The sequence below is a fragment of the Eptatretus burgeri genome, chromosome 7, assembly GCF_056783735.1.
Source record: "Eptatretus burgeri isolate ZD-2024b chromosome 7, Ebu_testis_v1, whole genome shotgun sequence".
Lineage (NCBI taxonomy): Eukaryota > Metazoa > Chordata > Myxini > Myxiniformes > Myxinidae > Eptatretus > Eptatretus burgeri.
In genome coordinates, this window is record NC_140967.1 from 8,564,679 (window position 1) to 8,708,857 (window position 144,179).

A 144,179-nucleotide genomic window follows, 5' to 3' on the forward strand; every position below is an offset into this window, starting at 1 on the left:
CACACAAACCACCTGGTCAATTTAATTACAGCAAAACACCAAACCACCTGGTCAATTTGTTACAGGAACACACACAAACCACCTGGTCAATTTAATTACAGCAAAACACCAAACCACCTGGTCAATTTGATTACAGGAACACACACAAACCACCTGGTCAATTTGATTACAGGAACACACATAAACCACCTGGTCAATTTGATTACAGCAACACACATAAACCACCTGGTCAATTTGATAAAAGCAACACACAAACCACCTGGTCCATTTGATTACAGCAACACACACAAACCACCTGGTCAATTTGATAAAAGCAACACACAAACCACCTGGTCAATTTGATTACAGGAACACACACAAACCACCTGGTCAATTTGATTACAGCAACACACACAAACCACTTGGTCCATTTGATTACAGCAACACACACAAACCACCTGGTCCATTTGATAAAAGCAACACACAAACCACCTGGTCAATTTGATAAAAGCAACACACAAACCACCTGGTCCATTTGATTACAGCAACACACACAAACCACCTGGTCAATTTGATAAAAGCAACACACATAAACCACTTGGTCCATTTGATGACAGGAACACACACAAACCACCTGGTCAATTTGATAAAAGCAACACACAAACCACCTGATCCATTTGATTACAGCAACACACACAAACCACCTGGTCAATTTGATTAAAGCAACACACAAACCACCTGGTCCATTTGATTACAGCAACACACACAAACCACCTGGTCGAGTTGATTAAAGCAACACACACAAACCACCTGGTCAATTTGATAAAAGCAACACACAAACCACCTGGTCCATTTCATTACAGCAACACACATAAACCACCTGGTCCATTTGATGACAGGAACACACACAAACCACCTGGTCAATTTGATAAAAGCAACACACAAACCACCTGATCCATTTGATTACAGCAACACACACAAACCACCTGGTCAATTTGATTAAAGCAACACACAAACCACCTGGTCCATTTGATTACAGCAACACACACAAACCACCTGGTCGAGTTGATTAAAGCAACACACACAAACCACCTGGTCCATTTGATGACAGCAACACACACAAACCACCTGGTCAATTTCATTACAGTAACACACACAAACCACCTGGTCAATTTGATTACAGCAACACACGCAAACCACCTGGTCGATTTGATTACAGCAACACACAAACCACCTGGTCAATTTGATTAAAGCAACACACCAAACCACCTGGTCAATTTCATTACAGCAACACACACAAACCACCTGGTCGATTTGATTACAGCAACACACCAAACCACCTGGTCAATTTGATTACAGCAACACACACAAACCACCTGGTCGATTTGATTACAGCAACACACACAAACAACCTGGTCGATTTGATTACAGAAACACACACAAACCACCTGGTCAATTTGATTACAGCAACACACACAAACAACCTGGTCGATTTGATTACAGAAACACACACAAACCACCTGGTCGATTTGATTACAGCAACACACACAAACCACCTGGTCGATTTGATTACAGCAACACACACAAACCACCTGGTTGATTTGATTACAGCAACACACACAAACAACCTGGTCGATTTGATTACAGAAACACACACAAACCACCTGGTCAATTTGATGACAGCGAGTGAAGAAGGTGCTGCTGATTCAGTAATGACACTCCACTGTATAATAAGTAGTGTAATCTGGTATTATGTGGAACATCTGGACTTTGAGAAGGCATTTTATAGCCTGGGTACCACATTGAACGTTGTTACCTGAGGTGAGGGCTTTTGGATGATGATGAGGGCTTTAGGGATGAGGATGAGGGTACCACATTGAACGTTGTTACCTGAGGTGAGGGCTTTTGGATGATGATGAGGGCTTTAGGGATGAGGATGAGGGTACCACATTGAAGGTTGTTACCTGAGGTGAGGGCTTGTGGATGATGATGAGGGCTTTAGGGATGAGGATGAGGGTACCACATTGAAGGTTGTTACCTGAGGTGAGGGCTTGTGGATGATGATGAGGGCTTTAGGGATGAGGATGAGGGTACCACATTGAAGGTTGTTACCTGAGGTGAGGGCTTGTGGATGATGATGAGGGCTTTAGGGATGAGGATGAGGGTACCACATTGAAGGTTGTTAGCTGAGGTGAGGGCTTGTGGATGAGGGTGAGGGCTTTAGGGATGAGGATGAGGGTACTACATTGAAGGTTGTTAGCTGAGGTGAGGGCTTGTGGATGAGGGTGAGGGCTTTAGAGATGAGGATGAGGGTACTGCATTGAAGGTTGTTCGCTGAGGTGAGGGCTTGTGGATGAGGGTGAGGGCTTTAGGGATGAGGATGAGGGTACTACATTGAAGGTTGTTAGCTGAGGTGAGGGCTTGTGGATGAGGGTGAGGGCTTTAGGGATGAGGATGAGGGTTCTACATTGAAGGTTGTTAGCTGAGGTGAGAGCTTGTGGATGAGGATGAGGATGAGGGTACTACATTGAAGGTTGTTAGCTGAGGTGAGGGCTTGTGGATGAGGGTGAGGGCTTTAGGGATGAGGATGAGGATACTACATTGAAGGTTGTTAGCTGAGGTGAGGGCTTGTGGATGAGGGTGAGGGCTTTAGGGATGAGGATGAGGGTACTACATTGAAGGTTGTTCACTGAGGTGAGGACTTGTGGATGAGGGTGAGGGCTTTAGGGATGAGGATGAGGGTACTACATTGAAGGTTGTTAGCTGAGGTGAGGACTTGTGGATGAGGGTGAGGGCTTTAGGGATGAGGATGAAGGTACCACATTGAAGGTTGTAAGCTGAGGTGAGGGCTTGTAGATGAGGGTGAGGGCTTTAGGGATGAGGATGAGGGCTTTAGGGATGAGGATGAGGGTACTACATTGAAGGTTGTTAGCTGAGGTGAGGACTTGTGGATGAGGGTGAGGGCTTTAGGGATGAGGATGAAGGTACCACATTGAAGGTTGTAAGCTGAGGTGAGGGCTTGTGGATGAGGGTGAGGGCTTTAGGGATGAGGATGAGGGTACTACATTGAAGGTTGTTAGCTGAGGTGAGGACTTGTGGATGAGGGTGAGGGCTTTAGGGATGAGGATGAAGGTACCACATTGAAGGTTGTAAGCTGAGGTGAGGGCTTGTAGATGAGGGTGAGGGCTTTAGGGATGAGGATGAGGGTACTACATTGAAGGTTGTTAGCTGAGGTGAGGGCTTGTGGATGGTTGGTAGAGTGTCAAATTTTATTGGAAACTGGCTTCGTGATAGGAAGCAAACAATGGTCGTGAGTGGGAGGATGTTGGCTGGGGAGGTTGGAAGTAATGTGGTCCCTCAATATCAGAGGGGGTTTTTTTGGGGGGGGGTGATCAAATTGAGTAAAGTAGAGATACACAGATTGGGCAAACGTTCGACAGATGCAGTTTAACATGAGAAAATGTAGGTGCTGAGGGTGCGTATATGATTGAGGCTGACAGGAGAGCCTCCAGGTATGCACACTCTCTTCTGAGTTGTCTAGCAGCCCAGCTGTAAACTGCCACCCTGGTTTTTCACAGTCAGGGCCAATAATCAGTTTGGGTGCGTTCCTTTGATGGACATTGTAATGTACTCAAAAAATTGGGACTAAGACTCTGAAGTGTGAATAATAGGGTTAATAAGGACATGAGCAAACCAAAGCACAGCACTGCGTCGGAACCTGGGTGGGTCACGTGACTCAACCACACCCCGGTTGTTAGCAACCCCCTTAACCACACCCCGGTGCCCCCACGTATGTATACATTAGTATAAACTACTGATACATCACCTAAGCATCCCATCTGCCAGCATTAATTGGTTGAGACGTTAAAGATCCCATGGTGTCCTTCACAAGGAGTGGGCAAGTTATCTCGAGCACCCTGGAAAAATGACAAATTCCTGCTCTGATCTACAGGGGGCACTGCATCAGCGGCACAGCTGCACTCCCAGCATATGATGCTACCCGCAACCACGAAAAAAGAAGAAGACAAAGACGATGCTCAGGGTAGTGCGTCAAACAGAAGGATCTGGGGCTGGTACTAGATACCGGGAGGTAAGCAGACAGGATAGTGACAGGTTGCGATAGATAAAGCAAATATGATTTTAGGTTATATTGGTGGAGGATCAAGTTATAAATTAAAGGATGTAGTGTCTGCACAGTATAGGAATTTAGTGATGTTTTATATAGAATATTGTTTACAGTTTTGGTCACCACATCTCAGGAAGGACGTAGCTGCCGTCGAGGAGGCTCAGCATCGGGTGAGTAGATCGAGTCCAGGTTGAGCTCGACTAAGCTATAAAGGTATGACTGAAAGAGACAAGACCTTTTACATTAGAAAGGAGCCAATTATGAGGGAATCTGGTAGAGATGTTGAAGTCAATGAAACATATAGACTAAAAAATGGAGAAAAGGGTTTTAGCAGAATGGAGAGTGACAGAACCCCTGACCAGTGTTAGAGTAAAGGAGAGTCAGGAAGGTATTGTAAGGCAGGTATCTTTCATTCAGAGAGTGGTGAATGCATGTAATAGTCCACCTGGAATGGCAGTGGCACCAGAAACAGTAGACAATCTTCAATTTGAGTGACATCGGTACCTGTAAGTATTGGGAATATACAGTGGGTGCATGGATACTGACAGGATCATTATACAGGTACATAGCTCAGGTATGGATGGGTCATTGTATACCTGTGTCATGACTGTGAAGTCTGTGAGAGGGTTTTGAAATTTTGATCATGTTATTTGAGGAAAATCAAGTCAGGTTTATTTATTTATTTATATTTACCTCTGCCACCGAAGGTGGAAGGAGGTTTTGTTTTCACCCCTTCCTGTTGGGCGACCGCCAGACTACCGTTATTCTCAGGTTTTCCGTCTGTCTGTTTGTTTGTATGTAATGGACAGCTCTGGAGACCAGAGGAGTCAACCGATTTTGATGAAACTTCACTGGGAGGTTCATACCAGGATGTAGTTCTATGCTTTTGAGCACCGTTGCTATGGACGCCACCGTTGCCTCGCAACAGGACTTTGACATTTGTTAAAAATCCGAAAAAAAAACATTTTTTCGAAAATCAAAAAAATCGGCTTCCGCGCTTTTATGTGCACTATAATCAACCTCTTTGTCAAAAAAATTCAGCCCGATCCATCAAAAACTGTATGACTAGTATGCAATTATGTAGCGACCACCCATGTCGCCTACCGGCTTGTCTGTTTGTTTGTCTGTCCGTTTGTGTACAGGATATCTCAAAAGGTTGTTGACAGATTCAGATGAAATTTTGTGGACAGGTTTGGTGTGCGAAAAGGATGAACTGATTAGATTTTGGTGAAGATCTGGATCCGAATCCGACGACTAGAATTTTTAAAGTGATTCTTCACCATTGAGAGAGAGGGCCAAAAACAATATGTGGCACGATATCTCAAAAAGTTGTCGACGGATTCGGACGAAATTTGGTGGACACATTTGGTGTGTGGCAAGGACGAATTGCTTTGATTTTTGTGAAGAACAGAATACGGATCTGGAAACAAGAATTATTTAATTTTAAAGTGATTCTTCACCGTTGAGAGAGCGGGCCAAAGGTGATATAGTACTGTATAGCATGATATTTGAAAAATGTATTGGACCTGATATGTTATCGTGGATCAGGCATTACGTGGCGGAGGTATGCGCTCAACCGAGTGCCCTTCTCGTTTTAATGTTTTATCATTATTATTATTATTATTTTTTTAATATACAAAGTTGTGGCCGGTATTGGAGAATTTGCTGAAAAAAATTTTGCTCCAAAAATGTCGATTCACTGATTTTTATTTTTTTTTGACTTTCCGTCGGTGGGCTTTCCATCAATAGACCAGGAAATCAAACAAAGTAAAATACTGGGGAATAAAAATTCATATATAAGCCTGCATTCCAAAATTTCTCATTTCAATCATTTGAGACGTCACATGTGCTAACATTACATCATATCAACCTTTGAGATGTTTTTCCTACATCCAACCAACCATATTTACATGGAGACCAAAACCATTCAATTTGCTGAAGTAACATCAATGCAATGACTAAATCCATCCATTGTGACCATACTCTGACCAGACAGAGCATCAGTGCTGCCAAAGTAGTCTGCTGGGCTATTGTGCACAATCCTGAACAGGTCACCACTCTGACACGGGATACTCAGATCGCTCAATCATCCCAGCAAGCTGGCGACCTCAGAAGGATGACAGGCAGAGTCAATGCCACCTGGAATTAATTCAAATGGGAATTTTAAACTCAGGACCCTCAAATCCCAAGCCGACCACACTACCCATTAAGCCAACACCAGACATATTAACTAAATACATATTGATTAGATGCTACATTGATAAAATAAATAAACCGACGTAAAACCAAACACTTGAAAACATAAAATGGCAAAAAAATAAAAAAAAAAACTGCAGGGCCAAACGAGCACAGGAAAAAAGCACACAAAGACAAATCTTGTAAAAACCTCATAAGTTAGGAAATAATGAGACCAAAAAATACTTACCTTCGTCAAAGGGAGAAACACGGTGGTAAACAATTTCAAAAAGGAAAAATACTAATAATAAATCACAAAACAATGTCGATGAATAAGGATGATCGAATTGCTGATCCGATTTGAATGATCATAAAATAAACACGAAGTTGAGAAAAAAATAAAAACTCAGGAGGTGCATGAGAAAACAAGATGGTGAAAACACAGAAGCTTTCAAAATAACCTGAATACTTCACAAATGACTCAGGACATTCCCCCGGAGATGAAGAACCTTCAGTAGAATGTGTCGTGTGCAAAATTACGAAGAATACGATACAAAAATACAACCGCGGGTCCATTAGACCCGAGCCATGCATGCCAGGGACAGTGTCTTTTTCATTATTAAATGTAAATAAATTATTCCTGTTAAAACTGAACTGAACAAAAAAATACTGATAACACAGAAATATTGTAAAAATACGACTTGAGGGACACACGAAAAGGCATGCAAATAGAAATTAAAATAAAAAAGTTACAGAACATCAAAAAAAAATCGGCTGGGTCGATTAATTTTGGACCTTGCCCATGCATGCTCGGGTTGAATTCATCGAAAAATTATTAATTAATTGATTCATTGATCAATCAATAAATCGAAAATACACTTTTTAACCAAATCACTTGTTCGCTGGCGTATCCAAATATCGGTTTCTGAGCACAAAAGGTGCCTGAGATATTACCCAGAAGATAAAGAAAATAAATAAGTAATTAATAAATCGATAATAATTAAGTCATGAATCAATTAATTGATTAATCAAAAAATAAAAAAGTATCCTTTATGCCAAATCTTTTATTCACTATTGCACCCAAATTTCAGCTTCTTCGATCGAAGGACGGCTGAGATATCGCCTGGGCGAAAAAAAACAAACAACCGAGAAAATGAAGAATCACTCCGAGAGTGACACTTGACGAAATGGGACGGCACTTGGTAGGGGTCTTAAGGGGTCGAATATTCCAAAGGGTTTACGGGGTCTTAGCGGGGCAAAGGGGTTTACAGGGTTTTACAGAGCCATTACGGGTTTAACGGGTCAAAAGAGTCGAAGGGGTCTTACCCAACCTGACGATTCATCCTCATCACACACCCAACCTGTCCACCAGATTTCGTCCGAAACCATCCACAACACAACTTTTTCTGAATCCTTTCACAACTTCCAGATCTGGATTTGGATCTTCATCAAAATCGAATTAATTATTCCTTGTCACACACCCAACATGTCCACAAAGTTTCATCCAAATCCGTCCGCAACCTTTTGAGATATCATGCAATATCATTTTTAGTCCCATCTCTCAATGGTGAAGAATCACATTTAAAAAAAAAAAAAAAAACTCTCTTATCCGGATCCAGATTCGGATCTTCATCAAAATTGAATCACTTCTTCCTGGTGGCATTCCCAATGTGTCCACCAAGTTTTGTGTGAATCCATCTATAATCTTTTGAGATATTGTGCTATATATCGTTTTTGGCCCGATCTCTCAACGGTGAAGAATCACTTGAAAAATTCTCAGATCGGATTCGGATCTTCACCAAAATTTAACATCGTCGTCCGTGGCTGGTCAACAACATAAACCAAAAATTTCAGAATAATTGCTTGAAAACTGTGGCCAAAAATCGTGACAAACAGACAAACAGTCAGACAAACAAAACAGACAAATGCGACAGACCAACATACTTGGCAAAAAAAAAAAAATCACCAAGTAACAAACAAATGGAGTAAAAATTGAGTACTCCCTTCCTTCGGTGCCACCAGGCGATGACATCATGCATCGCCTTGATATGGAATTAGGAAGGGGCGGTGTACAATCACTAAGTTATATTGATTACTACTGTATATTGACTGTCTTTAAAGCAGGCAGTTTGAAAGCAATGGTGTGAATACCAGTCAAGTCAAAATGTATTCATTTGCTATTAAAAACAACATTTTTAAAAAAACATCAACCACACCTTGAGTGTATTTAAAAATTGGGGCAACACCCCTGGGCACTCAACTGGTAGCAGGTGGATAAGAAAACCAGGGAACCACTGGTAGGCGTGGATAACCCACAACATATTTAACGGAAAAGAAAGTAAATGCCGATGGATTTTTTTTAATGTCGTGAACAAACTTTGGTACATCACGGGTGATGAAGGTTGTGGTCAGGTTTCATCGAAATTGTGTGTGTAATTTCAGACAAGAAAGCAATTACGTATTCTGGGGGCAAACCCCCCCCCCCATACACCCTCTTAGACCCCAATTTTTTAATGTCGTGAACAAACTTTAGTACATCATGGGTGATGAAGGTTGGAGTCAAGTATCATCAAAACTGTGCATGTTGTTTTTGAAAAGAAAGCAAATGTTTGTGGACGGACAGACGGACGGACGGACGGACTGACTGACAGACGGACGGACAATGCGCCATCGCATGAGGTCCCCGGAACAACGTTCCAGGTGAGATAAAAATCAATCTAAATAAATAAATCAGTTTGGCACAATCATACAGGCGGAGCACATTTATTTGAGCGGTGTAATCTGGATTTGATTCCTGATCAGACGACATTAACCATTGCATTGGTGCTTCGCAGGTACGCTGTGAGCTGTGACATCACAGGGTGTGACCTCACTCAGATATAGACGTTTGCTGGTTAAAGTAAACATCCCCATGGTGTAGATTGAAAAAGAGTAGGCGAGTTATCGCTGGCACCTTGAATAAATTCCAAACTCATGCTGTTTATGATAAAACTAGAACGGCGCTCAGTACTGCGCATACAGTACCTCCTTTAGGCTGAACAGGTTATGGTTTGTATCCCACTCTGATAAGCCATATTTCGATCTGGACTGGGATTGTTCTTGTCACCTACCCAAATCATCCACTAAGTTTCATCATAATCCATCCACAACTTTTTGAAATATTGTGCTATCGATCGTTTTTGGCACCATCTCTCAATGGTGAAGAATCACTTAAAAAACTAGAGTTCGTAGAACCACCTCATCTGACACTGACATTAATTCTCCATGCCTGTTGTTTGTGTCCTTTATAACGTCTTTAAAAACAGGAAGGAATGATTTTCAATTTGTGTGACTGTCGGGCAGACATACAGAGTTAAACAATTCTCTCACTCTTCTCCACGCATGTGCGATTCGGACAAATTCAAAGTCAAATTACGGTGAAACGAGAAACTTGTGGTGTTCAAAATACATTTCATTAAAATAAGTTGTTCCTCAATCATAAACTGATAAGATGCATCGATGGACAGATGGACGGATGAACATGAACCATTTGCTGAGCAATGCTTTTCACTTCCTGTGTGAGGGGCAATTTTAAAAATATTGTATCCGGATCCAGATCTTCACCGGAATCGAATCAATTCGTCCTTATCACACACAGAACCTATCCACCAAGTTTCAACCAAATCCGTCCACAACATTTTGAGATATTCTGTTCACAGACAGACAAACAAACAGAGGTGGATACATAACCTCCATCCACCTTCGCTGACGGAGGTAATAAGGCAACTCGTGAACGTGAAAATGGCAGCGGCACTTCAATGCACCTTGTAGCTCATCAGGTGATCGAGGCCATGTTGAATGTTGATTCCCAATTTAGACAAGGCCAATGTTCATTGTCTGGAATCACCGGAGATATCGAATTGACTTCGCGTAACATCGGCCATGACATGAATAATCCCAGGTTGTGCAAATCTACCTAACACACATCCATGTCACATTAGGGTTTACCTGCAGATAATTGCCTCCCCCTTTTACAAGCCAGGTAGGGAACCACCATACGGCATGCGACCCACTGGCATTATCTTGTACGGTGGTTCACGTTCATTTAATTCATCCGTTTTATTCATTATTCCCAAATTAATGTTATTTGAACTAATGCATTTTGACTGCCGGGGTTTCTTTTTTTTCCTCCAAAAAAAAAAAACTCCTGTTACGATAATTGAATGGGTTTGGAAACAGAGGGACGTGGAATCAAAATATAGGCAGGTATAAAAAAAACTGTTGAGGGAACAGGATTGCTGGAAGTCTCGTACCGGCGTACAACGTCCCCGATAAAGAGAAGCATTTCCGTAATAATCAGGAACACTACAGGACGGTATGCACTTTCATAGCACCAGCTGAGGTGGCCCTCGTTGTGACAGCCATGACAAGCTCTCGAGGTGCGAGATAAAGGAAGAGTAAAAAGGAATTTTTAACCAACGGAGCGGAGCCATCGCTCTTCCTGCCCTACGCTTTTCATCATGCGGAACGTAGGACCAAAAAAAATTTCAAAGGCAAAATTTTCCAGTCCATAAGGATTCGTTTCAAATGTGCTTTTCCTCATTTGCATTTAGTGATGGTAGGATAATGCACATCGCCTCCGATGCTGTTCCTCACTCTTTTGGCCCAAACCCCGAGCATTTCGCCGAAACCACTTGCCCGCGTCCAAAGAGTCAAGAAAACAGAGAGCAAACAGTTGGAAGTGTGTCGGCCCGACATACGGCGAACACGAGAAGTACGGCGAAACAAGTCGAGGCGTCGGATTTATACGAGGCCGAGGGAAAGAGGCGGACGTGCAAATGCCGAGGGAAATGGGCAATCAGAAGTGAACAAGTCTAATGGCAGATGAAGGGAGGGTGGGAGAGGAAATATTGGAGGGAACTTTTTCATCTACATTCTTCAATCTGTAACGGAAGATGTATTTGGAATGGGGGCTGGAAAAAGATGGAGGGCCGTACTCCAGGGAAACGTGTCATGTGGAACAATCAGACGGGTTCTGGCCTTAGTAATGGTAAAAAGGCACGATGCACAGTCTAATGCAGTGTCTAAAATTGCTAAATGGCCATTATTATGTATCATGGCTGAAAAATTACAGCGGAAGATCGTACAAGGCTACAGCTTGTGTTTCGTTGTAAATGATAGTTCTGTCATGCAAGTGAGGACAGTCAAAAAGAGATAAAGCAGGCATACAAAGAGATTGGGGGCAAGTATGAGCAAAAAGGGGATAATAAAAAAAGATAGGAGAAAAGGCACGTAATAACATAGTCAGATAATATGCAAGGAAGAGCCTTTGCCAGGTCAATATGAAGCTGATTAAATAATTCAAAAATAGCACGAGGATGGATAAGATCTTCGGTGATGAAATGCAATCAATTATTTACCGCTCTGGAATCAACTTGTCTAAATGGAGTTTTATTAACTGACTACTTACCTTTACAATTCACCTGACGGAAGTGAGAATTTCCTTCGGTGAATGTGTCTGAACGTATCGTGGACACTGTGGACTCGGTGTGCTGCATCTATTGATCCCGTGTTTTATATCGAATGATCAAGAAGAAATGAGAACGTTACTGATAGCACAACATAACAAATACACCCGGGTTGGTTGGTGCCTCAACGAGTGGTTGACAATTCATGTTTCAAAAATGACGTTTGTGTATTCATCGAACGAATAGTGGCAAAAAATTAACATACAAAAAATATATATATATATATATATATATATATATATATATATATATATATATATATGTTTCTTTTTATTTAAAAAACTGGAATAAATTCCTGCATGAGGCTTGTGTGAAAAATTTCTGACTCAACTCAAGGACCTCATGACTTATGCGGTGACAGCCCACTGAGCTATTGAGTCTTTAGGATATCCTCAGAATTTTCTCACATGAGCACTGCAAGCTTTCTAATGGCCAACGTGTTATGTGCCTGCTCGGCAGACCCAGTGTCCCGTCTCCCCCCCTTCCCATGTGTGTGTGTATGTAATATATATATATATATATATATATATATATATATATATATATATATATATATATATATATATATATATATATATTGTTACGAATTCGCGCCCGCCGGCGTGCGATCGGCCACTTTCCACTAATAGCGACCGCGTCGCCCACCGGACGGACAATTCAGTCGTGACCCTCCTGGAACTATCGCCAGAAACCAGTCACGAGTGGGGGTTTAACCTCACCACAGCCCAGTCCACATTCTACCCGCGCGAGATAGGGTGAATCGCCGAATGTCGATATACCTAAGTACTCGCGCGGATAACCTACCGAGGGGCTGCACCACGCCGCAGGTCGGTCTGGGACACGAACCGCTTAAGCGGTCCGTTCCGTTCTAAAGCGACAACCGAGCGGTGTTATCGCCGACCTCGACGGATCCAATTCTCTTTACTGGGCATTTAAAACCCACGACTCATTCCACGATGCAAGATGGCTTTTTAAAAGGGAAATAGGACACGACGAACGGGATACATTGCACACAAGGACATTTATTCCTTAAGCACGTATTACACACACAACACAAGCAAGGCAGTAATGCAATGTACAGGCAAGAAATAGAAAACAAAAGCAATACGACCGACTATAAGCAAGGGTGTATTTACAGCACAGTTACTTAGCAGGTTCTACTTACAGGGACACGGCGCCACAGCAGTCATACAAAACAAAAGGAAAGACCCCCTCATAGGCAAGGGGGTATACGGGGTTCGTAGACCTTTATGGCCATGGGCCGTGGATGACCGAATGGGCCCACGAGACCGTAACAGGTTACCTGCCCCCTCCCCCCCCCATTAGTGGTCGTCGAGTCCCTCTCCCACGACTGTCAACGTGGTCGCGCCTGTTTCCGGCCTCCCACGCGGCCAGCGAATCCTCTCCGGCACCCCTCGTCCGGACGCGCAGGTCCACTACACAGCCGGCTCTGCTGCGCCCTCCGTCCCCGTCTCCACCAACAAGCCGCTCGCCGGACCACGAGCGCAGGAACGAGCGAGGGGAAGAAAAGTCCGCAACCGAGAGCATGAACCAAGCGAGAGGCAGAGCGAAGCCCCAAGGGGTGGTCAGCGCCACGAGACCAAGAACGAGAGTAAGAGGCGAGAGAGAGAGAGCCTCGCCTCGCGTGTGTTCGCCCTTTATAGGTCGGGGCTCCGCCCTTCACCCCGCCCCGCTTCTGGCTCCACCTCCCTTCGAGAAGCTTCTTGAAAAGGTTTGAGAAGCCTCTCACTCCGACCGCCTCACGCCGTGCATCCACCAATCGGAAGCGAGCTGCCCTGCCTCCTTTCCCTTCACACCAAGCGCGGGGAAAATAGGCGGGAAAAACCCCACAGGCTCCGCAAGAGCTTTTGTTCTGTCAATCCTGCCTGCGTTCTCGGACGGTTCCAGACGCGGAAACCATCGTAGCGTGGACCGTGGAGGATGACGTTCGGAAGCGGGGGTAATGGCGAAGATGGTGGTGGTTGTTGTGAGGGAAATTGTAGCGTGGTTGGTGTTGTGACATACTTGGTGGCGGTTGTTGTCTGCATGTAGGTTTGTTGCGTGCTTGGCGTTGCGGCGTACTTGGTGGCGGTTGTTGTTTGCGTGTAGGTTTGTTGCGTGCTAGGCGTTGCGGCGTACTTGGTGGCGGTTGTTGTTTGCGTGGAGGTTTAAAATAACGATAGGTAAAGAAAAACACTATCTCAAAGAGTTGCAGCCCGGCAAACATGAAGAAATCCCTCTAAACAACGGTGGGGAAAGCAATCTGAATGCTCACTTACCAGCATAGCTAATCTCAGGAACCTTTATGGTGTATTGCGAATTTCCACAGCCGTAACTATATATATATATATATCTTCTTCTTCTTCTTTCGGCTACTCCCGTTAGGGGTCGCCACAGCGGATCATCCGTATGATCCGCATAGTGATTTGGCACATGTTTTACGCCGGATGCCCTTCCTGACACAACCCTGGTCGCCTCTTACGACACAGGGATATGGTACACCTATTTTAACCGGGGTATACACCGGCCCAGTATACTGGTACTCATTTCGCCGACCTCGGAAGGATGACAGGCTGAGTCAACCCCCTGGTGTATTAATTCAGTGGCCCAACGGGGCTTGAACTCAGGACCTTTTGGATCCCAAGCCGCTGCCCTAACCACTGCGCCAACACACCAGATATATATATATATATATATATATATATATATATATATATATATATATATATATATATATATATATATATATATATATATATATATATATATATATATATATATATATATATATATATATATATATATATACTGAATGTATCCCTCCTATAATTCATGGAAAATATTTTTGTGAAAATATGTATGTGTATATATACATATATATATATACATATATATATATATATACATATATATATATATATATATATATATATATATTGTTGCGGGCCGGGGGGTCGGGTGAGAAGACCACTAGGTGGGGGAAGCTATGTCGGTTCCCACCAGACTCCCCGGAATTGTTGGCCACCTATCCATGACGAACAAAAGGTGCACACATATAACATTATAGTTCACATGGTTTGGCAGCCATATTGGATTTACCCTAAAACATATAAATCTTCTTCTCCAGAACAGCTGGACAGATCAAGGGGAAACTTCACATATATGTTCCCCAAGGCATGCGTGTTCAAGGATGTTGAGGAATTATAATTGATGTCACATTGGCTTGGAAACCATAATGAATTTAAGAAAAATATTGTTGTGGTTACCAGATTCGCAAACCACCATTCAGGTCCCTTAGGTGAGGTATCTCGGTAAGTGCATGTGTAGTTAGGCCCAAACCCGTTGTCTAGTGGGAATACATGTCATTTATACGTGCTGCGACTCTTTAGGATAGCCGTTTTTCTTTTACTATCTTTATTTTGGACCAACCGCCATGATCACAACCACATCAACCACCGACCACAACCACCGCTTCACCACAACCGCCACGACCTTTACCGTCACAACTCGCCACCATCGCATCACCGTCATCTCGCGCCACTCATGGGCACCGATGCTGGACTCGTGTAGGGCGCACGTTGAACAGCGTGTACAAAATCACGGATTTTCTGCTTCAAAAACGGATCCAAAACGACACACGCCCACTTTTTGCCGTCCAATCGGTGAGCGAGGGGCGAATTGGCTCCGCCCCCAGGGCGATCGATATATGCAAATTTGTGGATCAAAAAGCCTTCACGCCCACTTTTTCTCGGGCCAATGGGGAGCGAGTTGAAAGGTCAAAGGGAGGGGGTCAAAGGCGAAGTTACGGGGGGATAAAAGGACGGTGTTCGTCAGCAAAAGAAGTCGTAAAAGTCGGAGCGAAAGAGTCAGCAGAACGAGTAGTAAAGGTCGGAACGAGGCGAAGGAGTCGGAACAGAGAGTCAAGACTTCGCGGGCGGTGGAGCTGCTCGTCGTGTGCGTTGAAGTCGGAACGGAGGGGACGAGCTGTGGAGAGGCGGCGAGGGCGGACGAGGGGGTGCTCGCGTCGTGCAGGGAGCTGCACCCCTGGGAGGCCGGCAGCGCGACCTGGCCGAGGTGGAGACGCTCGTCGCGCACATAATAAAGATCCTCTATACCCCGAGCATCAGCAACCCCCTCCTGTTTCCCCCCGCGCTGAGATAGTGCGACCAAGGGGGCCCCGTTCCCACCCCCTGCCAGGCACTGTCCACGAGGCCCGCGGGTTGCGGGGCCATCGCCGCTCCGCGTCTCATCACCAGACGGGTAGGCCCGACCTGGTCTCGGCCCCAGGCCTACCTCATTCTTGAGGGTATTTCTTTTCCTTGGTTTTGGGTATGTGTTGTCGGCGCCGTCTGTGAAGTAGAATTGTATAAGTGTTGCCGTGTGCTCGGTAGTCGGTATTAGCTCTGCACTGTGTTTTCACTTTTATGTTTGCTTTTTGTGTAAATGGAATTGTGTTTTCTTTTTTGTGTGCATTTGGTGGAATTGTATTTGTGTGCTTTCCCGTTCGTCGCGAATAAATGTGCTTTATTGTTGAACTGTCTCCCGCTTCGCTTCGTCTTTTCCCCCATTGAATCCCCATCTTGCTTCACGTAAAGGGTTGGTAGTGGGCTGAGTACGCCCGATAATTAATCGAACCGTCGAGGTCGACGATAACACCGCTCGGTTATTCTGATAGTACGGAACGGGTCGCTTAAGTGGCCCGTGTCCGAAGTCGACCTGCGGCGAGGTGCGATCGCCCGGTCTACCCTCCGCGTGGGTACTTAGGTAGTTCGAATTTGGCGAGCAACCCTATCCCACGCGGGGGCTGATTGGCTCGATCGCGGTGAGACCGAAAGGTCCACCCGTGACTGGTTCCCGGCGTTAGTCCGAGAGGGTCACGACTGGATTGTCCGTCCGGTGGGCGACGTGCCGCGATTCGAGTTACGTGGCCGTTCGCACGCCGGCGGGCGCGAAGACCGCAACACTTATACAATTCTACTTCACAGACGGCGCCGACAACACATACCCAAAACCAAGGAAAAGAAATACCCTCAAGAATGAGGTAGGCCTGGGGCCGAGACCAGGTCGGGCCTACCCGTCTGGTGATGAGACGCGGAGCGGCGATGGCCCCGCAACCCGCGGGCCTCGTGGACAGTGCCTGGCAGGGGGGTGGGAACGGGGCCCCCTTGGTCGCACTATCTCAGCGCGGGGGGAAACAGGAGGGGGTTGCTGATGCTCGGGGTATAGAGGATCTTTATTATGTGCGCGACGAGCGTCTCCACCTCGGCCAGGTCGCGCTGCCGGCCTCCCAGGGGTGCAGCTCCCTGCACGACGCGAGCACCCCCTCGTCCGCCCTCGCCGCCTCTCCACAGCTCGTCCCCTCCGTTCCGACTTCAACGCACACGACGAGCAGCTCCACCGCCCGCGAAGTCTTGACTCTCTGTTCCGACTCCTTCTGGTGTGGACTGTGTGCGTCGTAACACGCAGGTATGCGTGTGTGGAATGGAGACGGAGACGGCGACAGAGGAGAGAAAGCCGAGTAGCGGCTGTAGTTGTTTCGAGGACCGTGCCGGGTTCACCCAGCAGTGAGCACGCGGTTCGTGCTGTGCAACGCACGAGACCACCACGTGCTCGCTTGCGAGAGTGAAGTCCCGGTCCGGAAACGCACGCGGTGGATTTGCCGATCCCACTCCTGACACCAGAAGGAGTCGGAACAGAGAGTCAAGATGGCGTCTCAAGGCGAGCGGGAGCCAGGGGTATTAGAAATGTATATGTGTAATAATGTAGAGTCCATGGTCCAGGATGGAATCCCCGAGCAGGAAATGTTGATTGTGCAGGAACACGGACTCGCCCAACTAAACCCAGAACCTGAAATGGGTGCGGCAGCGGCCGCAGTGTATGACACCTCCCCCCCCCCTCTCCACCAAGACCCTTCCCCAACCCTTGCCGAAACGGCTCAGCTGAGTGCATCCAACATGGCCCAGCTATGCGCCATGCTGGCGGCAATGAACAAACAAATGAATGAAGTGAAAACGACGATGGATACAAATACAAATGAAATAAAAAACGAAATGAAAGGCATGAACGAAAAGATGGATGCGAATACACAAAAATGGATGAAAAGATGGATACAAATACAAATGAAGTGAAAACGACGATGGATGCGAATACACAGCAAATAAACGGAATGGAAGCAAACATGAAAGAAGAAATGAAAAAGCTGCGTGGGTGAGACGCAGAACATGGGCCGAAGCCTGCAGGCAGGCATGAAGGCCGTGACCGGGGAGATAAAATGGCGACTCCACGTGTGGGAGCAAACGAGCTGGGTGGGGGTGCAAGGGCTGACAGGCCCGCGGTGGAGGCGGGTGAAAAAATAATTCGTGGAACGTGTTGGGCGAGGGTCGTGACGATGACCGAAAGGGAAAAATTAAATGGGGAGACCAAAACGTGTGAGACGAGACACGAGGTGACGACAACAGAAATAATAGTTGAGACAAGGGAGGTAAAGGGTGAAGAGTTGGCAGAGACACGGGAGATGGGAACGATAGAGGGAAGACTACACGATGAAGACGGGGTAAGTGACGCGCACGCACACACGGAGGTAGTGGAGGACAATGGGGTTGAGCTCGCGGAGCGTGTAGGGACCCGGTGCGAGCAGTTGGATGGCCTCCTCCAGGAACAAGGGGAGGGAGTATGTCCCCTTGAGGCGAGTCACGACCAGGTGAGTTCGGTCGTGCTTTGCGAGGTTGAGGGGACGGGTGCTGTGGACGGGTGCACGGAGAGCTTGGGGGGTATAGAGGCCCCGGAGACCCTTGTGGGGACACGAATCCCCAGTGTGGTTGTCCCTGTGTGTGTGGTGCAAGGTGTGAGTGCCCCCGCGTGTGTGGGTGAGGCACGGAGTGTGAGTGAGGCACCGCGGGTTAGTGCCCCCGCGTGTGTGGGTGAGGCACCGTGTGTGGAAGAGACCGCGTGTGTGAGTGTCGCCGTGTGTATGAGTGAGGCACCGCGGTTGAGTGCCCCCGCGTGTATGAGTGAGGCACGGTGTGTGGATGAGGCACCGCGGTTGAGTGCCCCCGCGTGTATGAGTGAGGCACGGTGTGTGGATGAGGCACAGCGGGTGAGTGCCCCCGCGTGTGTGGATGAGGCACGGTGTGAGAGTAGTGAGGCACGCGTGAGTGAACGGCCGTGTGCAAGGTCGCTGTGTGCAAGGGAGACCGTGTGTGTGAGAGAGCGGTATGTAAGGGAGATGTCGGTTGGCATGCGGGAGCACGCAGCCGCATCTCCCGGTGTGAATGTGATGGTGTGGACTGTGTGCGTCGTAACACGCAGGTATGCGTGTGTGGAATGGAGACGGAGACGGCGACAGAGGAGAGAAAGCCGAGTAGCGGCTGTAGTTGTTTCGAGGACCGTGCCGGGTTCACCCAGCAGTGAGCACGCGGTTCGTGCTGTGCAACGCACGAGACCACCACGTGCTCGCTTGCGAGAGTGAAGTCCCGGTCCGGAAACGCACGCGGTGGATTTGCCGATCCCGCGGACGGACAAAGTTTAGGCAGGTAAATGGATTTGGACCGGACGGGTTCTCCACGCGATCGTGTGTGTTAAGCTCCAACGGGCAAAGCACATGTGTTCGCGTGGGGAACCCCTCGAGACGTGTGGCTTGTGTTTTTTTTTTTTGCGCACGGTGACGCCATGGCTGCACGTGGGGTTGGAATCCGGCAGGAGGGGTATCTCTGCCGGATGGTCCCGTCCAAGGAGGGACGAGGAACACGTGCAGCTGCATGACGTCACGGGCAGGTGCAAAGTGCGCGAGCTCTGAGTTGCCGCGCAGGTGCTGCGCATGGAAAAAAAAAAAAAAAAGCAAGCCTCACTTTCGGGTGTACAGGATTCCTGGGCAAGGGGTGAAAGACCCCCTTACCTGGGCACAGGATGAAAACTAGTTAGGGGGAAGGGTTAGCTTAGTTAGACCGACTTCATGGGGCAGGAGTAAGTCCTCATGGAGTCCGTGGAATGGATTAGTTAGAGGGATTTAGTGAGATTTAGGTTGGGAAATAAAATGATTTATTGGAGACAGTGACAGACTGAGGATGTGTAGAGGGGACGTAGCTTAGCTACGTAGTGTTAAAAGGAACGTGCTACTAGTTTAAGGGACGACGTGGGAGCACGAGTTAGTTAGGGGATGTAGTTAGGAGGATGGCAGAGTTCAGCGGTGTGTGTGTTGAAGAGTTGTTGGTGAGTGAAGTGGAAGCATGTGCTTGGTGAGTGAGTGAGGCCAGCGGGTCTGTGTGTATGGAGTGAATGGGGAATGCATGGTGCGATGAGTGATTGGGGGGAGGAGTGACTCCCGCCCAAGGGACCCCGGGGTCAGTATAAAGTGAGTTAGGGGGTTAGTCAAATTGAAAATTGGAGGTCTTTTTGTTGTTGGTGGGAGTGTAGGCTCGAAACCCATTTGGAGGGGTGCAGGAGCCCTGTTGACGGGCTTGGGAGCGTGGCTGCGAAAGGTGAGTATCGCTGAGTGGGTACCCCGGGCACCAGGCTAGTCGGCCGCGGCAGGCCACGGGCCCATGGGGGGCCGGGATAGAGTAGTGGGCACGGGTGCGCCTGCTTGGTGCGGGGGCCCGGGGCGCCATTAGCCGCGTGGGCAGTGTTGTGGGCACGGGTGACCCTCGGAAAGGGGCCCGGGAGGCCGGCCTGCCACGTGTGCGTTTCAGGGGAGGTGCCATGGGGGGCACTCCCCGGTGTTAGGGAGCTGGTAGGCTCGGAGGCAGTGTAGTGCCCGGGGGTGCCATAGCGGGAGATTCGGCAGAGGGTCGTGCCTGCCAAAGGGAGCCACGTGTCCCAGCCAGGAGACCGTGTGAGGGCACGGAGAGAAAATTGGGGGCGAGGCCCGAAATTGTAAGGACACCAACACAGGCGACGGGAATCTGGGTTGTTAGAACCAATAGTTTAAGCGAGAGGCGCTTGTTGAAAGCCCCGGGGTAGTTTAACAGTTAAATGGTTAGGGTAGATTAGGAGATGTACCCCTCCGCACCATCCATCCCCTCGCTGTCGTTGTGGGCCGCTGGACCCACTTGGTGTTAAGATCGCCGAACTCTGGGGAGGCCATTCTGAGGCTTCGTTGGGCCTCGGCACAGGACGTTAGCTCTCCCTTGGCTCCCCTCCGGGAAGGGAACGTAGGGGTTGGGAGTAGGCTAGGTGACAGGATAGGTTAGCCGAACAAAGACGATAAAGGGGGTTAGGGGACGATTTATAGTGGGGAAGTAAGAATAAAAACAACAAAAAAAATAAGTTGGGGCTAAATTGGGGTTTGACAAATTAAGGGAGTGGGTATGTACAGTGACAGGCAAAGGCGATAGGTGGGAGGGAGACAGGTAGGTAGGTCCGAGCCCGCCTTCCAAGTGGCCAGCACCACCGCACTCCCTCCACCAACCTCCACTGAACGGCAAAGGCTAGCCAACTCCATCGGCTGGCCGTGTTTTTCTTCGAGGCGGAGGCCGGCCAACTTCATCGGCAGCTGTTGTTTTGCTGCAAGGCCTGTGCCATCGGCTGGCCGTGTTTTGCTTCAAGGCCTGTGCCGGCCACTTCATCTGCAGCTGTGGTACTTCGAGGCCTGTGCCGGCCAGTTCGTCTGCCGGCTGTGTTTGCCTGCAGCGGCCTTGTTCTGCGGGCTGTGTTTGCCTGCCACCTTTGCCATGCCATGCCCACTGCCCACGTTCACCAGCCCCGTTCAATTTTTGCTTTGCCCCCCCCTGTTCATTTCCATGTGCGCCAGGATCAGAAAGCAACAGTTTGCAAGCTGCGAGAACTGCCCTGTTGGCAGCTACAACACGGGCCTGCAGTGGCAGCCCGTGCACCGTGTTTGTGTTCATGCATCCATTCGTTGTGCTCATTGCGTGTGCCACTTGAGCTGGCACGGAGACTGCGTTGTGCAGCCCAAGCACCGTTCCAACTCCTTTCCCTCCTTTCCCTTCCTTTCCCTTCCTTTCCCTTCACACCAAGCGCGGGGAAAATAGGCGGGAAAAACCCCACAGGCTCCGCAAGAGCTTTTGTTCTGTCAATCCTGCCTGCGTTCTCGGACGGTTCCAGACGCGGAAACCATCGTAGCGTGGACCGTGGAGGATGACGTTCGGAAGCGGGGGTAATGGCGAAGATGGTGGTGGTTGTTGTGAGGGAAATTGTAGCGTGGTTGGTGTTGTGACATACTTGGTGGCGGTTGTTGTCTGCATGTAGGTTTGTTGCGTGCTTGGCGTTGCGGCGTACTTGGTGGCGGTTGTTGTTTGCGTGTAGGTTTGTTGCGTGCTAGGCGTTGCGGCGTACTTGGTGGCGGTTGTTGTTTGCGTGGAGGTTTAAAATAACGATAGGTAAAGAAAAACACTATCTCAAAGAGTTGCAGCCCGGCAAACATGAAGAAATCCCTCTAAACAACGGTGGGGAAAGCAATCTGAATGCTCACTTACCAGCATAGCTAATCTCAGGAACCTTTATGGTGTATTGCGAATTTCCACAGCCGTAACTATATATATATATATATCTTCTTCTTCTTCTTTCGGCTACTCCCGTTAGGGGTCGCCACAGCGGATCATCCGTATGATCCGCATAGTGATTTGGCACATGTTTTACGCCGGATGCCCTTCCTGACACAACCCTGGTCGCCTTACGACACAGGGATATGGTACACCTATTTTAACCGGGGTATACACCGGCCCAGTATACTGGTACTCATTTCGCCGACCTCGGAAGGATGACAGGCTGAGTCAACCCCCTGGTGTATTAATTCAGTGGCCCAACGGGGCTTGAACTCAGGACCTTTTGGATCCCAAGCCGCTGCCCTAACCACTGCGCCAACACACCAGATATACATATATATATATATATATATATATATATATATATATATATATATATATATATATATATATATATATATATATATATATATATATATATATATATATATATATATATATATATATATATATACTGAATGTATCCCTCCTATAATTCATGGAAAATATTTTTGTGAAAATATGTATGTGTATATATATATATATATATATATATATATATATATATATATATATATATATATATATATATATATATATATATATATATATATATATATATATATATATATATATATATATATATATATATATATATTGTTGCGGGCCGGGGGGTCGGGTGAGAAGACCACTAGGTGGGGGAAGCTATGTCGGTTCCCACCAGACTCCCCGGAATTGTTGGCCACCTATCCATGACGAACAAAAGGTGCACACATATAACATTATAGTTCACATGGTTTGGCAGCCATATTGGATTTACCCTAAAACATATAAATCTTCTTCTCCAGAACAGCTGGACAGATCAAGGGGAAACTTCACATATATGTTCCCCAAGGCATGCGTGTTCAAGGATGTTGAGGAATTATAATTGATGTCACATTGGCTTGGAAACCATAATGAATTTAAGAAAAATATTGTTGTGGTTACCAGATTCGCAAACCACCATTCAGGTCCCTTAGGTGAGGTATCTCGGTAAGTGCATGTGTAGTTAGGCCCAAACCCGTTGTCTAGTGGGAATACATGTCATTTATACGTGCTGCGACTCTTTAGGATAGCCGTTTTTCTTTTACTATCTTTATTTTGGACCAACCGCCATGATCACAACCACATCAACCACCGACCACAACCACCGCTTCACCACAACCGCCACGACCTTTACCGTCACAACTCGCCACCATCGCATCACCGTCATCTCGCGCCACTCATGGGCACCGATGCTGGACTCGTGTAGGGCGCACGTTGAACAGCGTGTACAAAATCACGGATTTTCTGCTTCAAAAACGGATCCAAAACGACACACGCCCACTTTTTGCCGTCCAATCGGTGAGCGAGGGGCGAATTGGCCCCGCCCCCAGGGCGATCGATATATGCAAATTTGTGGATCAAAAAGCCTTCACGCCCACTTTTTCTCGGGCCAATGGGGAGCGAGTTGAAAGGTCAAAGGGAGGGGGTCAAAGGCGAAGTTACGGGGGGATAAAAGGACGGTGTTCGTCAGCAAAAGAAGTCGTAAAAGTCGGAGCGAAAGAGTCAGCAGAACGAGTAGTAAAGGTCGGAACGAGGAGAAGGAGTCGGAACAGAGAGTCAAGACTTCGCGGGCGGTGGAGCTGCTCGTCGTGTGCGTTGAAGTCGGAACGGAGGGGACGAGCTGTGGAGAGGCGGCGAGGGCGGACGAGGGGGTGCTCGCGTCGTGCAGGGAGCTGCACCCCTGGGAGGCCGGCAGCGCGACCTGGCCGAGGTGGAGACGCTCGTCGCGCACATAATAAAGATCCTCTATACCCCGAGCATCAGCAACCCCCTCCTGTTTCCCCCCGCGCTGAGATAGTGCGACCAAGGGGCCCCGTTCCCACCCCCCTGCCAGGCACTGTCCACGAGGCCCGCGGGTTGCGGGGCCATCGCCGCTCCGCGTCTCATCACCAGACGGGTAGGCCCGACCTGGTCTCGGCCCCAGGCCTACCTCATTCTTGAGGGTATTTCTTTTCCTTGGTTTTGGGTATGTGTTGTCGGCGCCGTCTGTGAGGTAGAATTGTATAAGTGTTGCCGTGTGCTCGGTAGTCGGTATTAGCTCTGCACTGTGTTTTCACTTTTATGTTTGCTTTTTGTGTAAATGGAATTGTGTTTTCTTTTTTTTGTGTGCATTTGGTGGAATTGTATTTGTGTGCTTTCCCGTTCGTCGCGAATAAATGTGCTTTATTGTTGAACTGTCTCCCGCTTCGCTTCGTCTTTTCCCCCATTGAATCCCCATCTTGCTTCACGTAAAGGGTTGGTAGTGGGCTGAGTACGCCCGATAATTAATCGAACCGTCGAGGTCGACGATAACACCGCTCGGTTATTCTGATAGTACGGAACGGGTCGCTTAAGTGGCGCGTGTCCGAAGTCGACCTGCGGCGAGGTGCGATCGCCCGGTCTACCCTCCGCGTGGGTACTTAGGTAGTTCGAATTTGGCGAGCAACCCTATCCCACGCGGGGGCTGATTGGCTCGATCGCGGTGAGACCGAAAGGTCCACCCGTGACTGGTTCCCGGCGTTAGTCCGAGAGGGTCACGACTGGATTGTCCGTCCGGTGGGCGACGTGCCGCGATTCGAGTTACGTGGCCGTTCGCACGCCGGCGGGCGCGAAGACCGCAACAATATTAAATAATGTTTTCTCTGGAACTGCTTAATCAATCGACATGAAACTTTACAATTATGATCGAGTAGTGATGTGGAACGCATGCTTTAAATTTCAACTTGATCGGACACATGGTCTGGTAGCCAGAATTATTTGATTTTTTGATGTGCATTTATATTATTTTATTTTATTTTCATTTTTTTTGAATAAGGCTCACTTGGCTGTGCCTGGATGGGTTTGAGGGTAAAGGAGTAGCAGCTGAAATGTGAATCCTATCCAGGTTCCTCCTGATGACTTCATCTTATATTTTTGCTTGTTTCGGTTCCTTCTGATTATTCCAATGCAGGACTGTACGCATTTGGTCTTCCATTTGATTTGAATTTAATTTATTTGAATCCCATTCCAAATGCAACTAAATTTTTTTTTTTTAAACGTCATGGGTCAGGGTCAGGTGTCCGATCAAAGCGGGGTTACGTCAAAGCAGGACGTGTTGGTACCCAGTCATCACTGCCAGCAGTTATAAAGTAGAAGTTCTAATTTTGTATATTATTAATTACTTAACACTCCAGGACACAAACACCACACAAACCAAATCCTGGTGAGGGTTGCCATCTCTGATTGCTCTTTTTCTTTTTGCAATTTAATTTGGAATCCAAGCTTCACAAGCTATATTTTCAGATCAATCCAGTTTGATTCAAACTGAACCCTTGAAACAACACTTGGCACAAATATTGCCACTTGAAACTTTACTGCAGGCCTGGGTTGTGCAGCTGTCGAACAGTTGTCCATCATGTGATTATACTGCATAGTGTAAAACCCTGGACACTACGTTTTCAGATAATATGACTGAAAAACAGACACTGCTTGCTGGATTCTCATCCCAGGTGACTTATTGACCTCTAAAAGTCTAGCCTGGTCTATCAAAAGGTTTTGAAACTCTTCCTTCTTGTGTCTTCAAACAACTACCTCCCACCTCACTGGGTCACAGGTGTTCATTCAGCATAGCTTTCTGCGTCTATCCAATCTCATCATTTCCTCCATTATTTTGAATTGGCAATGCATTGCCATCTCACCTTTTCATTTTTAATCCTTTTATCTCAGCCATCTCCGCTACTTTCCGACTCCCTTATTTACCTCTACAAACCTTGTTCTGGTACCCTGCTCCGTACGTGTAAGTTTCTCGTAGGCAGGCAAAGTCTGTATATCCATTGTTGCTGTGCAAAAAAGCAATCCTGTTAAATATTTAACAGTAATTTCAGCAAGTGCATTGAGATGGATATTTGTACCTGAAGGCATCCTCTGTTGCTGTGTCACAGAATTTAAAGTACGGATGAGATTCCGTCGTTGATTACACAAAGATTCATACCACATGGGGACCAATTGTCATTTAATTTTGCTTGCTCAGCCATGGCGGGTTGCTTGTTTAAAGGGTATCATTATTAGTGTCTTTAATGACAAGAGAAGATTGTACTATTAAAATGACACAAAGAACAAAACCATAACACACGAACAGATACACCGGTGTCAGATAATAACTGCACTTCATGACAGTGTCTTATTATGCCATTTTAGAAAAGATGGTGGTATTGGCAACTTTGATATAATTCAATTTTGAAGATGCCTGGTGTTGGCTTAATGGTTGGAGTGGCAGGCTCGGGATCCTGTGGTCCTACGTTCAAATCCTGCTTGGCCGGTGAATCAATTCTGGGTGGGGTTGACTCAGTCTGCCATCCTTCCGAAGTCGGCAAAATGAGTACCAGCTTGCTGGGATGATTGAGCCATTAGAGTATCCTGCGTTGGAGTGGCGACCCATCCAGCATTGTGCCCAATAGCCCAAGAGACTGCTTCGGCAGCACCGACGCTCTGTACAGAGTATGGTCCCAATGGAATGGATGGATTTTGAAGACTCTTACAGAAACAGGTGTGCCTTGCTGTCCTGCTGTGTCCGTTAGGAATTGCTTCGAGGACAACGACATTAAATATCTGGTTTCTCAAGCAGAGCCTCGACTTGGAGCTTACACTTTCTATGAAGGAGGAATGGTGTAATTTGTGTGAAATGTCCACCAGAGAGGGGACTTCAAACATCTCAGTTACTAATTCATCACACCATACCATGTGAAACTGTGCCTTGTGGAGACTGTTCAGATTTTCAATGGTCTCTATTTCATGGAGTTCATAGCTCCTTTCGCTACATTGGTGTATCCTACCATTCCAAATGATTTCCACGCACTCTCTCCAAACAACATTTCTGCATAATATAAAGAAACAGTTACCTCTCTTTTGTTATATCAATCAGTTGATTCACTTCCCTCTTGTGCGGTGATTCTCGATGACCTGTCTGACTTGATAGCGCAGGGCTTGTGTTGCCTAATAACTTGCAATTCATGATGATGTTCTTGTAGGTATATTTGGGGATGACTACAATGGTTAAAATCATCCTGATGGAGTTGCCCACTCTTGGAGAACTGATTGTGATGCCTTGTCAGAGCTCTGTTAATTCTTTCCTCGTAGACATAATGTTCTGAAACTAAGCAACGAGATTGTTCCTTGACTATTAATCCTTGTTATGGTATTTGTGGTTTTGCAATTCAGATGCATTCGTGGGTAATTCTCACAACTGGAAATTGATGTCCGTTACTTTTAGCAGGATAGTGTTTGGGATGAGATGACATTTGTTTTCACGATACTAATTTGATTTCTCATCACAGGTCTCATATTGGTGTAATACAAATGTAGTTCATGAAGTGCATCTCCTCCATTTACAGCTACTCGGGCATCGAAGGTGGACGGAGGTTACGTATTCACCCCTGTTTGTTTGTCTGTGAGCAGGATATCTCACAAAAATGTGGACGGATTCAGACAAAATTTGGTGAAGAGATTGAGTGTGTGACAAGGACGAATTAATTTGATGTTGTTGGAGATCTGGATTCGGACCCGATAATTTTTTCGAAGTGATTCTTCATCATTAGGTAGCGCCAAAAACAATATATGGCACAATATCTTAAAAAAGTTAAGGACGAGTTCAAACAAAACTTGGTGGATGAGTTAGTAGGTGACAAGACCAAGCCGATGAAATTTTGGTTCAACTCCGAATTCAGATCTGGCCTATCAGTGGGCTACAAAACGCAAACTGTTCAGCCTGGCGGAGGTATGTGCTCTACCGAGTACCGTTCTCGTTTAAAATAAGCTTTCTTCCCAAATCTGGATGACTACAACATTACATTGTATGCCTTTACTACTCATGAACAATGATTACATTTCATCGAAAAGTTTAATTGGTTCACGAGCGCCAGAGTGACCACTATATTCGTTATGTTGGGTAGTCAATCGAGTCGAAAAAATTAATTTTTCTAAAAAATTTTTTTTTTTCTTCTACCCGTACTATCAGTATTTCCGTCGACATGTTGAGTAGTCGATCGAGTCGAAAAAAAACATTTTTTCAAAAAAAAAAATTTGAAATTTGTTCTACCCTTATTATCACTTTTTCCGTCGATATGTTTGTCTGTCCCTCTGTTCGGTCCAGTGCTCCGTTAATACAATGGTGATTTCGATGAAACTTGGTTGGTAGGTTCATACCATGACCTAGTTGTGTGCAAATGAGAACCGTTGCTATGGACACCACCGTTGCCGAGCAACGGCCGAAAAACCTCGAAATGTGAGGGTATTTTAACGAAAAAACAATCTGCAGCATTAACCCTTGATGCTGGAATCATGAATGTAGTTGTGCTTAATCCTAAGGTCATTCCACATCGAACGGGCCCATGGCGTCAAGTTCTATTGGGTAGGCAACTACCCATGTCCGCCTTCCGGCTTGTCTGTGTGTCTGTCTGTCCAGAGCATAACTCCGTGGACTTTGATCCGATCTTGATGAAACTTGGTTCTGTGTTCCATATCAATGTCTCGTTGTATTTTCCTGGATGAGGGCGTGGCTACGCCATTGTGGGCGGAGCTACGCCCAAAAAATAGCCATTTTTAGGGGGTAGTCGGATTAAAAATCTATCTTCTCCGAGGGAATTGACTGAATGGAATGGGTTATTCGATATTTGAATAGCAAAATGAATTATCTAAAACTTGTCGTTGTCCGATTTTTCATTTTAGTCCCAAGGTCAAGGTCACAAGGTCAAAAACTTAGAAAATTGCGAATTTTGACAAAAATCATACGACCGCCCAAACTTTGAGAGCTAGGATGACAATATTTTTTATGCATAATCTTGAGGTCATTCCCCACCTAAAGTCTTCAAACCATTTTGCTCTATCTCGAACACCTTGCCCGTGGTGCCCCCTTCAAGTTTGTTTTTACGCTGATTTCATCAAAGTATGGATAATCCGAGGAGTGCGAAATGCCACATAGCTGATATGACGTTATATTGTTCCTGGAATGTTCCAGAGGAAGTTTTGCACCAAAGGTCATAATCCTTGACCTCTGACCTTTAAAGGCCACAAAGGTCAAATTTTCAAAGTTGTGGGAATCGAACCGGGTTTTCGACCTTCTTCAACGAACTCACTCCAATGAGCTATAGCACGTATCCTGTTTCCTTATTTTAATGTGCACAACATTGTTTTGTGACCTTTAAAGGTTATGCAAAGGTCAAATTTTGAAAGTTGTTGAACGAAACCGGGTTTTCGACATTTTGCGGCTAATAACCTGTCACTAGTACCACATCATGTTGATCCTTTTCTCTACTGCATTGTCGGTGTCCTTGGTTTTGTCAAATAAAGGACACATTTTCAAATTTATCGGAATTGTACCAGAATTGAAAAGGTGGTTTGGAATGAATTTATTGGCATTTGTCAAGAAAACTTTCAAATGCCTGGTCGTATTCTGGGAGTGACGACACATTCACATAATTTCCTTGTATTTTCAGATGAAAAAAAAATCAGCCACGAGTCCGAACTCTTATTACTTCATCGAGTGTCGTCTCTTGGAGAAATGTTTCTCCATAATATGGCTTCATATAAGGCATTTCATGAGCTCAGTTTATTTCATTGGTTGAGGTAAAAATGAAACAGAATAATAAGATCATGATTTACTATTTTTCTGGCACCGCACCGTGCACCAACCCCGCAGTCACTGGTAACTCACCATACCAGACATACCATATCTGGGTCAGAGAAAAATGATAAATTTTGAGGATTTTTGCTCATTTCTCAAGCCAGCGACTAAAAGCGGTCGCATCAACACAAATGATGAACGAGAACAATCACCAATTGGTTGGTCGGTCTGCTCTCACCATGAATATGAATATGGTGATCTGTTCTGAGGTGTTGATTGAAGGCCACTATAATTAATTATAACTAAGTCAAAAATTATCACATTGTCTCATCCTTGACTTCTGAAACAATCTACATCGTCAAATACCGCTCGTGAACCATCGTCGCCTTCAGACTTGTTTTACTTACAAACATGAGAAGAGATAATTTGGGGAATTTTTTTTTTGAACCTTCTCTGATTCTGCTTAATCCAAGGTGTGTGCACCAACTCAGGTGAACGTTAAATTTATTGTGGCAACATTTTGTCAAACTTTAGATTTATGTAACATGCTTTTGTTTACTTGTGCATCAGGTTGTACACATCAGGCTCAGACTCCTACATGAGGGGAGGGGGTGGGGCAGAGGGAGGAAAGGAGACTTAAAGATTATCCTTTATGCTTAGGCCATCAAAAGTATTTATACTTGTCAATTTAGACTCATCATTCAACAGCAAACCGAGCACAAAATTCATTGATTTGAATCTGCAGAGCAGTTTTAACTGTTTGTTGTTGCTGTTGCATCTCGTGCCAAGAAGGCATAGATCGAGGCAGTCCGCACCTGGTTGTGAATGTTTCAATTCGTGAAAATCAGCCCTGAGTAGGCCACTGTATACTGCATCACAGGGAGCCTTTGTGATGTCACAGCGAAATCATTACATATATGAATAAATAAGAAATATAAGCAATTCAAAACTGCACAGACCTTCATGCGTTCATTATACAATGGCAGACAATTATAGGCCGAGGCTAAGAGCCTAGCATTCACAGTTTCCTGATCAATAAGACCATGGCAAAAAGAACAAGAAAAACAAAGCAGCGCCGGCCAGCACCAAAATTTACTGCTCACAAACAAAATGTCCATTACCCTATCCCCAAGATACTTAGAGCTGTGGCATTAACCCTTTTCTTCAAGTACTGTCTAATGGATAGATAAGAAATCTTCCCTTCCGCAGATACTTGAAGGTTATTGACAGTCGCTCCTAGATCAATGGCAAAGAGAGAAAAAAAAAATCTCAGCACCTCGCCACACCCAGCATGCTCTTCGCGGAACCACCTTAGACAGGAAAGGCCTGATTCTCCAGCACGGCTTTATCGGCCAGTGAATCCCATCTTGGCCTGAAGGAGCTGAGGATGTGAAATAATCGAAAGATGTACAGCGCACGCCTCTTCGAGCTTCGCTTAGCAAAGTCACTGCTACGTTCACCGGTTAAATTGTTGCAAAATGAATCCCATAGAAGGTTGCACCGACTCCGGCCTGAACGGCCACAATGGATTATGTACCATCAACTCTAATGAGATGAGAAATTAAGTTTTGTAATAATTTTTATCTTTCCTTCATGAGAGCCAAGCTTGATGGCATCAGAGGTCAGTCATTGCGGGTGAGTCCTGGTGGCATTGTCCATTACATCACAAAGATTCTCAGTGAAATTGATATTCAGAGACTGTGACCAAGTCAGATAAATAAAAATAAATAAGTCCGTGCCATGTACTTCGACCAGGCCTCGTACCACATGAGCTGAATGGATTATGGCGTTGCCATTCCGAAGTACACGTGAGCAACATGAAAGTGTGAACCTGTTTGGCCATGATCCCTAAACACTCCATGGATTTCATTCAGCCTTGAAATGGGAAGAGATATCCCAAACAATGCCAGCTGAAATCCCTAGACCAATTACTCCACCTCTGGGGACCTAAAATATTTGCAACATGCATTCGAGCTTCAATTCTTTTTTACGAAAGGACAAGTTTCCATCATGCACGAACCCTTCCATCTGTTGGATATATATGAAATTGCATTACTTAGACAATACCTCTTACTTCTTCCACTGGGCCAGAGTCTCCTGATGATGTTTACCATGCCAGTGCAAGTGACACATCAGGGTGCCGTGAAGACATATCCTTTGTAACATTATCATGACTTGTTTGACGGCGATACGTATGGTCTTTTTCTCCCAGGTGTCTCCTTGGTCGTGGGTATTTTGTACTCATATTTGTTTTTATTGGTAGATATAATACTGTTATAAGCGACGCCTCAATCAGATTTCCTCATTCTTCGACAGATTTCAGAAATGAACGGGATTTTACTACCAAACCTCTTGGAAAGTCACTTTGGTCCTTCTGCTTCCCGTACATTATAATACAAATAACTTTCACCACTTCAGCACAGATTTATATACACCTACCAACAGGCCCGGCATCTTCCTGGGGGATGGCCAGACGGAGGCCCCTGGAGTATCGGTGGAAAGTGGAAAGTGGACGCAGCGACGCTGGACGCAGCGGAGTACCGAACAGCGACGCTGTTCTGGCACATGCTCCCATACCTGACCTGACCAAGTGACATGGAACAGGAAGTGATCCATTGTAAACAAGTACAAAACATTTTAAAGTGTTCATGAGAACTAGGGTGTTCATGAACAAAGTAACATTTTAAAGTGTTAAACTTGAGAGTTCATAGAACACCTTACCCCACACTGTGTTGAGAAACAAGGACATGGGCGGGGTCCATGAGTGGCAGATGTGATTGGTTATGATGATGTAAAATGCTGTAATATTTTTGTACAAGTACTGCTAAATGGAAGGGTTTTCAAAGTGCTAAAAAGGCGATTTGTGTTTGTGTTCAAGAATATAATTAAATTGAAATAAAAGAAATATTTTAAAGGTTGTCGAAAAAAAAACATTCTCAGAAGTTTACCGCCATTTGCGCAGCGTCTTACATACCACCCTATCGAACATGTTTCATTAGTTCTTCATGCCTGTTGTTTGTGTTCTTCATGACGTCCTTAAAAACAGGAAGTACGGTTAATGTCAGTGGCGTTCATGGCGGCAATGGCAGGGGCCGTCGTTTTCAGTGGGGCGGTGGTTTCGGTATAACGGTGGAGGAACCTGTAGATTTGCAACAGGTGAATCAGTTGAAAACATCGTGGATGCATCCAAGGTCAAAGTACTGGCACCTCACAGACTATATCACTGTGCATCAACGTGATCGACACGATGTCCATCTGACTGGTGATGTTCAGGATTCCACTGCATGATAAGCAGTAAACCTAGAGGAGGAGCTGGGCAAATGTGATGACATGGATGTTAACTCGTGCACAGCTGAATGGAACACACTCTGTGAAGCTACCCGGAAGGCTGCGCTCAATACAATCGGCGACATAGAACCGAAGCATGTTGCCTATCCATGCGAAAAGTATAATCTGTCAAAGAAGAATGAATACAAAAGGGCCAAAAGTACAGCACAGAAGAAATGTCACCAAGTGAAAGAGGACTGGTGGATCAACAGAGCCCACGTGCTCCAAGAAGCTGCCGATCGTAGAGACGCACGAGGCTTCTACAAACGAATGAAAGCCATGTACAGTTTAGGTTTCAATGGGATTACGCTGGTACGAACTGCTGACGGGAGTTCTCTTATCATTGAGCCAATTTTGATCTTGCAAAGGTGGGAAGAACTATTCAGCAAGGTTTGTAACCAGCTATCCAACATCAACAATGCAACAAAAGAAAGCATCCATCCGATGCCTCGGATGTCACACCTTGTGGTACTACAAACGCTCGATGAAATCCACAAAGTTATGAAACAACTAAAGACGTCAAAGGCATCTGGTGCTGATGGCATTCCACTGGAAGTACACAAACATGGCAGCCCCCATCTGCTTTTGTGACGACATAAACTGTTCACCCGAATCTGGTCCAAGGAGTCAGTCCACAGGATTTCAAACACGTTATAATCATCCAATTTTACAACAAGAAAGGCGTCCAATCGGATTGCAACAACCACCGAGAAATCGCATTGTTGTCCAGAGCCAGGAAATTGTCATTTGTGTTATCATCAATCGGCTCTCTGGGCTTGCAGGGGAAATTCACCCGGAGAGCCAATGTGGCTGAAGAACAAACCGTGGAATAGCTGACATGGTTTCTGGAGTGCGACAGATACAGGAAAAGTGTCGCGAGCAAAACAAGGAAAAGTACAACAATCATTCTTGTTGATCTGATGAAAGTATTTGACTCAGTCACCCACCTTGGCATGTGGAAATTATTGGGATGTGTCGTTTGCCCGGAGAAGCTGGTTAACATCATTTGACCGTTTCATGATGGGATGAAGGTGAGAGTCATCAGCCATGGTGGTGAATCCGAGCCTTTCAACATCATGAACGGCATTACACAAGGCTGTATCCTTAGCACCAACTCTCTTCGGTATTGTGATCACCGCAATGATCACCAACACATGAGAGGACTCAGGTCTCGAGGGAATCAACATCCACTTCCGTAATGATGGCAGCGTTTGAAACCTCACCCATCTTAAAGCTAAGACCAAAGTCCAACTGATGCCCATCAAAGAGCTGTTGTTTGCTGATGATTGTACCCTTGTCGCCACATATGGAGGAGGCTGCACAATGCCTAACAGTCAACTTCGTATGATCTGCCAACCAATATGGCTTGACTGTCAGCATTAAGAAAACTTCAGTGTTGTTCCAGCCGAAACCGGATTCACCATACGTGGAACCCCGGGTCACAATCAAGGACCAGATGTTTTTTGTTTGAAAGTTGTGGAGTAGTTCTGATCGTTGGGCAGCATCATCAGCAACGATGGTACCATCGATGCCGAAATTACATCATGCATCAATAAAAGCGAGTGCTGCATTTGGCTGGCTCATCCTACGGCTGTGGTAATACACAACATCCACCCACCACAAAAGCAGTGTCTATTGTTCAGTCTTTTTGCCCACCCTGCTATACGGTTCCGAGACCTGGACGCTTTTTTGTCACAATGCTCAAAACTTGGACAGCTTCCATATAAGGTACCTGCCGGGAATTTTTAACATTATCTAGCAAGGCAAGGTCCCGAACACAGAAATCCTGTCCTGATGAGGTTTGGACGGAATCAAAACCTACCTAATCCAAACTCAACAGCGCTGGACATGGCACCAAGCGAGGATGGCGGACCATCGTCTGCCCAACACACTGTTCTACGGTGAGCTCGCAGAAGGCAATAGATCAAGTGGCGCCCCCCCTCTCCCCCAAAAACGATACAAAGACTCGCTCAAAACTCACCGCAAATGGTGTAAGATCAGCATTGACCGGATTGAAGGAAACCGCCCTTGATCGTCAGAAGTGGCGCACTTACTGCACCGACCATGTGAAGGAGTTCGAACACACACGTATCAAGAATACGGAGGAGAAGATGAGATTAATGAAGGAGAGATAACGGCAACTTGGTGGCAGAGAATCCTGTGATCTGTCAATAAGACATCTCAATCCACGACAACAATGATGATGATGAAATACTCAAGGTTTCCTGTTTGTAAGAAGACTCCAAGGAAGTGCAAGAGTGAAAATTGGGTGCTTGGGTTAATGAAAACACCCATTTTGAAGAAAATTAACGGCCTAATTTAATTATATCCGATCAGGTGATCCTTGGTCACCTTGCTCTCTGGGGTCTGAAGGCGTTTCCTGGGTAACCTCGCTGGGGTCTGAAGGCGTTTCCTGGGTAACCTCGCTGGGGTCTGAAGGCGTTTCCTGGGTAACCTCGCTGGGGTCTGAAGGCGTTTCCTGGGTAACCTCGCTGGGGTCTGAAGGCGTTTCCTGGGTAACCTCGCTGGGGTCTGAAGTCGCCATGTTTTTTTGGTCTGCTCAACCACACCTCAACTTGGAACAGGCCGGAACGATTTCTTAGCAATAAAGTTTTTTTTCCACTTTCCTCACTCATATCGAATGCCTGTTCATCATAGCTACGAATCACTGTGTACATCACTTTTGTAATTACTATAAGTTTTAAAATTAGGAGCTTGGAGCGATTTCATGCATTACACGATACGATTTTCCATGATCTACTCTCATGGACTCATTTAATTATCAGTGCATCATCAAAATATTATTTCGGTTTTGAGGATCGAATATCGTCTGGACTAAATAAGTGTCGAAATCTGTTGTGAAATCTGATAATTCAAAGAAATAACGAGTCTCATAACTAAGCCGATATACCTATTTACTTTAAGCAAGCAAGTCTATGTTCCCTCCCTCCTTCTCCATTCATACAACAGAAAATGTGAAATTTCCAAAGCATTAAACTTATCTTTTTCTACTGTTTGGAGAATTATATTGAGTGAAAAAAATTTTGGAACGTAACAAAATTAACGAGCTTCATTGAGCTGTATGATTTAATGCATTCACTACCAGACCTCGTGCCCTGTCCCGCAGAGGGAATGCATCTCTATAGCATCTGCCAGATCTGTGTCCATATTTTCGGAGTTTTCGTGAGGTTCTCTACAGGGAATCAAAGCAAATCTGGTAAAAAAAACAAAAACTAAAAAAAAAAACAGACGTTTTAAAAAATGTATAACGTTTGCGCAGACCCCGAACCGACGTACCATGTGACACATGCACAGACGAGCAGGTAAAATGGCGGATTTTCTGAAATTCTTATTTCAAGGGCAATTGAACTTTGCAATGTCTCCAGGGTTGTTCTGCATGAAGCTGAAACTCTTTTGTGGATAAAGTTATTTAATTTCATTAATTCATTTTATTTCTTGAACCGCTGCGTGCGCGGTGAAGACAGGCTTTGAAGTTAAAGGGATCCTTTAGGCCACATAAAAAAATTACTTGTTTAGCGTCCACCTCTTCCAATTTTTCAAGGGAGGGAGAAAGGTTTTTAAAAAATTATTTAATGAATGAAGTGGTGGCATGCCTGGAGGATGAAGACATCTATGGTATTCATGGTCAGAAGGTATTCATGGTCAATATACCACATGGTATTAACAAATGTCAGTCCCAAGGAACCCACAGTATCATGTGACCAGCCAACACAACTTCTTTCCAACCACTTCAGAATAACATTCTTCAACTTGGATTTCTGGGGATGACGCTGTTCAGGGAATGCTGGCGGCAATGATAGGACGTGCATTGGCGTTGGCCATCAACACACTGAACACACTTGGCTTTGCACTGCCATTGTCATCAGAGTCTGTGCCACTACGCCCACGGTGGTGCACTTCAGCAGGGATCAGAAACATGACGAATGAGCCAAGGTTTTTCACCACATCAGTCACAGATGAACTCGAGGAGACCTTTGTCAAGTCCTTGATGGACTTGCTTGTCGCTACCTTTACACATGAGAATGCACATCGCATGTCATCATCAATAGGATCGCCGTCGTACATGCCATTGCAAAATTCACAATGCAGTTCCAAAAGGGTGATATCCACGGCCGGCGTACAACCAAACCAATCTTTAATTGGCACACTGCTGCTGCCTTCCTTGGCCACACAACATATCAGAAATACCATTGTCAGTCCATACAAAAGCGTGTCCTACTTTGAAACCTTCCATTCACTCCATCTGCCATTGAACACAACATGCATGCATTGGCAACGGGAAAACAAATGGCGTCGATGTTAATGCGCAGGTGCGCGCATTGGTGGCTCGGCCTTTGTCCGATAGAGGGACCATCGGCGGGATGTTCGTCGGTGGGTTTAAAAGTGCAAACATCATTCTACACTGTTCTTAGGTGGGAAAACGTTGTTTTGACAGTTTTTACACTTCATTTTAAGGGTTTTTTGAAAAATAAAAAATAAATAAAAATCCAGGTCGGGGACATTTCTCAGGTCGGGCGGAGACGCTAAACAAGTAATTTTTCTTATGTGGCCTTATGGTATGCAGCGACAGCCTGGCCAATCGTTCCTTATCAAATATTTAATTGGAGTGCTTACATGAGTGCTTAAGCCACTTGCCGAGCACCCATTATCGATTGTCAAGAATAATGTTTGTGACATATTGCTGGAACGTCTAAAAAAATGCAACGGTGTTTTTTGGTGAAAGCCACTCAAGGTTTCTGAGTTGTGTACAGTAAGTACTGTAATCGGTAATCACACCGACTCCAACCTGCTAATTCCCGAAAAATTACTGATATCGGGTGTGTGTTGTTCATTAAGCATAACATATTCAATCTGCTAACTCCCCTACCTCTGTGTGTGTCTGTGTGTGTCTCTGTGTGTGTCTCTGTGTGTGTCTCTGTGTGTGTCTCTGTGTGTGTCTCTGTGTGTGTCTCTGTGTGTGTCTCTGTGTGTGTCTCTGTGTGTGTCTCTGTGTGTGTCTCTGTGTGTCTCTCTCTCTCTCTCTCTCTCTGTGTCTCTCTCTGTGTCTCTCTCTGTGTCTCTCTCTGTGTCTCTCTCTGTGTCTCTCTCTGTGTCTCTCTCTGTGTCTCTCTCTCTCTCTCTCTCTCTCTCTCTCTCTCTCTCTCTCTCTCTCTCTCTCTCTCTCTCTCCTCTCTCTCCTCTCTCTCCTCTCTCTCCTCTCTCTCCTCTCTCTCCTCTCTCTCCTCTCTCTCCTCTCTCTCCTCTCTCTCACTCTCTCTCACTCTCTCTCACTCTCTCTCACTCTCTTTCTCTGGACATATCTGGACGGTGGTTATGTCGGGACAGTGTTTGTCTCCAGACGCGAACAGGCAGTATTCGTCTCCCGGATGCCTTGGCTCTGGACGTGTACAGACGGTATTTATGTTTGGACGGGACTTTGTCTCCGGACTTGGCCGGACAGGAGTTTGTCTCAAGATGGGAATTTGTCTCTGGGCCATGTTTATAGTATGACCGGTAGAAAATGGATTTCAGACATTATTTTGTTTCCATCTTCACTGTTATTTTAATGCAAAATCATTTTGATGAAACAGTATGAATCGTAATGAACACTCCACCACACGTCTGCCTTCCCTTCCTCTCATCTCACACTGTCTTCCCTTCCCCCACCCCTCCTCGCTCCCCCTCGCTGCTCTCTCCTTTCCCCTCCACCTCTTCACCATCCTCACTTTCTCTCCCCCACCCCTCTCTCCCACTTCCCCCCTCTTTTTCTCCTTCCCCCCTTTAGTATTACCATCAGCAAAGCGACGGGTGATATTTGCTAGAATGAAAGAAGCAAAGCCTAGAAACAAATGACACCCTTTGGAATTACCCTTTAGAACGTTCTGGAATTAAACACGGTGGGAGTAGAGAGGTTCTTCTTCTTCATTTTTGATGAACAGATGGAAGGACATCCTCAAATATTGAAACGGCTTCCTTGCTTATAAAAATATCTCACTCTCTGCACCTGTGCAATTGGGACAAATTCAGAGCCAAAGTACTATTAAACTTCAGGTTTGTTTTCCGTTCATATTCGAAATATAACATTCAATTGAAACAAGGTCCATCTGTTTGTAGACAAAAGGACAGACAGACAGACAGACAGACAGACAGACAGACAGACAGAAGTGAACAAATTGCTTAACCCCTCTTTTCGCTTCGCGTGCATGGGGTGATAATTCCAAAATTCCGAAAATATAGCAACGGTTATACCAATGCCAAAAAGTATAGAATTAAGGTAGGGATGATGGTACTAAAATATGTATGGTCCACACCTTCATCGATTTTTTAATGGAATAGGCAAGTGTATTAATAGATCTGATTGATTTACAGGAGTCATAAGTGCATGTCTTGCACATGCCAGATTGTGGTTGTTCTTGCTTGTAATTGCTTGGTTGTTATTATCGTAGACGTACTCAGTAATTGCTCATAATTGTCTTGCTGCCCTGTGCACGACTAAAGGCAGACCACCAAAAGGCCTTTACAAGATAGCAGCATGTCTCCTACATTGCTGAAGCCTGCCTGATCACTAACCTGAAGTAGTTACACTGAGATAGCTGCGGTGCACTGATAAAGCAATTGGTAATCAATTGTAATCATGCAATGCTTCCTTTGATTTCTAGATAACCACCAGAAGGTATGAGCTAACTTTTTGCTTTACAGAGTGCACATTTGTTGTATTTTTCTGGACAGTTTCGACTCCATCTGAAGTTTAACATCCTCAAGGTACATCTCTTTTGACATCTTCTTCACGCGGTGCGGCCAATGTAGTTGGAGGTGTTTCGACAGTCGTGGTTGTATAAGAACTCAGACAGGTATGAAGATTTCATTGATTATTATGTAAATGTGTACAGGTAGATTTATTTGTTTGTTCACATTTTATTTATTGTGAAAAAGATAGAGTGAGGGACCTTTACGTAGTCATACTACAATCCTTACCTTGTTTGCATAATTTTTGGCATGGCCCTCTCCACATCAGTTTGCATTTTAAAATGATTTTTACCTCCACCACCAAGGGTGAAAGGAGGTTATGTTTTTACCCCTCTCTGTCTGCTTGTTACTTCCAAAAATCGAAGATTTTTCAAGTGTATTGGTGAGTCTATTTTGTTATTCTGTCTGTCTGTTGGGTCGCCGAAATAGGTGACCCTTATTGTCAGTAATTCTGTCTGTTTGTTCGTTTGTCATCAGCATAATTGGTAGTAAACGTGGGCCGATTTTGACCAAACTCGGGTGGTCGGTACATCTTATGACCAAGTGCTTTGGAAATTGTGACGGTTGCTAGGGACGCTTTGGTTCCCTATCAACAACCGAAAAACCTTCAAAATCGGTACCGTTCACGCGAAATCAATTCCGAAAGCCATTATCCCATGTAGGGTTATGAAATTTGGCACGAATTATCTACAGGTGATGCTCTGTCAAATATATTCCGGTTTTTGTGATATATGGAATAATTTACCCGCAGCGCCCCCTACAATTCGGGTATGCGCGAAAATTGGTGAAAATTGAAGGCCCCCTAGCGACCAGGTGAGTGCATCGTTACGAATGAAAATTTGCAGGTTCATGGTACTCAATGAGTACTACAACTTTGCCTCAGGACATATTGACCGAAATTCGCTTAGGTCAGGGGTCAAAGGTCAATTAGTGCAAAAATCGATAATATGCGAGAGCTGGAGGTGCCTTCGCGCCAAATGCTGCTCCTCCTAGGGTTATGGTCAGATGGTCATGAAAATTCACACTAATCGTCTGGAATAAATTGTGCACAAACGATCAAGCCGGATTTTCGATTTACATCTTTGTTCACCCACAGCACCCCCTCGAACTTTGGGGATTTCCGATTGCAAACCGCATTTTCAGTACTTTTCATTCAAATGGATACCGAGTAGTTATCAGTAGATGGAAATGGATGAGATTTGATATGCATAATCTTAAGGTGATTCCCTATCTGCTATATGACATCCATTTTGCTCTATATTGTATCTTATAGTTTCCAAATGACAACCCTCAACTTGGGTGTCCAAGGGACATTGAGCATTCCTGCTGAAACTTCAAAGTACACTAGCTCCAAGACGATTGAACCAAATCAAATGAAACTTTACATGCTTATAGACCGTAATGAGTACTATAACTTTGCTCATTTGCATAATGACCTATCTCGATTAGTTCATGGGTCAAAGGTCAATAAGTGCATTTTTCGGTCAAAATGTCGATTCAAGTACCCCTACCGGCAAAACGGCTCAACCGATCCAAACAATTTTTTGCACTTGAATACTCCCCGATGAGTAGTACAAGTTTGCTCATTTGCATAATGACCTATGTTCATTATGGGTAGGGATGGTGGTACTAAAATATGTATGGTCCATACCTTCATCGATTTTTTAATGGAATAGGCAAGTGTATTAATAGATCTGATTGATTTACAGGAGTCATAAGTGCATGTCTTACACATGCCAGATTGTGGTTGTTGTTGCTTGTGATTGCTTGGTTGTTATTGTCGTACACGTACTCAGTAATTGCTCATAATTGTCTTGCTGCCGTGTGCACGACTAAAGGCAGACCACCAAAAGGCCTTTACAAGAAAGCAGCATGTCTCCTACATTGCTGAAGTAGGAGATATGCATAATATTTACATGCTTATAGACCGTAACTCTCCGCTGACCTAGGAGACTAGGTCAGCGGTCAGTGTCGCAATACTAACAGTCCTGCTCGGTGACCCATCGCCGCCTCCTGGCTTGTCTGTCTGGTGATCGTCTACAGGTCACAATTTTAAACCGATCTTTGTGAAACTTCACCACATGGTAGAGTTTGTCATTATGAAGAAGCCAATTGTTTTGAGGTCAAAAGGTCAAAAGGTAAACATCGGCCCAAGGTCAGCAACTCAGGTGGTATTTCTAAAATCTTCAATTTTCATCTCATTTACTTGAAATATGAAGAGGATTTTCATATCAGGTCACTGAATTCAACCACCAATTATTTTTGAGATCCACATCAGCCAAAAGGTCAACATAAGCCGAATTTATACAATTTTCGATTTTCATCCGATTGACTTTAAATTAGAAGAGGAGTTGCATATTTACTCAATGAATTCAACCACCAATTATTTTTGAGGTCAAATTTGTTTTTTGGATTTTGCAAGTATCGTGCTCTGCACGACGTCGTCTTCTTGTTATTCTGTCTGTTTGTTTGTCTGTCTATTGCCCACAGGTCACAATTCCAAACCGATCATCATGAAATTTTATCAGGTTGTAGAGGTAGTCTCAACTGAGCAGCCTGTTGATTTTGAGGTCAAAGGTCATCTTGAGGTCAAATTTCTAAAATAGTCAATTTTTCCCCCATCCGATTGACTTGAGAATTAAAGATCAATTGCATCATGCATTTCTGAATTGGGAAACCAAATATTTTTGAGATCAAAAGGTCAAAGGTCAACTCAAGTTCAACCTTCTAAAATCATCAATTTTCAACTGAAATATCATCAATTTACATCTTATTTCCTTGAAAGTTGAAAATAATTTGCATAGTCCATTACTGAATTGGGAAACCAACTATTTTTGAGGTCAAAAGGTCAAAGGTCAACTCAAGGCCAAACTTCGAAAGTCATCATTTTCAATCTCAAAAATAATCATTTTAATCCGATTGACCTGATATGAGCTTTGATTAAGATTGTCAATTTTAGTCTTAATGAAATGGACAATTTGATATATCCATGGCAACCTTTGGAGAGGAGGTGGATTTTGCAAGTATCGTGCTCTGCGTGACATCTTTTTCTTGTTTCTTTGTTTGTTTGTCTGCAGGATATCTCATAAACGTTGAGGACGGATTCGGACGAAACTTGGTGGACACATTGGGCATGTGACAAAGACGAATTGATTTGATTTTGGTGAAGATCCGAATGCGGATCCGGAGACGAGAATTATTTAATTTTTTAAGTGATTCTTCACCGTTGAGAGATCGGGCTAAAAATTATATATGGCCTGATATTTCAAGAGTTTATTGGGACTGATATGTTCTGTTGGATTAGGTATTGTGCAGCGGAGGTATGCGCTCTACCGAGTGTACTAGTTATACTTATTTTTGTGCCGTTTTTGATGTGTTGAAGGTGTGGACATGACATTGTGTTTACACTTTGCCATCATCGATTCCCTCACGTAGAGTGCTTCTAAAATGATGTATTTACAGTCAAAGTTGGTGCCATTAATAATATAAATAACAGGATAATAATGATAATTATATAAATAATAATAATATGAATAAAGTATACAAAGAGTAGTTTCCCACGATATATACAAAGTTGGACGATGTGTGAGCTCACAAGGCCAATGGAGTAAATTTGCTGTGTGCTGGGAGTTGAATGGGGAGCGAATGTTGCAAAGACCCATTCATCAGAACCACAGTCAATACAGCAATGTAATGTTGACTGAACAGGATTCCTCAACAATCTGACGGGCCTCCTCGGCCCTTGTTTGTCTTTTCCTGTGATCAGCATTCCGAGCCGCGAAAACACAAATTAAATTCACCTTCCTCGCTTTTATAGATTCCTGCCATCACCTCTCACCTTACCACAGGATTTCTTCCAGGGATTCCCTGAGCATGTCTCTAGTGTTGCTGCACGTGTGCTGGCATGCTCACCCGTATTTAGTTACATCACAGTACGTTACGTCACTGCACGCGTACTTGAGCTGCCACACTTATAGCTTCAACTTAGTAGACTTTTTCAGTTTTTTGTTTCTATGACATATGGTATGGGACATATTTCCAGGTCATCCCCACATACAGTGTCCACTGACTCCATGACATACTAAAGAGTTTGTGGCATGAAGCAAAATACAAGTTAACATTTACTGATGATTCTCACATGTCCTCGAATAAACATGCAGAATGGCAGAATGGGACCAATTCCCTGAAATGATCTTCCTGACCTCACCTAATTGTTTGAAAGAAAACGAGGGGGAGATCCTATCAGCTTAGCTATATAGTACAGTAGACAATGAATCAGCAAATGATAAAGAGACAGCTCAGATAACTACAAGTTAAGAATGCCTTGAAGTTAATGTGGACCTTCACAGGATAAGATGCAGGTGATTGGCATTGGAGACAATTTTGAGGTTTCTATTTTGTGTTTTAAAAAAATTTTTGTGTACAAGGTCAAGGCCAGTGGAAGAGAAAGAGCAGATTTCAAGGGAACAAAATGTGGAAAACACCAACACCAGAATGGAAGTGAGACTCGATCAATGGGAGCGGGAAAAGAACACATGGCGGTGAACAAGCTGCACACAAGTTGAAACACAGCAAGAAGGAGAAAAAGGGGGAAAACGGGGATGAAACAGAAAAGGAACAAACAAACCGACAACTAACAAACTTAAAGAGGTGAGGGAGAGGGGGGAAATCACAATAACCTGGAAAAGAGGAGTGCTTTGGAATGGGGTCATTTGGGGTAAAAGTAATCACAAGTACCTGCGGTGGTGGTGAACAGCTGTCTTGAAACCCTGGAGGGAAGAATGAAACTGATTAGACTGGGGAGCTTGGTTCCACAAGTGAGAGAAAAGAGGAACAGATGAATGGAGGTGAGTAGTGAACCTGGATTTTGGGAGTTTAACCAGAAGAGAATTACTGGCAGACCATGTGCATCCTGCAGAAACCTGGGAGGGACAGTGCCAAGAGAGATCCCATTGATTTCGAGGGTCTTGCTTTCCACGGCATCGAGAAGGGCAAAGTGTAAAGCAGGGGTACCAGCACAAAGGGGAGAGCAGTGCTCCATCAAGCTGTGAATGAAGGCCTTGTAGATTGTCACAAGTTCCGATTGGCCAAGGAAAGGCATTGCGTGACAAAGGATGCCTAGTCAATGGCTGACCTTGGAGGCCACCTTGGAAATTATATGGTCTGCCAAGAAACGTCATGCCTGATGATGTGGCACAAATGTTTGAGAGGCTTAACTTCTTCAAGTGGTCGGTTTGGGAACTAGATGGGAGGGTTTTCCAGAGGGTCCTTTCAGAGAGACAGGGTGAGTGTTTGGGATTTGTCAGGGTGGAAAGATATATTCCAAGTGTTGGACCAGCTCCTGATTCTATCAAAGTCTACAGAGAGGGAAAAGGCTGATTCTTGCCTGTCTGAAGGATGATAAATTATCCAGTAGATGATGGAAACATCCGCAAAGGGATAAGTAGCATTTTCCATGGAATCGGACAGATCATTGATGAAGATGTGGCACAAGACTGAGCCCAAAACATGGCCTTGACAGTAAGAAGAGATGAGACGAACCCATTAAGAGTGACAGTCTGACTGCGGGAGTGGAGGAAGTCAGTGATCCATGTGTGGGTTTGGACTTGGATGCCATATGCAGAGTTTGGAGATCAAGGTGGGGTGCCAGGTGAGATATGTGCCACATGTGACATCAAATGCTCATGATATGTCCAGAGCGATGGCCCATTTCCCATGTCTGAGATTGAGGGCTTCCATTCATTGTTGGGAGAGTAGAAGCAGCATATCCAAGGTAGAATGACAGGGTCTGAAACCAAACTGATGATTTGAGATCAGGCCATTAGAAAAATGGAAGGATTTCATGTCAACTGCAATGATAGATTCCAAGTCCTTGCTTCTAATTGGAAGCAAGTTAATAGGCCTGTTATGAAGAGGATCTGTTCAGCCAACCATGAAGTTGACCAGATGTTGTTTACTGGCTTCACTCAGAGTGGACACACATGTTCTGGGATTTGTGGAATTATATGAGGTTGTCTTCAGTTGGATTTTCCCTCCATGAAGAGAAGGTATAGTTGTCTGAAGGCAACTGCCTCACCACAGAATTCTGTGTACCAGGGGAGAGAGAGGATAGGTATTCTAACTGCAGACAAGATGGTATAAATCAGAACATAAGGGAAAGCAATTCCCAGACAGTCTTAATATCAGGTGAGGTGATAATGAAGGACCAATCTTGACAAGAGAGGAGAGCTTGCAGTCCCTGCCAATCAGCTTGAGTGAACTACCTGACTCTTTTGTGATGAGGCAGCTCTCTGACAATAGTCAGAGAGATGGTGGCTCTCACAAGCACATTAACAAATTAACCTTTTGGAGCTGAATAGGAACAGGGAACATTAGTAGGAAAATTCATAATTACCAAGTTGATAAAGGAGGATGTGCCATTCGGAGAAATCCTCATTGGAAAGTTCACTAAATGGATGAGGTCTATGGAGCAGCAAAAGTCCTTTGCTGCAATGCCATGGCTGGTTGAAGAGGTACCAACATCCAGCCAATTGGTATGGTGACGGTTGAAACATAGCGATGGTATGGTGACGGCTGAGGAGGCAGAAAGGGGACAGGTCGCTGAGGAAGCAGAATGGGAGCAGGACGCTGGGTAAGCAGAAAATGGGGTGGGACACAGGAGGAAAGGAGACAAGCCAGGATGCAGGGGTAGATGAGAGGGACCAGGACACAGAGGGAGAAGACAGGGTCAAGGACGCTGGGGAAGCAATGAAGAGACGGGGTGCAGGGAATCAGAGATAGGGCAGGGAGTGAAGGAAAGATGGAACAGGTATGATGTGAAGGAAGCAAGGAGGGGTTATGATATGGAAGACGCAAAGAGGGGGAGGGGTTTGGGCTGGGTGGGTGGACAATGGACATGTAATCTGGGGGTGCCAAGCAGGGGTTTGGGTGGGGGGGGGCTTGGAGCAGATGTGGGGGAATCCGGTTGTGAAGATGATCTGGGTAAGTTGGTTGGTGGTTGGTGGTTGGTGGTGAAGAAACACGATGGTGGTTGAGGCACGAGTTTACGAGTCATCCAGGGATGGAGAGAAGGGGAGAATGAAAATCAGAATGGGAGAAATGAGTTTGGAAGCAAGTATGTGGAAAGTTTGAACCTTATTTAATTGCCATTTTAAAAAGGTATAAATTGATGGAGTGAGAGGGGAGCAGAAGAAGAATGGAAAGGAGGAAAGAAAGCTTTTTTGTTTCCTTTTTTGAGCAGAAGTTATAAGTAAGGAATAAAAGAGAGTGTGGTGCATAATTGGATGGCAGGGGGAAGAGGGTTGATGGAGATGTGGAAAGTGGGTTTGGGAAACAGTTGGAAAAAAAAAAAACTGGTCGGCCCAAAACGATCCGAGTCTGAGATGCAGGATTAAAATTAATAGAGTGACTCAAAAAAATACACAAGGGTGAGCACTGAATACGAAGAACAATCGACACGGAGAACATAAAATTGATCGCAGCACAACAAATCTGGAATAATTACTCAACTTTTTGGAAGCAGGTCACTCGGAGGACCAAATAGAGAAGTGACCACAACCATGGTTGTGATGTATGTTAATACCCTATGAAGATATGCCTCCTTTTCCTCTTTTTCTGGAATTTCTTATTTATTAGTCACCTACCAGTTTCACCCGAGGGGACAATATGTTTGCTTTCTGTCTGTCCGTCTGTCTGTCCGTCCGTCCATCCCACCTGTGGTTTTTCAGACTTTTTTCCCATACATTTTAACATATTCAACTGAAACTTGGTACACGGTGTTATTATGATAAGTTACAGAACAAGTTCGAGTTTCAGGGTGTTTCTTCAATTTTTCACAGAGTTATGCCCTTTTTGCACTTACAAAATATCACATATTATACATGGGTCAGTGTCCAGCTGCCCTGACTCCACCCCACTGCTTTACACCCATTGGCTGGACAGCTGGCCTGACTTCACCCCTATAAAATCATGCGGCGCCATTGAATGAAACAGCACAGATCGACAAGCCTCAGGCCTGAGTGTTAGTCCACGGCTCAGTGCAATTGCAATGATCCCAGATATATAACCACGATGAATTATATATGCATATAAGACGTACACATGATTTTGCCGCATGTATGTACATCGGGTTATTTTTAATAAGAAATATGCAAAGTGTGGAAACAAACGAAGCACGGTAGGTTCGAGAGGATCTTCTTCATTATGGTTCTGGTATCGACTTGAGCGTGTGTCGAAGCAAACTAATTTTTATCTCCGGTTTGTTATCCTAGTTGTCTTGATTGGTTTCGAGTCTACAAAAGATATCAGTAAATGAAAATTGCTTTTCCTTTTATTTTGCCGAAGAGACCCAAGCGTGGTAGGTTCTAGGATTTCTTCTTCTTCTTCATTTTGGTTCTGGTATCGGCTCGAGCGTGCGTTAAATGCAAACAAATTTTTAACTCCCGAACATCCAATTGGGACCGGTTGGGGGACATTTATTGCAAAGCAATTCTCATGCTTGTTTTTTTCTTCCCCGGTGTGTTCCCCGGTTAGAATAGGTACACCGTATCCCTGCGTGTCGTAAGAGGAGACTAAAAGGGTTGGCGTCAGGAAGGGCATCCAGCCATAAAAAAAACATCGCCTCAAAAGGAAACCATGATGAGTACAGTTTATGGGCAGGGTACAGCCCGAAGTACCCCGTGGGGGTCCTCACCCCCTCTCGTTAAAACTCAAGGTGGGGAACCCGATCTAAGCAAGGGAGGAAATTTTTCCATTTATGATGACCAATCATCTGATGGCCCACGTGGAGATCGGTTTCTGATGTTTGGGACATGGAATGTCAGGACAATGACAGGGAGATCAGGAGAAGTGGTTGAAACATTGGTCAGAAGAAGAGTGGGCATATGTTGTGTGCAGGAGACATGATGGAAGGGAAGTGGTGTGAGAATGGTGAAGAGTAGGCGGGGACAGAAGTACAAGTTTGTGTGGCAAGGGTGCCCGGAAGGCGTGCATGGTGTTGGTGTCATGTTTTCTGAGGAGTTTGTAGACAGTGTAGTGAGTGTGACTAGAGTGAGTGAAAGGTTGATGATGGTGAGAATCGTGATCGGAAAGCTCTTGGTGAACGTCATCTCGGGATATGCCCCGCAGGTCGGTCGAAACGATGAAGAGAAGAACATGTTCTGGTGTGCGATGGAGAAGTTGATGGAGAATGTGAAAGATGATGAAATTGTTGTGGTTGGAGGAGACTTGAATGGACATGTGGGAAGGAGTCCAGACGGTTTTGAGGGAGTCCATGGGGGTTATGGATATGGTGTGAGAAATGGAGAAGGTGAAAGGATCTTGGAGTTTGCTGATGGAGCTGATTTGTTGATTTGTAATACTCAATTCCAGAAAGCGGATAATAAGCTTATTACATAAACGTCAGGTGGGTCGACGACAACCATTGACTACCTGATGGTGCGTCGGCGAGATAGGGGAAACCTCCGGGACACAAAGGTGATCCCAGTGGAGGAGACTGTTTCACGGCACCACCTGGTTATCTGCGATATAAGGGCGAAAGGTGCGAGGAGAATTCAGCGGGTGAAGTACCAACCGAGGATGAAGGTGTGGAGGTTGAAAGAGGCGCCAGTGAAGGAAGCATTAAGAGAGAGGCTGAGTATGGTTGAAGATGATGTGGTTGAGCTTGAAAGTGGTTGGATGTCAATGAAAGATAGTCTATTGGGAGCCGTTGGTGAGGTATGTGGATGGACAAAAGGACCACCGAGGCACTCGGAAACATGGTGGTGGGGTGATAATGTTGGAAAGACGATTGAAGAGAAGAGGAAGAAGTTCAAGGAATGGCAAAAGGCGAAGGGTACGGTGGTCAAAGAGGCGGCGCATGAAAGTTACAAGGTAGCCAAGAGGGCTGCAAAGAAAGAGGTAGCAAAGGCGCAGGAGGCCCATAGGAAAATGTTCGGAGAACGCTTGGATTCGGAAGAGGGTAAGAGAGCGGTCTTCAGGATTGCAAAGCAGATAGCGAGAGAGAGATTTGATGTGACGGGGGTGAGTTGCTTGAAGGATGAAGTGGGACAAATCGTTGTGGACTCAGATGGAATTAAAGGAAGATGGAAGAGATATATGGAAAGGCTGTTGAATGTAGAAAATGAATGGGATAGAAACATCGAGAGTAACCCGGTTTTAGGACCAGCAGAGAAGATAACTGAGAAGGAAGTTGAGAAAGCCATAAGAGCAATGAAGAGTAGAAAAGCAGGAGGGCCGACGGGAGTTGTGGGAGATATGTTGAAGGTAGCGGGAAGTTGGGGTGTGAAGAGAATGACAGAGATCTGTAATCTGGTGGTGAAAGAAGGCCGCATTCCAGTGGATTGGGAACTGAGTACCCTCGTCCCTCTGTACAAGGGGAAAGGTGACCCTCTGGACTGTGGCTCCTATAGAGCAATAAAGTTATTGGAGCATGGAATGAAGGTATTGGAAAGGGTGTTGGAGAAGAGGATAAGGAAGAAGGTAAAGATTGACGAAATGCAGTTTGGATTTATGCCAGGAAGAGGAATGACAGATGCAATTTATATTGTAAGGCAGTTGCAGGAGAAGTACATGGAGAAGAGGAAGAAGTTGTTTTGGGGGTTTGTTGATCTGGAGAAAGCATTTGATAGGGTTCCACGTGAAGTAATGACATGGGCATTGAGGAAGTTAGGAGTGGAGGAATGGTTGATCAGAGTAGTGATGACCATGTACGAGAGAGCACGCACAGATGTAAGGACGAAGGATGGGAACAGTGGTGAGTTTGAGGTGAGGGTAGGAGTGCACCAGGGGTCGGTACCAAGTCCACTTCTATTTGTAGTTGTGATGGAGGTGCTGGCTCAGAGGGTAAAGGAGGATTTACCGTGGGAGCTGCTGTATGCAGATGATCTGGTGTTGATTGCAGAGAGTATGGATGGACTGAAGGAGAAGATGAACAAGTGGAAGGAATGTATGGAAGCAAAAGGTTTGAAGGTGAATATCGGAAAGACGAAGGTGATGGTAAGTGGTAAAGCATGTGGTGAGGTGGAAAGGACTGGGAAGTGGCCGTGTGCTGTGTGCAGGAAGGGTGTCGGAGTGAACTCCATTCAGTGTACAATGTGTGCTGAATGGGTTCATCGAAAATGTAGTGGGGTCGAGAGGGTCATTAACCAGTGTGGCAGCTACATTCAAGTGTAAGGTTTGCATAGAGGGAGCAGCAGATGAAGGAATTGTTGAGTTGGATCTTGGAGATGGTGTGAAGCTGGAAGGGGTGGAAACATTTTGCTATCTCGGAGACATGCTGAATGGAGAAGGTGGATCAGACTCTTCGACGGTTGCTGGAGTGAGATGTGCATGGAAGAAGTTTTGGGAACTGAGTGGCATGCTGACGAAGAGGGGAGTGTCGTTGAAGCTGAAGGGAAAGGTGTATGCTACATGTGTGAGGAGTACGATGATTTATGGGAATGAGACATGGGAACTGAACATAGAGCAGCAACAAAGGCTGGAAAGGGTGGAAACGCGAATGGTTCGGTGGATGTGCAGACTGTCGTGGAGAGAGAGGAAGACAAATGATGACTTGCGGAAGATGATGGGAATAGAGCCTGTGATGGATGTTGTGAAGAGAAACAGGTTGAGATGGTTGGATCATGTGTTGAGGAAGGATGAAAGTGACTGGGTGAGAGGAGTGTTGGAAATGAGTGTAGTCGGAAGTAGAGGAAGGGGAAGACTGAGAAAAACTTGGCTAAAGGTGGTGGAAGAAGAAATGTGGGCAAGGGAACAAGAAGGGGAGATGCAGAAAATAGGGTAAAGTGAGAAGATTGTCATGGGGCCCGCAAGGCTAACCCCCACTTTAGCGGGGAAAATGGCCTTTAAATGCTTGTTGTATGCTTATTTTTCTTGCTTATTCCTCTGCCTTTTATGATGAAGGTTGTTCAAAAATGTTCAACGACATGTTACTCATTGGCAACCTCGTGCTGTGATTTTAGCTCATTTTCAATGTCCATACATTTTAAAATTAATTCTGCTGTTGGTTTCATTAATCTGATATGGTTTGATGTTTCAGAATATAATCTAGACGTTTGCTACATCATATAATTATGGATGTTATTAATATTGACCATCCAGGCGACATCAACTTTGAAGCAAAGGAGATGTCAGCTCCGTACAAATCTGCAAATACATGATGTTCCTGCATGGAGAAGGTGCACCCTCATTTTCGATAACAGCATAGATGACTAGAAGGGCACTCGGTAGAGCACATACCTCCGCCACGTAATGCCTGATCTACAAGAAGATATCGGGCCCAACACATTTTTGAAATATCATGCTATACAGAACTATATCGTTTTTGGCCCTATCTCTCAATGGTGAAGAATCATTTTTAAAAAATTAATAATTCTCGTATCCAGATCCGAATTTGGATCTTCTCCAAAATCGAATCAATTCGTCCTTGCTACACACCCACCGTGTCCACAAAATTTCATCTGGATCCGTCTACAACTTTTTGAGATATCATGTACACTAACAAACAAACAAACAGACAGCAAGGGGTGAAAACATAACCTCACCTTTGGTGGCGGAGGTAAATATAAATGGATGAATGACGTCACATAGATGTGAATCCCTTGAAGATGTCCCCGGGTAAGGATGGCCGGGCAATACGACCGATCTCCAAACTGCTTCTCAAATTGAGGCATTCGTCATGGAATATCATTACATTAAGGTCACCAGGATAACCACAGAACGATGGAATTTTTTCAAAGCATCGTTATCGTCGTCATCCATGAAAACTTGGGCTTGCCAACATGCTCAGCAACATGGGTACCCATGAACGTCAGAACTCACGATCTGAAGCAATGGCTGGCATTATTATGTTACGAGCTTCTCCAAATGGAATGTAGCGACTTGCGAGGAAAGATGACTATCACTAATGGGATCGTGAAATCAAATTGAAATCCATGCAATGAAAGGAAAAAGGGATCACAGTCACCCAATACATTTCACATCCATCCCTCAGCTGGTAAAATCAGACTCAATTTGCTATGATCTACGTTAATCCGAAGTTACAAGAGCAGGGCGACACCCATAGTCGTTCCATGTGTCCTCCAGTAACAAAATCATGATTGTAAAGGAAAGTGAAAAGCTTATTGATTCAGGCTTTCAACTGCTGAGGGTTGTAGTTACTTCCTGAGTTTTGAGCGCAGAAAGCAAAAGGAGGCACGTTCATTGGTTCTGCGTTTATGCAGATTCACACATTAAACATATGACTCACTGAATCCAGGCGAGTGGAAAGAGGACATACCATGGATGGAAGAACTGTAGCTGAAATTTTTGCGCAGCAACAGTAGAACAGTTAAGAGAGAGAGGAAACTTCTCGACGGTGGACTCAGGGTTGAAGGTTGACAGTAAGTGAACTGTTAACCACAAGTCAAATTGCCTTCGACTGCACTCAATAATTTTCCAGGATGACAAGGGAATCCTGATGATGGACTATACGCCTCACAAAACTACAATCACAGGGGAATATTATGGCAGCCGCATCCAAAATTATGGCAGGCCATCAACGACAAATGCCAAAGGATGTTGAGCAAAGTTTCACTCCATCATAAGAACATGCCCGTGCACAATGTCCGTTCCCTGGATCATTCCCCCGTTCAGGCTGGACCCTATCCTCAGTGACTATCTTCTTTCAACGTTTGACGTTCCACCTGGAGGACTGCATGTTCACTGATGAGGTGGAACTGAATGAAGCAACCAAAAATGTGGACGGTTGCTCTGTATATATTAACTCTGCCAATGGATCGGAAGATTCAGGGTAAGAAATCTGAAAAATATTTAACTGCTGCAGACAGTTTGAAGGACAAATGGAGAAAGTGTATTGAGGCCAAGGGATGATGTATCGGACAAAAAAAAATTGACATATCTTTGTCGATTGCATCTCGTTTTTGAGAAAAATTTGAACACCCTCGTAGCATTCTGTTTGCTCTATTTTCCGCGGGTTTGTTTCTTTAGCGCTAAAAGTTAGTGTCTTAGATCTTTGCTATTATCCTGTCCTTTACTATTCAAACCAGACTGGGTGGCATAATGGGGGAGCGTTTGCTCTGAATCCGGGAGGTTGTTGGTTCAATCCCTGCCTTAGTTATACCAAAGACAAGCTGCTTCCTTGCTTGACGTGCAACATTCTAAAACAATAGAGAACGGACAAACAATGCCAGGAATGCAATACTTAGGCAGCACCAATGCTCCATAAAAGAGTCCGGCACATCAAATCAAATCAACTAACTATTCAAGCTGGTAATGGAGGTTATGACCGATTTCTACCAACCGTTTAGTCTCGACGATGAGAACAACACTTTGAAAGTACCGTTTGACACTGTTGATAAGGTAAACTGTCTTACAGCCATGGTGGCCTGCCTCTTTTGAATGGAGGTATGTGATACTGCACTGTGGGACATCTCTCTGTCTCACACAATATTCCTTCCAAACTCTGATTTACGCTCACTATTATAATCTCTGCAGCCAGCTGGTAATAAACAGGTCATACGAGTCAAATATCTGAATATTTTACGTGTGCTCTGCCATAATCTTAGCATTTCCGAAGTGATACCAAGACCTGACTCGCACTCCCAGAGCTTGAACGAACCATCTGTCGGCATGCCAAGCTCCTGCCGTCAGCCATGACAGATGCTCTGGCTTCATGGTGTCCCCCCCCCCCACAGCCTTTCCTCGTTTAATGCAGCCATTCCGAACAATCCAGCAAATGCCACTGACCAAGGCAGACCATCGCTACACCCCCGCCCCATCACCTATCCCACGCATGGACTTCTAACCACTCGTGCTGTTTTGAATGACGATTCGACACAATTTAAGAGTTGCTGCGTCTGGTTCGAGTTTCCTGCCAACGTTATTGTCCTTTTCCCTCCAGAACGGGTGAAATTAGTTTCGCTTATAAATATATTTATAAACGCGTGCTGGAAAAAAAAATCATATACTTTGATAAAGGTCATGAAAACCTACTTTCAACCAAAATATATATATATATATATATATATATATATATATATATATTCCTTGGGTGACATGAAAAATTCATAAACACAGAAATAAACCTTTGAGTTCGTTTTTTTTTTTATACAGGTACATTAACCTTTTGCTGAGGCTCAAAGTTTTAAGCTTTTTGGTCCATTTGGCTAATTCCAGATTCTTGTGAAGTCCACTCCCCCCACCAACCACCCCCATCTGCCATGTGACACTGTGCTAATGGATGTGTGCTCGTGAGCTAATGGCATCTCTGATGTAAGTGGAGGAACATCCCCAAAGCCACGAGCTGAGACAAGACGTGCCCAGGCAATGGTGGGCCACATTTGGGGTCCGAACGAGCTAGCCACACCTCAAAACGGTCGAATGCTTTTTCACTTGAGAACAAACTCCGGAGGTCCTATACCATGTGATAAATTACTCACACCGCCGAAAGAAAGCCATTCCAGAATCTCCTTCGTCATCGAGCTTTTGCATCCTTTCCAAATGAAGAAAACCTAAAGAGGTAGAGCAGAGAGGGAGGGGGTAGGTGGGGGGTCATACCTTTCCAATTTATCAACGCTGTATTCGAAGCCCATTGAGAAGGATGATCTGCGTGATGGAGGGCCTTTCCTGAAACAAACGGGACAGTGCAATCAGCGGTGGAGGCAGGCCGGCACGTTTATTCAGTCGCTTTCAAACACGAAACAAAAGAGGGGTGGAAGAAAAACGAGATGCTTGCAACGAGTTATCATGGCAGTTTCCCAGATTAACTGATGAGTGAGGCCGGTAGATTAACTGTAATTAAGTGCTATTGTAAGCAAAGAAGAGGTCATTTAATTGCGTGGAAAAGATAGTGCTCCAGATGAATGGTCTTGGTCCATAGCGGGGAGGAAAGTTATACTGAAAAAAAACCCCTAAATTGCAACAGATTGGGTGCAAAAAGTAAGATTTGATGAATTAAACTTGGTCAAAAAAATATTCCGTTTATTAGCATTTCCGGAGGATATTACAAGTAATACAAACCCAACAGACCATGCAAAAGACATTGAGAAATGAGCTAACAAAAGAACAAAGAATCAATTTGCCAAGAGTGATTATACTCGGTGAAAACGACCAAATCTTCCAAATGAAGAGGCCCAGGGCTGTCAATTTTGGTGATATCGAGAGTGTTTGTTCTTGCCTGTCACTGGAGGCATCTTCAGTGAGACATCCATCAGGACACTGACTGTTCAAGGTATTTCATTGCGCGATTCAGCAAGTCTTCTATCGGTCACAGTAACACCAAGGCAAGTACGCAGCAATAGCGTTACAGTCTCCAAACCTCGACCAGGTGAAAATGCTCTTTCAAGTTCATACCCCGACCGGGCTGTACGTGCCAGGTGTTTGAAAATTGCCTTTGGAATGGAAAATAAAACTGTGCATGGAGGGTTCTTTCATTGATGTTTTGAACAAAATTTGAAATTAACTCAATAGTTCTCATTGCAAATGGTATTATTTTGTATACGTGCTTAATATTTTTCCATGTGCGCATATAAGCAACTATTAAATTAAATAAATGCACTCAAAAGATATTCCAAAGCTCAGCATCATCCGTCGTGCAAAGTCATCCCTTGGAACGCCTGAAGTTTTATCCACCGACAAGGCTCTCATCCGGAGCTTGATGGAGTACTGCTCTCCCCTCTGGGCTGGCTCCCCTGCATGACACCTGGGTCAGCTTAACACTGTGGAAACCAAGACCTTCAAGATCATTGGAATCTCCTAAGATGAAGCTTAATCTATGCGTATATCACTTCGCCGTCACAGACAAGTCAGTGGTATCTCTGTCTTCTTCCGCCTCCGTTTTGATCTTGCACCCTCTGCTCCTTCCCCGCTTTGTCCCCCTCCCAGGTTTCTGCCATGGTACATGCAATCTGACAGTAGCCCCCTTCTGGCAAAGCAACCCAAATCCAGACCCAATGCTCACCTCCAGTCATTCGTTTCTCTTTTTTCACCACCTGTGGAACAAACTTCCTCATTCTCTTCAATCTCATTCTCCTCTTCCAGGGCTTCAAGACAGCTGCTGTTCACCACTATGTCAGGTCATCAATAACCATGATCTTTTCTACCCCCATTAACCCTCCCCAAGCCTATTTATTTTGAAGTTTCTTTCTTCCACTTTTATGATTCAGAGAATCGTACACCGCATACAGCTGTGTCCGTCTTGTTCACCCGACCACCTTCCCAACCCCATGTAATCCCCTCGCCCTCATTCTTCCCCACATCTCAAATTTCTTTATTCTCTCTATTTTCCCCTCATTCCTGCTGTTGGCATGTCCCCCTCTCCTTCTACTGGTCATATTGTTCCATTATGTCCTGATACTTTCTGTATTCCAGCTCCATGTATTCCATGAGCCTCAACCGTGTAAAGAAAAACAGGTACAAGTGATTAACCCAATCAAAAACATTTTCCTGATCCCCCCAAAATTAAAGCAACTCATTGATTGTTCAACTTGCACAAGTCCAACAAGTCTCTAATATATATATATATATATATATATATATATATATATATATATATATATATATATATATATATATATATATATATATATATATATATATATATATATATATATATATAAGCCGGTAGGCGGCGATGGGTCGCCAAGCAGGAGGTAAAGTATTCCATATATCACAAAAAGTGGAATACATTTGATAGAGCATCACCGGTAGATCATTCGTGCCAAATTTCATAACCCTACGTGGGATAATGGCTTTCGGAATTGATTTCGCGTGAACGGTACCGATTTTGAAGGTTTTTCGGTTGTTGCTGGGGAACCAAAGCGTCCCAAGCAACCATCACAATTTCCAAAGCACGAGGTCATAAGATGTACCTACCACCCGAGTTTGGTCAAAATCCGCCCACGTTTACTACCAATTCTGCTGATGACAAACGAACAAACATCCAAACAAACAGACAGAATTACTGACAATAAGGGTCACCTATTTCGGCGACCCAATAAGGGTCACCTATTTTGGTGACCCAATAGATAGATAGATATATAGTCATTCCTAATACCTAAGCCCACAATGGTTCCGTTGTGCAGGCTACTGGAAAACGTTTGACAAATATCCCGAAGAGACACAGGCTGCCAGTTTGTCACCAATTATCAACTGCCATTTGAATACAACAATCACAACTGCTCTTCAACAACTAATTCCACGACGTTTTTTTACAACTAAAAGGGACAAAAAGGTCATGCGTAACCTTACTGGGAGGCTGTCCAATCCTGGTGCCATTCCAGCAAGCTACCCGTTCTCACGTGATTGTCCAAGTTCTTCCGATGATGGAGGAACTTTCCAATTTCTTTCATCTTTCTGAATGCAGAAATGTCGGCTCAGGGATGAGATAAATCACAAACAGCAGCAAATTCACAGAATAACATAGGATCAAAGGGGGAGAGGGAAACAAATACCCTCCATCTCCTCACTCTTCCATGTCCTTTATTTTGTATACAAAAAACAAGGACATCGCACACGGGTGCATGAGTGTCGGAGCGGAAAGCAGCAATGTGAGGGGGAGGATGTCAGTGAGAGGTAAAGAAAGCAGAGGTGGGTTCTGGAAAAGCATTAGGGGATGAAGGACAGCACTGTTGAATAACTGGACAAGAAACATGCTGGAGTCACTTACACAGATGAGAGAATAAAGGCATGAAGGAATATCGGTTTGCATTCAGTATAGAATTGGAGAGGGTAACTACATAAGTGTAGGATTCTGGAAGAATGTGTGTGACGTAGGAGGGCTGGGGGAGGATGGAGGGATGAGTTGGGAGGAGTGAGGCCAGAAGCTGGATGATAGGAAACTAAGAGTCCACCAACCTGTCTTTAGAGGGCTGGAACCAGCCCATTGGACTAGGCTTCATGCTGAGATATGCCAATGATACAGAAAGCTTTGGACATGATTACCCCCAGTGGGAAACGATGGCAAGCAGCTGTACCAGCCAAGAGCGAGGACCCAAATTCGACGATACCATGGATGAAGGCCACAGACACTGCAATCACCTCTGAATGGTAGAGTTGTCAATGCAGAGAATACCGAGGTGTCGCCTAGATTAGAGGCCCAGTTTGCAGATGTGATTCCTTTCATGGAGGGATTAGCCAGGGAAGTAAAACGAGGTGGGGTGGGGAGGTGGAGGGAGGGGAGAAACGAGTTCAAAAAATTTGATCCTTATGGAGGGACAGAGAGTGAGAGCATAGGATTTTCCTTCTGGAAAGACATGTTAAAGGTAGCAAACAAATTAACGTCCACCCCCTCCCAGGTTCACAGACATGGATGTTACAGCATCCTGCCTCTCAGAACAACTGCCAGTCTGCCTGTCCGGTTGCTCACAACAAGGCAGACACATACCTTCTGCTCATTACATTTAACATTTACCTGCCAGAGAAGAAGAGCTTTTAAAATCCATAATCAGCAAACAATGATCAGAAAACCCAAATGGAATGACGTCTGCTTTTATTTTCTCCTTCATCAACTTCAAATCAATAGAGCGGCTATCTAATCTGGCTGGTGTTACTTAATTCTGTACACACACCTGCAGCATGAAAATTGAGATTCCGTAGGATGCTGAACTCTCCAGACATCCACCAAGGAGTACATATTAACTGTGCCGATGGATCGGAAGATTCAGGGTGAGGCTCCGCACAATTCCAGTCCAGGCTGTGATACAATGTACAATTAAAAATCCCCACCAATTACGATAAAATTACCCGAGTCAATACGATGTATCAGTTCAGTGACGCGTAAAAAAAAAAAAATTAAATAAAATAAACCAAAATATATCTATATTCTCACTTGCAGCGCACACGTTAGCGGAACTCTCATTAAAACATCATAAATAAATTCAAAAAGATTCTAAACGTCCTTGCACAATTTGCACAAGCTCCATAGAAATTTTAGGAAACCAATAAAATTATGATAAAAATGTGGGGTCAGGGTGGGGCATTGGGGAGAGGGGGGGTGCAGAATTTTTTTTTAAATTATTCTCAGGATTCCATGGTCCATTTCTTCAAAACGCTGTTTGTAAGACTCAATAAAAGAAGAGTTTTATCTGGCCTCTGAACAATTTCCTTCATCTGGCTTATAAAGCTGGTAAAACTGCAAAAATATTATTGTGAATCTATGTTTCGTTTTCTGTGCGACTCCCTCAGAAACATCTCAAGCTCAACATCTGAAGCAGTCGTTATAAAACATGATCTTCAGTATCCTCCACTTCTAACTCCACGGAAGCAGAATTGCCTCGACGCCATATCTCCGAATGCACGGATTTTTCTATTACTGTGCAACTTGCACAAACAACCAAAGGATCATCATCACTGCCTTGGGGACCTCCAGCCTTGACAGGGAGAGTGGAGGAAGTCAGTAATACTCGAGCGGAGTTGGCCTTGGATGCCATAGGCAGAGAGTTTGGAGAGCAGGGCAGGATGCCACACTGGATCAAAATCTCGAGATACGTCCAGAGAAATGGCCCTGATCTCGTGTCTGATATTGAGGGCCTCCACCATTGCCGGGAGAGTAGAAGCAGCATGTTCAAGGGAGAGTGACCGGGTCTGAATCCTAATTGATGATCTGATATGAGGTTGTTGGAGAAAAGGAATGATGTTATATCAACTGTGATGATGGATTCCATGACATTGCTGATGATTGGAAGGAAGCTTATTGGTCTGTAGTGAAGGGGAGACATTTTTGCACCTTTTTTAGTCCATGCATGCAAAGCAAAAAGCGGGATAAAGCAATTGGTTCATGTCTGTCTGTCTGTCTGTCTGATCAGTTTATAGTCGAGAAACAGCTTATTGAAATCGAATGTTATCTTTTCAGCACAAATGTGAACATGAATCGGAAGACAATTTTACCATCCTGAATTTGTCCTGATCACCCGTGCGCAAAGAGGAGTCGGATAACTTTTTTTTACTCTGTCTGCCTGCCTGGCAATTAAACAAAATTGAAGATTGTTCCAGATAGGAAACTTACTGTTCTTAAGGACGTCATAATTGATAAAAACAACGGGCATGAAGAAATAATGTAACATGTTAGACAAGGTGATGTTACAGACACTGTAGAAAACAGAGGTAAGACCCAGAATGCATTTATTTATATGCCTTTAAACCTTTGTTACCTCCGCAACCGATGGTGGACAGAGGTTATGTTTTCACCCTTGTCTGTCCGTGAACAAGATATCTCAAAAAGTTGTGGACGGATTCGGACTAAACTTGGTGGAGAGATCGGGTGTGCGACAAGTAGGACGAACTGCTTAGATTTTGGTAAAGATCCGGATCTGGAAACTGGAATTTTTAAAGTGATTCTTCACCATTGAGAGTTAGGGCAGAGTCCACCAAATCACAACTTCACCACCAAATCTTGGGCAGAGTCCAAATTTTCAATGTCATAGGCCACGCAATTCGACAGCCATGTTAGTTTGAATAGCAAAAATTTAAAAACCTTTTATCTCCAAAACCACTGAACAGATTAATGTGAAATAAATTGCTTTACATGGAGCAAGGGCAGTGGATCTCAACTGCAAAGTTTCACATCGATCTCTACAGCGGTGTCCAGAAAAAAAAAATTGTTAAGATTTTCCTTGAAACCAATGTGGCTGCCACACTACGTGACAGATGATGTCATTTTTAAGTCATTTGTATGCAGCAAGAAGAGTGGATGATAACTGCAAAGTCTAGTATTGATAGGTTAAACGGTTTCAGAGAAATAATTTTATTTTTAATGTGAACGACTCGGCATGGGGAATTTTTAAGACAACATGGCGACATGGCGAACACATTGCCAGATTGGTTGAAAATTTCAACATCATCGGTCACATAGTCTCGCAGCCATGTCGGATAAAAAAAACCTTATCGGATCAACGCGAAACTCCAAAGACATGATCGTCCACCCAATCTGAATTTCATTTGATATAGATAATGTCATGGGTCAGGTGTCCGATCAAAGCGGGGTCGTATCGCTTTTTTGAGCGGCAAGAGGTCTCCTTCGGGGCTCCCTGCTGACATTCTCAAAGTTAAGTTCCGGTTGTTATTTGTCCCGTTTTAACTGTTTAATTTTCTCACCTACATGTTAATGTGTGTTCCTAGTTCGGTTTTGTTTCAAAAATCGTGCTATTTTGTGAGTATTTATGTCGACGTTCTCACCTGGTGTTTGAGGCCTAGTCCTAGGCTTGAGGCCTACCGGTTCCACTTGGTGTTCGATCGTTTTTTTTGTTTGTTTGTTTGTTTTTTCTCCCCATTACCTTCAATTTCTATCCTCCCCATTACCTTCAATTTTCATCCTCCCCACTTTCCAAATATCCCCCATTCTCCCAACTAATCTCTTTCTTATCTCAAAAAAAAAAAAAAAAAAAAAAAAAACCCAACAACAACAACAACAACCTTCTCCCGATTCTGCTACTTCTTCCTCTTAACTTCCTCCTCGTCTTCCTCGATTTCTTTTTTTTTTTTTACACTTCCATGACCTAATCTGTTGAACTCTCTCATACATTAATATTAACAACAAAAACGATCTTATAATGCTTCATCTTCCTCTCTCACACATGTGGTACTCTTTACTGTTTCACAATGCACTACTCTTCTGCTATTTTAACAGACTGCTCTCATTTCGACCTCTCCTTCATTCCTTGCCTAAAAAATCCAACTATTACAGCGCTTCTTCTCTCCATGCTCTGAATTCGCCTTCATTGCATCCATCAAGAATTGTGTTAAATCGTATCTCTGACCTAAAACTTTTAAAAACCACAGTTTGCCATGGATGCTCGCTTTCCATCAACCATTCTTTTTTCCAACTTCAGTGCCAACTCACCCCCTCACCCCTCACTCTCACTCTCAAAGCAACCATCCCACTCTTCTCCCTCCAAGCCTCCCTCTCACCTCTTTCAAAAATTCCCCTCACCTTTCTCCCACCTTTCATCCCCCTCACTCTTCCTTCTCTAAGTTGCCCCCCTCTCATCCACCAACCTGCCTCCCTCCACTGCCCTCTCACCTCCATCTCTTCACTCCACCTCCTCAAATCCTCAACTGCCATCTTCCTTGTCTCTTGTCCCCCCTCTCTCACAGCACCACAGAGCCTTTTCTCCTCCTCATTCGGCCCCCTGCCCTCGCTATTCTGCAATACCCCACACTCCTTCAGCAGCCCTCCTTACCTCCCCCTCGTCCCTCGTCCGACCCTCCCCCGCCCCTCCACCTCCTGCACCAAAAGCCTCCTCCCCTACCTCTTCATTAAAAGTGTGGACCTCAAATATCCGGGGCCTTCGCTCAAACCTTTCAGATCTTTCCATGCAGGTTGCCACTGACAAACCAGACATTATCTGCCTAACAGAAACTTTCCTCTCCCAAGACGTGTCTGACTCCCAAGTATCTCTCCCTGGTTACTCCCTCTTACGGTATGACAGACCTGAGCCTCGTCCTGGTGGAGGTGTTGCTCTCTTCATCAAAGACTCTATTCCTCACTCTCCCTGCACTGCTCTCACTCCCCCACACCCCCAGGAATACCTCTGGCTTCGGCTTCCCCTCCACTCCCACCTCATGTTTATATGTGTACTGTACCGTCCACCGAACAGTGATGACTCCATCTACACCTCACTCTCCGAAAACATGGACCATCTTCTATCTTCTCATCCAAACTCTCTCTTCCTCTTATGTGGCGACTTCAATTGTCATCACGCCAGTTGGCTAGGTGTGGGTACCTCTCTCACCTGCCATGGGACATCAGCAAAAGCTTTCTGTGACTCATTGGGACTGACTCAATCGGTCAACTTCCTGACCCGGATCTCAACCAATGGTACTCCATCTCTTCTGGATCTGATTTTGACAAATTTCCCTGACAATATCTGCTGCTCTTCCTTCGCTCCAATTGGTTCTTCTGACCACGTCCTTATTAAAGTGGACATCTCTCTGGCTGTTATCAGAGAACCACCTCACCGCCGTCGAGTCTGGCATTTCACTCAAGCCGACTGGCAGGGTCTCCGAGCAGCCATCAAACTTACAGACTGGTCTCCTATCACTACTTTCTCAAACATCAACCCATCCTGGGAATTCTTTCAAAGAAACTTGCTCTCCCTCATGCACAGATTTATCCCCTCTCGTGTTCAGTTGTCTTACCCTTCCTCCCGCCCTTGGTTTACTGAAGCTTGTGGCGAGGCAGTTGTCCTGAAACAACTTGCCTTTGCCTCATGGAAAGCAAACCCAACTGAGGGCAATCTCAGTTCTTTCCACAAAGCTCGGAACAAGTGTGTAGCTACCCTCAGGAGAGCCAGAAAACAACATCTTTCTCATCTCAAGTCTGAACTCTCAAACCTCTCTCCCTCCTCAAAATCCTGGTGGCGTTTAATCAAATCTGTTTCTGGTGTATGTTCCCCCTCCATCCCCTCCCTTACCTCAAATGGCCGCACTGCTGATTCCACACGTGATAAAGCTGAATGTCTAAACTCGGTGTTTGCAGCTAAATCTTGTGTCCCAAACCCATCACTATCTCTACCCACTTTACCCAGTCGCACCCAACTGTCCCTGGACTCTGTATCCTTTTCTCCTGACAAGGTGGAGAGCTTGCTTTCAAACCTCGAGTCAGATTCTGCAACCGGTCCAGACGGCATCAGCCCACGTGTCCTCAAAGCCTGCTCTTCTGCTCTTGCTCACCCTCTCTCTGTTCTATTCACCCTCTCATTTTCCCAAGGTCATCTGCCATCTGCTTGGAAATCTGCTAACATCACTGCCCTGCATAAAAAGGTGCAAAAACAGATCCCTGTAACTATAGACCAATCAGCCTTCTCCCAATCATCAGCAAGGTTATGGAATCCATCATCGCTTCAGACATGAAATCCTTCCTCTTCTCCAATGGCTTGATTTCCAATCATCAATTTGGTTTCAGACCAGGTCACTCTACCCTAGATATGCTGCTACTGCTCTCCCATCAATGGATGGAGGTCCTCAATGCCAGACAGGAAATCCGAGCCGTATCCCTGGACATATCACGTGCTTTTGACACAGTCTGGCACCCTGCCCTACTCACCAAACTCTCTGCCCATGGTATTCAAGGCCATCTCCACTCATGGCTCGCAGACTTCCTCTCCTGTCGCAGTCAACGTGTGGCCCTAAATGGAGTTCTTTCATCCCCTCTTCCTGTGCAGGCTGGAGTTCCTCAAGGTAGCGTTCTGGGCCCTGTTCTTTTTCTGGTTTTCATCAATGATCTCTCGGACTCTCTGGAAAATCCTCTATTTCTCTTTGCCGATGACTCAACCCTCTGCCGTACCATCTGTCATCCCTCAGACCGGCAAGCAGCAGCTTCTTCGCTCACTGCAGATCTGGATAAAATCACAAACTGGTCCAACACGTGGAACATGTCTTTCAATCCAGACAAATCTCACACTCTCACTATGTCTCTTCGAAAGGACCGTTTACAAAACCCCCCCATCCACTTTCTCAACAATCCTCTGGAAGAAGTCTTTTCTTTCAAGCTTCTGGGTCTCACTATCTGCCATGACCTTTCCTGGGAAAGTCACATTTCCAACCTTGCCTCAAAAGCCAGTCGCCGACTGGGAATCCTCCGTCGTGTAAAGTCCTTCCTCGTCCCTCTTGAGCTCCTGACCACCTACAAAGCTTTTGTCCGTAGCCTGATGGAGTACTGCTCTCCCCTCTGGGCTGGTGCTCCTGCCTCCCACCTTTCTCGACTTCACGCTGTCGAAACCAGGGCTTTTAAGATCATTGGCATCTCCCGCAATGAAGCTGAGTCTTTGGGCCTCTCACTCAATCACCGCAGGTTGGTCGGTGGTCTTTCTGTCTTCTACCAACTCCTCTCCAGCCTTGCCCCCCCTGCTCTCTCTGCGATTTGTCCCAACCACATTTCCACAGGGCGCTCAAGGTCCGCCAACAACCCCCTTCTGGTAAAACTACCAAAATCACGAATCACTGCTCATCTTCACTCTTTCATTCCTCTTTTTCCCGCCTTTGGAATAAACTTCCTCACTCTATTCTTTCCCATTCTTCCCTTCAGGCTTTCAAAACAGCTGTTCACCACCACCTCTTATCTTCCCCCATCCAAATCCTCGATCTTTTCTACCCCCGATAATCCACCCAAGCCCACTTCCTTCAATTCTCCTGCTTTCCTTCCTGAAAGTCCCTTTAATGTCCATCTTCCCCTCGCCATGTTCCCCGTCCCATCCCCATCCCTCTCCCTTCCACAGTTCACCTGTGTCTGTTCCCCAATGTTTTGTCCCTTCCACTCCCGCCCCTCTTGTCTCATGCCTCCTTGCTGTGAGTTGTGTGTTCGCTCTCATACGAGCCTCGACCAAGGTATACAAAAAAAAAAAAAAGAAAAAAAAAGTGTGGCGGCATGGTTTTTTTTTTCTCTCACTATAGAAATTTCACCAAATTTTCACCATAGATATGACTACTAATGTAGAATGTTTTTGTGATAACTATGAGGTCATAAGTCATCTGGTGTGGCAGCAATGTTGGAAAAAAGGAAAAAACTTTGGACCTCTGTATCTCCAAAACCGCTCCATGAAAAAAATTGAAGCTTGGCCCATGTGACATACTCCCCATGGGAAACAAGGTTGATTTTTTTTTGATGATGTCATACGTGGCTTCCTTATGATGTCATAATTGCAGATGTCAAACGCTTTACCTGATCAGAATGAAAATTTTTGAGGGTCATCTAGGGCTAAATTGTAATTGGTAAAAAAAAAAAAAATTGATGATGTCATCAGTCACGTAACCCGGCAGCCATGTTGTTTTTAACATAAAACCTTCAAAAATCTTCTCCGTAATGGCTGAACAGATCGAGGTGAAACTTTACAGGTGTGATTGCATCTCCATGAGGAACAAAAAGTTCTCCACCTATGATGTCATAAGTCACATGGTTTGACAGCTATGCTCTTTTGAAGAATAAATACTTTAAAATCTTCTTCTGCAGAACGGCTTGGCAGATCGAGGAGAAACTTCACTTACATGTGTCCCCAAGCCTTGGCGATACCAGGGTGTTTATGAATGATAAAAAAATGTCACATGGTCTGGCAGCCATATTGGTTTGAACGAAATTCTTTAAAAAAAATCTTTCTCTTGAACCGCTTCATCAATCGATGTGAAACGTCACATTTATGATCGAGTAGATATGTGGGAAAAAATGTTTCAAATTTCAACCTGATCAGACGCATAGTCTGGCAGCCAGAATTATTTCATATTTTAAATCTGGGTTCAAGAATTTTAATCTAACTTGGTACAAGTATGTATAATGATGTAATAATGTGGGCGGAGGCATACTGGTGATGTCAAAGGTTGTCGTTCTAGTTAATTTTCCACGTGAGAGACGGAGACAGAGACGGCAAGAGAGAGAGCTTCAGACCAGTGGGTCCTCTCTGGAGAGGATAAGGATCTCTAGAGATCAGACAAGAGAGCATAAGAAGATCCTCTCCAAACAATGGGTCCACCATCTCAGTTGCGTCCAAAAGTCAGCCAATAAGAAGTAGTGACATACAGAGAGGGAAGAGAGAAGACAGATTGAAAAGAGAGAGGATGTTTATTGCATGGTGTAGTTGTTTAAGCTGAGGTTTTGGTGGATTGCTTATTCTGTTGATCAATATAACAATCCTTGTGGTAATTGTTTGTATTACTTTGCTTATAGACATCAACGATCTCAAAGTGTTTTTTCACAGAAGTCGGCAAGTTATTATCAAGTTATCATCAACAACGTGAACAAATTCCAAATTCCTTCCCCCGACTCGACAAACGTGCTTGGAACAACATGGTGAACAAGCCAACATAATCTTTTGCATGAGATGCTTCAGCAACACCGATGCTGTTATCACAAGATGCGCATAAGGAGAAGGAAGTGACCAACATGATGTCCTTTTTTGGTGGTCGTTCATGTTACCACCTCCAAAACAGAAAACAAAAAAGTAGATGAACCGGTGCAGAATGCATGAATCTTTATCAAACATTTCATTCCCAGTATTTACCTGAGGGTAAAGCAAGTAACAATCTGTTATCAGAAAGGCCTCATCCCATAAAGAGCACATCATCTAATGAAGCAAAGGTCTTACACCTCCCCACTGCATACCACAACGAAGCCTACTGTCCTGTCAACACACGTAATCTAGCATTGGAGAGATATGCTCACAGCTCTCATCCAAAACATACTCGGGGACTATGTGGAAAAGAGGAGGGATATGAAACTGCTTATGTCTCTTGCTCAGACACCACCAAACATTAATTATTCCATGATTGATTGCTTGCTGAGCTAGTATTCCCTGCTTGGCTCATTCCACGGCTTGTTTAATGCTCTGTGTCGCCGACACTGTTCGCTCTTGTTCGTGTGGCCATCTGCCCTATTTACAGAGGTCTTATCACTACCTGGAAAGAACTGGCAAGACCTCATCAAAAAGACTAATTGTACACCTCATCACGTTTCAAGGCCTCTCATTAAGTTCAGCTCATCTGTTTGGCCTTTCGATCTTAATTGCTCGAATAGAAAGCAAACAACGAGGAAATGATGGCTTTGCACTTTGTCCGTTGAAGTGTAAAAAGTGTAAAGTTGAAAACTTCTGGTTCGGGGATTTCCCCCCCCCCCCCCACGTGTTGGTCGGATCTGCAGCTGCTGCTTCAGCCTCATTAAAGCCAAGTTTTTTCGAACCAGATTCATCGTGTTTTGCAGTTATATCTTCATCCCTGTGTTTCTGTTTGTGTTTCTGTACAATTTTCAGTGTTAAATCATACCTTGTTGTGCCGTATTTCTGGAATTTGTTTTCGTGTCATTCAAGACCTAGTATAGTCGCTCATCGAATTGTCGCCATGGAAAATTATGTGTCCCTTTTGTCGCCGTGTTCCTCGTTTTGCTTCTTTCCTCCAAAATAGTGTACTTTGTACCTCCTCAACGTTATCGTATTTCCCCTCCTCGCTTCAAAAAAAAAAGAATGGAACACCTGGTACAGCGCATGCCTCCACCAGGCTGAAAAGTTGAGGTTTTGTATCCCACTGATCGTCCAGATCTGGTTCTGGACCTGAACCAAAATGTAATCTGCTTGTTCTTGTCACCTACCCAAATCATTCACCAAGTTTTGCCTTTATCAGTCCATAACTTTTTTGAGATATCATGGTATATTTGAGGTTTTGGCCCCATCTCTCAAGGTATTTTAGAAGAGAGATAAAGAGAAAGGGAGAACAACAGCAGTCTCCTCGGCAGCAGTCGATGTCATCCAGAGACCGGATAGTGGTGAGATAATGGTGGTTTGGTACACAGACGACTCGTCTGGTCGCTCTGATGGTTGCCATACCCAAGGGTTTGCTGTATCTGTGTCCAATAATGTGACTCCTATGATAATTGAGGTAACACTTGTCAACGAGCGTATTGTGAGATGAAGGAATCGTCACTCGTTGGGTGTCATTTCCCTGATCTCTGTATATGCTCTGACTGAGGCGAGTGATTACACTATGAAGGACGCATTCCATACTGCGCTCGAGTCTGTGGTTGATTAGTGCCCCAGGCGAGATTCTCTTCTCGGCTTGGGGGATTTCAATGTATCGATTGGAACTGATAGGATGGTTAACAGACATGTATTGGTTCCCATGGGTCTGGAACTGTGAACCAGAATAGCACCAAGTTCCTTGACTTTGCAAGAAGTCGTGGACTGAGTGTGGCTGGTTTATGGTTTCAGCACCAAAAGGCTCATTACTGGACTTGGTATTCCAACGCTGGTGGTGTGGCAAAGGAGATTGACCACATGCTAGTTGATAGGCACTGGAGGATGATTCAGAACTGCGGGGTCTTCCAGAGTGCTCAGCTCCTCAATACCAACCACAGGCTTGTTGTTGCAACTCTGAAGTTTCAGCTTAAATCCAGAAGAATAGTACCATCCCAGCCTAGGCTGGATGGTGGCAAGTTCAAGGATGAGAGGGTAGCTGAAGAGTTTGTGAACAAGCTGAGTGGGGATTTGGGGGGTCTGGGTGTTTTTGGAAATCCTGAATAGTTGTGGAGTGCCTTCAAGACTAACATTCTTGACGTTGTTCGTGGATGTATTTGATCCCACCGTCAGGCAAAGAAGAATTTTGTCTCTCAAGGGACACTGGATACCATTGACCAGAGTCAAAGGGTCAGGCTTCATGGCAGACCTGAGCAGTTCAGGGAGTTGATGCGTAAAACTGTACGTGTGCTGAGGGCGGACAAGGAGGCCTATGTGCGAAGAATCTGTGAGGGGGTAGCGCATTACCTGTAGTCAAGTGATTCTCATCCTGTTTACAGAGGGAATTCGCGCATTGCGTTCCTCCATGCCCGTCCCCCGGTGTCCTGCAGTGAGAGCGAAGGGTGGTGAGCTCTTGACAGAGGAGTCCGAAGTGAAGGCCCGCTGGGCTGGTTACTTTGATGGGCTGTACCAGGCTGACCCACCAGCTCTTGTGTTGGATGTCATGGGTGTTACTATCCCAAATGCTGAGCCTCCAATCAACTGTGACCCACGTTTGTTTGTGGAAACACAGACTGCGGTGAACTGGTTGGAATGGGGTAACGCTCCTGGGATCTGTGGCATCCATGCTGAACTTCTCAAGGCTGGTGGAAATGCTGCACTCGTGTCATTGCATGTAGTTCTGTGCTCTGTTTGGAGCATACGCATCATCCCAACTGATTGGAACAGGGGCCTTGTTGTCCCTCTCTCGAATGTGAAGGGTGATCACAGGACTGCAACAGCTACCGAGGGGTGACGCTGCCCTCAGTGCCGGTGTCATATAAAATTTTCATCCCCCATAAAATACTCATCCGAATGAGTATTTAATGCATTAAATACTCATCCCCCCCATAAAATATTCATCCCCCCCTCAAATTTATCAAAACTTTTTACATAAATACAAAATTTATAGCATTATTACATCATGTTACCTGTAATACATGGTTGCTATATGTCTATCCAGGTAATTATAATACACAGGGTGTCACCTGTGGGAGCTTGGGCCCTGGGGGCTACTGTTGCCTGGTGACAACATACAGGTGTGGTCAAGATCAGCTGTCAATAAGTGCTATACTGACAAATCATTGACACAGGTATATATTTATATAATTATAGTGTCCATCAGGTTTAAAAAAAAAAGAAGACTGTCATTTACAAATCATAAAACTAATTTCTCTAACTATTATTTCAATTTTTATGAATTATTTTTTACACAGCAATCCATATAATGAAAAGCAGTATATTAATTGTTATGTTTATAGATATAAAAATTGAAGTTTTCAATTAATAATAACATCCATGCATGTATATGGCAGAAAAACTGCTTTTACCTGTTAATATTTTTGTATTTTTACATTTTAGGAATAATTTCTTTCTCAAGTCAGCTTAGGTGGTGCATGGAATCTCAAGTAATTAAAGTGGTGCAAATGTTTATTTAATCAAGCAATATTGGTAAACAGTTGTTTTATGAGATGAAAGCATATTTCATGACTACAGTAGAGAGTAAATAGGTACATTATAGGATATAGGTAATTTGTGAATACTAAATAAGCAATTGATGGGAGTGGACAGGTGTTTATGGACAAGTAGATGGGTATTAACATGCAACTGGGTATAGAAAAGTATTTTATGACTGCAGTATAACCGAGATGGTTATTTTATGGGGGTAGATGAGTATTTTATGACTAAAGTATATGGTAGATGAGTATATTATGGGTACAGTATAGGGTAAATGAGTATTTTATGGCTATATTATAGGGTATATGGTTATTTTATAGGAGGTAGATAGGTATTTAATGGCTAAAGTATAGGGTAGATGAGTATATTATGGGTACAGTATAGGGTAGATGAGTATTTTATGGCTACAGTATTGGGTAGATTGTTATCTTACAGTGGGTAGATAGGTATTTAATGGCTACAGTATATATATAGGGTAGATGGAGTATAGCGTAGATGGTTATTTTATGGAGCTAGATGGGTATTTAATGGCTACGCTAAAGGGTAGATTGTTATTTTATGGGGGTAAATGAGTATTTGATGGCTACAGTATAGGTCAGGTATGGGAGCATGTGCCAGAACAGCGCGTCGCTGTGTCCACTTTCCGCCGGTACTCCAGGGGCCTCCGTCTGGTCATCCCCCAGGCAGATGCCAGGCCCATCCCCATCTCCTTGAGATGATTGTCAACCTGCTGCAACCATGAGGCACGTGGTCGGCCCACTGGCCTCCTCCACTCATGAGACTCCCTCGCTGAGAGAATCTGGTGAGCAGGATCAGCGTCAGGAAAACGAGCCACATACAGTCAGGAAAACGATCAGCGTCAGGAAAATCCATACAGCCGCAACTGACGCTCACGGACTATGCAGGTAACAAATCTCATCCGAGTCTCTCTCAGCAACCGCTCGTTGGACACAAAATCCGACCAGCGATAGCCAAGGATTCTCCGAAGACACCTGGTACCAAAGGAATTAAGTCTCCGTCTCAGATCCTTGGTCAGAGTCCAAGTCTCGCACCCATAGAGCAAGACTGGAAGTGCCAAGGACCTGAAGACTCGGACTTTCGTCCTCCCGCACAGGTAACGGCAGCGCCACACCCCATGATCCAGTGAATCCATGACTCCCCAGGCCCGACCCAGACGTCTATTGACCTGTGACTCGCAGCCAGCAGAGACATGAATATCACTGCCAAGGTAAGTGAATCTCTCCACGACCTCAACATCCTCACCACAAACAGACACAGACAGGACAGCAGCATCCAAGATGTCACCGAAAGCCTGGATCTTAGTTTTGACCCAAGAAACCCGTAATCCCAGCGGCTCCGACTCCTCATTCAGCACCTCGAGGGCCCCCAAAAGGATGTCTAAAGTCTCCGCAAAGATGACTGCATCGTCTGCAAAATCAAGGTCCGAGATCTTGACATTCCCAAACGATGCACCGCAACTTGATCTCTCCGACATCCTCCCTAAAATCCAGTCCATACAAGTGCTGAAAAGTGTGGGGGCAAGTACACATCCCTGACGAACTCCAGTAACAACTGGAAATAAGTCAGAGGTGGTACCACCACACTTCACAGCACTCTCAGTACCAGAGTAGAGTTCAGACATCAGATCGATCAGTTTTGGTGGCACCCCACGAAGACCAAGAATCCTCCAGAGGACATCCCGATTCACTGAATCGAACGCTTTACAGAGATCAACATAGGCTGCAAGCAGCCCCTGCCGAAACTCTCGTCTGCGTTCGGTGAGGACACGAAGGGCAAGGATACGGTCAATCGTTGACCTCTTTGGTGTAAAGCCTGACTGATCTGGGCGCTGGTGCTCAAGCAGATGGTGGCGAACCCTATCAAGAATTATCCGAGCAAAGACCTTGCCCGGCACTGAGAGCAGCGTCACCCCTCGGTAGTTGTTGCAGTCTTGGCGATCACCCTTCCCTTTCCAAAGAGGGACAACAAGGCCCCTCTTCCAGTCAGTTGGGATGATGCCTGTGTTCCAGGTAGAGCACAAAACTGCATGCAACGACACGAGTGCAGCATTTCCACCAGCCTTGAGAAGTTCGGCATGGATGCCACAGATCCCTGGAGCTTTGCCCCGTTTCAACTGGTTCACCGCAGCCCATGTTTCCACAAGCGAAGGTGGACCACAGTTGATTCGAGGGTCAGCAACAGGGATTGTAACACCCTTGACATCCAACTCGACAGCTGGGGGATCAGCCTGGTACAACCGCTCAAAGTAACCGGCCCAGCGGGCCTTCACTTCAGACTCCTCTGTCAAGAGCCTACCACTCTCTGCTCGAACTGCAGTGCTCCGAGGGATGGGCTTGGATGAACGTAATGCGCGAATTCCCCTGTAAGCGGGACGAGAATCACCTGTCCACAGGTGATGCTCTACCCGCTCACGGATTCCTCGCACATAGGCCTCCTTGTCCACCCTCAGTGCACTACAGTTTTACGCCTCAGCTCCCTGAACAGCTCAGCTCTGCCATTCAGCCTGGCCCTGCGACTCTGGTCAATGGTATCCAGTGTCCCTTGAGAGACAAAATTCTTCTTTGCCCTGCGGTGAGTTCCAAGACATCCACCGGCAACAACAAGGACGGTGGTCTTGAAGGCGCTTCACAACTCTTCAGGACCCCCCAAAGCACCCAGACCCCCCAAGTGTCCACTCAGCCTGTTCGCAAACTCCTCAGCTACTCTCTCATCCCTGAGCTTCGCAACATCCAGCCGAGGCTGAGATGGTACCATTCTCCAAGATTTAAGGTGCAGCTTTAGAGTTGCTACAACAAGCCTGTGGTCAGTATTGAGGAACTGAGCACTCCGGTAGACCCTACAGTTCTGGATCATCCTCCAACGACCGTCAATGAGGACATGGTCAATCTCCTTTGCCACACCGCCAGCGTTGGAATACCAAGTCCAGCGATGAGCTTGTGGGCGCTGAAACCATGAACCAGCCACCCTAAGTCCATGACTTCTTGCAAAGTCAAGGAACTTAGTGCTATTCTGGTTCATAGTTCCTGACCCATGGGGACCAACACACACCTCATAACCGTCCCTATCAGTTCCAGTCGATGCATTGAAATCCCCCAAGACTAGAAGTGTATCTCGTCTGGGGCACTGATCAACCACAGACTCGAGTGTGGCGTAGAATGCATCCTTCACGGTGAGATCACTCGCCTCAGTCGGAGCATAAACAGAGACCAGGGAGATGACACCTAAGGAGTGACGAATCCTTAATCTCATAATACGCTCGTTGACCGGTGTTACCTCAATTATCATTGGGCTCAGCTTATTGGACACAGCTACAGCAACTCTTTGGGTATGGTAACCATCAGAGCGACCAGACCAATAGTAGGTGTAACCACCCACCATTATCTCGCCGCAATCCGGTCTCCGAACCTCAGAGAGAGCTGCAATCCCGATGTCCAAACGCTTGAGCTCAGATGATAACAGAGACAGGTGATCATCCTCTCTTAGGGATAGGACATTCCAGGCACCCACCCGAAGGGACCGCCTCAGGTTAACCCAAGGAGACCGCCGTCTGGTGGACGACACCTCAGCACCACTCCGACACACTCTCCCGCAATCTGACCCAGGGATGTTACCCCGTGGTTTCCCTCTTATCAAAGATTGGGGGTCCCGAAGGCTTTGCCCCAATCCCGTCATCCGGTGAGCTGCCCTGCGAAGGGAAGCTGCACAGGAGGTACTCCCACGGAGTGGGTTTTCAGATTTTTTTGCGTTTTTGCATTTTGCGGAATGAAGGGTTTTACGGTGGCCGGAGTGCAAATCCTGCTACCAACCTCCTAATAAGAAGTAACCCAACTGCAGGAGGACGTCTGCAGACACAGTTGGGCACTAGATATGGATGGCCGTTGGCTCACAAGGAGCTCCTCCGCCCTTTGAAAAGACAGTATAGGGTAGATGGTTATTTTATGGGGGGGTAGATGGGTATTTTATGGGTGGTAGATGGGTATTTTATGGAGGTAGATGAGTATTTTATGGTTACAGTTTAGGGTAGATGGTTATTTTATGGAGGTAGATAGGTATTTAATTGCTACAGTATAGGGTAGATGGTTATTCTTTTTTATTTTATAGCTACAGTATAGGGTGGATTGGTGATTGGTGTTTGAATAGAGAGAGGTATTTATATGCATCAGTTGTTATGAAGAAATATTAAAAATGTACAATTATTCTACATGAGATTCCTTTTGTGGATGGGGAGATTGACAGACCAAAAGATAAACAATCTGGTTCTCGCACACACTCTCATTAAATTGGTGAGGTCAATGTAATCATTGATAAAATACTCATCTACCCCTATAAAATAACCATCTACCCTATACTGTAGTCATAAAATACCTATCTACACCCTATAAAATAACCATCTACCCAAAACTGTAGTCATAAAATACCTATCTACCCCCTATAAAATAACCACACTGTAGTCATAAAATACCTATCTACCCCTATAAAATAACCATCTACCCTATACTGTAGTCATAAAATACCTATCTCACTCCATAAAATACTCATCTTCCCTATACTGTAGCCATAAAATACCCATCTAGCTCCATAAAATAACAATCTTCCCTACAGTGGCCATAAAATAACCATCTACCCCTCATAAAATAACCATCTACCCTATACTCTAGCCATAAAATACCCATCTAGCTCCATAAAATAACAATCTTCCCTAAACTTCAGCCATAAAATACCCATCTACCCCCATAAAATAACCATCTACCCTATAGCGTAGCCATTAAATAGCTAACCTATCTACCCCCCATAAAATACTCATCGACCCTAAACTGTAGCCATAAAATACCCATCTACCCCCATAAAATACTCATCTTCACTATACCGTAGCCATTAAATACCTATCTACCCCCGATAAAATAACCATCTACCCTATACTGTAGCCTTAAAATACCCATCTACCCCCATAAAATAACCATCTACCCTATAGTGTAGCCATTAAATACTTATCCACCCCCCTTCAAATAACCATCTACCATATACTGTAGCCATAAAATACCCATCTACCCCCATAAAATACCCATCTGCCCTATATACCCATCTACCCCCATAAAATACCCATCTGACATATATATATATATATATATATATATATATATATATATATATATATATATATATATATATATATATACATATATATATACTGCATCCATTAAATACCTATCTACCACCATAAAAATAACCATCTACCCTATACTGTAACCATTAAATACCTATCTACCACCATAACAATACCTATCTACCACCATTACAATAACCATCTACCCAATACTGTAAAGTCATGAAATACATTTCTTACCCTATATTGCAGTCATAAAATGCCTATCTATACCCCCCATAAAATGTAAACTACCCTTTTAGTATATCTTTCTAATTGATACTGTATACCTATCTATGCTCAATACTATAGATTGAAAATTTATCGCAGATTCCTAAAATGTTATGTACTTCTCTAATGTGAAAAGATTTTACTTACAATTATTTTGCAAAGTGTGAAAATTAATAAATGAGATGTGATTACCAAATCAATGAAATATTGAAGGTTATTGCATTGTACTGTGAAAAAGGCTTATTTCTCTATATAAAGTTTTTTTAACATGTCAATTACAATTGATTGACCATTTTGTAACAATCAAAAATAGTTTGACATTATCCTATCAACATTAGGTAAAAAATACATGATGTTAAACATCAATTAAAACATAAAAGAGGTTTGTTTTTTATTACAAATCAGCAGTTGGATTAGGGTAAATTACATAACTAATCCTTTAAAAATAAATATTACTCACCAGTACTCTTTTAGGCCATTGTCTTTTGTTTGGGTCACTCTGCAAGAAGGTTGCAATCTCACCATAAAAATCAACTTCCATGTTGCACCGTTGCTGTATGAAGCATGTATGGTGACATCCAAGTGACCAAGTAATATGTACATGTATATCTGACCAGCCACATTATAAACTTCTAGTTACAAAAACAACATATCTGTCAAAGTCTCCATCACTTCCCATTCAGTGACCATCAATCCATTCACGAGGTGTTATCCAGTCAATTGTATCAATAATTGTCAACCATAGTTCTGGCATGGTAAGTCTAGTCTAGTACACAAGCTTTAATGAGCTCATTAATAGTGAAATAATTAGGGTGTTGTTTTTAGAATTTAGAATTTGTGAAAAGACAAATATCAGAAAAGTTTGCTTTAACAATTAAAAATGACAAAGAGAATGTAACAATTTTTTTAAAAACCTGACATTTATATGTACATATAAATATGTAAGCATATATTTCCATCAGTTGCATTAAAAAGATGGGCATAGAAAATTGTACAACTGATTTTGTTCATAATTTTTTGTTGGGTTGGGGAGAATGTCATAACTCAACTATATTATCAAGAAAAATACAAAATAACATTCTCTTTTCCAATAACACTTAAAATACTGTACTGTATAAATCAAGTTCCTTCGCCAATTGTATAACTAAACTGTGTATATTTACTTATTTTTTGTTGGGGAAGAGGTCGATATATTAAAATGTCAGAAATCAACTGTGATATCAAGAAAATTTAAACATAACGCTTCTTTTCAGAATACACTTTACAAAATGCAGCATTCAGAGTACCAATGCCAGTTGCATTATTATAACCTTTTGTGAATAATCAAAACTTAAGATTTAAATGGTTTTAAAACTTCAGTGTATTTCTTTGTTTTAACTATCATTCATTATAAGGCTGTTTATTTTCCTGTGTAAAGCTGAGCCACACCTGTGTGCTGGTCAACATGCAGTGTCACCTATCTCTCACCTGTATTGATAAGCCCCCAGGGTCACAGTCCCCACACAGGTGACACCCTGTGTATTATAATTACCTGGACAGACATATAGGAACTATGTATTACAGGTAACATGATGTAATAATGCTATAAAGTTTTTATTTATGTAAAAAGTTTTGATAAATTTTAGGGGGGATGAATATTTTATGGGGGGGATGAGTATTTAATGCATAAAATGTATAGTTTGTATTTATGTAAAAAGTTTTGATAAATTTTAGGGGGGATGAATATTTTATCGGGGGGGGGGATGAGTATTTAATGCATTAAATATTCATCCGGATGAGTATTTTATGCATAAAATATCCATCCGGATGAGTATTTTATGGGAATATTTTATGGGGGGCATGAGTATTTAATGCATAAAATGTATAAAGTTTTTATTTATGTAAAAAGTTTTGATAAATCTTAGGGGGGATGAATATTTTATGGGGGTGATGAGTATTTAATGCATTAAATATTCATCCGGATGAGTATTTTATGCATAAAATATCCATCCGGATGAGTATTTTATGGGGATGGGAATTTTATAGGACACGGGGCAAGGTCTTTGCTTGGATAATTATTGATTGGGTTCACCACCATTTCCTTGAGCACCAGCATCCAGAGCAGTCAGAGTAGGGTAAGAATACTGATTCTGGCTCACTTTTCCCCATGTAAATGAATGGGGGATTTTCAGCGATTCATATTTTTTTCCCTAAAAATAAATCCCCTTTTTATCCCAAGGTATATTTCTTTGTCTCCCCTTTAACCTGGAGGTTGATCAGCTCACTCATTGAACCTATAAAGATTTGTTCATTCTCAAATTCCTTCAATAGTTTAATTTTCTTTGCACAATAATCCCCATCTAAAATATTGACAAACAAAACATTTGAATCTTTATATTTTTGAAGATACCCCTTTTGTGCCATTACGAAATGATAAACTTCTCTTAATGCTCTCATCTGACCACCTCCTGAGCCACATATCATTTTGAGATTATAGTAAATTGTTTTTTCATTGTTCAATTGATAACCATCAAAGTTTTCAGTCCATTCAAGGATATTCATTTTTTTCTTTACATCCTCTAACTTACTAGTTTTTAAATTAATTCGCTTATTTGTTTTATTTACCTTTGTTTTAGTTATTTTTTCAATAAGACTTATTTGATATTTTTCACATTCATTATGTTTTCCATTTATATACCAAGACTGAGATTTTCTCCACTCTTTAGTTTGATTAATACTTGGTTTAACCATTTATATATTGTGAAAAACCAAGCGGTAGCCCTTAAAAAACCCTAACCCATCTTCCCATCGTTAAAACATAATCTATTTTTTCACTCTATCATACAATATCCATATGGAACACAATCTATTCCATTATCTAAAATAAATCTCTTATCATCAAAGGCTCCTAATGCCTTTTTATTTACTTCTTCACTATATATGTTATGTTGATAACTTCTTATTGTATTCATTTTCCTATATTCTTCTTTCTTATTCATCAAACAATTATAATAATTTCTAAAAGTTATTGATTTCTTTATTACATATTTCTTTATTCCCTTTAACCTCTTATCAATCTGTTCACCATACTTATAAGCATATGCCTTTGCTCTCAATCCAATAAACTCACTCATTACTTTTCCACCCAACTCATCCTTAAACTTACCAATAACCTTTTCATTCTTTTTGGAAAATAACTCACTCTTCTTGCTGAAATTACTTGTATCATATACTCCAATATTTTTCTTCATATCTTCATAAACATCATCAGTTTTTATATCTAGGATAAAACTATCAGTATCCATATACAACAATGAAACATTTTCACCATACTCTTTCTTTAAGTCATTATACAAATAATCATACATCAATATCTTTGATAAATCAAGAACTGCTGTTCCAATATAAATTGGTTTATCCATTACAATACTTTCCTTTTTCATATGAATTGCAGAAAAGTTCTCTGAAAAAACCTCTTCTCTCTCAAAACTTGGTTTATTTATCAATCTCGAAGCTTCTTTCCAAGATGTTGCGAATCTAATGTTTTGTCTGTTTCTAACATTTTCCATAGTCTTTCCAAATACAGCATTATTCATTAATTTATAAAAGTCCCCTTCAAATTTTACTTTTGTATTTGCTCTCATATCTGTATTGAATTGAATATACTTTTTCACCCAAGGACTTTGTTTAAATTTTAAAACTCTATGAATTTTAGCTACTCTCAATCCTTCTCTCAAAAACTGTTTTAAGCTTCTCTGATGTAAAACATATCCCTCTTTATCATAGAATGTTGTTAATAACTTTTCTGTTGATTTGCCTTTAATATTAAAACTTTTATGATAATCACTGAACCATTCTTTCTTTGGGGTTTCTTTCTCACATGCAAAAGGAAGGTCTTTATGCTTATTATGAAGAACACTCGGGTACCTCAAATCAACTTCAAAATAATAACCTTCTTCTTCGTCATTCAATTCCTCTTGAGAAGAAATAACAATATTCATCAAAGCCTTTTCATAATCCTTTTCTTCCACCCACTCTAATTTACCATAAGGCAGAGATTGAGACATTGCCCATCCATACAAATTATTAGCATCAAAATACATCAAATAATTACTATCTTTTTCACTATCATAATTTGGGAGATATTTATTATTTGCTTTCGCATATCTTTTTGAACATACTTGTGATATTCCACCTCTCTTGGACTTCTCAATCATCAAAAGCATATCAACATCACTGATTAAATCTATATCTTGTTTTGTCATTTTCAACATTGCACTCCAAGCTAAACCAGGAGCTGTGAAATAGTGGGCAGGGTCTAATCCATAACAATTTTTATTATGACAGAGTGTTCTAAAAGCCTCAAACACATCAGCTAACAATAAAACATCTGTTTTTAGATATAAATCATGATATTCTCCAAGGTTCTTTATGTTAAATATTTTCCATATTTCTTGTGCGTGTTTATATTCCTTATCACTTATCTCTTCTTCATAAAGGTTATTGTAGAAACTTTCTTTTGAAGGAAGTTGTTTCTTTAAATCTCATAAATGAATCCATATAATCATAAGGATAAATTCCCTTACTTGTAAGAATTTTCTCTTTACTTTGAATTTCATTCCTTGTTTGAATTTCCTCTCTCGTAAGAATTCCTTCTTTAATCAGAATTTCATCTTTAATCTGAATTTCCTCTTTAGTTCGAATTTTCTTTATAATTAGAATTTCATCTTCAGTTAGAATTTCTTCATTAATTAGAGTTTCCTCTTTACTTTGAATTCTCTCTTTAATCTGAATTTCCTCTTTAGTGAGAATTTCCTCTTTTGGAAAGAATGAATTAAGATTTGGAAAAGAGTCCGTGGAGCTTAGATTTGATGCGAGGTAGGCTAGTGGTGTTCCCATAAACTTGTAAGAATCTAGAAACCTAATACGAGTTAAAGGTTTTGTGAATATCATTTTTGAAAATGAAATATACTTTTGACTTGTGTTTGTTATGGCAGAAATATTCCCTGGTGTTTTTGAAAGTTCATTTATAAATAGATGTGTATCATAGTTGGCGCTGTTGTGAAGAAAGACTGGAATAAAAGAAGGTAATTTATAATTAAGATTACAACAGGAATGAGCGGGACCTCTATATTTACCAGTAAGATGACAATGGTCTCTAACTTTAGACTCCTTAATTTCCCCCTCACAAATATGACAGATATTGTTCATTCTAAATTCTAATTTTTCTTCTTTGGTTAATTTCATCGGTTCATTTGTTTCTTTCATTAATTTAGTGAGTCTTATACAATCCTTTTCTAATCGTTTTACAAACTCTTGTGAAGCATTTTTTCCACGATAATGTTCAAGTTTGTTATACTTTTCTCCAACAGATGATTTGATATAATAACAGAAACCACAAGGAATATGTTTTTGATATTTATTTGTATATGGTTCTTTTGGATTAGGAGAAGCAGTATTTATCTTTTTAAGGATACATTCAAAATCAGCGTATATCACAAATGGGTGCATGATAGATTTATTATAATCTTCAAAATAAATCTTTTCACCAGGTTTAGGCATTGTAATTACAGCTGATTTATGATTACTACAATATTTTGAATGTTGTTCTAATCGTTCTTTTGTATGAAATGAATTAAGACATCGCTTACAAGGATATATTTTGTTTGCTGTTCTGAATACCTGAGAAGAGATTAATCTTGATAAATTATTGATGTATGTGTAATGTGAATTCTTTCCAACACTAAAATATAAAAGATCAATGTGTGTTTCTTCATTTTTATAGTTGTTTGAAATTTTTAATATTTGAACTTTGTTTGTATCCGTTAATCCATATACATTAATAGAAAGATTATTCTTTTTCTCAAATTTAGGAATATCTGTTGGTGGCATTGGGAATTTAAAATCTTTAATGTCCAAGGTATTCTCATATTTCATATATTGTTTTACTCTTTCTGAATTACATTTTGGTGGATGTAAGTGAGCAAGAACAGACCAGAGAAAACATTTATTATCATTGTTCTTAATATTAACAACTGCCTTCTTTAGTTTTATTTCTTTTGGTAATTCAATATAAGAAGAAGCTTTAAGAGGGTTTGATTTTAGAATGTGTATATCTAAAAAGATGATTTTTTTAATATTGAATCCACTTCCTACCACTGTATTATCAACATCCTCCTCTTGTCTTGATAGTTCTTCATAAACCCCACTATTCAAAAAATCTTGAAATGATGTTATAAAATGAAGACCTGTTCTCATATAAGGAGTATGTTCTTCATCTTGTCTTTTCATATTCATTTTCACTCCCATATAAAACTTTAAAGTTTTCATTTCTTTTAATGTCTTTTTAATAAATTTTTCAACATCGGGTTTCACTATTTCAATTGATTCAGCTATTGATGATGGACCGGGTTCTCCAAATTGAAAAATCCTTATTTTTATATGCCCTTTAAATGCCCCATCAGTGTTTTTAATATAATAGTCTCCCTTTACTTTAAACTCATTTTTCTTGTGTTTTTGTGATTGAAGATGTTGATTATAACTACTCTTCAAAACATCCTTTGAACAGATATCACAATGTTTTCTTTCCAACTCAAGAGGAGATATTTGATGAAATAGATTAAATGTGTGTTTGTTGGTTCGGAGGTGTTTTCTATAATGTTTATATTCGTGATTACAAACATCGCAGTACGTTGTATTCACCATATTTATAGAATAAAACTTTGCTTAAACTAAAATTTTCTTGATGAAAATTTCGTTTAATTTATAGGTGAATCTGTGCTTAAAAACATTTTATCCTCCAACTTTTTCACTTAATAAATACAATGTTTCAAGACACAAAAGACAAGTTTCAATCAATCTCTTCATCTGTTAAAGATACTGAGAAATATGTCAAGGATGTAAAATTGAACAAAGATAAATATAACAACTATTGGATAAAAACTATTATGGTAAATAATATGAGTTCTTCAATTTCCTTCAGTGGAAGGGCTTTTAGTATACCTGGTAGAACATCAATTAAAGTATCTCTAACAAAAGTTTCTCCTCTCCTTCTAGTAATATATTCAAAACTAGAAAAAGCAATGAAACAAGAAAAAGTATCAAAGAACAAAAACCTTATGGATGAAGCTTTAGAAAGAAAAGATAAGACCATCTGTAATATGCAAGGAGAAATTTGTATTTTTTTCAACAACCCTAAAGATGTAAATCCTGATGAAATAAAGGATGTTAATATATCAGGTGAAATGACATTTCGTTCAATAGTAGTTAACGATAATTTTAAAATTACCTTTAATATAAAAAATGTTGTCGTTGAATCTGATAATGAAAAAAGTATATCGATATCGATGGTAATATACAACTGAAAGTATAGATGAATTTCAGTTTAAGTAAAGTTTTACTTTATAAATATGCTAGACTTTCCTGATTCTCCATATGACAAATTTGAGAATTGTCCTGCGTGTGAAAGACGGGGATTAAACACAGAGTCAAAAGCCTATAAACAATGTATATTCTGTGATTATCTTCTAATTAATGATAATAAAAAATATAAAAAGGAAAATAATTCTTTTAGATTTACACCAAAAATGAATTACTTTACAAGATTGATTAGAGAAATGAATGTAAAGTATGAGGATGATAACACACCTTTCCTTACAAGGGAAGAAACTGAACGTATAAGAGAAATGTTCAAAGGATTGTTGTTGTATATTATTCATGGATGTAATTTTCAGGGAAATATCAACACAAGATATTGTATAAATAAAATAATGGATTATCTTGAAATTAAACCTGAACTTAGGATAAAATATAGAGTTTCTAAAAAAGCCAATAATAAATTAAATAACCTGTTTTTCAAATATATAAATGAATGATTTTTTACCTATTTGGGAAAATAAGATAAAATTTAACAACCATAAAAATCTCCCAAATTCATTAAGATGTCTCATAGTTGGTTCAAGTGGATGTGGAAAAACCTGCTTACTTTTAAAAATGCTCCTCACTCCCAACTTTTTAGATTATGACAATTTAATAATTTTCACAAAGTCGAGTTTTCAACCAGAGTATCAACTACTCTCACAAGGTTTTAATGCTGGTCTTCAAAAGAAGATATAATCGGTTTATTTAAACGTCAAAAAAACCTAAATGATTATAACATTGAAGATATAATTCAACTATTTTGTGATACACAGAGATGTAAAAAGAAATCAAATCTTATAACTTGTATTCTTAGTGATAATACGGATGATATACCGTCTCCCCAAGATTTGGATAAATCAAAAAAGAACCTCGTTATCTTTGATGATTGTGTTAATGAGAGAAACCAAACGGTAATGGACAGCTACTACACAAGAGGGAGACATTCTTCTTGTAATTGTATTTATCTTAGTCAATCGTACTTTCAACTTCCTCGTCGTTCCATCAGAAACAATGCTAATACTTTTATTTTATTCAAGTTAAATTCAATAGATACCAATAATTTTTGGAGAGATAATTGTTCTACATTATGTAGTAAAAAGAAATTTGAGGATTACATGAAGCACACGACTGAAAAATATAAATATATTGTTGTGAAACAAGATGAGATATTAAGGGATATATTTTTTGTTTTATAAACAATTACATATATAAATGACAACTATTATTATAAATCTTGTGGGTAAATCTGCTTCTGGAAAAAACTTTCATAAATCAAGGTTCTTGTGTAGTACAAATGAGAATATTGTAAATTTACTTAAAAAACACCCCGTGATACGCATTGTATCAACAACAACTAGAGCAATAAGACCTGGAGAAATAAAAGGTGAAGATTATCACTATATTTCAGTGGAGGAACATATGCGATTGAGGAATGAAGGACAAATATTTGAGGAGGTTTCTCTTGGTACAACAAAATATTCACATTGTAAGAGTGAGTTAAGGAAACTAAAATCTGGTGGTGTTGGGATATTAGAAACTAATCCAGAAGGAACGAGACAAATTATTAAATATCTGAGCGGAGTGAAGATTTTATCATTCGGTTTTGATGTTGATGAAGAAACTCAACGCAAACGTATGAAAAGCAGAGATGCAAGGATTAGTGAAGAAGAAATTACAACTCGCATTAATGTTAATAAAGAATTTGATGAAATATTTAAAGAAAAGGATTTATTTGAACACATCTACTTGAATGATGAAGAAAAGGAAAATTTCCCTGTTAATCTTTACAATTCATTAAATGATATTTTACAATAAATAAATGGATTCAAAAGAAAGAGCAAGAAGATTTAAGGAACATCAAGAGTTGGTTTCAAAAGTTGTAAAACAACAGGAAGACATAAAGAAGAAACGCAGACAGAAACTAACGGGCGAAGAAGCATTTGAAAGAAAACAAGAGAAATTTTTTAAACCACTTTTAAAAACTTCCCAAGAAAAAATGAAAGATGTTTCCACAGTTCCCACAGTAGAATATACTCCCAGAAAGCTCCAAATGTTAAAAGATTTCAGTCAAATGACGGAGGAAGAATTAGAGCATATTGGAGAATTAGAATATGATGAAGGTTTATTTCAACAACTGGAAGAGATTAATCAACCCCTGATTATATTGTGAATGCTGTTCAAAACAATGAATATTCAGCGGATTCAAAAACCAAAGCAGGACTCATTCCAACAGAACAACCAGCAATATTTCATCTTGTTCAAGAAAAGGTATTGATATTTAATGATGAATTAAGGTTCTTAAGTTCTGCTCAACCCCCTGTTAAACTAACTCCGAGATTAATGTTTCTTCTCACAAAAGATGGAAGACAAGGTTCAACTGTGAGGGATGAATCAAAGTATATTGATAAACCATTGGATATGGAAAATAATGATGATAGAGTATATATTGATTTGCTGAACACTCTAAATTATAAGGTTATTCTTTCTGGTAAAAGTAGGAAGAATGAGAAGGAGAAACACATTATTCAGGCTTTAAGTATCCTTGGTTCAGGTATTAGTTTTCTTCCAAATGACCCATCGCAATTAGTTAATAGACTGTTATTGTTGTTCGGTAGTAAGAAGGCTGGAAATAACAATTGTTTTAATGAAGCATCAGCCATTTTAGACCAGTTGATGAACATGAAAATAATTAATAAATCTCAATATAAAGACATTTTATCTCATATTAAATAAGATGAGAAGCACAATCCTGAGTTTTAATTTCACAACAAGCGACCACACATCTTCATTCCCATACCCACTACAACTTGACACAACAAAAGAATATGAGGCATCTTTATTGTCCATGGAAACTTATAATACCTTATTTAATATAACCGAGAAAAATGACAAGTTTAGTTATAATCCGGGAAGTGGATACAAAACGATAACAGTCTCACCGGAGCATACGAGATTTCTCAAATATCTTCCGAAATTGCTCGTCTTATGAAAGAACAGGGTGATGAACCAAAAAATATTGTTATAAACATTCAAAAACATACTTCAAAATCAACGATTAAAGTTAAAAATAACTACAAGGTTGATTTCACAATTGATAATTCATTTAGAGAGTTATTAGGTTTCTCCTCAACATAGATTGAAACTAATGGGACGTTTTACAGTGATAATGTCATTCAAATATCCTCAGGAATAAATTCGGTGTTAATTCACTGTGATTTGATTGATGGTGCTTATAATGATGGATTAAAAACAAATACAATATTTTCATTCAGCGCATACTCAACCCAAATTGGTTATAAATTCAATATGGAACCTAAAAATTTGGTTTATCTACCTGTGTCAGGAAAAACCATACACAGAGTAAATTTTAGGATAACCGACCAAGATAATCGTGTGATTTCTTTTAATGGAGAAGTTATATCCATCAGAATTCACCTACGTGAAGTTTTTCAATAAATAAATACGATGGTTATTGTGAGGAAACACGAGTTGGGAAAATATAAAATAATTACAGGGGATGGGATGTTCCTTTACCCGTACTACAAGGGTGAAGGTATGTATCTTGGTAGAGGATACTATAAACCTAAGAGACAAAGGGGTGTCGGACATCAATTTAGAGGAGATGGGATAATTGATACTCTCATGGGTATTGGTTCAACTATTCTTAAACATAAAGACCTAATTGGTTCAACTGCTTCTGCTGTGGGAAATGTAGCAGGTGCTGTAAAGAGTATTAAAGATGCTCAGAAGGAATCTCATAAATTACAAGCAATAAAAGAAATTAAGAAAGGTAAAACTCAGTTGTCCCCCCAAGAACGACAGAAAATAATTCAAATACTTGGAACAGGGTTTCAAAAGTTTTAACATCTTTTTTCCTAAATAAATACAAGTATGGAAGCAATTGATAGTATCTATGATTTGGATGATACTATTATTATCTCAAACTCCACTAAAAAAGATTACTTCAAGGTAAATGCAATAACTGGAACAGACTGGAATACAAATGGTACAAAAAGTTTTGAAATAAATAATCAACAAACCTATTTGAATCTCTCCGAAAGTTTCTTGTTGTGTAAATTTAAATTCACTAAGGCTGGGAATAACACAAACGCTACACTTGTAAATGATTTCTTCTGGAAAATGTTTGATAGTGTGCGATTGTATATTGGAACACAAGAAGTTGAAGCGGTTGATTATGTCTCTGCTGTATCTGAAATGATGAAATTTACACTCTATACATTCAGTGATAGAATGGGAAAGGGGTCTGTCGAAGGTTTTATTCCTGATATGTCAACGGGAACAAACACAGACCCTGGATATATTCAAAGGAAAGGAATGTATAATGATGATGCAAAAGCAGAAAATAGTTTTACTGTGGCAGTTCCTCTTAAAGGTATATTTGGATTTTGTGATTATGATAAAGTTCTGTATGGTCTTAAAATTAGATTTCAACTACAAAGGAATGATAATGAAAATAGATTGCTTTTTGGTGTTGGTAGTGCTTTTGGTGAACAGAATAAATTTGTAATTGAGGAGATGAGTTGGTATATCAGTGAATATACTCCTAATCTTAAAACAGAAGAGATGTTGAATCGAAGACTTAACTCAAAGAAACCACTCAGTGTATCATACCTCAAAAGAAGATGTCAACACGTTAAACTCAATCAAACTACTTACACGTGGAATTTGGGTGTTCTGGAAGGAAAGCCACGATATCTGTGGATGATTTTTAAAAAGCCAGATGGTGATACTGTGACTGATAAGAATAATGCATTGAGTGATAATGCTAAGGTGAAACAACTTCGCGTTTCTCTAGATGGAACATTTTATCCACGAGATAGATTGGAAATTAATTGGGAAAAAAATGATTTTGCTGAAGCATACAAGTCTTACCAAAAGGTGTGTGAAAGTAATGGAAATAAAGAACCTATTTTGGATATGACAGCATTTAAAAGTTTGTATACAATCTATGCGTTTGACCTGAGCGCTCAAAAGGAAACTATAAAGTCTAATCGAGTGGATACTTCCCTATACATTGAAAGAGGAGAGAGTGAAGAAGTTGATACATATTGTTTGCTTTTGGAAGAAACAGAATTGCAGATTAATACAGATAATGGTGTGATGATTAGTCTCACATAATTTTTTGTTAAATAAATGAGTGGCAAAGTACCAACTGGGGTATATGTTAATCAAATCAATCTTCATAAACTATCATCTTGTGTTCAAAATCAAAAGCCTTGTACGATTAACGTTAATACAATTCAGAGAAAAGGAGCAGTAAGAATTGATGTTTTGCTCACAAGAGAACAGGTTAAAATCTTGAATGACACTGGCTCACTTAAAATTAAAATGACAAAACCAATGTTGAAAAAATATTCAATAAGAGAGACGAGTGGAGGATTTCTCCCATTTCTAATTCCTTTATTTGCTGGTTTAAGTGCGGTTGGAGCATTGACGGGTGGTATTTCAACAGCGGTCAAAACTGCCAACGAAAGGAAGGCTCAACTCCAGGCTCAAAAAGAATTGGAAAGACATAACAAAGAGTTGGAGAAACAAATTAGTGGAAGTGGTGTAATTGTAGATTTTGCTGAAAAACTTGAAGGTCTGCCTGATAAAGCGAGATTGTTAGTTGGAGATATGCTTTCTTCTATAGCACAAGCAGGTGTAAAATTAACGAAAAGAGGTAATGGATTATATCTTTCTAATAAATAAATGAGCATTGATGAGTGGTTGAAAGAATTTGGAAAGAATACAACATCAAATTTACAACTTGCCAAATATTGTAAGAAATTAAAAATTCATAATGTGGTTATTTGTATGAGAGATGAATTAACAAATGTGCCGAAACATACAAAGAATATTATTATGAACTTAGAAGATAATAATGGGAACGGTTCTCATTGGGTTTGTATTTTTAATAATCAAGACAAATATTATTTTGATAGTTTTGGTCTTCCACCACCTGTTGAAGTCATAAAATTCTTACAGAATGGTGTTTATCAAACATTTCAAGTCCAAGAATTAAATTCCAAGTGTTGTGGTCAATTATGTCTATATGTGTTATTTCAACTCAACAAAAATAAAAAATTTTATGATATTATTTTTAATCTAATATAAATGACTTATGTTGGTAAAGATGGTTCTATCTTTGGTGTATCTCAAGAACTGGATATTGATTTATCAAATTATTACACAAAGGCACAGGCTGAACGACATAAATATAATATAAACAAAAATATTAACATGAAAAATGCTTATAAATTAAAAAATTATCCAAGCCCGACTGACGCGAATGACTTGGTGAGATTAAACGATTTATCACAATATATATACTTAAATAAAACGGCTGTGTATTCCAAAGATACAGAAGTGTTGATATTATCTCCAGGTCATACAGAATTCACAGTTCGAATTAAAATAAATTTTTATAAAGAAAGGCGTATCGTTTGTATGAGAATAGAACAATGGGGGTATGATATGAATGATTTAGGGTATAATTGGTCATTTAAAATTAACCTCGAAGACCTGGAACAATTAAATCAGTCTCGTAAGGAAGAATATTATGCACTTGGTATCGAGAATGAGTTTTGTGGAGCCACGATTAGTAAACAACAAATAAAAGAATTTAATAAGGGTAAATATAATAATGGTTTTGCCCTTGTTTATCTCATGAAAACAGAAAAAAACAGGATTATATATAATAAGTAAGGAAATACAAAATGATTTAACTATGGGAAGATGGGGAGGTGTTTCGTGCCATAATATTATTCTAACATATATTTCTAATACATAAATGACAGCAAGAAGGCTTCAAGAAAATTATCATTTCTGTGTCCAAGCATACCTTCAAGAAAAGGGTATTCGGTATTTTAATAAATATGTTCTACAACATAAGAATGAGGTATTTTCAATAAAAGATTGGCATTATGCTGATGTTGATAAACCGACAACTTTAGATTTAATTAGAATGTTAAATAATGAAAAAATTATAAGGTTAAGAAAAGGTAAGGCTCTTTTAGAAATTCAAAAGAAATTTTATTGGTTTCCTGTTGTAAAAAATTATTTCGGATACAGGAATAACAAGAAATCCTGATGAATATATGTATAATATTCTATGGGGTGTAAACGATTCAAGGATAGTAAGGGATGAGGAAGGAGTTGAAGAAGAGAGGGAAGAGGAGGAAAAGGAGAAGGAGGAGAGGGAGAAGAAAGAGAAGGAGGAAAAGGAGAAGAGAGAGAAGGAGGAAAGAGAGAATCGAGAGAGGCAGGAAAGAGAGAAGAGAGAGAGGGAGAAGAAAGAGAAGGAGGAAAAGGAGAAGAGAGAGAAGGAGGAAAAGGAGAAGAGAGAGAGGGAGGAAAGAGAGAGAATGAATAAATATCAAAATATGGAAACCAGTGAGATTCAAAAAAGATTGGTGGTATTACAGAAAATAACTCAACCCACCGAGGAGGAAAACAAAGAATTGACAAGTCTATTTGCAATATTTTCTTCAAGACTATTGACATCGTCAAGCTATTCATTTTAATTCAAGTTTTTTCTTAAATAAATGGAGGAGAGAGTGAAGGCATTTCTAAGGATTCTTTATGTTTTAAAAATTAAGATTCAAATGTGCATGTTGGAAACTAAAAAGGTTTTTGCACTCTGCAGGAATTTTTCTCATAAATAAATGAGTTATTGTCTCAAATGTAAAAAGAAAACTAATACTAAAAATATTTCATATATTAAAAGTAAAAATAACAGGGTTATACAAAAAGGTATATGTTCGGTGTGTGGTTCAAAAAAAAAATCAATTTATCTCCAAACACAAACTCGGAGGAGATATACAAAAGTTTTTATCAGGAAGTAAATTTACAACTACTGGAATACCAGGGGAATTACATCTTCCAGGGTATTCTTTCTGTGGTCCAGGCACAAACTTGGATAAAAGATTAGATGAGGCAGACAATCCTAAATCCTGGAGTAAACCAATCAATAGAGTTGATGAAGTGTGCATGAGACACGATATTGATTATGGGAATACCACAACGTTGGAAGAAAAGCATGAAGCCGATAGAGAAATGTTGTATAATTTGTCTCTGATACAAAATCCAACCTTGAGAGAAAAAGTTGATAGGTTCATCGTGAAGAAGATGATTAGTGCTAAATTGAAACTTGGACTTGGAAATTCAAAAACTTATAGGTTCTAATGATGCCATTAAGACTGAAGAGCAATTAGCTGATGAATTACATAAACCAATATTCACAAAGTTTCAGAGAAGGAAAGTTTATTCCAAGGAAGTTGATTATATCTGGTCTGCTGATTTGATTGAACTCAATAATGATAAGGGGTACAAGTATGCTTTAACCGTTATTGATTTGAGGAGTAGATATGCGTGGGTTGTCCCTTTGAAAAACAAAACAGGTAATACTCTTATGTTAGCTTTTCAACAGATATTTAATAAAAGTAAGAGAAAACCTAAAAAATTGTGGACTGATGAGGGTAGAGAGTTTTATAACAAGACATTTATGAATTTTCTAAAAAATAACAGTATTACATTATACAGTACCTTTAATGAAGGGAAGGCAGTTGTTGTTGAACGTTTTAATCATACCTTAAAAGAGAGACTATATAAAAAATTCACACAACTCGGTTCACAACAATGGTCATCTTTTATTCAGGATATTGTGGATAAGTATAATGACACGATTCACACGTCAACGAATATGAAGCCATCAGAAACATTTACAAAATTAAAATATGAAAAAGAGATTAATGTCAGAAAACCTAAGTTCAAAGTTGGTGATATCGTAAGAATATATAGGTGGAAATCTCATTTTGAAAAGGGTTTTACTGAACGATGGACGAAAGAACTTTTTAAAATTGTTGATGTAATAGATACAGTTCCTTGGACTTATAAAATATATGATTTGGAAGGGAAAGAGATTTTAGGTTCATTTTATTCACAGGAATTACAAAAGACAAAACTAAGCAGATAATACACCTTTGTGGACACTCGAGGGCCAAGTCCGAGGTGTATAACAGTATATAATGTGTGTCAAGGGGTGGACGTTCTTACATCTGTGAACCCTAAACACAGAATCCTCAACTGAATAGTCAAGGCTTAACTTTTGTTTGTGTGTGTGTGTGTGTGCAATGGGAGCAATAGGTTGGCGCTTCACTCCCTCCTACTATACACCGTTGTGGACACTCGAGGGCCAAGTCCGAGGTGTATAACAGTATATAATGTGTGTCAAGGGGTGGACGTTCTTACATCTGTGAACCCCAAACACAGAATCCTCAACTGAATAGTCAAGGCTTAACTTTTGTTTGTTGATGTGTATGTGTGTGTGTGTGTCCCAACCCTCACATTCAAAATCTCAACCCCAACCCTCACATTCAAAATCTCAACCCCAACTCAATCCTCACCCAACACAGTCTTTTTCAAAATGAGATTTCCACCTATATATATATATATATATATATATATATATATATATATATATATATATATATATATATATATATATATATATATATATATATATATATATATATATATATATATATATTTTACGTTTTTTTTTTTTTTCTCTTCTTCCAATTCTGTCTTTTAAGGCTTTCAGGTTTGATGACATAGAAAGAGGGAGTAAGAACTTTCTTGATAGGTTTAAATCCTAAAGAGTGGTAGCATTTCAAGTCTTCAAAATAACCCCAACTTTCCAAGTCTCCAAGGTAGTTATTTAAACCATCAAGGCAGAACTCATTTGCTGATTTTTTCAAAATTTGTGAGTCTCCAAGGTAGTTCCCATATTTAGAACCATCTTGGCAGAACCCTTTTCCTGAGTCTCCAAGGTAGTTATTTAAACCATCAAGGCAGTACTCATTTACTGATTTTTTCAAAATTTGTGAGTCTCCAAGGTAAAACTTGTATTCTGGCTCATCAACGTATAACTTGTTCAGTGGGTATTGTCTTGATAACTCACAATGAGTACTATTGCTGTAAAACTCTTTTTCAGGATTTTGCTGGTCTCCAAGGTATAACTCTTTGGTTGGGTCATCAAGGACGAACTCGTTCTGTGGGTCTTGGTCGCTCATAAGGTCTTCAACCAAGCCAACAATTTCGCCCCAAGTTGTAGCAAAAGCAGTATTTTCATTTCGTATTTCAGACACAATTTCCTGTGAGAGAAAATAATAATGTATGAATTAAGTTATTTAATTATTAAATGAGTATGCTTCAATCAAAGTTTGAAAATAGGAAAATAAAAATCTTACCTCAACAGATAAGAGGTTTGAATCCAGTTCATCAACTTGAAGGTTTAGTTCCATACAAGACAGAGAGTTCCAAGGAACACCAAAGTCATCCCACTCAAGGTCTTGGTCGCTCATAAGGTCTTCAACCAAGCCAACAATTTCCCCCAAGTTGTAGCAAAAGCAGTATTTTCATTTTGTATTTCAGATACAATTTCCTGTGAGAGAAAATAATAATGTATTAATTAAGTTATTTAATTATTAAATGAGTATGCTTCAATCAAAGTTTGAAAATAGGAAAATAAAAATCTTACCTCAATAGATAAGAGGTTTGAATCCAGTTCATCAACTTGAAGGTTTAGTTCCATACAAGACAGAGAGTTCGAGGCAAGCACACAGCACACCATTGCCAGCAAGAACAAATGTTTAAAATGGAGCCTGGGTTTGAAGCTTTTATAGAGAAAGACTGGTGGGTGTGGTTTCCTTTGGAAATTCCCTGGGCAAGCCTAGGCAAGCCTTCATTGGGAAATTTTTCAAAACCATAACATCCTGTAATTTTCTAGTGATTTCTTTGTGAGTCAGAGATGAACTGGAAATGATGTAAGAGTGGGCGGGGCTTAGCAAAAGTAGGCGGAGCTTAGGAAAAGTGGGCGTGGCTTAGAAAAAAATACCTTATGAAAAGTGGGCGGAGCTAAGCAAAAGTGGGCGGGGCTTAGCAAAAGTGGGCGTGGTTTAGAAAAATACCTTATGAAAAGTGGGCGGAGCTTAGCAAAAGTGGGCGGGGCTTAGCAAAAGTGGGCGGGGCTTAAAGAAAAGTGGGCGGGGATTATTGAATACCTTGTGGAAAGTGGGCGGGGCTTAACAAAAGTGGGCGGGGCTTAAAGAAAAGTGGGCGGGGCTTAACAAAAAATAACCTGTGGCTCAGGAGGTGGTCAAACAAGAGCATTAAGAGAAGTTTATCATTTCGTAATGGCACAAATGGGGTATCTTAAAAAATATAAAGATTCAAATGTTTTGTTTATCAATATTTTAGATGGGGATTATTGTGCAAAGAAAATTAAACTATTGAAGGAATTTGAGAATGAACAAATCTTTATAGGTTCAATGAGTGAGCTGTTCAACCCCCAGGTTCAACCTCCAAGTTAAAAGGGGAGACAAATAAATATACCTTGGGATAAAAAGGGGATTTATTTTTAGGGAAAAAAATATGAATCGCTGAAAATCCCCCATTCATTTACATGGGGAAAAGTGAGCCAGAATCAGTATTCTTACCCTACTAGTCAGGCTTTACACCAAAGATGACACCGATTGACCGCATCCTTGCTCTTTGGGTCCTCACCGAATGCAGACAAGAGTTTCAGCAGGGGCTGCTCACAACCCGTGTTGATCTCCGCAAATCGTTTGATTCAGTGAATCAGGATGCCCTCTGGATTGTTCTCTGGGACTGAGAGTGTGGTGAGGTGTGGTGGTTCCATCTCTGACTTATTTCCAGTTGTTGCTGGAGTTCATCAGGGGTGTGTACTGGCTCCCACACTTTTCAGCACTTGTATGGTCTGGTTTCTAGGGAGGATGTTGGTGAGATCAAGCTGCAGTGCATCGTTTGAGAATGTCAATGTCTCTGACGTTGATTTTGCAGATGCTTCAGTCATCTTTGCGGAGACGCTGGATATCCTTAAGGGGGCCCGCGAGGCACTGAATGAGGAGTAGAAGCCACTGGGAATACGCATTGCCTGGGTCAAAACTAAGATCCAGGTTTTCAATGATGCTGCTATCTTTGCTGTACCTGTTTATGGTGAGGATGTTGAGGTCACAGAGAGATTCACTTCCCTTGGCAGTGATATTCCTCTCTCTGCATGTTGTGAGCGAGAGGTGAATTGACACCTGGTTCGGGCCTGGGGAGTCATGGATTCACTGGATCATGGGGTGTGTTGCTGCCGGTACTATGCAGGAGGATGAAAGTGTGAGTCTTCAGGTCCTTACTGCTTCCTGCCTTGCTCTACGGATGTGAAACTTGGATTGTGACTGGGATCTGAGATGGAGACTTAACTCCTTCGGTGCCAGGTCTCTTTGGAGAATCCTTGGTTATCACTGGTCACACTTTGTGTCCAACGAGTGGTTGCTGAGAGAGGCTCAGATGAGATTTGATACGTGTATATTCTGTGAGCCTCAGCTGCAGCGGTATGGACATGTGGCTCGTTTTCCTGATGCTGATCTTGTGCACCAGATTCTCTCAGTGAGGGAGCCTCATAAGTGGAGGAGGCCAACGGGCCGACCATGTGCCTTATGGTTGCAGCTGGTTGATCGGCATCTCAAGGAGATGGGGATGGGCCTGGCATCTGCCTGGGAGATGGCCAGATGGAGGCTCCTGGAGTACCGGTGGAAAGTGGACGCAGCGACGCGCTGCTCTGGCACGTGCTCCCATATTTGACCTGACACAATGGTGAAGAATCACTTTTTTAAATTCTCAGATCCAGATCCTTATCTTCACCAAAATGGAATAATTTCGTCGTTGTCACACACTAAACCTATCAAACAAATTTCGTCCGAATCCATCCACAACTTTTTTGAGATATCCTGTGCACAGACAGACAAACAGACAGACAGAGATTGCAAATTAATAGTCGGATAATTGTTGTGTTCCTGGATGCAAATTGGACTCACAAAAATATGGGAAATATGAGAAATTTCAGTCGATGTGGTTTTGCATTCCTCCCATTTTTTGTTAATACGAACAAGCATCTGCCGTCGATAAGGAGACAATGACGGCTCGATGACTGCTGGCCTACCCACAACTAGAGGGTGTACACCTGTCACTTCATTGCACCAGACACGGAATGGCATTGGGAAGAAAACTCTGCCTTGGATGTACCGAAATCCTGAACTCTTCCCATCGAATGATTAAAGTCTCCTCGATACACCACTACAAGTTAAACACACTCCTCACAACTTCAAGCCACGAAATAAATACCGCAAATATCTGGTCAACTTGCTGAGGAACTGGTGAACTTTCACAATGCTTCGCGACTGAGTCAATCAATGCCAATGGCAGATCACTCTCGTGCTACGCCAACAGTGATGGGGAGGGATCATTGTTGTATTTTCATAACTTGCTCGTGGCTGAAGAACAAGTTGATTTGTAAATAATAATAATAACCATTCCTTTCATGCCATGAGGCACATAGGGCTGTCAAGGCAGGTTCATTTGGTGAAGGAGTCCTGGACGGGTCACCACTCTGACACAGGATACTCCCAGTAAGATGGGTATGGCTTATTACCCCAGTAACCTGGAACTCATTTTGCCAACATCGGAAAGATGACAGGCTGAGTCAACCCACCTGGTGTTATTTCATCGGCTCGACAGGGACTCGTACTCAAGACCGTAAGATGTCAAGCCACCACCAGGCTTATTGAAAAAAATATCTCGAACACTAATTCACACAATACATTTGATGCGTATATGAGCTCGCGAGGCCATAGTAGCGAACAAAATTGATGATAATTCACGGCATTGAAGAAAGATCTCCAAGATGACTTTGTGGGGCGATCACCTTATTGTGGAGCGATGCGGAGGGTGGTGAGCTCTTGACAGAGGAGTCCGAAGTGAAGGCCCGCTGGGCTGGTTACTTTGATGGACTGTACCAGGCTGACCCACCAGCTCTTGAGTTAGATTTCATGGGTGTTACTATCCCAAATGCTGACCCTCCAATCAACTGTGATCCACCTTTGTGGATCCAGAGGGTGTAGTCTCCTAGATATGGAGTCACCCCCAGATCACCTTATTACCCAGCTCGCAAAGTGAAAAGCGGGGTGAAGCAATTGGTCCGTCTCCGCCCCATCAGTCGATGATTGAGGAACTACTTAATTTCAATTTAATTATATATTTTGAACATGATAGAACATGAATCGGAACCTGAACCCACGGTTTAGCACACACTTTGGCTCTGAATTTGGCAAATTGTACGGAATCTCGTCCCGGGTGAGCATGCACACAAAGGAGAAAGGTAAATTTTTCTATCTGCCTGTCTGTCAGTCAAAAGGAATTGAAAATCATTCCAAACAGGAAACTTACTGTTTTTAGTGATGTCATAAAGGACACAAACAACAGGCACAAATAAGTACTATAACGTTTTAAATTAGATGGTGTAAAAGCCACTGCAGCAATGGCGATATATTTCCAACTTTTCTTTTTTTTTCTCCAGCTTTTAAAATCTTTATTTTATTTAAATTATTTAATTATATACTTGAACACTGTAGAGCACAAATCACCTTCTTGCCACTTCCCAAAAACATCCAATTTAACAGTACTTGGCCAAAAGATTACGCCATCTTGACTAATTAAATTTTCCGCTCGCACTCGCACCACTGATGATGTCGCAATTCAAACCAAATGGCGTCTCGTCGGAAATATGGATCGTGCTCGGAAACGCAAAACAAGAGATTGAAAGACCCTCCCCATGTCCTTTTTCTCAAGACTGCGCAGGGCAAGGTGTTTAATGAACTCTCCAGTTTGAAAAGTCACGTATTTCAGCATTGAATTAACCACAAACAAGCACACACAGACACCACGATCACAAATACACGCCCAAGGGAGAGGAAGAGTGAAAGTCAGCATTCTGCCTCCGAAACAATGTCGGAAGGTTTTAACTTTTGTCAATATAGCACTACAATTGATGCCACCAAATTTGTGGGGAGTTATCCGGTCAAATCATGGACTCGACGGTTTGATAAACAATGAGGGATGGAAAAGTCCCCTGCCGCACATCACTGTACTATGTATGGCAGGAGGGCAAGGTGTGAGTGACAGCACAGGTTCCTGACATCGGGTCAACAAAGGATGACAAATTGGAGTTTATTTTTTGTCGTCCAATGCACAAGTAAAGTTGACCTACTCTACACTGACTAGTAATCCTCAGCGACAGGGAATCTGTATATCATTTGCATCATCATGTGAGTTTATGTTGCTCAAAATCTTGCTTCACTCAGGACGAATAGAAAAGCCTGGTGTTGGCTTAGCGGTTGAGGTGGCTGGATTGGGATCTTGGGTTCCCGAGTTCGAGACCCTGTCGGCTGTGTACTGGTGGAACGAATACCAGTGTACTGGTAAAAGGGGCATTGCATCAGTGGCACCGCTGTGCCCCCAGCCAATGATGCTACCTGGAGCCTTCTGCTGCATATGGAGGAGGAGCAGGACAAATAGATGCGTGATTGGCACTCAATTTAAGGTGAATAAATAAAGCCCAAATGGGCAAGAATGCTGGAATTATTCAGGGCTGTAGATACTGGTGCTTGAAAGTGAATTTGTTGGGAACACAAGCAGCTGCAATTAATTGCTTATTTAGAACCCACGTCCTACTTATCTGTAATGAGTGGTATTGGAAACAACTCTTCCCTGGAATAAGAATGCCAGCCAATCGAGGTGCAATGAATCAATGAAAGACTATGCACTTTTTGGAGGTAAATTCACCTGCAGATATGTTACAGGTACAGGATATCGCTGCATGATGTCATATGTTTCATGAAAACGTGATCATGATTACGGTTCGTATAGGAATCATAAGTCAAGGTATTGAGTTTACCTGTATCTTATTTATATCACAAGGTTCAGGATAAAAAATTTTTTTTTTAACTTTTCCATGACATTTATAACCAAACCCGGGTGGGGTGATGGTTAGAGCATCCGATCTGAACCTGGGAGGTAAGTGGTTCAAACCCTGGCTGAGTCTCATACTACAGATTTTTAAACATGGTACGTGCTGCTTAGTTGCTTGACACTCAGCATTTAATGGGTAAGAGAGAATGGGCAAACAATGCTGGAAAAGCAATGGAAAACCACCCAGTGAAACCCTTACCAAGAAACTGCTTCGGCAGCACCTATGCTCCATAAAGAGTACGGTACATCAAAATCAAATCAAATGACACTCAGAACACATGGAGTCACTAACATGGTGTTTTTGAAACGTTATTGAAAACGGAGATTCAAAACATTCTCAGAACAAGATATTCACAATGTTAAGGCCCTGTCACACCTTGACGATTTAGCCAGCGTATGTCGACGTATGAAAAATTTGTCTAAAACGCTGGCACACGTCGAATACGTTATGGGTAAGTTTTGTATACGTTAAGAGCACGCTGAAGCACGCTGGCATATGTCGTAGTACGCTGAGCTCGTCGACAAATTTTAAGCATGCTCAAAATTTTTCAACATATGCCAGCGTATGACTCGAACGTTCCGCATACGCTGGCCATAAGTTGTAGGCACGTTATGCGATCGTTGACACACGTCCACACACGTTACTTGTAAGTTACTCATAAGTCGAAACACCTCGAGGTAATGTTTAGCATACCCGAAACTTAAATTTTAACCTACGATTAACGTGCTTTGAACATATTAGTAGCGTGCTTTGAACCTATGTGAAGCGTGCTTTGAACCTATGTGTAACGTATCTCAAACGCACATTGGTGTATGTAGACGTATTTGATTGACGTCTTCCGGACGACCACAGAACTTACTGAACGTGTTTCTAACTTACAGCTACCGTATAATGGCGTATTGGCAGCGTTTTGGGGAATTGGTATATACAAATGGGGTTCACAGGAGGAACCAGTCAGTGTTCCAGACTCCATGGTTTTTTTTTTGTTTGTTTGTTTTTTTCTTCGGCATGACGGTGATGTTGACACTTCGATTTCTCGTACGGTTATGATTTAAATCGTTGAGCGGCAGCCTATTAATAGGCTACGCCACGTGATCGTCGGCGATACACTGCCGCACGCTATGCATAAGTTAGACTATCGTTGGGCATAAGTTGTGAACGCCGACAACACGCTAAGCATTCGTTGGTATAAGTTATCTATATGTTATCGAAACGTTCTGTGTACGTTACTAATACGTTATACATACGTCCAACTCGTTATGAATACGCCCAAAACTGAAAAAAAAACATCAATAGTTCAGCGTACGCCAGCGTTTTACATACATTTTGATACGTTTCCATACACTGGCTAAAACGTCAAGGTGTGACAGGGCCCTTACAAGAAATACGAAATGTTAGTTTTTTTTTTGGATGCATAGTCAAGGCTCATGGAAAAGCTTGTACACTGAACGGATCAGGACACAGCAGGATGAAAAATGAATGGCAGAGAGAGGGGGGGGCACCAACAGCAGAGTTGAAGACTGACATAGAGGGACATTTGGACAGGGAATGGGGGAAGAGGGGGGAGGGGCAGGAAAGGCCAAGATGGATACAGATGGAAACTCACAGGAGGGAAAAAACTGGAAATTTGAATGACGAAGGACTTGGGGTGTGGGGGTTAACAAGGGTAGAAGAGATAATAGTTTTGGATTGGGGATGAATTGAGGAGACAAAGCATGGAAATAGCAGAGGGTGCAAGACCAGAAAGGAGGCGGTAGAAGACAGAGAGACACATCAACCTGTCTGCGATTCTGCAGTGATAGGCCACTAGACTCAGCTTCATTGTTGGAGATTCCAATGATCTTGAAGATGTTGGTTTCCAAGGCGTTAAGATGAGCAAGATGTGAGGCAGGGGAGCCAGCCCAGACAGGACAGCGAGATTACATCAAGCTGTGGATGAAGACCTTGTTGATGGAAAGGGGTTCAGGTGTGTCAAGGAAGGACTTTGTACGACGGAGGATGCCCAGTCGGAGGCTGGCTTTGGAGGCCAACTTTGAAATGGAGTTTGCCCAAAAAAAGATCACGGGTGATAGTGAGACCCAGGAGTTTGAAAGACTGAACTTCCTCAAGATGATTGTTAAGAGAGTAGATTGGGGGGAGGGGGGTTGGGGGGGGGGGGTTGGGGGTTGCCAGACGGTCCTTTCGGAGAGAGAAAGTGAGAGTGTGAGATTGGTCAGGATTGAAAGACATATTCCAAGTGTTTGACCATCTTGTGATTTTTTTCAAGGTCTGAAGAGAGGGAAGAGGCTGCAGCCTTTCTATCTGAGGGATGACAGAAGTCATGGCAGAGGGGCTCATCAGCAAATCTATAAAGAGGATTTTCCAGAGTCAGAGACATCATTTATGAAGATCAAGAAGAGGACTGGGACCAGAACACTGCCTTGGGGCACTCCAGCCTTGACAGGGAGAGGAGATGACAGGATTCCATTGAGAGCGACACGTTGGCTACAAGAGGAGAGGAAGTCAGTAAGCCATGTGTGGAGTTGGTCATTAATGCCATAGGCATAGAGTTTGGAGAGTAAGGCAGGATGCCAGACTGTATCAAAAGCACGAGATAATGTACAAGTGTTTATGGGTTGGCAGGATAGCCTATACATGTGCAAACCTCACATTGAAGCTGTCTAGCCTGGGTTTGAATCTGGACACCCAGCCATAAACTGCCATCCTGGTGTTTTGCAAGCAGAGCAATACAAAAATGTGTGTGCCGTCCCTCGGATGAACATTAAGAGGATCCATCTTTCAGTACTGATCGTTGGTGGATGTCAAAGATCCCACGGTATATTTTGTGAAGTGTTGGCCAATTATCACCAGTACCCAGAATTACAAACTACTGTTCTCATTGACTGCTGTGAAGGTGATAGCATATCTCTCAGCATAACACAAACCACCCAGCATAACCCAAACCACCCAGCATAACACAAACCACCCAGCATAACATGAACTACCAAGCTTAACCCAAACCACCTAGCATAATCCAAACAAACAAACCACCCAGCATAACACAAACCACCAAGCTTAACCCAAACCACCCAGCATAACACAAACCACCCAGCATAACACAAACCAACCAACATAACCCAAACCACCCAGCATAACACAAACCACCCAGCATAACACAAACCACGCAGCATAACACAAACCACGCAGCATAACACAAACCACCCAGCATAACATCAACCACCAACCTCAACCACACAGCATAACACAAACCACCCAGCATAACCCAAACCACCCAGCATAACACAAACCACCCAGCATAACATCAACTACCAAGCTTAACCCAAACCACCTAGCATAATCCAAACAAACAAACCACCCAGCATAACACAAACCACCAAGCTTAACCCAAACCACCCAGCATAACCCAAACCACCCAGCATAACACAAACCACCAACATAACCCAGACCACCCAGCATAACCCAAACCACCCAGCATAACACAAACCACCCAGCATAACACAAACCAACCAACATAACCCAAACCACCCAGCATAACCCAAACCACCCAGCATAACACAAACCAACCAACATAACACAAACCACCCAGCATAACACAAACCAACCAACATAACCCAAACCACCCAGCATAACATCAACTACCAAGCTTAACCCAAACCACCTAGCATAATCCAAACAAACAAACCACCCAGCATAACACAAACCACCAAGCTTAACCCAAACCACCCAGCATAACCCAAACCACCCAGCATAACACAAACCAACCAACATAACCCAAACCACCCAGCATAACCCAAACCACCCAGCATAACACAAACCACCCAGCATAACACAAACCAACCAACATAACCCAAACCACCCAGCATAAGCCAAGCCACCCAGCATAACACAAACCAACCAACATAACACCAACCACCCAGCATAACACAAACCAACCAACATAACCCAAACCACCCAGCATAACCCAAACCACCCAGCATAACCCAAACCACCCAGCATAACACAAACCACCCAGCATAACACAAACCACCCAGCATAACACAAACCAACCAACATAACCCAAACCACCCAGCATAACCCAAACCAACCGGCATAACCTCAACCACCCAGCATAACCCAAACCACCCAGCATAAGCCAAGCATACCAAAAAAGTGCTTCGACAGCACAAATGCTCTGTTCAGAGTATGGTACATTTAATTCAATGATATAAGTGTATTCATCATTAGTCAGGGCTGTTTTCAAAATAATTACATTTACTTGCATGTTGTAAAATAAAAACGTGTCGAGTTTCTTGGACTATTGTGGGAATCCCGTTTGTACAACTTTTACAACTCCCATAATCATGAAGTAATTTTTGCCCTGCTAAGTGCAATTTATCATGGTACCCAGTGCAGAGGATTCTACCACTAAAATGTACAGCGAGTCAGAAGTACCTCTACATGTGTGCTTTGATTTCAGAAGTAGGACTGCCTGTTCTGAAGCTCACCTGGATCAGGAGCATCAGTCACTCAAACCCCCCTGAGACCCTGAACAATCTTTGGAACGTCAAGGATGACGAAGGTTGGGGTCAACTTTCATTGAAATTCTGTGTGTAGTTTTGGAGAAGATAACAAATACCTATTTTGGGGGGTAATCCCCCATCCCCCCGCAAACCCCCTTAATGTTAACAGAGTTTGATGCAGTCATTAAACTTTCGTTGGGCATCAAATATGAAGTTTGTGGCCAAGTTTCATCAAAATTGTTTGGTTAAATAGATAATGACTAAAGTGTTTACGGAATCACCGACTCACTTACCGACGGACACTGCTCGATCGCATCAGCTCACCTGACTAAAGTCCACTTGAGCTAAAATGAGGTGCAATGTTTTGGAAATAATGATGGAATAGGAAGACAGTACAAGGACATTTCAGTGAGAGTTTAGAATTGCGTGTCCCAGAATCCTGATCCATGCAAGAGGTACATGAAGAGGATGCTGATGTGGGGATGGGGAGTTACAAAGCACATTGTACTAAAAACATGGACATAGAAAACATAGCACATAACCATAAAAATAAGCTTAAAATGTCAAATTTGAGTTAATTAATTAATTTGCAAGATGGACATGTCTTTCTTACTGCTCTCCACTGCTGCACCTCGCAACTGGTTTACAAATCATCCTAATAAATCGCTTCGGATGGTTAATTGATCATATTGGCACTGATTGACAATGATGAGAATCTGAAGTCCTGGCAGGAAATTAGCACACGATACCTAAGAGAGAAGGCCTGTGCAGTCTCAGTGCGTGAGTGTGCTCGTTCTTTCGGTGGTCAATGTGAGGTGCAGGTTAATCGGATGTGGTATTAGTTAGTACAATATGTCACAGTATCCTTCGATTTCCCATAGTGGTTATGAGATTGCTCATGAGTTCCTTCATTAACCACAAATAAATGTGACGAGGCCTGTTACTTTTGCATTGCAGGCAGGTCGCGTGGTCTCTCTGTCGCCTACCGCCTCCTTTTTGGTCTGGCACCCTCTGCCTTCTCTTGGCTCTGTCCCTCCGAGGATTCCGCAGGGCGTACATGGTCTGCCGGTAACCCTCGCTTTCTTCGACTCCAAAAATCCAGACTCGCTGCTCACCTTCACTCATTCGTTCCTCTTTTCTCTCACCTGTGGAACCAACTTCCCCAGTCTGTTCAGTCCCCCCTAGGGACTCAAGACAGCTGTTCACCACTACCTCAGGTCATCACTCATTCATACTCATGATTTCTTCTACTCCAAATAACCCCATTCCCAAGCACTCTTTTTTTTCAAGGTTATTGTGATACTCCACCCCCCCCACCCATTTTCCCCTTCCTCCTCATGCTGTGTTTCATTCATCTTGTGTGCAGCTTGTTCAACCTCATGTGTCCTTCTCCCGCTCCCCTTGATCTCACTCTCACGTCTACTCTGCTGTTGGTGTTTCCTCCTTTCCATTTTGTTCCCTTCGATTCTGCCCTAACTCCTCCACAAACCTCAATCAAGCATACAAAATAAAGATAAAAGATACGCAGAGCCTTTAAATTGTTCAAAGAAATGAAAACACAAAGTTTGCTAAACAAAGTCTTCAAAATAGCAACATGTCCCTGGATTCTCTACTGATGGATGAGGTGCTGTTCAAGTCGTGAGGGGGATCAGAGAAGTGGGTCAGGCTCTGTAATCCCAGGGATGCTGGACTATTCCATCCTCACATTGGCCCAAATTATGTGCCCCAAATTGGAGATGAATCCATTTACAAAGTGGAAGGGCACTCGGTGGAGCGCATACCTCCGCCACGTAATGTCTTATCCGCGAGAACATTATGGGCCCAAATATCATGCCATACATATACTATACAGTACTACCAAAATCTAATCATCAAATCTTCACCAAAATCTAATCAGTTCGTCCTTCTCACACACCAAACCTGTGCACAAAATTTCATCCGGATCCGTGCACAACTTTTTGAGATATCCTGCACACAAACAGACAGACAAACGAAGAAAGGAGTGAAAACGTAACCTCCTTCACCTTCAGTGGCGGAGGTAATAAGCATATTAATTAAAAAGTTTATATCGGGACCCATTATGTGAGCTTCATGATCACATGGCTCCATAAATCTAAATGATTGAAGTGGTACAGGGAAAAAAGACCGCGAGGTGGGAGGGTACGCCCAACACTCAACACATATAAGTGACAAGAGTGGGGAATGAGGACTCTGTGATGTTGAAGGCATTCGTTACATTGTGTGCCACAACAACAGCGTTCAGGCTTTGTGGTGGTAAGGGTTGATGCTCAGGCTGTGCAGTTGTAAGGAGGGTTGTGCGCTTTATGATTGCGGGTTCAAGGGCACGCAAGAGGCACAGAATCGGAAGGCATTGATACCAGGAATGACTTTATTTCCTTCGAATTCATCAGGCAGGTACCCACCCTTCATGGCTTGTTCATTTTTTTAACTGGGAATCAAAGCTCTGATGCTCTAACCCGGTATTACACCTTTCCCGTGCATGTGCATACCTTGTCTACTCTTATTATTCAGAAATCCACATTCCAGGCTGAGATAATATCTTTAGTAGAGCACGTGAATAGCAAAAGTTCGAAACTTGAAATCGGGATTAAATGTGAGAAGTAGGGGATACATTATTAGCAGCAGCACACTCAAGAGAGGCTGCGGTGCAGACATCCCATTTAAAATACTGCAGGGAGCGCAAGACCTGATCGATGGCCTGTGGGAGTGAGGCCTTCATTGTCTGTTTTTTTTCTGGACACTCGAGCATCCCTGGATCTTTTATCTCCACAATGCACCCTCCCTTCATTGTCTCTGTTCTTCCAATCCTGAGACTTTTAATTGTCTTATTCCGCGTTTCTGGCACAATCTAAAATAAAATCTGCCACTCTTGGCACCTTGTGTTTCATGAGGCAAAGTTAGCTGGGGCAAGACAACCAGACGGGTCCAACATCCCAGGAAACGTTTGACAGTTTTAGATGTTGTACTGAAATGACCGCACATGCAGCAAATTTGCACATTCACTCATTGTGACCAAAGCTACTTCAACACGATTCGTCTGTATGTGGGAAATGCAAGTTCGGTTAGAAGGGGAGGGGGGTGAATTGGGGGAGTGCGTGGGAGAGAATCGATTTAACTACAAATAAACAAGCAAAATAATATTTCAAAAAAGTACTGCAAAGCAAAATATGATACGGACAATACTGTATATCGTGTATTGCTTACCGTAAAGAGAGGTCCTGGAAACGCTCCCCAAAAGAACGTGCTGAAGCATCTGCAGAAACGAAAAAAGCAACGACAACGGCACGAGGTAGAGTACATTGTCTCGTTTTGCACACTCATTCTGAACAAAAACCACCACTGTCAACTGAAAACGCTACTATTATGGCCCATATACATTAGGTTTAAATTGCATCAATGAATGTGAATATGAAAAAAATTCACAAACTATATTCCCCATGGCGAGTCGATCATATGTATGAGGTTTCGCATCGCCCTGTTAAGCAGTTCTGGAGAATAAAATATTTTTTAAACATTTTCATTGTTATGTTTGTGGGGTAGATGGAGGAATTTCATCGGAAAGATAGGATTGTATAGAGTTTCTTGGCCCATGGACATGTAGGAGACGTCTCAATGTAAACGAAGTAGGGAGACTGTGAGCTTAAGCGTTACGTGTCACCACACAGGGGGTGGTGCGGTGTTAATTCGATCGGGATCAAGGATGAGTTCCCCCAGTATGTACTCGGTTTATTGCAAACCAGCAAAGATAGAATTACATTTTTGCAACGGCGACGGCCATTACAACCGAGCTGCATGCCCAAATAGGAAGAAGCCCCACCTCCAAGGGTAATGGTGGGCGAGGTCACGCCCCCGAGGCTGGTGATTGACGTGCGTGACGTGAGGAGGTAGAAGAAGAGCACATGGGAGGCAGGCGATCAGAGAGGACAGGGAAGCAGCTTGTCGAGAGAAGCGAACGCACGAGTGGAGTTCAGTGTGAGGGAGACGATCAGATAAACCAGAGCGCGTCTTGGCAAGAGAACAAAATAGAGCGGGATCGGCAAGCATGGTTGACGAAGAAGTGACACCGCAGTTCAGGAGCCCTGACGTCGAATAATGCCCCACAAATTACTCGGCACCGTTTATGGGGCGCGGGTACCCACGCGCTGACGACGCGGTTTGATCGTCAAGTCCGAAATGATCGCCTAGACTCAGCTCAATGAAAGAATGAAAAGGGATTTCTTTATTTTATATGACCTCCTTGTCTGTGTGTGTTTCTGAGTGTGGGGACAGCTCACATAGGAATTTCGGCTAAAAATTAGATTAACTCATGTTTCTCTTTCATTCTTTTAATTTGAATTTGTGTCATTGTACATATTTGATTACTGTCATTAAATTATCCATTTAATATAATTTAATTTGCTTGTGTCCGTCCATGTATCTGTTGTGGGTTCGAGAGTAAAATCCCTGTGCTGCGCTACCGCCCTGGTGAAGCGCCGAGCATTTCTTCCCCGTGCGCACATTCATCTCCAGGACTCTCGGCTGTGGGCCTCTAAGGCAGAACTGTTCGGCCATCCGTCCAGGTAGGGGCAAACCCCCGGACGCGACATTATTTTTGAATCCAATATGGCCGCAAGTCCACGTGACCGATGACATAATTCTTCACTCATATCAGGTCGTACATCAGATCTATGATGTTTCTGAATTTTTGGACAAGGATTACGATTCAACTAATTATGGCTGGAATACCACTTCACCGATTATGTCATTGATACCACCCTTGATACCTCATGACATATGCCAAGTTTAAAATTATTTTCTTGAGCAGTTTCAGATAAGATGTCCAAATTTTTCCCTTTAATCCAACATGGCTGCCATACTATGTGACCTATGACGTTAGAGTTATCAAAAATATTATCCAGGTAAAGTCCCTCCTGCGTTTGAAGTTTACATCGATCGGCCAAGCGGTTGCAGAGAAAAACATTTTCAAGTGAAAATATTGTGACGGTTTTCGGAGATATTGGGGATGCACATACACTTGGGTGCCCGAGGCGAACTTTCAGCCCTGTGCAACCCCCTCCACCCCCTCCCCTCCCTCCCCTCCACCAACACACAATTAACTTTCGAAAATGCATATTCTATGAAAAAAACGTCTGCATTTGTAATTACAGATTTATTTTACATGAAAACGGTGAATTTCATCCTGATTGTATATTATATCATTGTTCTGCACTTTTACCAAGTAAAAAAGACATAAAACGTCACAGCCCCTATTGTTTTAGTAATATTGCTGGATGCAGTTAAAGGGCTAGCGCTAGCATGACTCGTATGACTAAAACGAATGACTCATATGACTAAAATAGCCGCCAGTCTACCAGTCAGCCATCCTTGATCAGATCGCATGTAGTTACGTAGTTATCGCATGTAGTTATGTAATCCCTCATGTAGTTATCCATGTAGTATATTGCTAAGCTAAAATGTGAAAATTACTCCCCCCACCCACCTTGTATTAGTTATTTGCACATACATACATATATATATATATATATATATATATATATATATATATATATATATATTTATATATATCTCTATCTCTATCTCTATCTCTCGCACTTCCACAACACATTCAAACACACCTTGCAACATTCATACACCTTACAACATGCTTTGCAACGCACAAATCAAGCCAAAACAGCACAGTGAAACACCAAAGGCTAGCAATTTACCAGAGAAAGTGACTCAACATCCACCAGAAAGGACCACACTCTGTTGGGCTGAGGAAGATTATCATATCCTAACAGCAAAGTCAACAGCAACCACAAGGACAATGCCACGTTGTGGACACGGGCAGCGCAGCAAACCCCGGGCACAGCCAATGACCATCGCCTGGATAGAGGGTGGGCCAAAGGAGAGACAGAGCTTTGGTGGATTCCAATGACAGCAAGACAGACCTCTAAAACACCAAGGCAGCACTCAGGAGCACAGGAAGGGGGTTTCTCAGTCCCCAAGCCATGCCTCTCTTTGGGCTTTATAAGTCTGGAGATTTGAACAGATCGAAGTTGTTGGCGCGTCTGGGATCTGAGACAAGTAAACTGGTGACTGGAGGGCGGTGAAGCGTGTAAGCGAGTGAGGTTCTGAGCCGGGAGCGGGGCTAACCCGTGGAGAATTCCCAGATGCGCTGGCCATTACATGCTGATTCATCCTACCTTGCGCTGGTTGCAAACATGCCTTAGACTTCTTTCTCTTCTCTCTGTCACTCTTCCTGACCTCGTTTCCCCCCAAATGACTGAGGTGCCTGTGTTGTAGAAACTGTAGCGAAGTGAAGGAATAAGACGGGGCTTCTGTGCTCGGGGTAAGAGCTTTTCTTCTGTGACGCTGTTTGTAAATACCTGCTTCATATTGACATGACAAACCCGTTTCTCAAACTGCCCGATTGTCCATTTCCATTCATGAGAACATTGCGTGTGAATACTAACATGGAGTTCAGCCCCACTCTTTCGTTATGGTCAGCCAATAACCAACATTCCACTTCGGGTATCTCTCGGCCGTTTGATTAATAACAGTGGAGCGTTGAGAGCACGGTACTCTATGTGGGGGGATTTAATCCACTGGGGAGGTAAAGCAGATTTTGATGCTGGACCCTGCCTGAATTAAACGTCTTTTCAACCCGCCGCTCCACAGAGTTGTCTGCAGTTCATCGACTTGCAGGATCGTCGGCCAGACTGTGGGTTCGAGAACTCCCCTTGTGATCCCTAATGACCTCAAGTACACAACAACATATATAGATGTGGAGACACAGACGGACAGACAGATAGAGAGACAGAGCAAGCAATTAAGAGAGGTGCTTCGTTATGTTAGCAAAAATGTCCACCATAGTCAGATTAAAAACGATGCTGCAACCGATGAAATGCTCAGAGGCATACCCCTGTTATGTATAGTTATAATGTTATTGAAACGTGCATTTCATACATTAATTTCGACTCTACTTTCTAATTCTTAAAGATCTACAAACATGCAAATGCCGCCCCACCCTTCAGTACATAGATAAGCTTGGGTAGGGAGCTCCCCCTTCTGACTCCCCATTTATTTATCTTTCTTTCCCCCTTCTTCATATTTCGTAGCTGCTGCGAACGCAATAAATTCATTTGGGGAAGTTGGCACAAGAGGATCGAGTAAAACTGAAAACGACGGCCCGGACAGCATTTACTAGCATACCACGATGTCGCATTGTTTGCATGGAGACCGCCATGTTGTGGAGCGGTGCCGAGCGCTCCTTTCCGTTGGAGTGCTTGCTTGAGCAATTTGAATCAAGAGAGCCACTCGCGAAAGGAACACACCCCCATGATGTGGCTGTTCAATTTTTTTTTTTCCTCTCTCAACCAAATTATTAATGAAAACACTGCCAACTACTCCAATTTAAAATATATGCATACCTGCACCTAATTTATAGTTGTGTCAAGAGTACAGGTGTAACCAGAGCAAAATGTGCTCGTAATTTGATATTTTGATCCTGCCCCAGGATGCGTGTGGAGATGCGTCTGATCCTGTCAGAGCCAAAATTGATGCTGCTCTTTCACCTTTTGCCACGTGATGATTATAACTACCAAGTTTGATAAATTTCTTCCCAACTGTTAAAGAATATCACGTGACGGACATAAAGACGGATGGACCGATTCCAATATCTCCCTGCATTTTTTAGCTCACCTGAAACATAGTTCTGGGGAGCTCGTGGGATAGCACGTTGTCCATCCGTCAGTCCGTCCCTCCATACAAAGACTTGCAACTTCTTCTCTGAAACTACACAAACGATTTCGATGAAACTTGACCACAACTTTCATCACCCGGTATGTACCAAAGCTTGTTCACGGTATTAAAAAATTGGGGTCTGAAGGGAGTCTACGGAGGGAGTTTCTATGGAAGGAGGGAGGCAACCCCACAGGTCACCCATGATGTGTTAATGTTTGTTCACGACATTTCCAAAATCAGGGTCTAAGTGGGTCTACAAGGGGGTTGCCCCCCAAAATATATTTGCTTTCTTCTCCGAAACCACACACACTCTGAAAATCGATGGAACTTGACCACAACCTTCATCACCCTTGATGTACCCGTTTGTTCACACCATTAAAAAAATATATGGGTCTAAGGGAGTCCATGGGGGGGGAGGGGAGGGGTGTTACCCCCCCCCCAAAATAGGTATTTGCTATCTTCTCAGGCACTACACACACAATTCTGATGAAACTTGACTGACCACCACCATCCTCACCCATGATGTACCAAAGTTTTTTCACACCATGAAAAAAATTGGGGTCTAAAAAGGGTCTATGTGGGGTAATTGCCAACCCCCCCCCCCACCAAAAATAGGTATTTGCTTTCTTCTCTGAAACAACATACACAATTTCGATGAAACTTGACCACAAGCTTTATCACTCGTGTTGTACCAAAGTTTGTTCACGGCATGAGAAAAAATTGGGGTCTAAAGGGGTCCATGTGGAGGAATTGCCCCCCCCCCTCACCAAAAATAGGTATTTGCTTTCTTCTCTGAAACCACATGCACATTTGATGACACTTGACCACAACCTTTATCACCCGTGATGTACCAGAGTTTGTTCATGGCATTAGAAAAAGCGGGGTCTCAGTGGTTTTGCCCCCCAAAGTAGGTAATTGCTCTTTCCTCTGAAACCACATATGCGATTTTGATGAAACATGACCACAAGTTTCATCATCCGTGATGTACCAAAGTTTGTTGATGGCATTAAAAAAAATCCTTAGGTAATTACTTTCTTCTCTGTTGCATATTTTGTGGGTCATCCACACCTACCAGTGGTTCCCTGGTCTTCTTATCCAGCTGCTACCAGGTGAGCACCCAAGGGTATTGCCCCTATTTTTTCAAAATGTGTGGGGATAAAAAATCTTTAAAAGGTTCGTATTACCTTGTTATACTGTATTACCGTTGTTGCTAAATCGTATCGGGCACAATTTCCCATGGTTTGGGACTTTTTTTCGAAGTCAGAACTTTGAGAATAAGTTTGCCTGAAAATGGCTGGCTGAAAAGCCTAGCCATCCCTAGAGGTATGTGCACTCACCTCAAAGCTGTTTCGCTTGGATTTGAATCTCCACCCAACTATAATCTGTCAAACTGGTGTTTTACATGCAGGGCAATGCATCAATGTGTGCGTTCCCTCAAATAGTGTCCCATCCACCGGTACTCAGTGACACCGGTGACATCAGTCAGTGGACATTAAACATCTCAGGGTCTCTTTCATAAAGAGCAAGAGAGTTGGCACCGGTACTCTGAGAAAATTCCAGATTCCTGCCTGGATTGCTGGTAGCAAGTGGTCCAGTCATCTTGAGGTTCCTTGATGCCAAGCTACACCGCTTGCTATCTTATAGTGTGGTTGCACTGGAAATAAATTGACCAAGTCGTTCACAGGTTTCATGCGAACGGCCTTCCTCGGATACGAAGGGCAACGCACACACCTCAAAATATAGTCAACAGTCCGTACCTTTCAAGCAATAGGAATGGAACAACGATATGCAAGCTATGCCGGTGCATGCGTGCAGTAGCTTTCAGGTCGATGGTCCATGAAAATAGAACAATGGAAATCTCACAGTGAAAAACAACATATTGATCAACTTATCCCTCGTTCTTTTCACAAGTCACATCAGAGAGAAAGCTGTGCCTTGTTGGAACGCACAGAGCTCTCCCAATGCCGTTCTACAAGGATTAAATCCGTGGTGGGAATGCTGAGCGGTGTTCATCCCAGATTAACGAAATGAGAAATAGCCGTGCAAACCTATTGACAGGCACTGCGACGGCAGCCGTGCAAGTTTGCAAGGTACGGCGAAGATGATCACAAGCACGTTCTCACGAAATTCGTTATTGAGTGTCTGGAAAGGTTTTGCACAAATTATTCTGTGTCCTTGTGCTAATTGCCATGATGAACACCAAATGTACACTTCAGCACGGGACTGGAGCATCTTTCAATATTGTGATCAATCAACTTTTCCAGGAAGCAAAACATTTGTACAAAGTGGCGATGCGGAAGAATGTATGCAGAATTGCATGATTTTGCTTCTGAAGCACTGATATTGCTCCTTCCTTGTCGATTACCAATGTGCTTTGTATTTAAAGCCCGGGTGACATGAATTTTAGTTGTTGAAATATACATCAATATTTCAAAATATAACTGCAGTAGAGTCTTGTTGAGAAAAATGCTCTTTGAGACAATATCCATCCATCAGGACCATACGCTGTAGAGAGCGTCGGTGCTGCCAAAGCAGTCTCCTGGGCTATTGGGCACAATCCTGGACGGGTCATCACTCCAACACATGAAACTCAAATGGCTCAACCATCCCAGCAAGCTGGTACCCATTTTGCCAATATCAGAAGGACAACAGGCTGAGTCAACCCCACCTGGTATTAACACAATAGCCAAGCAGGATTTGAACTCAGGACCCTAGAATCCCAAGCCCACCATCCCAACCATTAAGCCAACACCAGGCATTTCGAGATGATATGCCAAAAGCAATTTTGACTGAATGCAAACTTTGATCGTTGCCACAATTCCTCATGCAAGATCTGACCTTTTTGCACGACACCTGTCAAAAACCACCGAAATATGTGTTCCTGTAATATTTACCAAACGAGCGTTGCAGGCAGTGAGTGATCCGGTGGATCACAAGCATTGCAATTTTAAATATTCTGATAAATGATTGAAATAACAATGTTTGGTTTCCATGGCATCAATGGAAAAAAATACAGCGAAATGTTAATAAACATAACTTTATTTTCGGGTGAATTTAAAAACCATCTTTTATTCTCTCAATAAACATGATGCTGATAAGATTGGATTTTTTAAAAAAAACCTGAAATTAGAATTTGAAATTTCGTTTGATGAGTCGTGCAATGTCACAAGACAAGTCTCAATTCTGTTTTGACAATACACCATAATGAGTCGTTGAGGTTGTATTGTTTATTTTTTTTTATCCCACACGCACGGAGCGAAAAGTGGAGTTAAGCATTTGGTTCACTTTGTCTGCCTGTCTGTCTATAGCTGTCAGTCTATGATTGAGGAACAACTTAATTTCAAATGAATTTTATATTTCGAATAGTGTATAACACGAAACAGAACACAAACTTTCAGTTTAGAAATACTTTTGGCTCTGAATTTCGCAAATGGTACGGAATCTTGTCTGGATCGTACGTGCGCACAGATGAAACAAAGTAATTGTACACAAACACCACACAAAACAAGACCTGGCAAATGTCTGCAATCGCTGATTGCTCATTTTCTTGTTTCAATTGAATTATGTACTTGAACACTGCGGAACATGAATCGCTTTCTTGGCACTTTCAAAAACCCTCTGTTCGGTAGTATTTGGACAAAATATTTAAACGTCATCCCATGTCCTAAGAAGTTTTTTCTAAGATGTTTTCATCAGACATCTCACAATTTAAGATATCAGAGCGAAGGGACTGATGAAACAAACAAAAAATTAATGCCATGCCAAGTGCCTTGCCAGGATGCTCGTCCACCAAAGACGTCGGTGTTTGGAAAGATTTGAGAAAATGACTCCACTGATTGACAGAACAAAGAATAAATGGAATTTATTCAATCTAATCGAATCGAAAAGTTTCGGGGTATTTGACAACAGGTGTCCAGCGTGAACTTTCGACACCGTTGCAGAAAATCTGTTGTGGGCCCAACGAGGTAAGTTTATTTTTCACTTTCAAATGATACAATGAAGATAACTCGAAGCCAAAAGCAGCCATGCAGCAAAAAGTAGGCCCAAGTCTTTCTGCAGAAAGAAGATAACCACAAAAGTCCAACGGTCAAGATGTATTGACTGAAATATCATGCACCCTTTCCCCCTATCCAGTTAAAATGCAAACTAATTCTGCTGCTCGTACTCAACTGACATTTTCCTGTCTTTGCTCCACTGACAGCTTGAATGAAGCCGCGGTAACCAACTGTGAGCTGCTGAACCAGTGCACATGGTTAACAAAGAAATCATCCATTTACAGTTACACCCGGAGAAGTATAAATATTTCCACATCCACCAATCCGGTCAACCGAGACTAAAGTCAGGACCTCGTCAAAGATGACGGTGGTGAGGAGGTGGGGTGACGTAAAGGAAATCCGCGTCACGCTACAGCCTCTATTCCGAAGCAATCACCAAGGGAACCTGGAGCCGAAACATATCTCTATCCTGCCATGATGAAAACAAAGGGGGACACAAAAGCTTGGACCACACTCCATGACATTATGCCACACAACAGAGCAATGGCTTTTACAGGTGTCAGACAATGGGGTAGTAGGGAAACAACTGGGCATAGCCAGCAAGGGAATACATTAACAGGAAAGGAAAAGAGAGAGGGCTGCCCAATCCCAACCAGGATCGGAGGAACGAACGAACTAAAAGAGAGAGAGAGAGAGAGTAGGGGAGGAAACACTGAAATCAGCAAGTAAGGGGGTTGTGTTAGGAAGGGTGATTAGTGGTAATAAAGGTCATGAGTAAGGACAGGGGTGGTGGTGCACTGCCACATGGAAGCCCTGAATGGAAGAGTGGGAAAGAATGGCCTCTGGAAGGTGGTTCCATCGACTGGAGAAGAGAGGAAGGAACAAAGGAGTTGAAGTGCGCAGTCAGCCTGTATTTTGGAAATTTAACCAGGAGACGGTTACTGCAAGGATGTGGGCATTCTGGAGTTCCTGGGGATGATCAGATGACTGAGAGAGCAGAGGACCAATATCAAAGAAGAGGTGGTAAATCTCCTTATCACATCATCACAGGAGATTCCAATGAGCTTTCAAATGAAAGCTTTCGAGTGCATAGAATTCAGAACACAGATATGATGCTTGGGTGCTATAAATCGAACTCCTTGCTATGATTAGTCATCATTATTCCCACCCGTTAAAGAAAAGGGGGGATATAGAAATTGGCTCCGTCTGTCTGTCTGTCTGTCTGTCCATCCTCCCGTCATGCTATCGCCTCCTCAACCGTTGTGTAGAAATCCACCAAACTTGATATGCAGTTAAAATCACCACATGGTAAGAATGTGCAAGAGCAGTATTTTTTGGCCCAACCTCCTGGGGCCCTGGGGTAGGGTCAAAAGGTCAAATACCAAAAAATTCAACTACAGGCACATTTCAAAACATTTAATGAAACTTTGTATATGCAGTCAACATTGGGGATGCATGAAATATCTAATGTACACAGGGATTTGACCCCAGTTCAAGCCTCAGGGGTTGTGGACTGAGGGTCACAGGGGTCAAAATAGAATATTTTGTAAACTTAAAATTTGATCTTAGGTCATTTCTGGTGGAACTCTTTGTCATCTTTCAACTTTGCATAAGGAAGGAAGCATGGTGGTTTGCAAAGGCATGCCATCGACTTCACTCGAACTACCTCCGCCACCGAAAGTAGTTAATGCTTTCACCTGTTTGTCTGTCAAATTTTTTTGGTATACATTGTGGAGGCTCATGGAAGATCTAACACACAAAACATACAACAAAGGGAGCAGGAGACAAGAGGTGCAGGAATAAGGACACACAAAACAGTAAGAAAAAGAGACATTAGATCTGCGGGAGGGAGAGGGATGGGGCGGGGGTACACAGGGTAAACAGATGGACGCCACAGGGACTTTCAGGAAGGAAAGCAGGGAATTTGAAGGAGGTGGGTATGGCGTGGATTAATAATGGTGGAAAAGATCATGATTTTGGATGGGGGAAGATATGAGATGGTGGTGGACAGCTGTTTTGAAGACCTGGAGGGAGGAGTGGGATAAAAGAGAGTGTGGGAGTTTGTTCCAGAGGCAGGAAAAAAGAGGAATAAAACAGTGAAGGTGAGCAGTGATTCTTGATTTTGGTAGTTTTACCAGAAGGGGGTTGCTGGCGGACGCCCTGTGGAAATATGGGGGGAGGGGGACATCACAGACAGGGTGGGGGGGGCAAGGCTGGAGAGGAGAAGGTAGAAGACAGAAAAACCACCGACCTGCCTGCAGTGAGAGAGTGAGAGACCCAAAGACTCAGACTCATCGCTGGAGATTCCAATGATCCGAAATGCCTTGGTTTCCACAGCATGAAGCCGGAAAGGTGGGAGGCAGGAGCACCACCCCACAGGGGAGAGTAGTATTCCATCAGGATGCAGACGAAAGCTTTGTATGTGGTCAGGAGTTCATGTGCCAAGAAAGGACCTTGCATGACGGAGGATTCCCAGTCAGCGACTGGCTTTGGAGGCCTGCTTGGAAATGCGGCTTTCCAGGAAAGATTATGGCAGATAGTGAGATGCAGAAGCTTGAATGAAAGGATTAATTCAAGAGGATTGTTGAGAAAGTAGATGGGGGAGGGGGTTCCAGATGGTCCTTTCGGAGAGACGTCGTGAGAGTGTAAGATTTGTCAGGATTGAAAGACATGTTCCAAGTGTTGGACCAGTTTGTGATTTTATCCAGATCTGCAGAGAGCGCAGAAGTTGCTGCTTGCCGGTCTGAGGGATGACAGATAGTACGGCAGAGGGTGGAGTCATCAGCAAAGAGATATAGAGGATTTTCCAGAGAGTCGGAGAGATCATTGATGAAAACCAGAAAAAGAACAGGGCCCAGAACGCTGCCTTGAGGACCTCCAGCCTGGACAGGAAGAAGGGATGAGAGAATTCCATTATTACTTGTCTGTCTGTGAGCAGCATATCAAAAAGTCATGGACGGATTTGGATGAAACCTTGTGGACAGGTTGGGTGTGTGATGAGGAGGAATTGATTTGATTTTGGAGAACATTCATATCAGGACACTAGAATTGTTGCAGTGATTCTACACCATTGAGAGATGAGGCCAAAAATTCTACATGCCATGATATCTCAAATCGTTGTGGACGGGATCTGACAAATTGGTGGATAAGTTGCCTCGGTGAAAAGAACAAGCTGATTAGATTTTGTTTCAGTTCCGGATGCAGATCCGTCCCATCAGTGGGATACAAAACGTAAAATCCTCAGCCTAGCGGAGGTATGTGTGCTCTCCCGAATGCTGTTCACGTTTGGAATGCGAAGAGGTGACGGTCAAGGTATGGTGCAGGAAGAGCCAGTCAGTCACCACCCCTCTCATCAACAAAAGCGTTTTGAATACATTTCCAAGGCATTATACGTGCAGTTATACCCCCATGTGGTTCGGTGTTTAAAAAGTTATCTGCTTTAATAAACAATTTCTTCATGAAAGCAAGAAGGCAAAACTCAAACAAGAGAAATGTTTGCACAGACAAACAAGCTTATAAAGACTAAAACAAAAGATCACAGGTATGTATATCATTTGGTAGTGAGTTCCCACCTTTAAGCATTGGAAGGAAGGGGAAGATTTGATTGACGCAGGTGATGTGATTTCACAGGTGAGAGAGAGAGAGAGAGAAAGTGAGTGAGTGAGTGAGTGAGTGAGTGAGTGAGTGAGTGAGTGAGTGAGTGAGTGAGTGAGTGAGTGAGTGAGTGAGTGAGTGAGTGAGTGAGTGAGTGAGTGAGTGAGTGAGTGAGTGAGAGAGAGAGAGAGAGAGAGAGAGAGAGAGAGAGAGAGAGAGAGAGAGAGAGAGAGAGAGAGAGAGAGAGAGAGAGAGAGAGAGAGAAGCCGAGTCAGAGAGAGGATGACGTGGGTTTTTAAAAGAGTTGATGCAAAACTGAGAACTTAGACTCCTTCATAATTCAAGCGCAAGGGAATTGTGCACTGCCGTTCGTCATATTTTCATAACCGGATTTTCACATCCAAATTGTATTGCCATCTCCAGTTGATACACGTGATCCTGACTTGATTTTATTGACAACGATACAACTTTTACAATCTGTTAACAAAGCTAAGTGGGTTAAGAATTGTACGAAGAAGACTTTTTAAGTGATGTGCGCCTCTCCTTTGTATGGCACACGGGGAACCGCTCATTGTTATCCATTTAGGCCGTGTAGCCGACTTGGCAACTGTGTATTTTTGTTCTGTCATTCAAGTTAGAGAATTGTAATTGTAGCCGGCACTTGGACATGGACTATGACCGCAAAGATCGTTTCCTTTGTGAAAAATGGCAGAAAATATGCGAACAGTGCATGAAAGCAAATGGGTGAACTATCCTAAATAAGCCCTCTCAAAGGACAGTGCGGCGTTCTCCAAGAACCCTGTGATAAAGACGAATGGCGATTCAAGGCTCAAGATTCTCCAACTGGACAAGATGCCAAGCAAAGTGTGCCAGAGACATCTTTATATGTGCAGCGGCGTCGAGACGCAGTGGCCCGTGAATCCTATTCAGTTGCACATCACACGAGCAAGTAATTAAGCTCTCGATAGTTAAGCTCGATGCCAGAGCATTTTAACCGTAAATTACTCCAGGATAACTTGTGCTGCATTACCAGGACACAGGAAAGCAGGCCTCTGAGTGCAGCTGGCATGGTTCTGAGCAAGAATTAAAGGGATAAAGAGTTGCCTCCTGCAGGAAGGCCAAATTTATTGGGCTGTTTAATGACGCCGAGATGAGCGCCGGCTGCAGGAGAAACTGCAGATGGACACGCAGCGGGGACCTGAGATCTATCTCCTCGGAGACTTCCAGATGGCCCTGCTCAAGCTAATATACCTTCCGGCAACAAACTTAGTGACAAGGTGTTAGAAACTAACAGCATGTGGGCTCTGTGCTTCGGAATCACGTTTCCGTCGTTCCATTTTCTTCCTTTGGATGCGGCACTCAACCTGCTTTGTGTTGTTGACGGTGAAGACGTGAGACACCTTGCAAGGCACGTTACAGGACGAGCTGGCGACACGGACGGAAAGCCTGACCCGGCAGGGCTGCGATCCGGCAGGCAGGAATTCTTTCCGTATCCAGTGGAACTGCCAGCGGCTATCTGACTAGGCCGAGGCCCCGTGACTATAAACAGGGCCCGGCCCTTAGAAGGCTCCGGCGACACGATACAAGGCATGCTGTTTTGCTGGCATGAGTCCGAATCAAAGCTTGCACGAGGAGGGCAGGAGGGAAATGGGGTGGTGGGGGGGGGGGAGTGAAACGGGAGATGACTCCATCTTATATGCTGCCTTTGATACCACAGGAATAAGCAGGCCCCTGTGATAAATAATTCTGGAGGCCTAAACAATGCTGCGCACCACGGGGACGTCTCTCACAAGCCGAGGCACCCCTTAACATCTAAGAACGTGCAGTCATGTATGATGTGCGAGACCAAAAAGCAGGAAAAGAATTAGCTCAGTGGGAGCTTTTCCATTCGTCTGCTCTACGGCAGGAACAAATTCAGCACGGAGGGATAAGGCAAAAAAAAAACCCAGCCACACACTGTGCCTGGAAATGACCTCTGCGTGAACGTAGTAACAGTTCTTGTGCCTCTTTGAAGTGTTTGCTTGCACACACACCTCTGGCCCATATTACAAGCAGCTGTTCTCACAGATAATTGCTGTGCAGGCTGTTGGGAATTGAGGTTCGTGTGTAGTGAGAGAAAACTTGGAATAATAAAATAATTTCCATTGCAAAAAATGTACACACTTGGAAGTTGTGCATGTTGTAATCGGTGTGTGTGTGTGTGTGTGTGTGTGTGTGTGTGTGTGTGTGTGTGTGTGTGTGTGTGTGTGTGTGTGTGTGTGCGCGCGCGCGCGCGCGCGTTTAACATTTATGATTCTTTGTAAGTGCAGTACCGTGCGCACGAGGTGAAAAGAATGATATTGCCTCATTTATTCCACAAAATGAGGTTGGTAATTGACAAGCAGTCCTGCTCGTTCACAGGGGATGCATTAACGGCCAGACCAGACAGAGGTGGCCTTGTCGAGGCCTTGGTTGGTGTCCTTGGCTCCTCAGTAAGCCAATGCACCTAAATGACGGAATAAGACGCTTTATGTGCAACTTCCCGAAGTGTGCTGGGGATGCATTCACAGTGCTGGGCTTGTTAGAATAATAGGAGAACAAAGGATCTTATGAAGAAGCGAAAGAATCGACAAAATGAACAATGCACAGAATAGGAGACAAACTAAGAGGGTTAATCTATTGATGGAACAACCAAATTCGACCCAGATCGTTATTTGAATCAGCTTGGCCTCTTTTTCTATTCTCCTAGCTGAACACAGAACTTGTGATCATCATCCCAGGTTCTCAAATGTCACAAACATGGTGATCGCTATTCTTCTACTCATGTATTTGAAAGGTATGTTAAAGAAAACTGACTCCTCCACAAGCTTTAGATTCAGTACAAAAATAAAATCAGAAATTTTTTCAACAAAAGTATGCAGCAAGGGTGGTGGTGGTTGCCGTTCGTACCTGAAGAAGGCCGTTGACATTCGAAACATTCGAACCGCATGGCCAGTTTGCTTGTAGTGCAGAAGCCGTTTCCGAAACAGCGACCGCACTCGGAGGAAGCAAGCAACGTAACCTGGTGTCAAGGAACCTCCAAGACCAGAAACCACTGACTACTCGCAGTCCATGCAGGAATTTTTAATCTGTTCAGGGTGCCGCAGATAGCTCGCCTGCTCTTCGTGGAAAGGACACCGTGGGATCTTCAAGGTCCACCAACTAATGCTGCCAGATGTGACGCCCAGTTTAACGTCTATCCGAGGGATAGCACACACATCGATGAATCACCCTCCCTGTGAAACGCCATGATGGAAGTTCATCATTTGGTCAAAATTCAAACCCAGGTTAGACAGCTCAGAGGTGCGTGTGCATACCCCTCAAGGCTCTCCTATCAGCGACAAGCAACAAAGAATACTTGTTCAATCACTGTATTAATCAAAGTATATAATATTTCTATACTATAGAGCGGCACTCAATTGCGCGCATACCTCCGCCAGGCTGAACAGTTTACGTAGGCCGGATGTGAAACTGGAAATTAACCAAGATCGAATCGGCTTGTTCTTGTGACATACCCAACACATCCACAAGTTTCCTCCGAACCTGTCCATACCTTTTGAGATATCGTGCTATATTTCGTGTTTGGCCCCATCTCTCAATGGTGAAGAAGCACTTGGAAAATTCCACCAAATTTCGAACCAATTAGTCCTTGTCACACACCCAACCTGTAAACAAGTTTCATCCGGATCCGTCCACAACTTTTTGAGATATCCTGCTCACAGACAGACAGACAGATAAACAAGCCGGTAGGTGGTGATGGGTCGCCGAGCATGGAAACTATAAGATATAGAGCAAAATGGATGTCATATAGCGGAAAGGGAATCACCTTAAGATTATGCATATCAAATCTCATTCAGTTCCATCTACTGATAACTACTCGGAATCGGTTTGAATGAAAAGTTCCAAAAATGCGGTTTGAAATCGGAAATCCCCAAAGTTCGAGGGGGTGCTGTGGGTGAACAAAGATCTAAATCGAAAATCCGGCTCGATCGTTTGTGCACAATGTATTCCAGACGATTAGTGTGAATTTTCATGACCATCCGACCATAATCCTAGGAGCAGTAGCATTTGGCGCGAAGGCACCTCCAGCTCTCGCATATTATCGATTTTTGCACTAATTGACCTTTGACCCCTGACCTAAGCGAAATCGGTCAATATGTCCTGAGGCAAAGTTTTAGTACACTTGAGTACCATGAACCTGCAAAGTTTCATTCGTATCGATGCACTCACCTGGTCGCTAGGGGGCCTTCAATTTTCGCCAATTTTCGCGCATACCCTCATGGTAGGGGGCGCTGCAGGTAAAGTATTCCATATATCACAAAAATCGGAATATATTTGATAGAGCATCACCTGTAGATCATTCGTGCCAAATTTCATAACCCTACGTGGGATAATGGCTTTCGGAATTGATTTCGCGTGAACGGTACCGATTTTGAAGGTTTTTCGGCTGTTGCGAGGGAACCAAAGCGTCACGAGCAACCATCACAATTTCCAAAGCACGAGGTCATAAGATGTACCTACCACCCGAGTATGGTCAAAATCCACCCATGTTTACTACCAATTATGCTGATGAGAAATGAACAAACATCCAAAACAAAAAAAAAAATTACTGGCAATAAGGGTCACCTATTTCGCGATCCAACAGACAATGGAGAAAACATAACCTCCGTCCACCTTCAGTGACGGAGGTAATGACTATTGAGGATGATGCGTGTCGGCTCTTCAGTGGACCTCGATAGCTGTGTGTGGCTACGAGTGTATATAAGTGTGATGCATGTCCTGTTTCATGCTTCTGCACCGCGCTTACTGGCGAAAATCATGTCAATTACACACCCTCACCAGGGGAGGGTGTGGGGTTATTCTGTACCTATGACCCGACCCTGGGTACCCCAAGTACGAGCATGTATGCAAAATTTGGTGAAGATTGTACACACACACACACACACACACACACACACACACACACACACACACACACACACACACACACACACACACACACACACACACACACACACACACACACACAGCAATTGAGGAAGGAAGTAGGACAGAAATAAGAGTTGAGGAAAGGAAACAGAAATCCAAAACTCATCTTAAGGGGAATACCCCTGGGCGCTCCACCTGGTAGCGCCTGGATAAGATAACCAGGGAACCACTGCTTGGTGTGGATTACCCACAAAATACGTAATGGAGAAGAAAGTAAATACCGATGGATTTTTTTAATGCCGTGAAAAAACTTTGATACATCATGGGTGATAAAGGTTGTGCTCAAGTTTCATCGAATTTGTGTATGTGGTTTCGGTGAAGAAAGCAAATGGGTATTTTGGGGGGAACCCCGTCTTCCTGATGCTGATCCTGCTCAGCAAATTCTCTTAGCGAGGGAGCCTCGTTAGTGGCGGAGGCCAATGGACCGACCACGTGCCTCGTGGTTGCAGCAGGTTGATCGGCATCTCAAGGAGATGGGGATGGGCCAGACATCTGCCTGGGGGATGGCCAGACGGAGGCCCCTGGAGTATCAGCGGAAAGGGGACGCAGCGACGTGCTGCTCCGGTGCATGCTCCCATACCTGACCTGACCCCCTACCCCCACTCCCCCCCCCCCCCACCGTATACCTCCTTCGACCCTGATATTTATAATGGTGTGAACAATCTTTGGCACATCATGGGTGATGAAGGTTGGAGTTAAGTTTTATCGGAATTGTGTGTGTTGATTCTGAGAGGAAAGCAAATACCTAGTTGCCCTCCCCCCCTCCCCCGCATAGACCCTCTTAGACCTTGATTTGTTTTTTAATGGCGTGAACAAACTTTAGTACATCATGGGTGATGAAGGTTGTAGTCATGTTTTGTCGGAATTGCGGTGGGCGTGTATCTTTCAGTCCGGAAACATTTTTGGAAAAATCTTTTTTTTAGAAGAAAAAAAAAAAGTCGGAAATTTTTTTAACAGGGATCGAAGGGCGTACATTGGGTATTTTTTTTTCCATTTAGTTTGAGTAAGTGGCCATCTTACTATTGCGTTCAGCCCATCTTGCATTAAGAAATAAAATGACGCATGCTCAACACAGGTTCGCGGAAGATTTTTCCCCAAGGGGAAAAACCCGCAAATGAAAATGAACACTTGGTGGCAACAACAGCTTCTGAACCCACACAGGTATGCTCATGGTTACTGCATAGTCATCGGCCTTAAATTTACAACCAGTGTCCTTGGCTAGGGTCTAGGTTGCAGGTGTTTCTCAAACTGTTCAATGATCATTAATTTATGATCCTTTTCCTTAAAATAGATCATCATACTTATCTAGGATTGAGTGAAATGATTTAAATTTAATGTCCGTATAGCGTACGATTTACACCCGTAAATATCAAAGGCGTTAAACATGTATTTTGTTATCCAAAATGGCTGGGAATGCGCGAGGGAGCATTTGATACCTCCAGCGGATGTGGGCTTCGGCGGCCCCATTCCCCCAGCCTTCAAGGTTGTCATACACCTAGTGTTTTATTCGGCATACAGGTATTTCAGAAAGTGTGTCGAGCCTGGGAATGTCTGGCTTGGCAAGCACCAAGCTTTTTTTTTTTTAATTGAAGTTTTAAAATATTAATCATGACTATATTCATTGTTATAGAAACATACCTTGTTCAGTTTTCAACGAGTTGTTCGGTTTTAAAATGTACATAAACTCAAAGGTGATGTTCAGTGTATGAAAGTGGACATGTACATTCCATACATAACTTTAAAGTGTACAATACATGATAAATATCTCTGGGGAATTTCCCCTGCAGCCTCAAGCTTCAAAAATTCGGGCAAAAACCGAAAGTTTTTTGGAATGAAACCCCACGATTTTCTTTCCTCTGCATTGCGGAAATTAACGAACATCATTGGGCGGTGAATATTTTGGACCAGTGCCATGATCGCCGCAAACAAAACATGCATTACCTCATTTGAGTTGTAATCAAAATGTACATTTGTTTCCATAAAACCATACCTTTATTTAAAGGTAGAAGATGCGTTGTTCAGTACATCGGAGGCAGCTGTGAACCCTCAGAGCTATGCGAAGCAGAGAAGATGGCGGCGATTTCTGGGCGGCTGGAGGGAAAGGCTTGGCCTGGGTGATAAGCTGAAGGGTGTACTGAAAAGGCTTGACTCATTGGAGATCATTCAGCGTAGGCTTTATTCAGCAAGAACAGGATAACCTGTAACGACACAGATGCATAGCTTATTAAGTCAGTGGCTTAATACAGCAAACATAATAATACGACATGCAGAATAATTCAACAAGAAAGAATAAATATTAATAGGCTGACAGTAGTAATCTATCCATCCACACAAACCAGTTCAGTATCCATCTTGAATATCGCATTAACTGTGGTTAATGAGAGGATCCGGAAAAACAACCGATGACACTGATGTTATTGTTGTTCTTTAAGTGTGGGAAGGGGAAAAGATCTCGGCTCTAGGGCTTACAGTATGGAGGATTTGGAATGACAATCTATGACAGCTCGGCTAATGGGCGGTGCTGGTGATGTTGGGGGAGAGGGGGGAAGAAGGCATTGCCTGTAGAATGGGCGGCACTTGTGACCCACAGACATAAACTTAGCTTTATATATATATATATATATATATATATATATATATATATATATATATATATATATACACACATATATATATATATATATATATATATATATATATATATATATATATATGATCAAGTGCTCTTCATTTTACCGAGTGTTCTTTTATTTATTTATCTTTGTGCATTGTTATAATCTGCCTTTCGTCTCAGGATTCTCCATTTTCATAGTACCGTGTCTCCTTTCAATAAACTGCTATTCCTCAAGTACATGTGTCCCCGAATTGCCGCCATTCTTGCGCGTGCAAACCGTTTCAGCCCAGTTTTTGAGTTAATCCCTGGGGGAGATAAAAAAAAATTTTTGTTCAACATAGGCTTTAAGGGACTAGGATTTGTCATCCAGCCGGAGGAAACCGCATTCACCACTCGGGCACGATTCCCTTTGATTTTTGCCATTCTTGAAGCGCATGGCTGTTACGCGGCAGGTCAGCATCTGCATTAGCAGACCGACGATGCGACAATATATTGCAAGTCATATACATCTTTCCACTCCGTTTTTTTAATCCGATAAGTTATGCTGTTTATAGTTATTGATACTGTAATTACTTCTGTCACTGACAGTGGACAGAGGTTATGTTTTCAGCCATGCTTGCCTGTTTGTGAGCAGGCTATTTCAAAACGTTATGGATGCATTTGGACAAAACTTGGTGGACAGTTTGGGTAAGGGAGAAGGACGAATTTATTTGATTTCGGTGAAGCTCCAGAACCGGATCTGGATACGAGAATTTCAAAAAATTTAAGTGATTCTTCACCATTGAGAGATGTGGCCAAAAGATAGCACGACATTTCAAACGTTATGGTCAGATTATGACAAAACTACTGTCGGTGGATGAGTTAGATCAGTGACAAGAACCAGCCGATTAGATCTTGTTTAAGGTCCAGATCTGCAGATCCGGCCTATCAGTTGGATACAAACTGTAAACTGTTCAGCCTGGCCGAGGCTGAACTCCATTGAATGTCGTTTTAGTTTGTCAAATGCGTTTCAGATTTTAAATTAGTGACTGCCCAATTCATAATTGACAATTCTTAAGTAAAGATAGCATGTAACTGAAGGTAGCATGCCAAACAAAGGTTGCATGTTAATGCACACCCCAAGTTGCCCTTTCGCCATTAAAAGTCACACCATACCTGGAATGATATGCACACCACTCTGGGCACATAACCCCATACCTCCAGGTCATAAATGAGCAAGGTGGGTTTTTTTACTTGCAAATGATGCATGAAAATTCTGATACCAGGTCATTTTCCAGAAACTTAAAATCTACATCCTGAACACTCTCACAATGCTTGCTTTAGGTCAGCTGGGTTTGAACCCACAACCTCTATGAACATTATTTAAGTGCCTTCGATGTTGAGCCATCGCCCCAACACTCGTTTACTGCTTATAAATGAATTTTCACGTGAAAATGTGAAATTCTCATTTTTCTCTTAATGAATACGTGAAGCAAAATAATACTTTTGCATTGCGATTAAAGTTTTCTGTTTGTTTTACAAAAAAAAAATTGGAATCAGTTTCTTTAACTTAGTTATGATAAAACAAGATAGTCTAATGCATAATGGTGAACTGAGAGCACAAAACACAGGTGTACAGCAGCAAAGAATAGGTGAGGAAAGTGGGTATCAATTGCGAAAACTTGCACACAAAACTATTTTTGTTTCAAGAACGAACTGGCAATAAAAGAAAAAAAATATTAACGACAATGGCAGGGAAAACATTGTCATTTCAAACACAACAACAAACCTCTTAAAGCCTAGCCGTTGATGCGATTTTGTGCAATTAATGGAGAAACATTGAGGACTTAATGTTTCACTGGTTGCTAAGATACAATTTCAGTTCATTATGCCTTCAGCCTAATGGCTACCTTGCCAGAGACCCTCTCTGCATGGATACATTTCAGCTTGAGAGGAGTTAAGTGAAGTTATGACATTGACAGCATGGCTCTCCTGCATTGATACCTGAGAGGAGTTAAGTGAAGTTATGACATTGACAGCATGGCTCTCCTGCATTGATACCATACAGCAGGAAAGATGTGAAGTGAAGTTATGACATTGACAGCATGGCTCAGCACACAGCACGTAGCGCATTAATTTGATGGAGATGCCAGACAAAGTGAGAAAGGCTGAGTTGGTTTGTCATGCTTCACCACGATGCTGAAAACCATCATTTCCTATTCCATGAAGTCATAAATGAGAGACGCAAGTAAAAGGATCACAAGTTTTAAATGAAGTGCTTTGCCAAATAGCTGACTATTCAAAGAAAGTATGCCATAGACGATTTCAAAGGAAAGAGGAAAGACGTGTTCAAAAAAAAATATTGAGTTTGTCACCACTTCCATAAATCTGCTCTTTCCTTTTACTGCACTTTCACTCACATGGATACTTGAAGGCTTTAAAATATGCACATTTGATTGTGTTGCAATTGGAATTATTCATACCTTCCAATGGAGCTCCTCGCCCACAGCTTACAATGAAGCTTCTGACCCCCAGCTTTCAATGGAGCTCCTGGCCCCCAGCTTAAAATGAAGCTTCTGGCCCACAGCTTACAATGGAGCTTCTGGCCCACAGCTTACAATGGAGCTCCTGGTCCCCAGCTTACAATGGAGCTCCTGGTCCCCAGCTTACAATGGAGCTCCTGGCCCCCAGCTTACAATGGAGCTCCTGGTCCCCAGCTTACAATGGAGCTCCTGGTCCCCAGCTTACAATGGAGCTCCTGGCCCCTAGCTTACAATGGAGCTCCTGGCTCACAGATTTCAATGGAGCTTCTGGTTCACAGATTCCAATAGAGCTCTTGGCCCACAGCTTCCAATGGAGCTCCTGGCCCACAGCTTCCAGTAGAGCTCTTGGCCCACAGCTTACAATGGAGCTCTTGGCCCACAGCTTCCAATGTAGCTCCTGGCCCACAGCTTCCAATGGAGCTCCCGGCCCACAGCTTCCAATGGAGATCCTGGCCCACAGCTTCCAATGGAGATCCTGGCTCACAGCTTCCAATGGAGCTCCTGGCTCACAGCTTCCAATGGAGCTCCTGGCTCTCCAAAATCTACGGCTAATAGCAATTATACGGCGGCCGCCGTATTTCCACGGTCACACAATGTAGCTGTCACATATGTTTTTATCTTTCGGGTAGCTGCACAGCGTATTTAGAAATCGTGGACACCGAAAACGTGGGGGTGCCGTACGGTCTTTGATTTGATGTCGCACGGTGACCTTAGGGCGTCGCTGCGGCGGCCATATAATTTTCAAGGCAGACGCAAGGTGCCCGCAAGGCGACCCGAAAGCGAATGTGCGGCCAGACGGACGGTAACGAGTGGGTATATATACCAGTTCTTTTTTTACTGAAATAAAAATATAACAGTATATATATATATATATATATATATATATATATATATATATATATATATATATATATATATATATATATATATATATATATATATATATATATATATATAAATATAAATAAATATAACTCTAATATACCGTGGTGCCCCCAGAATCCGAACGCCCCATTGTTTGAACAAATTGGAATCCGAACAATTTTTTCGAGAAAAGTTTGCCCTAAAAACCTAATACATTTTAAAAAAACCGAACACAACGTAGCGTTCATGTTTGTTCACGTGTCTCCCCCACCTGTTCGAGCCGCATCTTCACGCTTTGTTCATTCAGTTCGTCGGTGGAAGTCCTCGTGAAAGCATCTCTCGTGTGTCGATCGATACTTTCGGCCTCAGTCACATTTGCTCTACGGCGAGGATACGGCGGCCGTATGCCCTCTGAATTGACAGAAACGTGCGGCGGCCACAGAGAAACTGAGGTGGCCTCAGGGTGGCCCTACGCCATATGGCTATATTTTACAGGCCGTAGGGGCGCCGTGGAAATATAGCGCGGAGTTATAACTTTTTTTCATTTCTACGTTCGCTGTAGCAATTCGACAAAGCCAAGCTATGGCATAGATGTGTTCCACGTCGACTGTACGTAGGGCGTACGGTGGGCTTGCGTTATTCGTGCGGCTGCCGTAAGCTCTTCTCAATGAAAAATGAATTTTCCGAACCCTCAAAAAATTACGGCGGCAAAAATATTTCCACGGTCGCCATACGGTGGCCTTATGGCCCCCCTGCGGTCGCCTTGCGGGCACCTTGAGGCGAACTTGCGTCTGTCTTGAAAATTATATGGCCGCCGCAGGGACGCCCTAAGGTCACATGCGACATCAAATCAAAGACCGTACGGCACCCCCACGTTTTCAGTCTCCACAATTTATAAATACCCCATGTGTCTACCCGAAAAATTAAAACATATGTGACTGCTACATTGTGTGACCGTGGAAATACTGCGGCCGCTTTATAATTGCTAGTGCCCATACATTTTGTAAACCCTCCGGCCGCCGAGCCAAATGTGACTTCGGCCTTACCTCATGTTTTCACCTTGATTTGTGCTGTTTTTTGTTTTTTTAATCATCTTGAGTTTAAATTAATAACAAAAAAAGCAATCCGATCACGTGGTGTGACAGACTGTCGGGCAAGGATTGAATTTCACAGCAAAACCGGTTGTAATTTGGAATATCCATGATTACATCAGCCCAATGCGCTTGATGAAAGTGATTGTGGTTCTGTGGGCATCATGTTTGATGAGCTGCCCTGGGGGCAGCGCTCTCACAGAGTGCGCGAGCGATTGAAACGCAGGACGGAGCTCGAGCCTGTGTGGACCTTTGGATTGGTGATTGTACCAGTTTACATACAATACACCGCCACCGAAGGTCATTTGCTCATCTTATTTTACCTTAAACCTCAAACATAATTTCAGTTTAAAGTGTCTTGAAAGTGGGTTTTCTTTGGGTCCGCGAACGGATTAATTCGCTCCATTATTTCTTATTGGGAAAATATTTTTGGAATCCGAACTTTTTGCAATCCGAACAGCCTCCTGGAATGAATTAAATTGGGATTCTTTCCCAATTTAATTGGGAATTAAATGGGACTTCCGGTTCCGGTTTTGGAGCAGCGAGAGGTCTCCTTCGGGGCTCCCTGCTGACGTTCTCAAAGTTAAGTTTCCGGTTGTTATTTGTCCCGTTTTAACTGTTTAATTTTCTCACCTACATGTTACTGTGTGTTCCTAGTTCGGTTTTGTTTCAAAAATCGTGCTATTTTGTGAGTATTTTTGTCGACGTTCTTACCTGGTGCTTGAGGCCTAGGCCTAGGCTTGAGGCCTACCGGTTCCACTCGGTGTTCGATCGGTTTTTTTTTTTGTTTGTTTGTTTGTTTTTTCTCCCCATTACCTTCAATTTTGATCCTCCCCACTTTCCAAACATCCCCCATTCTCCCAACTAATCTCTTTCTTATCTCAAAAAAAAAACAAATAAAATAAAAAAATACCCAACAACAACAACAACACGCTCACCTTCTCCCGATTCTGCTTCTTCTTCCTCTTAACTTCCTCCTCGTCTTCTTCCTCGATTTTTTTTTTTTACACTTCCATGACCTAATCTGTTGAACTCTTTCATACATTATTTTTAACAACAAAAACGATCTTATAATGCTTCATCTTCCTCTCTCACACATGTGGTACTCTTTACTGTTCCACAATGCACTACTCTTCTGCTATTTTAACAGACTGCTCTCATTTCGACCTCTCCTTCATTCCTTGCCTAAAAAATCCAACTATTACAGCGCTTCTTCTCTCCATGCTCTGAATTCGCCTTCATTGCATCCATCAAGAATTGTGTTAAATCGCATCTCTGACCTAAAACTTTTAAAAACCACAGTTTGCCATGGATGCTCGCTTTCCATCAACCATTCTTTTTTTCCAACTTCAGTGCCAACTCACCCCCCTCACCCCTCACTCTCACTCTCAAAGCAACCATCCCACTCTTCTCCCTCCAAGCCTCCCTCTCACCTCTCTCAAAAATTCACCCCTCACCTTTCATCCCCCTCACTCTTCCTTCTCAAAGTTGCCCCCCCTCTCATCCACCAACCTGCCTCCCTCCACTGCCCTCTCACCTCCATCTCTTCACTCCACCTCCTCAAATCCTCAACTGCCTTCTTCCTTGTCTCTTGTCCCCCCTCTCCCCCAGCACCACAGAGCCTTTTCTCCTCCTCATTCGGCCCCCTCCCCTCGCTATTCTGCAATACCCCACACTCCTTCAGCAACCCTCCTTACCTGCCCCCCTCGTCCCTAGTCCTACCCTCCCCCTCCTCCTCCACCTCCTGCACCCAAAGCCTCCTCCCCTACCTCTTCATTAAAAGTGTGGACCTCATATATCCGGGGCCTTCGCTCAAACCTTTCAGATCTTTCCATACAGGTTGCCACTGACAAACCAGACATTATCTGCCAAACAGAAACTTTCCTCTCCCAAGACGTGTCTGACTCCCAAGTATCTCTCCCTGGTTACTCCCTCTTACGGTATGACAGACCTGAGCCTCGTCCTGGTGGAGGTGTTGCTCTCTTCATCAAAGACTCTATTCCTCACTCTCCATGCACTGCTCTCACTCCCCCACACCCCCAGGAATACCTCTGGCTTCGGCTTCCCCTCCACTCCCACCTCATGTTTATATGTGTACTGTACCGTCCACCGAACAGTGATGACTCCATCTATGACTCCGAAAACATGGACCATCTTCTATCTTCTCATCCAAACTCTCTCTTCCTCTTATGTGGTGACTTCAATTGTCATCACGCCAGTTGGCTAGGTGTGGGTACCTCTCTCACCTGCCATGGCACCTCAGCAAAAGCTTTCTGTGACTCATTGGGACTGACTCAATCGGTCAACTTCCCGACCCGGATCTCAACCAATGGTACTCCATCTCTTCTGGATCTGATTTTGACAAATTTCCCTGACAATATCTGCTGCTCTTCCTTCGCTCCAATTGGTTCTTCTGACCACGTCCTTGTCAAAGTGGACATCTCTCTGGCTGTTATCAGAGAACCACCTCACCGCCGTCGAGTCTGGCATTTCACTCAAGCCGACTGGCAGGGTCTCCGAGCAGCCATCAAACTTACAGACTGGTCTCCTATCACTACTTTCTCAAACATCAACTCATCCTGGGAATTCTTTCAAAGAAACTTGCTCTCCCTCATGCACAGATTTATCCCCTCTCGTGTTCAGTTGTCTTACCCTTCCTCCCGCCCTTGGTTTACTTAAGCTTGTGGCGAGGCAGTTGTCCTGAAACAACTTGCCTTTGCCTCATGGAAAGCAAACCCAACTGAGGGCAATCTCAGTTCTTTCCACAAAGCTCGGAACAAGTGTGTATCTACCCTCAGGAGAGCCAGAAAACAACATCTTTCTCATCTCAAGTCTGAACTCTCAAACCTCTCTCCCTCCTCAAAATCCTGGTGGCGTTTAATCAAATCTGTTTCTGGTGTTTGTTCCCCCTCCATCCCCTCCCTTACCTCAAATGGCCGCACTGCTGATTCCACACGTGATAAAGCTGAATGTCTAAACTCGGTGTTTGCAGATAAATCTTGTGTCCTAAACCCATCACTATCTCTACCCACTTTACCCAGTCGCACCCAACTGTCCCTGGACTCTGTGTCCTTTTCTCCTGACAAGGTGGAGAGCTTGCTTTCAAACCTCGAGTCAGATTCTGCAACCGGTCCAGACGGCATCAGCCCACGTGTCCTCAAAGCCTGCTCTTCTGCTCTTGCTCACCCTCTCTCTGTTCTATTCACACTCTCATTTGCCCAAGGTCATCTGCCATCTGCTTGGAAATCTGCTAACATCACTGCCCTGCATAAAAAAGGTGCAAAAACAGATCCCTGTCACTACAGACCAATCAGCCTTCTCCCAATCATCAGCAAGGTGATGGACTCCATCATCGCTTCAGACATGAAATCCTTCCTCTTCTCCAATGGCTTGATTTCCAATCATAAATTTGGTTTCAGACCAGGTCACTCTACCCTGGATATGCTGCTTCTGCTCTCCCATCAATGGATGGAGGTCCTCAATGCCAGACAGGAAATCCGAGCCGTATCCCTGGACATATCACGTGCTTTTGACACAGTCTGGCACCCTGCCCTACTCACCAAACTCTCTTCCCATGGTATTCAAGGCCATCTCCACTCATGGCTCGCAGACTTCCTCTCCTGTCGCAGTCAACGTGTGGCCCTAAATGGAGTTCTTTCATCCCCTCTTCCTGTGCAGGCTGGAGTTCCTCAAGGTAGCGTTTTGGGCCCTGTTCTTTTTCTGGTTTTCATCAATGATCTCTCGGACTCTCTGGAAAATCCTCTATTTCTCTTTGCCGACGACTCCACCCTCTGCCGTACCATCTGTCATCCCTCAGACCGGCAAGCAGCAGCTTCTTCGCTCACTGCAGATCTGGATAAAATCACAAACTGGTCCAACACGTGGAACATGTCTTTCAATCCAGACAAATCTCACACTCTCACTATGTCTCTTCGAAAGGACCGTTTACAAACCCCCCCCATCCACTTTCTCAACAATCCTCTGGAAGAAGTCTTTTCTTTCAAGCTTCTAGGTCTCACTATCTGCCATGACCTTTCCTGGGAAAGTCACATTTCCAACCTCGCCTCAAAAGCCAGTCGCCGACTGGGAATCCTCCGTCGTGCTAAGTCCTTCCTCGGCCCTCTTGAGCTCCTGACCACTTACAAAGCATTTGTCCGTAGCCTGATGGATTACTGCTCTCCCCTCTGGGCTGGTGCTCCTGCCTCCCACCTTTCTCGGCTTCACGCTGTCGAAACCAGGGCATTTAAGATCATCGGCATCTCCTGCAATGAAGCTGAGTCTTTGGGCCTCTCACTCAATCACCGCAGGTTGGTCGGTGGTCTTTCTGTCTTCTACTGACTCCTCTCCAGCCTTGCGCCCCCTGCTCTCTCTGCGATTTGTCCCCACCACATTTCCACAGGGCGCTCAAGGTCCGCCAACAACCCCCTTCTGGTAAAACTACCAAAATCACGAATCACTGCTCATCTTCACTCTTTCATTACTCTTTTTTCCTGCTTTGGAATAAACTTCCTCACTCTATTCTTTCCCATTCTTCCCTCCAGGCTTTCAAAACAGCTGTTCACCATCACCTCTCATCTTCCCCCATCCAAATCCTCGATCTTTTCTACCCCCGATAATCCACCCAAGCCCACTTCCTTCAATTCTCCTGCTTTCCTTCGTGAAAGTCCCTGAAATGTCCATCTTCTCTTCGCCATGTTCCCCGTCCCATCCCCATCCCCATCCCTTCCACAGTTCACCTAATGTGTCTGTTCCCCACTGTTTTGTCCCTTCCACTCCCGCCCCTCTTGTCTCATGCCTCCTTGCTGTGAGTTGTGTGTTAGCTCTCATACGAGCCTCGACCAAGGTATACAAAAAAAAAAAATTCTGGGGGCACCACTGTATAGACCAGCGTTTCTCAACCTTTTTACCCTTGTGGAACCCTTGAAATAGTTTTCATGTCTCAGGGAACCCCTGCATAAAAATTATTACATACCATTATTAATATTTAGCTCTTTTATATTTTTATCGTAGTTCACGTGGTATATATAATAATTTTTTTTTTTTCGGATACCTGGTTTAAGGAAAAAATGACCCCCATTTTGTCAAATTTATTGGCAATGACACAGACAGACCACGTCATCAGTGGTGACGTCATCACGTACAGGCCGTGTGCTGTGTTCAAAGACGAGTCATTATTCCGGGCGTCCATCGCGCTTGGTGGTTGTTATAATTGCAAATAGTATAAGAGGTTGAAGCCTCTATTATTATAACCAAAGAGTTTCCAACAATATGTCATACATGTATAGTAAAATTACGAATATTAAATCAAACAAAAACTACTCAAAAATACATTAGCCTATTTATTACTGTTTCTCGCGGAACCCCGAGCAACCTCTTGCGGAACCCTAGGGTTCCGGGGAACCCCGGTTGAGAAACACTGGTATAGGCAAACACCTATACTCCGATCTCCATCGGTAGCGCACGGTGGACGCACGGTCGACAGACTGCCACGGAGGCCTACGTACGTGCACAACGGGCATAGGGGAACCGTGCGTCGACCCTGCGTTGCCCGCAGGTAGTCACACAGACCGCAAGGCCACCGTACGGCGACCGTGGAAATAGTGCGGCCGCCGTAAATTTTGGGGGTTGGGAAAATTCATTTTTCATTGAGAAGAGCTTACGGCAGCCGCACGAATAACGCAAGCCCACCGTACGCCCTACATACGGTCGACGTGGAACACATCTACGTCATAGCTTGGCTTTGTCGAATTGCTACGGCGAACGTAGAAATGAAAAAAAGTTATAACTCCGCGCTATAATTCCACGGCACCCCTACGGCCTGTAAAATATAGCCAAATGGCGTAGGGCCTCCCTGAGACACCTCAGTTTCTCTGCGGCCGCCGCACGTTTCTGTCAATTCAGAGGGCGTACGGCCGCCGTATCCTCGCCGTAGAGCAAATGTGACCTAGGCCTAAGTAAGGCATTGTGATATGTATCTGCTCTTTGTCTATTTTTCTATCAATGCCTGCTGAATTCTTTATTTGTTTGAGATTATTTTGAATGATTTTAATTCATCTCTTTACACCACAAAAAAATAAAACGTTCTTCAGTTAATTTATTTTTTCTTATTAATACATTCCTTGTTGACCTTTCAACCTGTCCATGCTTGTCCTTTCCTTCAAGTGATCCAGCATTGCCCGAACCTCGATAGTTCCCAAACTAATTAACCTGTCATAGTCGGCGGGCACCAGCGGTAAACGCTCGGCCACCCTACTTAGGATCTAATTAAGATAACATTGATGCATCGCCGAGGGCACGTTCCCCATTCAGGAAGCCACGCGACCTCTAGTTAAACGGCAAATTAGACGGTGGACACTGGAACTCGTGGTTAACTGATTGGTGTTCATGGTTGTAAAGCAACCCACCATACCGCAAAGTTAATTGTGCGCGGTGGCCCCAGGTCTGGTTCTTCCGAGGAGAAATGAGGATTAACCCCCTCATAATACACTCGGTACCCATGGCCGTAACAAGCTGGTATCAGGAGTGTGATAAAGACGAGAAAGATTTCGCAGCATAATGTGTGAGGCCCACAACAAAAGGACAGTGTGATGTTTCACAAACGATGTTAGAGGTCCAGCTCAAATGATACTCAAGTTTGGATTTCAAGGGTAGAGAGCGTCATACTCCAAGCGTATTGTCAAGGAGGTGGTGGCATCTAAGGAAATAAGAGTAGCATTGATCCCCGTCGAATACCACAAGAATCTGTGGGTCGGGAGTACTGTCCACACACGAGTCAAATGGGTCAATGGCTGGGTCGCAGGGATCAAAGGGTGGTGTACGACGGAATGCCAGTCGGCCCTGCGTGTGCCTTCCGACCAACACCTTAGCCAAGAACATAGAGCGGAGTCCGGAGACTGCATCAAGCAGCGCAGTACATGCGAGTAATTGAAGCGACGAGTGAAGTAGCTACCCTGACCATAGGCAGTGGTGTGCTTCCCTGACACACGGGGGTCGAAATTGTGCTTGCAGATTGCCAGCGCAGCCTCTGGCGATGTACCATGAAAAAGATGCCTCTCATTGGTGAAACACTCGGCCAAAGAAAGCCTTCGACCCATGTACTCCTTCTTCCTTGTGTATTTCTCCCAGAGAAAGGGGTTTTCTATGCGGAAAATGTACACAATTACAGCTTTGGTATCCTGGTGTTGGCTTTGTAGTTAGGGTGGTGGCTTGGGATCCTAGGGTCTTGAGTTCAAGCCCTATTGGCCGCTGAATTAATACACCAGGGGGTTGACTCAACCTGTCATCCTTCCGAGGTTGGCGAAATGAGTACCGGTGTGCACTGGTACAGGGGCACTGCATCAGCGACACAGTCACGCTTCCAAGAAATGATAACTACCCCGGCAGCTAACCTGCCATACGCAAGAAGAAGACAACTTTGGTCTCTGGCATGGTCTTGTGGAAGAGCGAGTAAACTGTGCGGAATGCACGATCAGCGGTGCTGACAGCAACTTGCAGGAAGTCTTGGCAGGACCCCATAGACAGCTAGGTCAAAGGGAAGAGCGAGGGTCCGAGTGGACTTGCCGGGGGTTCATTCTCACCGAGGCCTTTTCCGAGTGCATCGGCGCTTTCGCGCACAGTCTTCGGTAGAGGCAGCAGAAGGACTGGCGACTGGAAGACAGGCCTGTGTGCTATTTTTGCATCGTGTACCAACAAGGACATTCTTCTGAAACATCTCCTGGTAGTTCACCAGGTAGCTGTGTTCTTGCAGGGTGAACCGTGCTTCTGTTTGACCCGATACCAGCGTCGCTTCCAGCTGTCATGACACGAGCTCATCATATTCTCTCCAGCACAAGTCATCTTTCCAATAGATTTTCCATACCATGCCAAATTCCATGATCCTCTCGATGCTTCTTCCCAAACTAAGTCTCCACATTCAGTCATAGAATGTCAACATCGCCAGTTGTCAGCATGTTTAGGTCGACTCACATTCTCCGCATCTGGAAGTGCATCTCTATCGTGTCTGTCTTTGGGTTACAGTGCAGTCATTCCAAACCCTCCTGAGCAGCCTCTGGTAGGCTTTCCCAGAGGTTGGTACCAGTGGGGGGTTGGTACACAGCGCCACAGCTGCCAGTGGTATGGCAGAGTAGTGTGATGATGAGGACACTCACCCAAGAGGTCGCACTCGACTGCAAGGAACTCAGTGCAGATGTCTATGCCATTGGCCACATGCGTGTGGTGTTGAGCCAGCTGCAATACACCAGACACCAAATCCAGATCATCAGGGGTCACCAACTCATCTGCTTGTGCAGACATAAGCAAATCACAGCTGAGATCTTGTTTATCCAAACCAGTTGTAGACAATTCCTTTTTACAGCTCGTTTCATGGTGCAAGCATATCTGTTCTGTGGTAACACAATTTTGCCAGTGACATCTACCGCTGTCCAGGGTGGGTCTTCAGGGGGTACCATGGTGACAGCCGCATTGGGTGACTGTAGACTGTGGCTCTACTACAGAGTTGTTGCTGCGGGAGTTGCTTGCAAGTCTGTCACCGGAGGAAAGTCAGGCACCTTGAGGACCAACATGCTGGAAGCCAGTGACGGAGGCCAGAGTAAAGTATTCTGGGACTGGAGAGAAGGGAGACTGCCCAATGAGCAAGGAAGACTGCCCAATGAGCAAGGAAGACTGTGGAAGCACCAACACAGGATTCTGGGAAGGTGAAGGTGGAGGTGGCTCAATGTGTGCACTCATCTGTGGTGGAGGAGGAATGCAGTTCAGGAGACCCAAAGCTCTGTCTGTCTGTGTCTCTCTGTCCATCCCCAAACCACTCCCTCAGTTTTGGGGCTAGCCCTGCCAAACCTTCTGTGGAACTTTTTTTTTGGGGTCCTGGCCGGTGTCCTGGCTATTGAAGATGGATGGAAGGTTTCATAAGTAGCTCAATACAATTATGATTTTAACTTTCGATCCGTACAAAGCTGCTCCCGATCCAGATATAATGTTGGAATGGCATTTCTCTTAGTTAAGCTCAAGAGTGTTTGGAATATTGTATTTTGTTATATTAATGGTATAGTGTTAATTTGTGATTGGAATGATACTGTTTGGGATGAAAATATCGAGAGATTGAGTTTAAAGGAGAATCAGGAAATAATGTGAGTGTTTCTTCCGGTGACATTCACGGATTCGGCATTTGTAGTTTCACCATTTTTTGCCCAAGTCCTTCATGAGCCGGCTGTCTACCGGCTTCACGAGCCGGTCCAGCGGCTGTTTAGCCCTCCCGTGCATAGCACGGGAACCTTGCTAATGTATATATATATATATATATATATATATATATATATATATATATATATATATATATATATATATATATATAATACATATAGTATATCTTATATATAAAGTTGAGATCACGTCTGTGGGTCGGAAGAGCTTCCCATTCTTCAGGCCTCGTCTTCGTGTGTCTCTCTCTGTGTCTCTCTCTCTCTGTGTCTCTCTCTCTGTGTCTCTCTCTCTGTGTCTCTCTCTCTGTGTCTCTCTCTCTGTGTCTCTGTGTCTCTGTGTCTCTGTGTCTCTGTCTCTCTGTGTCTCTGTCTCTGTCTCTCTCTCTCACAAGCAATGCCCATAAGCCAGACCATGCCTTTCCCTGGAGCCTCCCAGAAATTGTCGCCATCCTCTCTGCTCTGCATATCTCTGAGGGTTAATAGCTGCCTCTGATATACATCTGAAGACCGAACAATGCGTCTATCATTAAATAAAGGCACCATTTTGAGGAAACAAAGGCACATTTTGATTACAACTCAGATGAGGTGATGCATGTATTGTTCGCAGTGATTGCGGTGGCGGTCTAATATACTGTCGGACCCCACGAATGTTGAAGCAGGTCACACGTTATGAGCTGCAAATACATGGGGTCCACAAATAGGGAATCCGTGAATAGCGAGTTCGACGGTGCAGTGAAGGTTGGTTAATTCTCACAATGCAGAGGAAGGAAAATAGTGGTCTTTCATTTTTTTTTTTAAAACACCTTTTCGTTTTTTTGGTTTTATTTTGGTTTTCACCCACTTTTCAAGGCTTATAAACAAACTGATGGACATGTAATAACTCACATATTATTTCAAGGAAATAAACATTAAAATCGTCTTGGTCGTGTAATGCATCCATAGGTAATTCGTCGGGAGGCCACCGTAGAAATTCCCCAGAGATATTTATTGTGTACATGTACACTTTTTAAAAGTTATGTACCCGTACACTTTAAAGTTACACGAAATGTACACATCCACTTTCATACACTCAATATCACCTCTCAGTTTATCTACATTTTAAAAACAAACGCGGTGAAAACTGAACAGGTACATTTTTAGATCCTCGTGGAGGATCTCCAAGTCTTACTCACGTTGTTGTTCTTGTGGAGTTTTTTGTTTCACAGCCTACAGTTTTCATCGAAACTTCCTGAAACTTGGCATATATATGTAAAATTACCCTGCGCAGACAGTAACTATCTCTGATTTTGAAAATTCCTCCTCGAAAAAAAGTTATGACGTCAAAATATCTCCGCTAATGGAAATCGCCTAAAAAAATTATCTCCGAAACTAGGCAAGCTTTTTGAATTCTGTTTGCGAGAATCAAGCCGGGCATGAGCACAGATAATTTATCGCAAGCCTGATACATCACAATGATGTCATATTCGTTTTTATGACGTCATCATTAAGAGGACGAGGATCTTAGCTCATTCGAGCCTGTTTTTACAACAATTAAAACAGTCATGATTCATATTTAAAGTCTAATTTTTTTTTTAACTGTCCTTTTGGCAGTTTTTTATATGTACTGTATACTGTCGAGATTTCCAGGGGTGTGTTCAGTTACTAAGCAGCGTGCTAGCACTCGCCAAGACAGCCGTTCCTTATCAACGCTTTTGAATGGAGTGCTTGCTTGAGTGCTTAAACCACTTGGCGAGTGCTCCACAAGAAACTTGGAAACTGAACACAAGCAACTACACTTGGTGACTAACGGAGGAAGGCAAAGGGGTGGAGTGAGAGGAAGTACCTGGTGTTGCCCGGCAACGCTGAGTACCCCTGCTAGTATATATTGTTACGGCTGTGGAAATTCGCAATACACCATAAAGGGTCCTTAGATCAGTTATGACGATAAGTAATTGTGAAGTTAGATTTCCCCACCGTTGTTTAAAGGGAATTTCTGTGTTCACAGGGCTGTGATACTTTGAGTTAGCCGTTTTTCTTTAATCTGTCATTATTTTGGACCAATCATACCCCAACAACCAAATCGCCACCACCTTCGCCTCTTTACCTCCACAATTCCACCCCGCAAACATCGCTTCACCACCATTCTCAAACGACGCCCGCCAACAACCAAACTCCCACCACCTCCGCCTTTCTACCACACGTCGTGCCATGGACTGTGAATGCGTTCTTTTCGCCTCAAAAAGCGGATCAGGAATGCTTCACGCCCCCTTTTCATCCATCCAATGACTGAGCATCGGGTGGCATAGCCCCGCCTCCGAACCCGCTGTGATCCAGAAATTTACATATACGACCCTCCCCGGGCTATATAGGCGCAAGCACGGCGCAGCTCGGGGCAGGAAGTCAAGTGGAAGTCAAGGTGCGGAGTTCGTCGGCAGCGAACCAAGTGGGAGCAGTGGAGTGGCAGCGGCGGAGTGTCGGGGGACGAAGTCAAGTCTGCAGTGTCGGCAGGGCAGTCGAGTCGGGAGACGGAGCTCGAAGCCGACAGGAAAGGCAGATGGGGAGCGCCGGAGAGAGCTCGCCGACCCCGCCAGGGGCACGAAGCCAGGCGCAGCTACGCTGACATTGCGGCTTGCCCGCCATCACGCCACGAGGGTGCGGGTAGGACCCTTCGGTCTCGTGGACCTGGCCGCTCATCCAGGTTCCACGCGCATTAGGCCCACGGGCCCAGTCTGACTCCCTTGCCTTTGAGGGGGTCTTTCATTTGCTTTTGTGTGAATGCGTGTTGTGGCGCCGTGTCTTGTAAAGTAGAAACTGTTTAAGTGCATGTAAATAAACCTTTGCTTGTATTCGGTAGTAATTCTTTCTTTGCATTCTTACTGTATGGCTGTGAATACGTGCTTGCCTTGTGTGTGTGTGAAATAAATGTGCTTGTCGAACTGTTCCCCGTTTAGTTGCGTCCTTTCCTTTGTTTGAAAGTT

The 144,179-nt window shown here is 43.1% G+C and overlaps 1 protein-coding gene, 2 long non-coding RNA genes and 1 pseudogene across 6 annotated transcripts in view; 1 reads left to right on the plus strand and 3 right to left on the minus strand.

Moving 5' to 3' along the window:
• Nucleotides 1-5,652: 5,652 nt before the first annotated feature.
• LOC147022629 (uncharacterized) lies at nucleotides 5,653-55,908 on the minus strand. The gene is made up of 3 exons (XR_015059680.1): nucleotides 55,558-55,908; nucleotides 32,368-32,510; nucleotides 5,653-6,244 (listed from the first exon to the last, which is right to left on the minus strand). It is a non-coding gene; the product is annotated as an uncharacterized LOC147022629 (long non-coding RNA).
• Nucleotides 45,613-54,657, plus strand: LOC147022630 (uncharacterized). Its single transcript, XM_085887141.1, has 3 exons — nucleotides 45,613-45,652; nucleotides 49,406-50,600; nucleotides 54,567-54,657. The coding sequence occupies exons 1-3, from the start codon at nucleotides 45,613-45,615 to the stop codon at nucleotides 54,655-54,657; spliced, it is 1,326 nt and encodes a 441-aa protein (XP_085743267.1).
• A 21,151-nt stretch (nucleotides 55,909-77,059) lies between the features above and the next one.
• Nucleotides 77,060-144,179, minus strand: part of LOC147022631 (uncharacterized) — a 140,381-nt gene continuing 73,261 nt past the window's right edge. For 3 of the 4 annotated variants that reach the window (XR_015059825.1, XR_015059824.1, XR_015059823.1), the window contains 4 exons: nucleotides 126,925-127,132; nucleotides 112,297-112,389; nucleotides 107,818-107,866; nucleotides 104,174-106,560 (listed from right to left, as the gene is read on the minus strand). This is a non-coding gene — a long non-coding RNA (uncharacterized LOC147022631). Of the gene's footprint in view, nucleotides 77,369-104,173; nucleotides 106,561-107,817; nucleotides 107,867-112,296; nucleotides 112,390-126,924; nucleotides 127,133-144,179 lie in introns of those variants that run through there. The other variant, XR_015059826.1, reaches the window with a different exon arrangement.
• Nucleotides 138,683-140,818, minus strand: LOC147022632 (protein mono-ADP-ribosyltransferase TIPARP-like; annotated as a pseudogene).

Bases quoted from the DNA above. Each gene is read 5' to 3' on its own strand.
- LOC147022630 (XM_085887141.1), top strand. From the start codon at position 45,613: ATGCCATATGCAGAGTTTGGAGATCAAGGTGGGGTGCCAG. The intron at 45,653-49,405 runs GTGAGATATGTG...CATAAACGTCAG, and splicing joins AGATCAAGGTGGGGTGCCAG to GTGGGTCGACGACAACCATT. The intron at 50,601-54,566 runs GTTTGTTGATCT...CCATAATCTTAG, and splicing joins AGGAAGAAGTTGTTTTGGGG to CATTTCCGAAGTGATACCAA.